This window comes from Macaca mulatta, chromosome 1, assembly GCF_049350105.2.
Source record: "Macaca mulatta isolate MMU2019108-1 chromosome 1, T2T-MMU8v2.0, whole genome shotgun sequence".
Taxonomy (NCBI): Eukaryota; Metazoa; Chordata; class Mammalia; order Primates; family Cercopithecidae; genus Macaca; species Macaca mulatta.
The window spans coordinates 229,173,037-229,294,932 of record NC_133406.1 but is presented as its reverse complement, the minus strand read 5'-3'; the positions used below and the strand labels follow the sequence as shown (position 1 = coordinate 229,294,932).

The 121,896-nt window shown below is 51.9% G+C and overlaps 1 protein-coding gene and 1 long non-coding RNA gene across 5 annotated transcripts; one reads left to right on the top strand and one right to left on the bottom strand.

Annotated features, from left to right (window-relative positions):
- Positions 1-2,613: 2,613 nt before the first annotated feature.
- Positions 2,614-44,616, bottom strand: LOC114674134 (uncharacterized). 3 transcript variants are annotated; one of them, XR_013407939.1, is made up of 8 exons: positions 19,772-19,938; positions 16,816-17,176; positions 14,958-15,147; positions 10,626-10,753; positions 9,127-9,251; positions 6,028-6,258; positions 3,738-3,959; positions 2,614-3,565 (listed from the first exon to the last, which is right to left on the bottom strand). It is a non-coding gene; the product is annotated as an uncharacterized LOC114674134 (long non-coding RNA). The 3 variants fall into 3 exon arrangements; XR_003725128.2 differs by lacking the exons at positions 9,127-9,251; positions 16,816-17,176; positions 19,772-19,938 and adding an exon at positions 44,314-44,616; XR_013407935.1 differs by lacking the exons at positions 2,614-3,565; positions 3,738-3,959; positions 6,028-6,258; ... (1 more) ...; positions 16,816-17,176; positions 19,772-19,938 and adding an exon at positions 11,253-11,484 and having other exon boundaries at positions 8,493-9,251.
- DISP3 (dispatched RND transporter family member 3) lies at positions 40,495-96,817 on the top strand. 2 transcript variants are annotated; one of them, XM_015111426.3, is made up of 21 exons: positions 40,495-40,714; positions 60,787-61,882; positions 62,453-62,672; positions 74,111-74,247; positions 75,008-75,142; positions 75,963-76,123; positions 77,432-77,571; positions 79,292-79,440; positions 79,636-79,797; positions 80,614-80,775; positions 83,640-83,753; positions 84,713-84,849; positions 86,181-86,365; positions 89,197-89,327; positions 89,406-89,578; positions 90,520-90,646; positions 91,186-91,331; positions 93,489-93,648; positions 94,123-94,236; positions 94,652-94,818; positions 95,560-96,817. In XM_015111426.3, the coding sequence occupies exons 2-21, from the start codon at positions 60,790-60,792 to the stop codon at positions 95,920-95,922; spliced, it is 4,176 nt and encodes a 1,391-aa protein (XP_014966912.3). In that variant the 5' UTR covers positions 40,495-40,714; positions 60,787-60,789; the 3' UTR covers positions 95,923-96,817. The 2 variants fall into 2 exon arrangements, with proteins under 2 accessions (XP_014966912.3, XP_014966986.3); XM_015111500.3 differs by having other exon boundaries at positions 40,495-41,141.
- Positions 96,818-121,896: the final 25,079 nt, after the last annotated feature.

Sequence of the window (121,896 nt, the reverse complement as noted above, 5' to 3'; positions counted from 1 at the left end):
GCCCCGTTGCCCTGGGCCAGGCTGTGGGCTCATCTCCAGCAGGGTCACATGGGGCCAGTGAAGGAGTGATCACTTTCTGTGGGAGCTTGTAGGCCACACTGGGTTTCTCTGCACACCTGTACACACGCTGGGCTTCCCATTCCCACCTCAACTTCCTGAACTCTTGAAAGATCCAGTTTGAGTTTGGTGGCTGGGTCTGCAGGAACCCTCTAAAGACTGGGATATGTGAGCCCATTTTCTCCTGCCTATCTGGGCTCAGCTGTGTAAGGCTTGGGATGAGGAGAGACCCAGTGCACAGGAGCCACTTTCAGGCCTTCCCCCATTTTTACCCTCCTTAGACCCCACCAATTCATGGTGCTCCCTTGAACTATGTCTTCCACGGGTATGTCCCAGAATTATATCCAATTCCTCTTTCTCTCCTGCCTGTTGCAGAATGTGTACAGATGTGATACCATAATGTCAACTAACTTTATAACCAGAAGCAAATCTCATGCAAATCTAACCCTAACAACCCTAACCCTAGGCCTAACAACCATAACCCGAACAACCCTAATCCTAACCATAACAACCCTAACCCGAACAACCCTAATCCTAACCCTAACAATCCTAACCCTAACAACCCTAACCCTAACCCTAACAATCCTAACCCTAACAACCCTAACCCTAACCCTAACAATCCTAACCCTAACAACCCTAACCCTAAGCCTAACACCCCAAACCCTAACAACCCTAACCCTAACAACCCTAAACCTAATCCTAACAACCCTAACACTAACAACTCTAACACTAACAACCTTAACCCTAACCCCCCTAACCCTAACAACCCTAACCCGAACAACCCTAATCCTAACCCTAACAACCCTAACCCGAACAACCCTAATCCTAACCCTAACAACCCTAACCCTAACAACCCTAATCCTAACCCTAACAACCCTAACCCGAACAACCCTAACCCTAACCCTAACAATCCTAACCCTAACAACCCTAACCCTAACAACCCTAACCCTAACAACCCTGACCCTAAGACTAACACCCCAAACCCTAACAACCCTAAACCTAATCCTAACAACCCTAACACTAACAACTCTAACACTAACAACCTTAACCCTAACCCCCCTAACCCTAACAACCCTAACCCGAACAACCCTAATCCTAACCCTAACAACCCTAACCCTAAGTTTAGGGTTACCAGGGGCAGACCACCTGGGGTATACCTCGCCATGGATGGGGAAAAAACAGGGGCCTCAACCCTGGGGTTGGGACCCACTGAATCAGTTGGGGGAACTCCATGGTCCCACCCAATGGACTCCTCAGTCAGTACATTCCCTCTACCCACTGGCCTGGTCATCTCACCGAGCAGAAAAGCCAGTGGGTGGCCCTGCCATACCCCAAACCTTGGAAGATATTCATGAGAATCTTAGAAAAGGTAATAAGAGGAACCAGTATCCACTGGGGACTTAGCACATGTAGTTGCTATGCAAAGGAGGTGAGAGTCATTAGCTCACTTAGTCCGCTCCCAACCCTGGGAGGCAGGTGCCACTTGGTAGCTGAGTGAACTCAGGCAGGTTGAGACTTCGTAACTGCTTAGCCACTCAGGATAAGGAGGCAAGCCTGGGTTGGCATCCACATCTGTGTGACGCCATGCAGGGCTGCTAACAGGGATTGCTTCATCAGACCTGACAGGGCAGCTTCATACCAACACCAGCCACACAGGGTGGGATGCAAGCTTGTCATTCTGGGTAGCATCAGGCTGGGTAAGGGCACAGTTCCGGGATCAGGCAGATTGGGTTCAGATCCTGGGCCTGACGCCTAACAACAGCCGTGTGGCCCTGTGCAAGTTACTAAACCGCTTTCTGCCTCAGTTTCCTCCACTGTCAAAGATACTGCCAGGGTTCACCGCCTAAGGTTACTGTGAAGATTCCTTTATTCAGGCAATACGTATTCAGCAAGTGCCCAATATGTTCTAGAAGGATCCCTGCCTTGGCCTGGTGGTGGGAGGTGGACAACTTGCACATTAAGTAAGTTGATGATGAGATGGGTTAAAAGGGAGAACGGAAGAGGGCAGAACTAGGATTCCAAACGCTGGAGGCAGGGCAGGGTCGTGTGTGTGTGTGTGTGTGTGTGTGCGCGTGTGCCTGCCCTGTTCACTGGGGATGGAGCAGCCATGTCCCAGAATCAAAGCAGGCAGGTGGATTAGGTCAGGCCACAGGGAGAAGGAGAGAGCCAGCTCAGTGGGTCAAGGAGACATCTGTAGAAAGAGTGGCCCAGCCAGAGGGAACAGCCAGTGCAAAGCCTGAAGGAGCACGCCCCGGGTGTTTGAGGTCAGCGTGGCTGGAGCAGAGAGTGTGAGAGCATACCAGGAAATAAGCAAACCAGGGAACCTCAGGAGTCTTCGTAAGGACCTTGGCTTTACTCTGGGTGGAAATGAGGCGACGAGCCAGCCTAGGTGAAGTGCTGTGTGCAGTGCCTGGCACAGGGAGGGCCGGTAAATAGTAGTTATTCTTTGTTAATCCTTTTCAGTAATTCTGTTTTGTGTAAAGGGATCGGGTGGGATGCCAGTGCAGCCCTGCAGAGAAGTTCCCCTCTTGCTCCTGGAAGCAAATCGACCAATTAGAGGCTTGTCCCATTGTGTGGGAGTTTATTTTCCTGTTCTTGGAATATGTCTGGCTTCCCACTGGCAACAAGTGGATTTAATAAAGTGAGGGCTCTCCGCACTGGGCAGGAGAGGCAGGTGAGCAAGGAGGAGGGAAGGGGGAAGGACAGGAGAAGAAGAAGGGAGGAGAGGAGAAAGAGGGAAGAAAGAGGCAGAGGAAGAGAAAGAGGAAGAGAGGAGACAGGAGGAGGGGGAAGGAGGAAGATGAGGGAGGAGGAGAGGGAAGGAGGAGTAGGGAAGGGAAAAGGAGAAGGGTCATAGCAGAGCTGGGATGTCATGCAGCCCCCTCAGCTTGGGGATCCCCACGTGGCTCCCTCCCTGTGGGGCTCTGCATGAGTTTCAAAGAGGTGGTTATTTTGGGTGGCAGCGTGATTGGGAGCTTGGAAGGCAGGAAATTGAGTGGTGATTAAGGTTGTAATAAGTTGACAACATCAAATATCATTACTCTTAGAACATGCAAATGATCACGTCTTTACCCGGGATTTGCCATGCAAATACCAATTAGCTGGGAACGTATTTGCCTTGATATGGGGAGGCTGGTTCTCCTTCCAATGCCCCCCTACTGTCCCCACAAGAGGGTAAACAAACAGGAGGGGCATCATGGCAGCATGTAGGAAGGGGGCCGCAGTGAATGTCACCAGCAGAGGAGAATGAAGAGCCAGGGGCCCCAGCTAGCCAGGGTCGGGTGACTACTGGCCTTGTGGAAGGCTGCCAGAAACCCCGGCCTAGAAGTCCCCTGTCCCAGGCTCTGCCTTCCACGCTGGACTCTGGGTCTGATAGGAGCCCCTGGAGCTTCTTGTCTCTGTCCCAGGCCATGTCCCTGCTGTGTGCCAACTTGTGTGGCTTTTGTAGCCGAGCTCACTTTCTGCAGCTTGGAGGCGTGTAGCTGATGATGCTCCATGGAGGAGGAATCTGGAATGAGACACGTGGCAGTTCTGAGGCCATGGCCCAAGGGTCCCCACACTACTGTGTCTTGGGGACCCTCTGAAGGGTCCTGGGCAAATGGCAGGGAGGCCGTGGACAGGAGCCCCGACGTTTCCTTCTCCTGGCCAGAGATTTGCCATTACTCCTGCTCCCCACATACCTGGCACAAAGAAGCACCATTGCCCATACTGTGATGGATGTGGCGTGCTGCCTGCCCTCAGGAGCTTCCAGTCTCATTTGTTAAGCAGAAGTAACAGTGGCTGGACACAGCAGATGATAGGTGCGAGCTGAGTGGTACCAACAGGAATGGCCTAGGCTGTTGCAGGACTGAACTTGCTTTTTGCACTGGTTGCATAATGTGGTACAAGAGTTTGGCTGAGACCTGAGAGGGGAGTGAGAAAAAGGGAGAAGTGGAGGGAGGGAACTCTCAGTGGGAAGAATGGCAAAGGCAAGATTTGGAGGTTAGGAAATTTGTGCCGTGCTCTAGGGCCACTGAGTCCCACATCCATTCATCCTGTCCAACCACCCAACTATCCAGCCCTAATTTACCCAAACCAACACACCAACCACTTTACCCAGCCACCTTCCCACATACCATCCAACCCACCCATCCAAGCCACCAGCCTAACCCAACCCCACATCTATCATCAACCCACCAGCTCACCTCACCAGCATGAGCCAGCTCTTCCACCCACCACCCATCCCACCAGCCCCGGGGAAGAGCTTGAACTCCAGGGTGGATGATTGGGGTTCAATTCTTGACTCTGTCACTTTCTGCTGTGGAGTCTTGGGCAACTTTCTTAACGTTTCTGTGTCTCAGAGTTGTTGTATTTGAAATGAGGGTGATGATCATATGTGTTATTGTAAGGAGCTGATGGCATCTTGGGCCAATGCACAGCATCCCAGGCACGGCATCTGGGAGCTAGTGAGTACTCACTCTACAGTCGCACTTGCTGTGTAGCTTGATGTGATTTATTTCAAAGCCAGTGGGGCCCATTAGGAAGGGGAGAACTGGGGCTGAAGCTGAGCTGGAGAAAGTTAAGCCATAGAGAACTTTAAAAAAGGTTAAGCAGAAGGATCAGATCCCTGGGCTGGGGGCCCACCAGGCCATTTGTCTGGGCCCAAATCTGGTAGGGGGGAGATGGATACCTGGAGGCTCTTCCATCATCCCCCCACTCCAGGCGGACCTCCTTGGGAAGCTGGGGACCCGGAGTTTGTCAGCCAGGAACTCGTTCTCATATCTAAACCTCTCCGTGTGTCTAAACATTTTGCTGATGGGCCCAGCCCCAGCCAGCCAGCCTGGGCAGGGCAGCGGGGAGCAGGCCCGCTCATCTGTAGATCTTTCGTCCCTCTCCAAGACCCCAGCTGGCCCAACCCTCTTCCACCCTGTATCCCACCAGCCTCCTGCAGACGGAAAGGAAGGTTTCCTGCAGCCCATATCCAGCCAGAAACCTCCAGTGGCTCCCATCTAGCTGCCTCAAGAAATGCTTTTGATCATCTAAATCCAGGTTGTATTAATTCACCAAATCCCTTAAATTCCCCGAGATTTTCTCTGATGTCTAAAGGAGGTCCCTTCCCCGGCTCCTCGGAGTCTTCCTCTGAGGCTTCCCAGCAGCCTCCTGGTTCTGCGGCCACTCAGGCCGAGGAAGGTGGGTGACTGGAGAGAAGCTTCCCTGGGGCAGGAACCAAGCAGCCGTGGCTGCCCGGTTTGGGGGTCGCAGTGCTCACCCCACAGCTCCTGGGCGGGTGGGGGCTGACCCTGTGGGTTATTAGCCCTGGACTGCCTGGCTGGCAGAGCTATTACAAGGCACAGTGCAATTTCATGCCCTGTTTCCTCCTTCCTTGGTCTGCAGTTTCTGCTCTATTTGTCCAAAATGAACAGAGATGAAGTGGAATGAATTACGGTCTCTCCTTCTCCTCTCTCTGCTGTCTTCCTTCCCTTCCTCTCTCTGCCTCCTCGGTTCTCCCAGCCAGCCCCTCGGCTCCCCCTCCATCTCCTCTGCTCAATCTTCTTTTCCTCATGCTCCCTCCCTCTTGCCTCAGTTAAAATCCGTGACTCTGCCCAGCACTTGTTTCCCACTCACTCAGGGAACCAGTCAGCGAACATTCACTGAGCCACACATCAGGGGCTTCCTGGGCCCACATCAGGCCATGACGGTGCCGATGTCTCTAGGAGCCCCCACATGCCCCACTGACTCCCCTGGAAGAGGGGTGACACTCTCTCTAGCTCTGAGTGCCACACCCTATGTCAGCTCTGATAGTCATGGCTGGACAGCTGGCCCTAGGGTACCTATGCCAGGGTCACTGCCAGCCAAAGCCTGGCCTCCAGTGCTAATCCCCAGTCAGGGGCTAGCTCTGACCCCCAACCACAGCCTCTCAAGCCCTTGGAGTAGATTCATCCGGGGCTTTGGCCGAGCCCAGCCCGCCCTCTCTGCGAACTGTGCCGTTACCTGACTGCTAAGTCCCTCAGGAGAGTGTGCTTTGCCCGGCCTCAGAGGTGAGCCAGACCAGAAGTGTATGCACCAGTCCAGGCAGGCCCCACGGCCTCCTTACAGAGGTGGGCAGTCACGCCCCAGGAGGTTCCGCTCCATCTCTGAAGGGCAGACAGTTGAACTGGGGTGCGGTGCAAAGCTGAGGCTTCAGTAGCTGCATCTGACGCTCAGCTTGGGACAAAGTGCAGGCTAGTGGGTGGAGAGAAGGCACAAAACTAAGTGGGCAAGGGGTTAGAGGAGAGGGATGCTCTGTGAGCTGAGGGGCAGGAGAGCATGAGAAAGAGAGGGAGGGAGACAGAGCGTCAGAGAGACAGAGACAGTCAGAGACAGAGAGACAGAGAGACAGAGAGAGAGACAGAGACAGAGAGACAGAGAGTCAGAGAGACAGAGAGACAGAGAGTCGGAGACAGTCAGAGATAGACAGAGTCAGAGACAGAGAGACAGAGTCAGAGAGAGACAGAGAGACAGAGAGTCAAAGACAGAGAGACAGAGTCAGACAGAGTCAGACAGAGACAGAGAGACAGAGACAGAGAGTCAGAGAGACAGAGAGTCAGAGAGACAGAGTCAGAGACAGAGACAGACAGAGAGTCGGAGAGACAGAGACAGAGAGGCAGAAACAGAGAGACAGAGAGTCAGAGACAGAGACAGAGAGAGACATAGAGACTGACAGAAGGAGCATGAGGGCCCAGTGACGGGGACTGGGAGAGACAGGCTGACAACACAGAGAGATTCACATAAGAGGCAGAACTACAGAACTGGGGGTAGGAGGTTGGGGGGTTCATCTTACTGTTCTGCCATTCAGCCCCCACCCCCTACCTCCACTCCTGCCCTTGGTCCCATGAGGCACCTTTAAAACTGTCTAATAAATTCCCCTTTTGCACAGGTGGGCACAGGTGTGTTTCTGTCTCTGGCAACCACAGGTATCTTGCTGTGAACCTGATTCCTTTGAGCCTGTATGGGGCACGCAGCACAGCCCCTGCTCCTGGGACCCCTCCTGTCCTCTTGTCCCAAGCTCCTCTCTCCACCACCTCTCACACTCCCTCTGTCACCCCCGCCCCAGTTCAGCCTCTCCTCCCCTACCCCGGCATTTCTTGGGTTCACACGACGCCTTTATTCTTCTGACTTGAGCTCGGCAGATCCTGTCCGGCATGTGCTGAGGACCTGCACCGTGCCGAATGCTGGGCCTGGGGCTTAATCCATTCCTTCCAGCACCTCCGTGATGCTGGCACCATTTCTGTCACTTACAGATTAGGAAATCAGGCTCAGAAAGGTTAATTTGCCTCAGGTCATACAGCTGGCAAAAGGAGAAGCAGGGATTTGCTTCCTGTTCTCACGCTAACTCCAGAGCTCTTCTCTGCTGCACTCAAACCCCTTCCATAGATGGTACATTGTGTTGGACGCCCCCCAGAGCCCCTTTCTTAGGAGAGTGTTGGGTGACCCTCCATCTGAGTGGCCTCAGCCCTGAGTGAAATGGTCAAGCAGATGCATTTGTCCAGATGAGCAGTTTAGGCGGCCACGGGACCTTTCCAGGGTCACCCAACAGCTGCCCCTATCCAAGGGCCATGGCTCTCACTTCATGGAGGTAGGAAGGCTTTGGAATGATGGCGGTGGTGGTGGCAAGTTAGGGGCAGAATAACCCTTGAAAATGCCCAGCAAGACTCAAGACTCCTCACCCCACCCCTATCTCCAGGTGGCCTCTGGTGGCGAGGCTCCATTTCTGGAGCCTTTTTGGTGTTGGCCAAGATCCATGCCAAGGAGGTTAGTAATGGGCAGGACAGGGGAATGTAGGTGTCACTCCTTCCCCAGGCACACCCCTCCTCCTAGATCAAGAGCTAGTGTTCTTCTGGGGCTCCTGGGTCCTAGTTCTTAGCTCTGCAGTTCCAACCTTCTTTATTTCTAATCTTTCCAAATTCCGAACCAGGAGCTGCACCCTCCACTGCCTTTGGGGCCCAGACAGCTGCCGCAAATGGGCAAAGTGGGCTGGGTTGGTACAATAGGGAGTGGTGAGGACTGTGGTAAGCTGGAGGTGGATGCCTGTCTCTAGGGGATAGCCGTCACTCAGCCCAGCCCACTGATACCCTGTGGGATTGTGGCCAGGCATGGCCACAGGTCCCTGTTGTTCAACAGAAATTATAAGTCTAGGTTTATTATACACATTTATTTTTTTGTTGTTTTTTAAATGTGTTGCAGGCCAACTTTTTTTTTTTGGTGAAGTTTTGCTCTTGTCGCCCAGGCTGGAGTGCAGTGGTGTGATCTTGGCTCACTGCAACCTCTGCCTCCCAGGTTCAAGCGATTCTCCTGCCTCAGCTTCCTGAATAGCTGGGATTACAGGTGCCCACCACCACATCTGGCTAATTTTTGTATTTTTAGTAGAGATGGGGTTTCACCATGTTGGCCAGGCTGGTCTCGAACTCCTGGCCTCAAGTGATCCGCCCACCTCAGCCTCTCAAAGTGCTGGAATTACAGACATGAGCCACTACGCCCAGTCAGGCCAACATTTTAAAACAGGTATGTGGGCCAGATTGGGTCCACAGGCTGCCTATTTGTAATCATTGTTCTAAATGCCCCGAGTTCTAAGTGCTCTGGAACTCTCCGCAATGCTAAACTTTCCCCGCTGTGCATCACCATCGAGGATGGATGGATCCCATTTGCGGGGCTGAAACTGTTTCCAAACCACTGCCTTCGACAGAAGGGGTAGTAATTACACTCTGACATTAATATTTAAACCACAAACAGGGTTAGCGTGCTAATACTGTCCCCAAAGGCTTCGGACTCGGTTAGCTTTTATCCTTGTGAGACCTAATTATTGTCAGCAATGAATCCTGTAAGACTGCAGGATTAGGGCCAGGGGAGGAGAAGGTAGACAGATCCCTGGGGCCAGAGGCATATGGGGCCTCGACACAGGGTGGCCTGAGGGCTGGGGTCCACGCCCCCTGGTCACGTGGGCCATCTGAGAGGCCAGTGAGACAGCCAATGGTTTGTTGTGCCTCCCAACCTTCCCCAGAATTAGGGATTTTGCTCCTAAGACATGCCCCATGAGGACTGGGGCATCCATGCCTCATTGGTGGGAAGTTCACAACAGTCTCTGGTCTGTGATTCTTTGACCCAGCCTCACGAGAGATCTTCCCAATTCAGGAGAGATCTCAAGAGGGAAATTGGCATTCTGTGCTTCTGTGCTTGTCCTGGAAAAGAAAAAGGGGTCATGTCGGGGTTGTGGGGTGGAGCAAAAAGGGCTGGCGTGTGGTGTGCAGAGGAGACTCAAGCGGGCTTCTCAGAGACAAGTTCCAGAAGCTTCCCCAGCTTCTGCTGGATTGGTGGATTACGTTGGACTGACAAGGCTTCTGCCTGTGATTGTGGCCAGCCCCACAGCGGATGCTCACAGCTGTGTGGCTGTGATAAGCAAGGAGACCCACGAGAAACCATCCAGAAACTTCCATCCCCATCTGCAATTGGATTTGGCCTTGAGGAAGTGGTCTGGGTGGGGAGGAAGGAAAAACTAAATAACCCTAGAAGCAGAATTCAGATTTCTGGTTTTCACTCCCTTGTAGAAAAGGGACTGAGAGCTGAGGTTTAGAGCCAGGGAGGCCTGGGTTGGAATCCCAGCTCTGCCCTTTGTCACCCGTTGGCCTTGGCGAGTCAGTCTTGCCAGACTCCATTTCTTCCTCTGTAAAAGGGGATCATTTGGGGGTGCAGGTTTTGAGGGAGGGTGAAGTGAGAACATGTAAATATAGAGTCTGGCACACTGTGAGAGCTCGGCAGGTGGTGGCTGTTTATTTTATTGCCAGTTGGCTCTCTGAGGGGCCCACAGTCTGCCGAGGACACCTGCCTGGGAGCAGAGCAGGTGGACGGGGCCCGTCCCCATCGCAGCACAAAGCCCTATCGGCCACCCTGTCCCAGGTTCACCCCACAATGTCCTGACCATCTCCCCAGGACTCTCCCTCCCTAGGCCTTACTTCCAGACCGGCAATGCCCCCAGCTCCCGCCTTGCCATGGAGAACAGCAGCCTGTGAATTTTCTCAGTTTACCTCAGGGAAAGAAAGGCCCAAGATAAATACCCTTGGACAAATCCGCTAGAGGAATGAATGAGGCCATAACTCAGCCAGGGTCTCTGTGGCAGACCGAGGAACCCTGGGCTGCAGGCCTGCAGTGTTGGTGTGGGTGGGGAGCAGAGAAACCGGAGGGCTAACTGGCGAGGGACCTGAGCCTCTTCCCAGCCTGGTCTTCTAGCTTGGGGACGAAGGTCAGGGGGCTTCCAGGGATCCATGTCACCGAGGACAGCAGATGCGGTGTCACCGGCTTGCTCCCCTCAAACCCAACGAGAAGCTGGGGGAAGCGGAACCTGGCTCAGCTCCTTAGCCCCTCTGCCCTCTCCCTAAAGCTGTTTCCTGCCCCCAAAGCACCATGGGGGAGGTGTGCGCCTGGAGCAACCTCATTGGAGGGTGATTTGAGGTACCTCTCAGGACTAAAAAGGTGAACACTCCCTTTGATCCAGCACGTCCACTCCAAGAAGCCTGCCCTGCAGAGATACTCACCCATGCGCACAGAGAGCCACGTACCTGAGCGCAGCAGCTCTCACAAGAGCAGACACGATGCTCGTGGACGGGGACTGTCACACCGCGGGGAAATGAGGTGGAAGGAGTGAGGCGGCCCCACCTGTGCCGGGGGAAGGAATCGTCCCGGTCTTCTGCAACAGGAAAGAGACAAGGGAGACTGAAGGACACACATGGACCTGGGCAGAGAGGAAACAGAATTGCAGAGGGGCAGATACTGTCTGATTCCACTCTCGTGAGGTCCCTAGAGGAGTCAAGTTCACAGAGACAGACAGAGACAGTGGGTGCCAGGGGCTGGGGGAAGGAATGGAGAGTTAATGTTCAATGGGAAGAGGGTTTCAGTTTGGAAAGATGAGAAAGTTCTGGCGGTGGATGACAGCAAAAGTTGCCCAATGGTGTGAATGTTCTCAATGCCACTGAACTGTATGCTTAAAAATGGTTAAAGCATTTTTAATTTTATGTTACGTCTAATTTACCACAGTTAAACGAAGAAGGGAGACAAGGGCAGGTCTGCGGGAAGATCACTTATCAATTCTCTTTTACACTGCTTGAGTTTTAAAAAAATCATATACATCTATTACAAAGGACACAGTTACATCACGGAGACCCCTCGTCTGCCCCCACACACCTCACCCAGGTTTGGGGTACTGGAAGATGCGGACAGGTCAGTGTTCCAGGGATGGGTTTGGCATGGGACTGCTGTTTCCGGGCCTCGAGACATTTGCAGTGTGAGTTGAGGGAGATCTGGGGTGTCTCCGGTCTTCTCTGGGTTTCAGTCAATGTCCCATCCATGCAGAGAAGAGGCTGTATCCAGCTTCTTCTGGATCCTGGCCTCACTGGCCTCCGGCTTTCAGACCTCAGTTAGGGGCCTCCACGGCACAGCTGAGCAGGCCAAGTAGCTAAGGATGGCAGCTTGGCTGGGCACAGTACCCTCAGCAGGGCTTGGTGAACTGCCCCTGCATTTCAGGTGGGCAGTAGCCCTCGGGCAGCTGCTTTAATGAGGAGCGGGGACAGCCAGAGCCATCTGGTGCAGCCTCTGCCAGTGCCTGCTCCCGGCAAGCTGGCCGCTCCCGCCCTCTGAGTGCGCCCCAGCTCCTGCCACCCTCACCTGTCCCCATCCCCTACAGCAGAGGCTGTGCCGGAAGTGAGTCTCGCTGCTTTCCAAAGTGGCAACTTTCATCGTTAGCCTCGTGGGGGCTCCTCAGGGCTGGTCAAGGCTGTTACCAGCATATGTGGCGCCTTTGAGCGAAGTAGGAGCAGGTGAATTCCATGGACCTGGTGCTGCGGCAGGACAAGCTTCCTCCATTGCATAGATGGGGTGACTGGAGCCCCGGGAGTGAAGCCATTTGTCCTACGTGGCCCAGCTCTGGAGCAATGATGAGCAGAGACTGAGCTCTGCACCCTCCCAGCCAGGACAAGCCTCTGCTGGACCGTGACTGAGTGGGTAGACCAAAGAGGCTAGGGGACCAGGGCTGAACCATGGCACTGTCCCAGGAGAGTCAGAGAGCCTGGGCTGGGGCTGGGGAAGCAGGAAGGTGGTGTAGGGGAGGAAAGATCTAAAAGGTGGCTGGGCGTGGTGGCTCACGCCTGTAATCCCAGTAATTTGGGAGGCTGAGGTGGGCGGATCACCTGAGGTCAGGAGTTCAAGATCAGCCTGGCCAACATGGTGAAACCCCATCTCTACTAAAAATACAAAAATTAGCCAGATGTGGTGGTGGGTGCCTGTAATCCCAGCTACTCGGGAGGCTGAGGCAGGAGGATCGCTTGAATCTGGGAGATGGAGGTTGCAGTGAGCTGAGATCAAGCCACACACTCCAGTCTGGACAAAAGAGCAAGACTGCATCTCAAAAAAATAAAATAAATAAAAATAAAACAATAAAATAAAAGACTCATCACCAGGTGAGAGAAGAAGGCCGGGAATTGTAGGTGCCGTGAGACGGGCCCCCCGAGGTGATGGGGAGTCAGCTCTGGAGCCAGGTGGGCCTGGGTGCAAATCCCCAGCTCTGCCTCACAGGGAGGCTCCTCTCTGAGCCTCAGTTTCCTTCTCTGCAAACTGGCAGCAAAGTCATACCTATCATTTCAGTGGTGTGAGAATGAAAGAACATGATTGTCCAAAACACCTGGCACTGTGCCTGTTCGCCCTTTGGCCTGTGCGTGCTTGGGGATGGGAGCTGTTATTATTACTGCTGTTGTTAACCTTGACAATGGGTGTTTCCATCTGAGCACCTGGAAGACTGTTTTTTGGAGGTGCATTTGGAGAAAAAGGAAGCACAAAAGCGAAGAGCTGGCTGTACTGGGGCTGGGGCTGGGCAAGGGTAAATGTACAGCAGAAGCAGACTGGGAGGAGGATGATGAATTTGGCTCTGGACTCAAGAGCAGGAGCTGAAAAATGGGACACAGGAACACCACCCTCCTGGAGTGCCCACTGTTGGTCTTCCCAGCTGCCCACCTCCCCCAATCCTGCCATTACCTTGCCCTGATTTGCTTCCTTCCTTCCTGGGACTCATCCATTCCTAGGGTACCTGCTTAGCATTCCCTGGGAAGAGTTTAAATTGGAGCAAGAATTAATTGCAAGGGAGAAATGCTGCCCCATGGGCTGCAGGGAGGAGCTGGCTTTGGGACAAGCTGACGGCTGAGCGTGGACACTGTGCTTGAGATTCACCAAGCACCCAGCTCCTCTCACCTCCACGTGTTCCAACTCAATTGCAACACAGAGAAAATCAAAGCCTAGAAAGACAGGGGGCCCGGCTCAAGGGGAATGAAGAACCATGGCCGGCCCAAGCCCCATGAGCAAAGCAAGTGCATCATGGGCTGATGGAGGAGAAGAGAGCCCTATCCAGGTGGCTCAAACCATGAGTTCTGAGCACCTCTTGTCATTTCTCTGCAGCGATGAGATTTTCAGTGATCGGGACATGTGTTTTGGGTGCTGCTGACCAAATTCTCATGAAAAAGGGAAGGGTTACAAGGTGAACTCCACTAACGTCTCAGACTCTGTGTTGAATGAACTCATGAATTAAACTGAATCCCAGAAAATAGTTGAGGGTTCGGGTGCATTGCCAGCAAATCTGAGCATAGCTGATGTTTGCCGAGTGCTTGCTGCATGCCTGGCCCCTGCGGGACTTGATGCAGAGGAATTATCCTCCCCGAACATGCGGGCATCACAGGCACAGGCGAGCAATGGGCAGGCCTGAGTTCCAGTCTCCACTCTGTCACCTGTAGCAAGGCCCAGGACAGGTCATTCTGCATGGAGTTGGTGGCCTCATCATCACTACCCTCATTTCCAGACAGGGAAACTGAAGCTCTGAGAAGCTGATGGCTTGTACAAAGGGCAACATCAGTGGGAAAGCTGGGACTTGAACCCCAGTTGATCTGACTCCAGAGGCTGAAGGCAGCTGGTGATGTCTTTGGCAGAACGCAAAGAGTGAGGTGGTCGCTGAGCCAGAGCCAAATTCATCACTGTATTTCCAACCTGCCCCTGCCCCACCGTCACCTCTGCCCCGGCCCAGCCCCCAGCCAGCCTCTGTGCTTCCCCTAATGTGGAACAAGCTTTGATCTGGGAGACAGCCAGTCACCCCAGGCTCCAGTTCAGGCTGCAACCGTGACATTGTGCAAGCTGCTCCCCTTTTATGGCCTCAGTCTTCTCATCTGGGAAGTGAGGATCTGCCCTCTACTCAACTGGGATGATAACAGCGAGCACTAGGGAAGGAAAATGACTGAAAGACACCGCCAGCCACTGTCAATGGCTGAGAGACTCCAAGCCAAGGCTGTGGGTGGTGGAAGGGGATAGGGCCCCACGGACATTCCTCTGCCTTAAAAGTAGCTCTCAGCTCTGCACACAAGGAGGGGAGCTGGGACGAAGACCGTGCCTGGAGGACCAATCATTTCAGCTAAGCCTTAGGATGCATTCTGCTGTCATTTTTAACACCTGAGTTACTCCAGATTCTACAGGCTCAGGAGCCTGCCTTCCATGAACCAGTCATGGGAGAAATTGGAATAGGAGCAGGCTGGGGAGGTCAACGCAGGCCCACTTGGTGTGCCAGGGGAGGGGCTCAGCGGACCTAAAGAGAGGAATATGGGGCTCAGCTCCCGTTCGGCCTCAAATTCCACTGGGCAAGTCCTTTCCCCTCTCTGCTGTCCTGAGTCTCTGCCGAGGGCTCTCTCTGTCTGCTCTGTCCAGCCTGGGCACATAACCTGACCGAGCCTGCGTACAGCAGGCTCCAGCTGCGTAGCTCACAGTTGCAACCCCTATACCTGGCACTCCGTAAAGTCCCACGCTTTCTTTGCCTTTTGTCTTCCCCTTCTCCTCCCCACTTCCCCGTCCCATCACGCGCTTCCCACCTGTCCCAGGGCTCATCTGCACCCTCGTGTGGTCCCAGCAGAGAAGACGAGGCACCGAGCTTCTCAGGACTCCGTCCTCGGTAGGCTGAGCCGTGCAGCCGGATGGTGACAGCGGGAGGACCAGACGACCTTACCCAGAGCCTCGCAGGCTGCAGAGCTTTAATTTATTTAATCAATTCTGGTCCCCGGGCTGGGGAAGGAAAACGGCAGGATATTAAATCTGTCGCTCTCGCCAATCTGTCATAGGGCTGTCAGTGCACATTGATTCTCCTCCTCCCGCCTTTATTAACTATCTCCTCTGGGGGCTGCCGGCTCTGTCAGTCCCAGCCTGGACCCTGCCCTCAAGCAGGGAGCAGATTGCAGGTGGAAAGAAGAGGAGGGGAGTTGGGGGGGGCATGAATCCCTTTTGAGAGACAATTATAAGAAGAAAATGTTTAGAGTTGGGAGGCAGGGACCCTGAAAAGCATTTGTAATCCAAACTCTTTAGTTTCCAGATGGGGAAACTGAGTCCAGAGAGCAGAGGGGATGCCTCAGTAGCACAGCCTGTTGGGGACGAGGTTGAAACTAGACTCCAAGATTCCTGATGCCCAGGCCAGAGTTATTTTTATCCATGTAATCAACGTGTTTTCCTTGAGTGACTATTCAGAGGCGATAGTAGTGATCGTCCATCTCTTACCATTGCTCTAACAGTGACCACAGGCTTAGTGTTTTAAAACAACACACATTTATTACCCTACAGTTCTGGGGGTGAGAAGTATGAAATGGGTGTCACTCCAACTGAAGTCAAGGTGTGAGCAGGGCCGTGTTCCTTCCTGCAGGCTCCAGGGGACAACTGATCTCTGTGCCTTTCCCAGTCTCTAGAGGCTGCCACATTCTTCGGCCATAGTCCCCTTCCACGTTCAAAGCCAGCAACAACAGTCGAGTTGCTCACACCACATCATTCTGACACAGACTCTCCTGCCTCCCTCTTCCACTTACATTCCCCTTGTGATGACACTAGGCCACCCAGATAGTCTCTCCATCTCATCTCAAGGTCAGTGGATCAGCAACCTTCATTCCATCCGCAACCTGGATCCCCCTTCCCACACAAGGTGCCATATTCACAGGTTCTGGAGATTCGAGCATGGACATGTTTGGGGGGCCGTTATTCTGCTGGCCCCGGGCGCATTCCCGTGGATCATGCGTGGGGAGCAGGCATCTCACTTCCCACTCACAACAACTCAAGGAAGTCAGTACTAGCTTACCCCATTATATAGAGGGGGAAACTGAGGCCCAGGGAGGTCCAGGCTTGCTGAAGCCAGTGGTGGAGCTTGGATTCAGACTCAGGCCCAGTTGAGCTCAGAGGCCAAGCTCCTCTGCTCTGCTAAACCGGGTGGTGGTGGGTCGGGGGTGTCCCGATGTGAAGCCGTCGGGGAGGGGCAGCCCGAATCACCTGCTGTGGATCCCGGTAAGAGGGATGACAGCTTGCAAGAGGTCTGTTCCGTGCCTCACCCCAAGGAGCAAGGTGAAGGAGCCATGCTTTTATAAAGGGGGGAATTTGGACAGCCCCCACATGTGGGTAGGTACTATCTGCTCTAAATAATTGTGCACCCCACCCCGCCTCCCTATCCCCAGCCCATTCTCCCTCATACGATTTATTTGCTCATAAAATTGAAGGCCTTCTTTTCTGGCACTATTTTCTGTTCTGCTTAGACAAATATTTAGCAGCCAGGCCTGACCTTAATTTCCTTAAATATCAGGTGCCCTGGAAGCTGAAGAGCCTGCTGAGTGGGTGAGGACACGGTGCACCTGGGTGCGGCGGGCGGCTGGGACACTGTTACCCTTCCCTTGGTGAGGCCCACCTCTCCCCAGGACCTACCAGGTAGCCCCGCAAACTGTCAGGTCTCCCCTCTGCTGAGGTTGTAACAAGAGGTAGGGTGCAGATGGCAGGGTTCCAGTGACTCAGTGCCCAACGGAGCTGCATGTTGGCCGGGGCCTCTCTGCTGGGGGTGATGGGCAGAGCAGTGATGGAGCCTCCCTCTGTCTCCCAGGTTCCCTCCCTTGTAGGGTGTGGACTGGGCTGTACGTGGAGGGAAGGCAGAGGCAGGAGTGGCGCGGGTGTGGGCCATGTGGGGGCTGCCGGGGCTGCTGACTCTGTCATTGGCTCCGTCTCCCACGCGGTCATTCGTGAACTCGTTTCATTCGTTGCTTCATTGAGAAACGTTCAGTCTCGTGCTAGCCTAGGGATCAGAAATAAAGTCCACAGATGCCTTGCAGGAGCTGTGTCCTGGAGATTGGCCAGCGAGAGGAGGGGCATAGAGTCTTGGGCGAAGGCTGGGGTAGAGGGATAGGGATCGAGACTGTCCTCATAAAAGAGGGTGACCAAGATGAGTTTTGGAGCATGAGTGAAACAGGCTCCCTGCAAACGACCGGTTATCTGGAGGAAGCAGGACAGGTGATCCTAGGGGTGCTGCTGGGAAAAGGAATGGTTGGTGTCTTCAGGAGGCAGGGACCCTTGGGTTCTATTCTCAGATCCTGCCTCTGAAGTCAGCTCCAAAGTTCTTGTCTCTCCTATCTGTCCCCTGCCCGAGCCTGTCCCTGCCTTTTGTCCTCCCTGTTTGTGTAAGTGGGACCACTGCCATTTTCCCAGCCACTCAAGTGGAAACCACCATCTTTTCAGACTAACACCAGCTACTGCACTCGAGGCTTTAAGAATATAACCTCATCTCATTTGCACCGCAGCCTAGGAAGTAGGCACGTGAGTTATGTCCATTTTATGGCAACGGAGGTCTAGAGACATCATCGCTCCTCCAGGGTCACCCAGCCAGCATGTTGTAAAGCTGAGAGTTTGCAAAGAAGAAGGAACAGGGAGAAGATATTCCTGGCAGGGCACAGCCTGTGCGAAGGCCCAGAGGAGAGGGAGAGCGTGGCACAGGTGGGTGGTGGGTACAGCTGGGGGTGCCAGGGAGAGTCGGGGGAGAGGCGTGGTTGTGATTGGATCTCAAGAGTTTTAGAAGTGTTGACATTTCCTGGGTGTTAGTTTCCAAACCACCTTCACATCTGTCATCTTATATGATCCTGTTCAGTTGCTGTTGCAGTAAGCAACTCAGAGAGGTGAAGTGGTGCTCGGGGATGCACAGCTAGGAAGTGGCAGAGCTGGGCCCCAGCCCTGCTATCATGTCCCCAGCGCCTTTGGGGGACGGCCAAGACCACCAGGGCACTCTCTGGGGAATGGAGTTGGACCAGGACCCCTTTGATGGGGGAAGGATGGCAGAAGTGGGAGTGGGGGCCAGGGCTCCTGTCTCGTTTTGCCCCAAGATGCAGGGTCTGGAGCTGCCACACTCAGCCCTCAACACTGTGACCTTGGGCTTGTCCTCCCGTCCTCTGGGCCTGTCTCCCTGTCTGTAAAATGACAATTTCCTACTCACATTCCAAATCTCTTCCAGCAGCATCTCCTCCAGGAAGCCCCCCTAGCCTCTGCCTCTGCATCGCCTCCTCCAGGACGCCACCCTGGCCTCTCCAACCGCATCGCATGCCTTTACTAAATGCTCTTAGTGCTCCGGACTTCCGTACCCTGTATCCCTCACATCACAGCGTGACTCTGTGTAATATCTTCCTAGGTCTGGATCTCGATCCACATTTTAGCTACTTGTCTCTGAGCCTCAATTTTCTCATCAATTCAATGGGGAAGTAACAGTGCCTACCTCATATTTCTGTTGTGACGATCCAATCAGAGAGCTCATGAATAGCTCCTGGCAAAGTGCTGGGCGTCAAATAAGCCATCAGTAAATGTTAATAGTTTCTTGTGAGTTGAATTGTGTCCCTCAAAAAGATACGCTGCTGTCCTAACTTCCCAGTACCTGAGAATGTGACCTTACTTAGAAACAGGGTCTTTGGGCCAGGCTCGGTGGCTCACCCCTGTAATTCCAGCACTTTTGGGAGGCTGAAGCGGATGGATCACTTAAGATCAGGGTTCAAGACCAGCCTGGCCAACATGGTGAAACCCTGTCTCTACTAAAATCACAAAAATTAGCCGGGTGTGGTGGTGCATGGCTGTAATCCCAGCTACTACTTGGGAGGCTGAGGCAGGAGAACCACTTGAACCTGGGAGGCAGAGATCGCGATGAGCTGAGATCGCACTGAGCTGAGATCGCGCCACTGCACTCCAGTCTGGGCAATAGAGTGAGACTGTCTCAAAAAAAAAAAAAAAAGGGGGTCTTTGCAGATGTGATCAAGTTAAGATGAGTAAGATGAGGTCATACTGCATTAGGGTGAGGACGAATCCAATGACTGTTGTCTTCATACGAGAGAAATTTGGACACAGACGCAGACAGACAGAGAACAACATGTGATGAATCGTCAGAGATTGGAGCGACGCATCTACAAGCCGGGAACCCGATGATTACCACCACCAGAAGCTGGGGAGACTCCTGGGATGGAATTTCCCTCAGGGCCTCCAGAAGGAGGCAACCCTGCCCGCACCTTGACTTTGGACTTGTAGCTTACAGAACAGTAATAGAATAAATTTCTGTTGTCTTCAGCCACACTGTTTGTGTTAACTTGTTCCAGCAGCCCTGAGAAATGAACACACTGTTATTTCAATGCAGCAAAGCGAGTGCGGTTGTGGGTACACAGTGGTGCTCAATAAGCTCCACTCCCTCACTGCTGACCCTCTGCCTTCACTATCCTCCACCTCCGCCAAACCCACTCCCCTCCCCACTGGCTTCTCAGGCCAGGTCGGTCTGGGCTGGGGGGCACCTGCTGGGCCAGGCAGCCGGAGCAGTTCCCGTCCCCTGGCCAAGGCCCGCAGCACCTCATTACCAGGCGAAATGTACCTCGATTTCACCCATGACTGGCACTGAAAAGCGGCCCTGGCTGGTGTCATGGATGGGCCAGAAGCTGCTCCCGGCGCCTCCTGCCCCCTCCTGGGCCTGGCAAATCTCTGAAGCACCCAGAAGCTGGCACGCAGCACGTTCCACAGCTGAGCCGCGCAGATAAACCTCAGCAGGCGCCGGGCTGCTCGGTCCTGGAGCAAACATTAGGAAATTAATAGGCCTTTCCGTGGGCAGCGCCTGGCCGGGCCCCCACTTCCCCCTCACTCCCGCCTGCCCCCCTCCCCCAGTCCCGGGCTTTGTTTCCTTCTTCCCTTTGTTTCCTGTTTGTGATAAACATGATTCATGCCAGTCCAGCCGGGCCCTGTCACCAGCTCAAGGCCAGCCGTATTTCTCAGCAATGAGCCCCGAGCTGGCTGAGCCCCGATTCAGGCCATGGACACAAGGGTGAGGAAGGGGCACTGTGGGCAGAGACAGGGTTGATGTGGGGGCACCAGCAGGGAGCAGGGTGCCAGGTCTCTGTGAAGTGCTGCTGAGCACTGAGGGGAGCTCAGAGAAGCCACCGTGGCCAGACCCTCCCTACCTGGGCATAGCTGGGCCCACCCTTCCTACGTGGACATAACTTCCTGAGGCTGCTGTAACAAAGTGTCACACACCGGGCGGCTTGAAGATATGTATTCTCTTGCAGTTCCGGAAGCCGAAAGTCCAGCTCAAGGTGTCTGCAGGGCCATTCTGTCTCTGAAGGCCCAAGGGAAAGCGCCCTCTGGCCTGTTCCAGCTCCTGGAGGTGGCGGCCGCCCTTGGCGTTCCATGCCTGCATGGCTCTGGCCTCGGCCTCTGTCTTCACACAGCCTTCTCCTCCCTGCGTCCCTCCCTTTCTTATAAGGACACCAGTCATATTAGGTTGAGGGTCACCCTACTCCAATACGACCTAATCTTAACCACTGACATCTGCAACAATCCCATTTCCAAATAAAGGTCACATTCACTGGTACTGGGGGTCAGGAGTTCAATACATTTGTTTTTGGGGACAGAATGCAATGCATCCCAGCTGCTGAGGCTCCTGGTGGCATCTCTCATCACTGCCTGTCACACCTTGGCCATCCAGCCATCCTGGCCACCTGCAGCTTCCCAGGTGTGCCTGGCTCTTCCTTGTCTCTGGGCCTCCATCTGTGCTGTCATCCTCCCTGGATGCCTGACCCTACCATTGTCCAGTTGGTGCATGAGCCCTCATCTATCAAGATTAAGCTTTGCTGGCCAGGCGCAGTGGCTCACGCCTGAACTCCCAGCACTTTGTGAGGCCGAGGGAGTGGATCACCTGAAGTCAGGAGTTAGAGACCAGCCTGGCCAACATGGCGAAACCCTATCTCTACTAAAAATACAAAAATTAGCCAGGCTCTGTGGCAGGTGCCGGTAATCCCAGGTACTCAGGTGGCTGAGGCATGAGAATTGCTGGAACCCGGGAGTGGGAAGTTGCAGTGAGCCGAGATCACGCCCCTGCACTCCAGCCTGGGCAACAGAGCGAGACTCTATCTCAAAAAAAAAAAAAAAAAAAGATTAAGCTTTGCCATCACTCTCCTGGGAGCCTTCACTGACCCCTGGCCTCTAGGCCCTTAAATGCCCTGTGCTCACCTGCACTGCAGCTCACAGCCTCACCAGGGTCTTTACCCATTTACCATGCTTCCCCAGGCCCTGAGCACACGAGCTCCAGGCAGGCAGAGTCCATGGCTCACCTCTGCCTCCCCAGCATGGAATGCACACAGGTGCCCAGTAAATGAATTCTTGAATGAAGAATAATTGAGCACTTCCTGTGTCCCCATGCCAGCCACTGTTCTAAACCCTTTACATGCCTTAACTCATTTAATCCCAATGTTAACCCTGCCAAGTGGGCGCCATTGTTAATCCATTTTACAGATGAACAAACCAAGCTCAGACTGGTTAAGCAACTTGTCCACGGTCTAGTGATTGATAAACTGTAGAGGCTGTGATTTGAATCTGGCAGCATGAAGGATTCCTCAAAGGGCCATGCACTGAGGGGCAGAGAGAGCTTCCCTAGCACCTGGGATCTCATGCTCCAGGGCCCAAAGGGAGGCTCAGAGCGTTGGTGCTGTGGGAAGCCAGGGTCTAGAGATGTGGCCCTGGACTGAGGAGATGGCGTGGTCTTGCATGTCACCATGCTGGGCCCCTTCATCTTATTCCTGAGACTGTAACCTCCCCGGGGGCAGGGGAGGACCATGATTCCCCCTACATCCATCTCCCCACCCAGTTCTGGCAGAGCCCTGCCCATAGTAGGCAGAACCTGGCATCTCCGGGTAGGAATCCTAACCCTGGTTCTGCTGCCAGCTCTGTGATGTAGGAGTCACTTCTCTCTGGACCTCTGGGTTCTTCTCTGTCACTGTAGAGCAGCCATCAGTGGGGCTCAAGCGGAGGCAGCCTAAAAATGCTCTAACTCAGCATGGGAAGGAGGAAAGCTCGGCTTTGGGGTTGGACCAACTGGTCTTTCAGTTCCAGTGCTGTGTGACCTCAGCCCAGTTACTTGAACTCTCTGGGCACTCTTTTTCTCATGTATAAGATGGGGCAGACAATGAAGGATACTGTGCCAGACAAATGGAGAGCAAGTCCAAAAAGCCAGCAGGCAGTCTCTAGTGGCCACGATTCCTCCCAGCCTCTTCCTCCCATGGTGCACAATACTGTCCTCCATGGGATGATGGGCACAGTGCTCCTCATTTCCTTTGCATTTAACTCATTTACTTAAATTTTAACTTTTTTTTAAAAGAAATGAAGGAAAACACAGTTAAACAGCCATTTAGAATCATGACTCCATAATCCAGGAATTCTCTTTCCGATGCAATCTGTTCAGCAATTATTTTGTGAGAGGGAGGGAGGGCGCCACGCTAAGTGTGGTGTGCAGACTCCCCCGGGAGGGTGAAAATCCAGCTCCTCCAGATTGCTCCTCTCCCCAGAAATGTCAGCGTGTGTCCCAGTTTGGAAATATAACGTATTGAGTTTTGCTGCACTGCAGGGGAGGGGCTCCCGCCCGCCAAGTCAGCGGCTAGTGGGGATGGGGTGAGGGCAGCCACTTTAGGAAGAAGGCTTTGTTTTCCTGCTGTTAAAATAGCTCGTTGTCTTCTGGGGCCAGCCATGCTCCAGGGCCTGGAATCGGGTGATGTCATTCACCTAGTGGCCTTGGGAAGAGCTGGGCTTAGGGTCAAGCTCTAGCTTTGTCACCTGCTGGCTACATGGCTTCAGGAAAGTCCCTTAGCCTCCCAGGACCTCAGTTTCCTCAGTTGTAAAATGGGTAACAGTCGTACCTACCCAGGAGCTTGGTGGTACAGACTGAGAGATAATGCATGGCGGTACTGTATGCCTTTTCTGGCCATCGGAAGGGCTGGACAGAGGGAAGTCCTGGTTGTCAACAATCCCAGGCAGAGGAGAGGAGGGCTGCCTTGAAACTGCTGAGCAAAAGCAGAGAAAAGAACCAAAGTGCAGAAAGGCTTCCATGGGAGATGGCCTTTGAGCTGGGCCTTGGTTGAGGAGGAGCTAGATTCCTGTAGAGGAGGGAGACAAAGGCATGGAAGCCCATTTTCTAAGCTCCCGGGAAGGACTGTTATAAGGTTTCTCCCACAGGACTTTGTATACAACAGGCGTTCAATCCATGCTCTCCTCTCTCAGGGTCAGGTGCTTTGTGGATATGCAATGTACTCAGCCCCACAGGACTCAGCACACAGTAGGTGCTCAAGTGGAGAAATGGATTCTCCTCTCAGGGCCCAGTGCCAGGGGTGAGAAATACACATCCCTTCCCCAAACGGGGCTCAGCACATAGTAGTACATGCTCACGTGGAGAAAGTGGATTCTCCTCTCTCAGGGCCAGTGCAGGGGGTAGGTGATACACACCCTCCTCGCAGGGCTCAGCACACAGTAGGTGCTCTATGCACTTCCTTTCCCTCTAGGATTGGCACACCATTGGTGCTGAATGCACGTTCCCCTCTTGCAGGGCTCGATACGTAGTTATGTTCAATACGTACCAGCATCTTTTCCCTGCTCATTCCCCCCTGAGAGCAGAGACTGCGTCTTTCTTGGATGCCCCCCTGCACTGCACTTGTGGCCGAACGCACAGCACGTGCACAGTTAATATAGACTGAATGGACCCTCCTCCTTCCCAGCTGGGATGAGCACAGCGAATGAAGACCGTGCAAGCACACAGAGAAAGGACAGCTGCTCCACATCCGTGAACTGGACCTGATGTGTGAACACAGTCACAGTCCTGGCGCCCCTTCCCCAGCCCTCTGGGATCAATACTCTTTGTTTTTTGTTTTTTGTTTTGTTTTGGGTCAGAGTCTCACTCTGTCCAACCGAGGATGGAGTGCAATGGTGTGATCTCTGCTCACTGCAACCTCCACCTCCTGGGTTCAAGCGATTCTCCTGCCTCAGCCTCCCGAGTAGCTGGGATTACAGGCGCCCAGCACCACGCCCAGCTAATTTTTGTATTTTTAGTAGAGACAGGGTTTTGCCATGTTGGTCAGGCTGGTCTTGAACTCCTGATCTCAGGTGATCCACCTGCCTTGGCCTCCCGAAGTGCTGGGATTACAGGCGTGATGGGGTCAGTACTCTGACTTCAGTCACTGCCTAGCTAACCTGCTTGTGGGCTCCTCGCTGGTGACCGCAGGTATGCAGCCACCACCTGCCTCTCTCTTCCTCCCCGCCACTTTCCTGGGAAGCAGCCAGGCCAGACAGGCTGTGCAGGGCACCCTGGCAGCTCCCAGGCTCCACGTTTCTCAGTCTGTGCCAGGACCAGGGCTGGACTCCGTGTGATGGAGGATTGGCAAGTGGGAAGTCAGCCAACACGCCTTTCAAATGAAGAATAGGAGGCACTGTGCCCATGAGGACACCTCGCGCCCTCCCCTCCACTAGGAGTCTGGGTGCTTCATCCAATCTCATTTGTCTTGAGCACTATCTCTGCCACACTCAGAGCTCGGTGCTAGGGACCCTGATGGTCCCCGATCTCCAGGAGCCACAGTCCCCTGGGGGAAGTGGATTACAACAGAGATGTCACAATGCATGTAGGAAGTTCTCCTGTCTCCAAGGAAGCTCTGATGTCCCTGCCTGGAGTCATCAGGGGGAGCTTCATGGAGAAGGTGACATTTGAGTTGGGCCTTGGTGGCTGCTGAAGATTACTCTAGAGGAGGAGGTGAAGAAGAGGACATCAAGTAGTGAGAAAGTATACCGAGAAAGGCTCTTGTGTCAATCCAGGGAGCAGTGGGAAGCGGTGCTGTGATGGATTAGCCATGTCTGCGATGGGAGCACCCTGAGAGGGAGGCACCCCTGATCTGGTTGCCCATGTCCCCCTCATTTTACACATGGAGAAAGCCCAGAGAGGGCGAATCATTTGTCCAATGACACACAGAGCGAGGGAGAGAAACTAGATCTGCCTTCCCAACCCAGGGCTCTTTCCATGATACCAGAGGTTCTCAAACCTGAGCGTGCATCAGAATCACCTGCAGGGCCTGTTAAAACACAGACACGGGGTCCCATGTCTGATTCAGAGGTGCTGTTTCAGAAACCTGCATTTCTTTCTTTTGTGTTTTTCTTTTGACATAGGGTCTTGCTCTGTCACCCAGTCTAGAGTGCAGTGGCACAAACACAGCTTACTTCAGCCTCAACCTCCTGGGCTCAAGTGATTTTCCCGCCTCAGCCTCCCAAGTAGCTGGGAACACAGGTGCATGTCACCACAGCCAGCTTTTTTTTTTTTTTTTTTTGTATGGACGGTGGTTTTGCCATGTTGCTGGTCTCAAACTCTTGGCTTCAAGTGATCCTTCCACTTCAGTCTCCCAAAGTGTTGGGATTACAGGTGTGAGCCACATGCCTAGCCTAGAAGTCTGCATGTCTAATAAGTTCCCAAGTGATGCTATTGCTGATGGTCTGGGGACCTCACTTTGAGAACTGCTGCTGTACATTAACCTGCTGGGAGTAGAGGGTCTCAATTTTCTTTTCTGAAAAATGGGGATAACCATTTACCCTCCTGAGCTCCTAGGGGTGTATAAGGGCTTAATAGGCAAAGTTTGGGAATATACTCTGTGAAGCTAAAGCAGTGGTCCTCACCTTGGCTCACACCTGCTTGACTTTAAAGTCCTGATGCCCAGTGGTAGCTCAGACCAACTAAACCAGAATCTCTGGGGGTATATCTAGGCATCAATGCTTTCTACACTGCCCAGGGTGATTCTAACATGCAGCCCAGCTTGAGAAACAGTGGAGGGTCATGATAAAAATGCAGATTCAGCCGGGCACAGTGGCTCACGCCTGTAATCCCAGAACTTTGGGAGGCCGAGGGGGGTGGATCACCTGAAGTCAGAAGTTCGAGACCAGCCTGACCAACATGGAAAAACCCTGTCTCTACTAAAAATACAAAAATTAGCTGGGTGTGGTGGCGCATACCTGTAATCCCAGCTACTCCGGAGGCTGAAGCAGGGAGAATCACTTGAACCCGGAAGGTAGAGGTGGTGAGCTGAGATTTCGCCATTGCACTCCAGTCTGGGCAATAAGAGCAAAACTCTGTCTCAAATAATAATAATAATGATAATAATAATAATAAAAGAAAAGAAAAGAAAAGAAAAAAATGCAGATTCACATTCAGCAGGTCTGGGAGGGACCCTGGAACCTGCATTTTTGACAAATGTCTATGGGCCAATGCTGCTGGTCCATGGACCATGCTTTGAGAAGCAAGGTCCCAGAGGAGAGAAAGAAGCTTCTGGTATCATTATTGGTACTTGGCACTTTTTGAGATTTTTTTTAAAGAATTGGGGTCTTGCTACTTTGCCCAGGTTGGACTTGAACTCCTGGGCTCAAGCAGTTCTCCCATCTCCAAATAGCTGAGATTACAGGCAATTCCCCTACTGCCCTGCCCCATGCCCAGCTCAGGATGCTTCAATTAGGCATTAAGTGTTCATTCTCATATTGCAAACCCTCCTTCCTGTTCCCAGTGTTCCCAGCATGCTACGCTGACTGCAGTATTCCCACCCTTTCTCAGCCCTGACTGGGGGACCTGGGGACCACTCTGAAGCTCACTGTACAAGCACAGCCCCTGCAGGCCCCAAGTTGCTTGTCAGACAGGAGCCAAGCACACCCTCCGCCACTGCTCATTTCCCTCATCTCCATTCTGGTCTTTAGCAAATAGCGTCAGATATGATAGATTTTTTGTTTGCAAACCCAGCCTCGAGGCCGGAAATTGATGTCTCCCTTTCTCCTGATGCGTCCTTTGCATCACACTGTCCTTTTGCCCATGATTCCTCGTCAGTGCTCCCCCCCAAGGTATTTCAGTCAATTCATGCATTCATTGAGCACCTACTATGTGCAAGGGGGATGACAGTGTGCTCTGTGACTGTGAGCAAGTCTGTTACTCACCCCAACTGAGCAGCATGTGGGTCGGGACCTTATTTAATCACCTTGGTGTCCCCAGAGCCTAATACAGTGGCTGGAAAGTTAGTGAGTGCTCAACAATATTTGCTAAATAAATGTTGTTGAAGGAAGTCTTGAGCTCAAAGAGATTTGGTTTCTTTGCTTGTAGAATAGGGAGTAGAGCAAAGGCCTATTTCATGCATGTAGTGAGGCATACCATTATTGGACAGGGCTCCAAGTTACGCAAGTAGCAAGTCATTGAAGAAAGTGAAATTAGAACCCACGTCTATTATACTCAGGAACCTCCATTCAGTGCAAAAGGGTCCTTTGCTTTTTGAGGCAGAGTGGCTAGGTCAGCAGTCCTGCCGGGTCCAGGAGCTGAAACCAAGTAGGAAGCTCTGTGGGCTGGTTGGAAACAGAGCCAGTGGCAGCCCCAGCCCTGGCAGAGGAAAGTGGTCCAGGAGCCAGGTCAGTCATTGGTACCTTCGAAGATTGTCTGTGCAGGTGGAAAAACCAGAGCAAGGTAGGAGCCTTCATTCTCTTTCCTAGAATATCTGCTTAGAAAAGTCAGCCAGCAGGAGCCGGCGATGATGCCAAGCTGGAGGTTGGCTTGCTGGGACGAGTGCTTGACTCAGAGGAGTCTGGTCTGAGGCAGCCTTCCCTGCTGGCCAAATGCAACCCTGAAGAGCGGTGTCCTCACTGCCCACTTCTCTCTCAGAGCTGCCCTTGTGCTTCCCAGTCCCCTGCTTGCAACAGTCTCTCCTACCAACATTGGCTGGTGTCCCAGGCCAGCTCAGACCCCATCTCCTCCTTGGATGAGAGGGTGGCATCTAGGAACACAACCATGAAGGGCTGCAAGTGGGTGCCATGGCCCAGACAAGAAGCTGGGATTACGAATCTCATTGTATCTGGCTCATCTAGGCTGATCTGCAGTCAAGGGCCAGGCCCTGCTGGACTTCCCGGTCCAGGACAAATGTGCCAGCACTAGTGGGGGTACATAAAGGCATGTGGTGCTTCCTTGTCTCCACACTCATAGCTTTAGGCCCCTCCACTTGTTCCCTGAGTCAGGCTTAATCTCTAAGAAATTCCAACTCTGAGAGTCAACCACATTTATGATTCTAAGTATCCTTGGCTCTAGGAATCTAAAATTTTGTTATTAAAGGATTCTAAGTTTAGTTGCAAGTAACAGAAAATATGTTCTGCCTGGTCTCAGAGTCACAGAAAAGTCCAAAAGTAGAACTAGGACTTCAGGCATAGCTTGATCCAGGAGTTCAAGTCATGCCTCTTGTCCTTCAGTTCATGGTTACTTTATTATTGGCATTGACGTTGTGGCATGATGGCTGCTGGTAACACAAAGCCTATATCCTCTCAGGTTCAAGTCCTACAGGAAAAATAGTCTCTTCCCCAGCAATTTCACAAAAAGTTCACAACTGAATTCTCATTGGCCTGGATTTGCCATGAGTCTATCCCTGAACCAATCACTGTGGTCATGGGGATGATGGGATATTCTGATTGGCTTAGGCCTGTGTCATGTGTGCATGCACCCCACCCAAATCACATGGCCTGAAGCAGAAGGGTAGTTCTTTGGAAACTGAGGGGCTGCTATTAGAAGAAAGGTGAACAGATGCAGGAAGGCAAACATAAAAAGTGCATCCTGAGATTCTGAGGCTATAGAGAGCAGTGATCCTATGAGAACTTGACTCAAAGCTCTAAGGGATTCCTAAAGTTAATCTCTCAGATTTGGGACAATAGACAGCGTTAGAAGCTGGGGATGAAGGGAGATCTCCTTCACTCTCTGCCCTTCCAGAATTAAACAGATCATGTGCCCTTCATTCTTCCTTTACACCCAACTCTTGGAGCCTGAGTGTCCTCTTTACCTTCCTTCTCTGTTGTCATCTTGCAGTCAACATGGCTAAGTTTCAGATGGGGATGGTGGGGAGTGAGCCACAGTCTCTGCAAGTAGTGGCTGCAGGGAAGGGAACTGGGAGGCTTTGTCTAGTGGCTTTGGGGGACAGCCAGCTATCAATCTGAATCTGTAATAAAGAAAGCGGAGGCGAAAATGCAGCATAGAAGAGTGAATTATTGGACTCAATTCTTCACTCTCCTGGAGTAGTATTTCACATTCACATCCTTGCCAAGGCCACCCAGTAAGCTGAGTCTACTTCCTCACCACTTGACTCTGGGCTTGGTCAGGTGTCTTGCTTTGGCCAATGAGATGGTAGCAGGTATAATGAGGGAAGAACCTTGAGATGTGTTGGGTGGTTCTGCTTGCCCTCTCCTTCTCCTGCTGTAGCTAGAAAAGGAACTTGACCAGAGTAGCCTTGGCCCCTAATATGACAAGTGGAGCAGACTTGAGCTACCTACAGCCTGAAGCAGAGCTCCCTGCCAGCTTCTAGACCTGTGAGCAAAGTATTGGTGTTATTGTTAAACGCTGCTGAGATTCAGAAGCACAGCCTGTTGTGGCAATAGCTGATGAGGAGGATTAGAGGTTCTGGTAAGGATCAGCCCAGCCCTGAAACTGGGACTTTGGGAGCCCTGCAGGATTAGGAGTTGGGAGCCTAGGTTCAGCCGTCCCCCATGAAGCACCATACGATCATGAGAGAGTCGTTCCTGTCCCATCTCTAAAATGAGAAGAATATGGTCTGACTCCAGCTTCGGACCTATGAGCCAGGTCCTGGAGTACACGGTCCCGGCTCTGCTGCTTATGATCTATCTCCCCAGTACCCCAGCCCTGGCCTGGGAAGTGGCCCCCCTAGAGAGTTATCATGCACCCTCACGCTTAGACAACAGACTCTATATAGAAAACACGTCAGCCTGTGATAAACGCAGAAATAGATGTGTGAAATTGTTCCAGGAGCAAAGAGGAGAGAGGGTTGAAGGCTCTCTGGGGAAAAGAGTGGGGTAGGGCTGGGGGTGGCTTCCCCATGGAAGGGATGTGCTGGGCCCTAAGGATGAGTAATATTCCCACCGGGAGGGAAGAAGGGAAGGAGCACTCCAGGTACAGGGTGTGGTGTGGGGAAGGGCTGAGAGGCAGGAAGGAGCCAGCATGTTTGAGCAACGATCAAGCCAGGCGGGTCGGGGCTGCTGGGGGTGTGGACAGGGACTGCCAATTAATGGGGTCAGAGAGATGTCACTGAGGAGGAGCAGACCTTGAGTGCCATGTTCAATGTCAGGGCTGTGTCCCTCAGGCAGTGGGGTGGGGGACATGCAGTGCTTGGAGCAACAGACCCTCCTCAAGTGACCAGCAGGAGTGGCTGGGGTGTCTTAGGTGTCCTATGAGCCAGGCCCAGTGGGGAGCAAGACTTGGAATTGGAGTTTCTACAGGCACCTATGCCATGGGAACCCTGCAGAGTGAGCAAGTTTCAAGGGTAGGAGGCCCTAAGGCACTCAGCTGGAGTTAAGGAGGAGTGTGTTTTAGAAATAAACAATTCAGTGGGAAAGGGCAAGCTTCCAGCTGAGACAGGTGCGAGAGAAAATATGAGAGTGGGAAGAGGAGCTCACCTGGGCTGTGGCATTGGAGGAGACTGGCTGAGCCATAGGTGGGCCCCAGGAACCTTAGAGACATGAGGCTGCAGCGGGAAACCCTTAGGCCTGGGAACCAGTACAGACCCCAGTTCAAAGGGCTTTGCCATTTACTAGCTGTGTGACCTTGGACTCATGACTTAACCTCACTTTCCAAGATTATTGTGGAGACAAAACAATAATATGGCTGGGCCAGGCACGGTAGCTCACACCTGTAATCCCAGCACTTTGGGAGGCCAAGGCAGTTGGATCACTTGAGGTCAGGAGTTCGAGACCAGCCTGGCCAACATGGTGAAACCCCATCTCTACTGAAATTACAAAAATTAGCCGGGTGTGGTGGTGGGTGCCTGTAATACCAGCTACTTGGGAGGCTGAGGCAGGAGAATTGCTTGAACCCAGGAGATGGAGTTTGCAGTAAGCCCAGATTGCACCATTGCACTCCAGCCTCGGTGACAGAGTAAGACTCTGTCTCAAAATAATATTAATAATAATAATAATGACAACAACAACAACAACACAGCTGGGGCCAGGTGTGGTGGCTCATACCTGTAATCCCAGTGTTTTGGAAAGCTGAGGTGGGAGGATTACTTGAGCCTAGGAATTTGAGATTGCAGTGGGCTATGATGGCACCACTGTACTCCAGCCTGGACCAAACAGTAAGACTCTGTCTCTAAAAATATAATAATGATAACGGCTGACATTCACTGAACACTTCTTATGTCTGGGCATCGATCTCACAACTTTCCAGGCACCCCCTAACTTCTTAGCACAGCATCAAGAGGTAGGCAGTTTTATTAGTCCCTTCTACAATGAGGAAATTGATGCACAGAAAGGTTAGGTGACTTTCCCAAAGTCACACAGCTAGTAAGCGGCAGAGCTGGGATTTGAACCCAGATCATCTGGTTTCCAGGGTTTGTGCTCTCAACCTACATGCTCTATATATGATATAAGCAATTTGCACATCACACAAAGGGCACATAGAAAAATGTTGGCTATTACCTTGTTATCTAAATCCTGCCAACAGAGCAAACAACTCTTAGGAAATCCGTCCTCACGGGCCTCCACGGGCTGGAGGGAATGTGTTTTTCCAAGTTATTTAGATCCACAATGAGATGGAGCACGGCAATGACATTACCTGGGGACAGCTCTGTGCTGGTCATACTATACACACAGACTTATTCGATCCTCACAACTGCTCTTCGAGGCAGGTGTTGTCTCCATTTTACAGGTGAGAAAACTGAGACTCAGAGAGTTGAGGCGACTTGGCCAACATCACCCAGCCAGTAAGTGACGCAGCTACGAATAGACTGAAGTGTGTCTGACTGCGAACTCCATATTCTGAGCCACCTGCTCTACATGCCCCTTTGATTGGACTAAAAATGATGACAACCACCACATCCTTGGGGACAGGGGAAGTCCTCTGCACTCAGGTCCCACATGTGATGGTCTGGTTCCACTTTCCTGAGTCAGTGGAATGATGACCATCAGCTGACCCCTGGCTGTGCGTACACGCATTGGGAAGTGGAGGTTGAGAAGGAACAGAGGATGAAACAGACTAGGGGTGGGAATGAAATCAGCTTAGAGTTTTACATAAAAATCAGAAGAAAAAAAAATCTGCCAAACAACACATCCAAGATCAAAAGAGAATGGATGGCACCATCTCTGGTCTTTTTGCCCCATGTGTGATGAAGTGCTACTGTCCCCCAAAGAGCAAAGGAACAGGAGAGTGTGGGATTGAAGTCAGCTGGGCCATACAAACCCTGACCTCTCTGACCTATATTTTCCTCGTCTGTAAAAGACAGATGATTATTCTCCAAGGGTTGTTGTGAAGATTAAAGAAGATGGTACGGGCCTTGTCAACAGTAAGTATTCAGTAAACGTTTACTGTCATCATTATCAAAGCAAGGAATGATTGTAAAGGAAGGAAGGCAGGGAGTTTGGGAGTGTGGGATACAGACAGGAAAGAAGACAAGGAGAAGGAAGAGGAGAAGGGGTGGAGGAGGAGGAAAAAGAGGTGGAGAAGGAGGAGTAGAAGAGGAGGACTTGCTGCCAGCCCAGCTCCCCAAGCACAGCCAGCTGTGCTGTCCTGGCCTGGGCTTCTCCCCGTGTGGCCATTGAGGCCACTCATGCATTCCTTCTGCATCCTGCTGCCAGATGTGGCCCTAGATGCCAGCAAGAACAGCTGTCCTTTGTCGTGCCCAGCTGCAAAATGAGAATGCAGGGATATTGGGAAAGGCACAGAGGCTTGCAGGGGTGGCGAAAAGGACAGTACTGTCAGGAGGAAACCATATCACCATGCTCACCCGCCCCAGGCCTCAGTCTCCCCATTTGTGAAATGATAGGCTGGGCGATGACTTGGCATTTGTGCCAGGTGATGCCAATCCCATGGTGTGTTTGCAGCTAGTGGCCCTGGCCCCTGCATCTTGTCCTGGAAGTATAGGCATGATTCAGCCATCCTGGGTCCTGGGAACTACCCTGCCAGTTTGCAGGATGGCATGACTCCTCTGGTTTCTGGAGAAGGATCTCACCAAACGAAGCCATTCTCAAATTGGAATGTGAGCTCTGCCTTAGAAAGTTTCCCTTGGTAGATTGGGGCTCAGAGAGAGGCTGTGACTTCCCTAAGGATGAACACGGAGATGAGTTTAGTTGTGATTAGACTTAGGGTGAGACCTCAGTGCCACAGTAGGGAGCGCTGAGAGTGGGCACCCAACAGGGACTTAGTTCCATGGAGAGCGGTAGAGTAGAGCAGATAAACAGTATCTACCACATCAGCAATGCTGGATTCAAATCCTCTCCATTACTGTGACCCTTACCATGTCTTTCAACCTCTCTGACCCTCAGTTTTTCCATCTGTAAAATGGGAAGAATAATGTCATATAGAACTTGGGCTGTAGTCAAACTGCCTGGGTGGGTTTGACTGGGTTGCTACCTGCTGTAGCAACCTACTACTCTCTCTACCTCAATCTCCTCATCTGGAAATGAGGATGATAAGAGGACTTGCTTCATGGGGGAGTTGTGAGTTGAATGAGATAATGCATACATAGGATCTGGCAATCAAGAAATGGCAGCCATTAATGATTGTTGTTGCTGATGTTGTTAGTAGCATCCCTTGCTGCATAAAAAAGTATTTTAACTGCCAGGACATTGATGATCAGCCTACCAGCCCTACATGTCAGTTCAGGGGTCCTGGCACTGAACATGCTCTGTCCTGGCCACACTGAAAGTGCCGAAAGAGGAGCTGGCACTTGGGCAACCCACAAGAGCTGTACATATTCTTGACTGGGAAGATGCCAGAAAAACTCTTTCTTGCTGTCACTGCTGAGGCCCAGATGGGATTTGGTGGCCAAGGTTAAAGCTGACCTGGCTCCTGGCGCCAGTGGGCCAGCCAGGCTGACTGGGGTGGTCAACGGCACTGGTCAACTTGTGCCAGGAAACCGAAGCCAGAGAGAGACAGAGGAGCAGGGCAGAGTGGGGAGGTGGGGCTGGGATTCTGTGCTGAGTCACAAAGAGCCCGTACACAAGCAGGTGCACAAGGAACCTTAGATATTCCTGGGAGGGGGCACAGAGGAAGACCCCCTACCTTCTAAACATTTAACCTGTCCCACTGGGCACTCAAAAGTCAGGTGTGGTCTGGTGTGGTGGCTTATACCTGTACTCCTAGCACTTTGGGAGGCCGAGGTCTCTAAGACTCTGTCTCTAAAAATATAATAATAATAATGGGAATGGCTGACATTCACTGAGCACTTCTTACGTCTGGGCATCAATCTTTGGGAGGCCGAGGTGGAACACTGCTTGAGCCCAGGAGTTTAAGACCAACCTGGGCAACGTGGCAAAATCCCATCTCTACGGAAAAAAAAAAAATTAGTTGGGCGTGGTGGCACATTCCTGTAGCCCTAGCTACTCAGGAGGCTAAGAAAATTACCTGAGCCCAGGGAGATCGAGGCTGCTGTGAGTCATGATCACACCACTGCACCCCAGCCTCGGTGACAGAGAGAGACCCTGTATCAAAAAAAAAAAAAAAAAAAAAAGCCAGGCCGGGTGCTGTGGCTCAAGCTGTAATCCCAGCACTTTGGGAGGCCGAGACGGGCAGATCACGAGGTCAGGAGATCGAGACCATCCTGGCTAACACGGTAAAACCCCGTCTCTACTAAAAAATACAAAAAAAAAAAAAAAAAAAAAAAAAACTAGCTGGGCGAGGTGGTGGGCGCCTGTAGTCCCAGTTACTCGGGAGGCTGAGGCAGGAGAATGGCATGAACCCGGGAGGTGGAGCTTGCAGTGAGCTGAGATCAGGTCACTGCACTCCAGCCCAGGCGACAGAGTGAGACTCTGTCTCCAAAAAAAAAAAAAGCCAGTTGTAACTGCTATTCTTGAACCTGGACGTGCTCAACATCACTCACCCTGAACATCATACTACCTCCAAGTACTCAACTCAGTGGCTGAGTTCATGCCCCTCACCCCTTCGCCCACATCGCCAACACAGCTGGCAGCAGCCACTGTCCATGGTTCTGAAACACCCCAGGGACAAGGCCTGTGCTGGGACTTCTACTCAGCCTTTCCCAGGAGTTCTGAACAACATGAAGATTTTTATTTTCTGTCCTGATAAAAGATATGTGGTTTCTTTTACTACCACAGAACCAACAAATGTGTGACTGTGGCTTAACTATTTCTGGGCCTACCTTCACATTCTTTTGGCGGTTCCATCACATTGACCACTGCTGCCATTTACCTCCTTGGAAAATCGGGGATTGCATATTCCCTGTGGCCTCCTACCCAGTCTGATCTCATTCTCTTTTCCCATATTCTCCTGGAAGATCACAGTCAGAGGGGCCCTGGAGCACATCTAGCTCATGTACTTATCTGTCAAATAGAAACAAGAGGCCGAAGATGGAAGGGCACCAAGGCCACAGAGCATGTTAGAGCAAATCTAGGGTCAGCATTCTGGTCTCCTAACTGCCCATCTGCCTTGTTCCCCATCACCCTACACTTCTCTAGGGGTCATAAGATCTCCTTCTGGAGCTTTTTCTGGATAGAACACAAGCACAGCCATTTATTTCCAGCCCACTCTGTACCATTCACTGTACTGCTGTGTGCTTCTGCAGAGCACGTCCCTTAATCCTCCTGCCTGGGAAGGGGTGGCCACTGCCCCCAGTTTACAGGTCAGGACATGAGCTCAGAGATGCAAAGGGCTTCTCCAGAAACCACAAAGCTAGTATGTGGCTGAGCTGGGATTAAAATTATAACTTTTGGGGTATTTATGACCTCCTCCTTTCAAGCCAGTTCCATCAGTAAGAGCCCTCAGGGAATCTATGTAAAACCATCAACATGGAGGTTATAATCTCTCCCCCAACAATGGGACTGTCTTTGGCTAAGGCCACACTGTCCAGATCTTTGGCAGGATCCTGCTCTTCCCTGCCAATGCCTTGGCTCTGCTATGCAAATAGCCCCTCAGGTCTAACCCCTCCAGTGACTTTTCCTCTTGAAGAACTCAGCAATATTTAGTCTTCCCCAGATGTTGGGGTCAGAGCAAAGACCCTTAGAAATGTGGATGGGGGACGGGGGGCCGTCTTGTTGGAAGAGGATTATGCGACAGCGTGAATATTGATGAAGCTGTAATTGGCTCCCTCTCTCAGAGCCTGGGTGTCTGCAGGCCCAGGCGCTGGGGCTAATTGTTGCAGGCAATTAATAACTTGGATTGTACTCACTCTGGCACAGGATGCCTGCTCCCTTGGAGGAGGCAGGAAAGGCTGAGAAAGGAGTGCTAGGTCTGGCTGCTTGCAGAATTCTGGGGGAGGCAGGAGGAGAGAGCTGCCATCTGTCCAGCCTCCCCCAGGCCCTATCTGCAGTACCCCTGCCCTAAGCCTAGCCCTGTCAGCCTTCCTCATGCCCTTCTTCAGAGCTCTCTTTCTCTCTTCTCTTTAATTATGAGACCCTCTAATGTTTCCCTCATCCATAAGCTCACACTCACCTCCTGAACAGAGCTTCAGGGAGGAAGGGGCTGGGGAGAGGAAGGATGGTGTTTCTGGAAGCTGGGAGAACTGGAGTCCAACCCAAGCTCTTCCACTAAGTTTCTATGTGACTTGGAGTCAGAAATTCATTCACCAGGAACTTGGGCAAGCTCCTTGAGCTCTTTTATGTCTATTATGTCACATGAAGTGCAATCAACCCTGAAAATCATGGAAACAGGGATTGATCATCCTATTATCTCTTCCTATATGTAGCTATAACTATATCTAGAACTAATTATCAAATGGCTACCTATAAATATGTGTTCTACTTTAGCTGAAGAGACTATTAAACAGGAATATTATTGGCAGTGGTCATTATGACTTCCACTTTGCAGATGAGGAAACTAAGTCCCAGAGAAATGCAGTGACTTGCCCAAGGTCATACTAATAAAAGACACACATAAAAATCAAACCCAGTTTTCTAAATCTAGAGCTCTTTCCAGTGTACCCCAGCCTACCTGACTCTGCCCAATGGCTTCCTGGAGAAAGTGAGATTGGGGCTGGGGGCCAAGAGCACCAAAAATGTCTTAGCAGATTGAAGAGGGGATTACTTATAAATCCATTTATTCTATTCCCTGGTGCTGGGACAGTGTCTTAATGCCATATTTTAAAAGATAAACACTCCCAACCCTCCCCATATGCTAACCCTCAGCTGTTAACCCATCTGGTGGGAGGACTTGATTTGCATACAACCCCCCTTCACGGGGCGGGGTGGAGGGGTGTCACAAAAAGTGAGATGTATTATGGTCAGCACTTGCCAAGTAAGCGTTAACAACATGATGAAGGAACTGCTAATGTGTATTTAGTGCTTAATGTGTGCCACAAACTGTGCTAAATGCAATTTTTGCACAGAGATGATCTCATTTATAACTATAACCGCTGCAATGAGACAGATACTCTTACCATCCCCACTTTATAGATGAGACAACTGAGGCTCAACAAAGTGAAGTGACTTTCCCAAGGTCACGCAACACATAAGGGGCAGAACAGAAATATGGCTTTACTGGGAGGGGTAGAATCAGAAGTTCAGCTCAGAGGCTCTGCTTCAGACCTAGTCGGAGAGAAAATAGAAGTATTTTATAGATAGGAAGAGAGGACAAAGCAGCCCTTTATAGCTCATATCCCTTGCAAAGAAGGCTTTTCAATTAGTCGTGAAGACAGAGTATAAGAGAGGCAACTTATTGGCACCACGAGGCATTTAAATCAGACCCAGGAAGAACTTCCACCAGACAGCACTGGAACAAGGAGTCAGAGGGGACACAGAATCTTATTCTCTGCAGCCTTTCAGCTGGGTGGATCATTTATCCACCAGAGTCATCTTTGTTACTCACCTGGAGGTACCGGAGGCTTCAGGGAAGTACCCTGTGACTGGGCAGGGGGGATATCTGAGGCCAGCATCCCCAGGCTCCTGTAGTAAACAGGCTTCCTGCAAGCGGGAGTGGGCAGGAGAAGGGGAGGGAGCCTGGGGATGAACCCCGGGAGGAGGATTCTCATGACTTTACACACCCGCACCAGCTCCGCTGCCACCACCGGTTCCCCTTTATGGCAGGCATATTTCAAAGGCCTGGTTCCATTTGCATTTTTAAAACCTCGCTGATGGCCTGGGAAAATTGCATTCTTCCAGTGTTCCTGGATACCACACTCTGCACCTCCTCTCCCCCTCCACGGGCCTCTGCCTCTGCACCCTACCTTCACAGAAAATCCCCCACCAAGGGCAGAGCAAGCCCAGCCCCACTGGAGATCCTCTGGAGGTCTCAAGAGGCCAGGGAGGGTTGTGAGGAGGCTGTGGCCAGCTAGGCAGCATGAAGCAAAACCCCTTTGAAGGTGGTGAGAATTTCATCAAGAACCTATATCAAACCCACTAAATCTATTTCCCAGGGGAGTGGGAGCTGTATTCCCAGGCATGGGCTGAGGGCGACACAGCACCATAGGGCACACCAATGGGATGGCCTATGGATTTGTCAAACTGAGAGGAACAGGTCTGGAGCCTTGGAGAACTTTGAGGAGGCTCCTAGAAGCAGCCTTAAAGCAAACTGAAAAGAATCAAGCCATTCACCCAGCCAAGAAAACCCTTTGCTCTCAGCTGGGCTTGGGAACACACTTTATGTCTCTCTATTGCTCCCTTAAAAACAAATCTTTTCCTTGTTCTCCTTCCTCCCACCCTCTCCCATGGCTCCTCATTCTCTGCCCTCCCTCTAGGATATGGCAAATGGGACTAGAAGTTTGCAGGGCGGTGCCAAGTATGGTCCTCTGTACTCATGTCAGATTTGGCCTCTGGTCCTGGGACAGCAATTTGCATACCCTCTACTTCTTGGGAGAGATCTCCTGTCTCTTTCTCCCCTCACAGCTCAGAGTGGCACCTTTCACCCCAGGAACTGCCCCCAACCCTAATGTCTTTAAGGCCAGATGGAGCCATTGGGAGTCTTCTGACAGACTTGCCCAGCCTGGCAATGGCTCTCTTGAGACCTTGAGCACACGGGGAGTGAGTGCCGGGGCAGAGACACCACTGGCTCGGGCCATTTGCTTCTGCATAGATGAGCTCTCGGGGTACCCAGGGTCATAAATACCAATGTGTCCAGTTGACAGCCAGTCAGTGGGTACTGCTTCCAGGGACCGTACAGCGGACAGACAGAGCAAGAGCAGCAGGTGAGCAGCACAGGAGCTCCATTCAGCACCCTGATTTTTAGAGGTGCGTCCCACTCAGTTTTCCTCTTTTAAAAATAAGGGCTGGGGGGCGGAGAGGGGCTGCCGTGAGTTCAGCATCAGTGTGTTGGCTGGTGGGGCTTGTCATGTTTCATTCATAACTCTCCCATATTCTTCTCTCTCCCATAAGCTGGAAATCTCCTGAAGGCAAGGATTGTGTCTCACCATCGCCCTATCTTTCCAGGTCCTTGGTCAGCACACACCCAGGACAAATGACAAGCTCATGGCTCACCCTCACACAGCATGGCAATGGCCTCCCTCCTTTTTGGTTTCCATCACTGACATCCCTCCACCCTGCAGCTGGAGGCTAGCAGCTGTCCCCCTTTTGAGGGCTCCCCCATCGTTCTCCCTGGGCAACACCAATGCCAATGCTTTCTGAGCCCTGATGAAGAGAAATGGGCCAAGGCACTGGCTTGCCCCCCCACCCCACCCCAAGCTCTTTCTCCTTGTGGCCCTTTGGCTAGGGGTGTCAGGCAGGCCATGTGCTAGAGCTGGAGGGATGCCCAGTCCCAGGGGCTGGCAAGGCTCCGGGTTCTGGTGCCAGAGGGGTAACTGAAGAACAAACGAGGAAGGGACAGCGCCAGGAGCCTGGGCTTGGCAGCTCCCTCCGGAGGGCGCCCGGGGATGCCCGCGAGTGTCCAGGAGGCTGGTGACCTGCCAAGGCTGGGCGGGCTGGCTGGAGAGGAGCGGGAGCGCAGGCCCGGGAGAGACTTGGGAATCAGGAAACCCGGGGGCGGGGCTGGAGGGGGCCTGGCCCGGGCAGTCTGCAGGGGCTGGGACTGACCCCCAGGGGTCGCTGCGCCGCGTTCGTTCCCCCGTCCGCGGGCGCCAGGGCCGGACTGAACCACCGCGCGGATCGGCAGGGGGAGCGGCGGCGAAGACAGGGCCAGACAGCTGGCCCCAGAGACCGCAGCTCGCGGCGTGGCGCAGGTTCTCGCCGACCACGGACGCAAGGCGCGACAGCGCGGAGTCCGAGGAGGCGCCAGGGGCTGGGCGGCGGCGCGGCTCCGGAGCCTGACTCGGACACCCCTGCGACCTATGGTAGGAGCCCGGACCCAAACAAAGGCGGGCGGCGAATAAAAGGCGACGGCGGCGCGGAGTGCTCGGGTTGCGAGCTGGTGACTGGGATTCGCGCGCCGCTTCCCGCGGTCTGCTTGCCCTGGAGCAGAGCGTGGAACCCCGGCTTCTTGCGGCTCCGAGGAGCTTCCCCTTGCGACTCCCGCGAGGAGACGAGTCTGCGCAGCGGGGTGGCCGCCGCCTCCCGACCCTCCGCGCACTGCCCCCCGGCGCCGGCGGCTCAGCCCAGCCCCATTCGGCCGGCCGAGGTGAGTGCACGGCCGCGGGGCGCCATCCGGACTCGGTCTCGGATGCATTGCTAGGAGGAGGGGGGAAGTCCTCCTCGCCGTCCGCATCCGGACCTGCGTGGCGCCGCGCGCGAAGTTCTCCCGCTCTCCAGCCAGCCCGGGATGCGGGCCTCGGAGCCCCCTGGGAAAGCCAGTCAGGGGTGGACAGAACCCAAGCTTGCCCTCCGCGACCCGGCCCCAGCTCCGCACCATCTGCCCGCGGGACTGCAGCAGTCTCGGTCGGCCAAGGCGAGTTGGATGTTGGATGTCCAGGAACGGCAAGCCTTCCGACCTGTGGCCCCTGCTCGTCCCCGCTGGGGGATATCTGGGTCCATAAAAGTTGAGCGTCAGTCTGAAGCCGCCCCTGGATCGGGCTCTCGGCCGTGCTAGAGCGGAAGGAGGGGGCAGAGTAAGGCTAATGACCCCCTCCACTCACCCCCTACCTAGCGTACTCGTGCTCTCGGAGGGACATTTTCCCGGTTAAGCTGGCTGCAGGTGCGGCCGGGGAGGGCGCGTGGGGGCTTGGGGCGGGCGGGGCCGGCGATGGAATTAGCACGCGTGAGGGTCCCCGGGCTCTGCCGAGAACGCGAACGAGGGTGGAGGTGGAGTGGGCAGCCGGGCAGTGGCGGCGCTGAGGGTCAGGGAAGAGTCCCAGCGAAAGGGGCGCCGCGTCCCGGGAGCCAACCCCACCGCCAGAAGAACTTTTCCCAACTCCCTGGGGAGGCCGGCAGCTGGGCTGGGAAGGCGCCTCCTTGGGGGCTTCCTCTTCTCGGCCCCTCTCTGCTCCACGGCCGGCGCCAGCTTCCCGCTGTCCCCCACCCACTGCGAGACTGGGCGCCGGTCTCTGTCGGCCCACGCCCCGGGTCAGCACCGCGGACAGCGCCTCGCGGCCGCCCTGAAAACTCAGAAGCCCGCCCACACCCACAGTCCACACGCACACTCACACCCATCCACGCGCACACACATATCTACAGACCACTGGAAAACAGTCCACACACATATTCGTAGTCCACTTGCGCAAGTACACACCCACCCACAATCTTCAGGCGCACACAATCCACACAGACCCACGGTTCACACGCACGTGGGCAGACAGATCTCACAAGCACACACGTTCGTGGACCTGGGCAGCATCTTCGCCCCCGCTCTGCACTCGAGGCTGCTGTCTCTGGACTCACTGACTAAGCCCCAGATTCCAGAGCCCACCACCTGGTGTTCCCACCGATGCCCAGTGACTCACAAAGCCGCTCAGGCTCCCAAGCACAGACACGCTCCCACCCCCAGCGCGTGCGCGCATGCACACACACACACACACACACGCACTGTCCTGCTCCTAGGGGCGAAGCATGGTGATTTAGAGCAAACACCGGCTCCCCACCTGTTACTACACCTCCCAAGGAACCAGGGGATCTTCTGGAGGGAGGGAGGAGGCTGTGGCTCTGTGGAAGCTCCGGGCAGAAGCCCAGCCCGGACAGGTGCCTTACAGAATCTCCATTTTCAGCCCACGGTCCATTTTGCTTGGCTTTTCTACCCCAATACTCACTCCTCTTCCTCTAACCTTAGTCCAGACACACAGATGTACAATCAGGGTCTGCATTCTTTGTTTGTACCCTCTGTTTCCCTGCTCTGTTCCCTCCCTCAGGTTTATCTCTCTCTCTCTCTCTTTCTCTCACGCACACACAAACTCACCCTCTTTTTCTGGTCTTTCCAGTCATCCTTCCCCACTGCCTTCGCTTCTCTCCCCAACTTTCCTTAGGCTGGGCCGGACCCAGTCTTTGCTGGGATGTGGGCCCAGCTGACCCTTAGGGGGAGCTGACTCCATTCTCTCAGACTTGCCTTCTTCACTGCAGGTTCCATGTCCCTGTTTCTCTCTCTTTGGAAATCTGATGGCCCTCCACCGTGGCCTCAGCAGCTTCTGTTCCCCTCCCCAGGAAGTTTTCCAGGGCCAGATGCCACAGAGCCCCAGTGATCTCTCCAAGGGGCTAAGAACTTTGGGTGAAGCATTCTGGAACCCCCCTGGAGATTTGGCTAGCCATGAGATCTGGTAGCCGTGACCTGGCTTGCCCTTTGACACCTCTCTTGTTGTTGTCCTTCAACTCCAGAAACTGGGTTGAAAGAAGAACAGTCCCAGTATGGTGTGGTGGAAGGAGCACTGGACTGGAAGTGAGGGACCTGGATCCTAGTCCAAGCTTAACCACAGACTCCCAGTTTGCCCTTGGGCAAACTACTTCCCGTCTCTGAGCTTCAGGCTTCCCGTCTGTTAAAGGACTGGCTGAGGTGACCTGTAGGGTCACTTTTTGGCCCTAATAATCTGGAACATTGATTCTCTAGTGAGTCTCTTGAGTGTGGGTGGGATTGAAAATTGTGATTCTAACCCCAAAGATTATCCTACCTTTCCCCTTCCTTAGAGCACCCACCACTAGTGAAGTCATCCTGTTCCCTGAGTGAGGGAAGTTTAGATGATTTCCTTAATAGGACCACAGATGTCAAGTAATTCTCCTGAGGTCATACTGCTGAAATGCAATCTTCATTGGGACAGGCATTACTTCTACTGTCTATATATCCTCTGCATAAGCCACCGGTTCTGCTGGTAATGTATGGTGAATGAATGAGTGGATGAACAAATGAATGAATAGAAGATTTAAACCTGGATCTCCTGATCCCCAGGTCCTTGGATGATTTAAGCCCCTTTCGCTGCTAGTATAGACCTACTTCCCTCGTCTCCCCATCCTCCCCACCCCCTATTCCCCTAGTCATCAAAGGCGGATGGAATTGTCTGAGTTAAGGTCCTTCCTCCCAAGTGGCAGACACTGGGCTGGTTGTAAATGGCCACGGAGAAGGGAACAGCTGAGAGCAGCTTTAGAGGTCCTGACCAGTGAGTAGGGGCTTTGCAATCAGCCTCATGTCCTTGGACCCAATCAAGTAGACTGCCCATGGGCAGTTGGTTGCTGGCCAGGCTCTGATGCCAAGAGGAAAGACAGCTATGACCACCATGTGGCCGAGCAGCCTCTTTTCATAGCCCCATGAGCTGGGGATGGCAAAAATAGCCTTCACAGATGAGCCAAGTGAGATGGTGAGCAAGGAGGTGGTGTCCCTAAGGGCCATCAGTCAGCCCACTGCCAGCAATAAAAGTAGGCATCCCAAAATGGTGGGGGTGGTAGTAGTGATGGTTGACAATAACAATACTATAGGTGTTGATAATGACGTTAGCATTGTTCAAATCGGGAGCTCAGTGATTAGCCTTTTTGGTTCCCTTCCCCCTCTTTGAAATTGTTTCGCCACCTGAACCCCTCTTATACTCCTCCCCACACCCAAATATGGAGAAACAGAGGGCTGGGACAGTGAGGCAGGGATGTGGGATTGTCCATCAGTCCTAGCCAAGGAAGAAGGCTTGTCGTTTGAAATCCTCTTCTTCTCTGCCTGCCCTCCCCTACCCAAGCATGGTGTCTTGCCAAAGGAGCTGGGAGAGGTGTCAAAGTCTGTCAAAACACCCTTCCAAGCTAATTCCAAAGCATCGAAGCCCGGGGAAAATAAATAAAGAGAGCAGTGTCAGCCCAAAATAGAAACATGCACCAACTCACAAATATGCATGTTTTCCAAAAGTCGCATTTCACGGGCAGACAGTGCGGCTCACGCTGCAGCTGCCCAACAAACGCTGGAGGCATGGATGCTGCGGGACCAGTCCAGGGATGGCGGCAGAGCCTCCCCCAGTGAGCTCACTCTCTGCCTGGCCACGGGGAGACCAGACAGCCGCTGTCCACTCTGCACCAGCTGGAAGGTACACAGGCGGGAGGATTGCGAGGAATATGTGTCTCTGTGTTGTCAAAGCTCTTTGGAAACAGGCACCAGACATGGCTGATGGCCTCAGGTCCTCCGCCTTACAATGGGAGGCTGGTGATAAAAATACCAACCAATCATAGCTGCCATGTGTTGAATACCTACTATGTGCCAGGTGCTAAGCATTTACGTGGACTGTCTCACTTAAGCCTTGCCACCATTTCATGGCACATGAATTGTCATCCTCATTTAATGTATGGGAAAAGCAAAGTTCAGAGAAGTGAAGAGATTTGCCCAAGGTCACACAGTGAGAAGAGGCCAAGCTGGGATCAGATTTTGATCTGAATGAAGCAAAAACCCCCATTTTGCCCAGTACCCTGAATTGTTTTGGTTACTGTCATTCAATAAATGTTTTCTTATCAAGAAACCTGTTTATGTGATGGGTTTCAAAAGAATGTAAATTCCTTTGCCAGACAGGCCAGAGGTGAAGGGCAGTACCCTCACCTGCGTTTATCAGTCAGTGGCCTGGTCTGGGTACCCAAGGCTTCTGAGCCATGGCTGGGCTGGAGCTGAGTCCCGGTGAGAGTCTGGAATGGGACTCAAGCTGTGAAGCTTGGTGTGTGAAAGACAACTCTGTAAGAGGTCAAGGATATGAGAAGCCTCTGCAGATGGGGAAGTTACTTCAGAGAGGGCAAGTGAGTTGCCCAGCATCACACAGCATGTTGGTAGCAGAGCCTGAGTCTCAGAATCCCCAGGCCAGGTATCTTCCCAGGCAACTGGGCTGGCTTCCTTGGGTGCGTGGGAAGCATCCAAACCACACCAGGGAAGGGGACCGAACTGATGCAGCCAGTAAACCTAACAACTCCCCAGTACAGAGGTGAAATGCGGCTCGCTGTCATCTCTCCAGTCCTCTCCCCTGCACCCCCTCTGACATCAGCCACATGCCAGGCTGTGTGCTAAATGCTTCGTGGACCTTAACCGATGTGATCCCCATAACCACTCAGGAGGGAGGTGCTCTGACTCCATTTCACAATAGAATGACCTGAGGCTAGAGAGGTCAAGTCACCCGCTCAAGGTCACACTGCTGGTGAGGAGGCAGGTGGAGCCCAGCAGAGCCTCTGCTGGCTGGTTCGCTCTGGGGGTGAGGAAGGCGAAGGTTTGGAACTAATGCCAAGGGGGTGGAGGAGCTGATGGGCAGCGGCAGGCTATTTATATTATACCTCCAGGCTGGTCACGCTTGCTGGCATGTGTACCAGCAGAGACTGTGTCTCTGCCAAAACCTGGAAGGAAGAACCCGGTGCAGCGTCCTGGGGCCACCCCCTGAGGGCATTAGTGAAGTGTAAGGTCTGGGTCTATTTCTCCCTGAACTCAGGGGAGAGATGCTGGAGAGGATCTCGTTGCCTGCAGAACTCCCGGCATGCTCTTGATCCTGGCAATTTCCTTCCTTCCATCCGTTCCTCCCTCTGAGGGAACCAGATGGGGAATCTGCCAGTTTGGAAAAGGCTGTCGGGTGGCAGGTTATGGTGTTTGTGTATACAGTGAGCTTGACCTGGGAACAAGGGGGTGGTAAGGACAATGGGAAGGATTGGCTTGGATTTAGATTCTCACAGGTACCATTTACAGGGTCTCTTCTTGGAACCACAGAGTGACGTCCTGGGAGATAGTGTCCAGGGACTTAAACCTCCTCTGCCAGGAAAGGCCTTCTCCATTATCTCCCATCTCCCAAGCATCTACCTGAGTAGTCCTACTGTGTGCCAGGTGTGGGCTTGTAGAAGTGTTAGGTTGGTGCAAAAGTAATTGTCATTTTTGCCACTAAAAGTAATGGCAAAACCCCTAATTCCTTTTGCACCAACCTAATGGAAAGGTCTCGATCTCTCTCCCTGTCTCTGTCACTGTGGAGCTCATCAGAGTCCCCATTCCCACCCCCCCAGGACCTCTGGTCGAAGGAGCAGAGGTGATAGATGATTAATGCTGTCTCAGTCAGGGCCCCCCACCACAGTAGAAGAGGGACCCACGTGTCCCTTGGGGCTGAGATGGCATGATCCAGTCAAGTGGTCACTCCAGTGTCAGGAGGAAAGTTTCCTGTAGGTGTTACCCCCAGTACAACTAGACACTCCATGAACTTGATGTCTTGGTAGGAGGAGGGTGCCGTGGAGAAGGCTCACTCTGCCCAGCCATCTGCTCGGGGTGTCCAACACATACACTGGCACCTGGATGATGCATCCCTTGCCAAACCTTGTTAATAGAGGAGACATGAGTGCTAGCTGGAAGCCACTCCTGTTGTGAAGGATGATGTGGTGATATTCTTGTCTCTGGGGAAGGCAGCTTCACCAGGGGTCAGGGTGGGGAAGGTTGTGGCAAATTGGTGTTCCTGGGAGGTTTGGGAAAAGTGTGTGTCCCCCACACCCTGCAACTGCGTTGACCTTTGCACTGTCCTGGGAGATCTCTCTGTTCTTCACTGGGGAGCTCTGCAGGGTAATCACCCCGATGATAATGATCATGATAATAACAGTCAACATATTTTGGATGTTTACTACCTGCCAGGCTCTGGGCTTAGAACTTTACAGATATGATCTCATTTCATCCTCATACCTGCTCAGCAAGGGGGATAGCACTGTTATCTCCATGTTAAGGATGAAAAATGTGAAGTGCAGAGAGACTAAGCAGCTTACTAATAAGCAGTGGAGATGGGACCCAGCTGCCATGTGCACAAGGACTGAGCCCCACACTCTGGCCTTCACCTTCTCTTGATTTGGGCCCTTGAGGATGAGTATGATTGAAGCCAAAGTACCTTGCGAGTCCTTCAGTAATCTCGGGAATTGTACATAGGGACTCGGGCTGTGTTCTGATGGATAGGGTGATGTGGGCTGACCATTTGCTTCTTGACTGCCAAGCCACCGAACAGATCACTTTTTGAATGTCCAGATGTGGGCAGCATCTGACAGAGAGGCAGGACATTGCTGGCTTTCATCCAGATGTTTCCCCTTTTCCTTCCATGTAGACGTAGCTGAGACTTGCACCCCTCTGGATGTGATCATGTGTGGGGACTCCCAGGTTGAAAAGTATTTGTTGGTTTTAAGGTGTCATCTTGTGACTTCACAGGGGCAGGATGTCGGTGTTTGTTCCTCCCTGCACTCCAGGCCTGGGAGACATTAGAGAGGAATCGGCTTTGGAAGAGTGTCAGCAGCTGGAAGAGAAAACCCCTCCTTCCCTTCTTTAGCCAGGGAAGCTGGGAAGAGGCTGGCTGAGAGTGTGCATTACAGGCTAGTAGCTGCTGTGGGTTCCCTCCAAGGGTTTCTGACTTTCCGACCTGGTGCTCCAGAGACTCCCAGCAGATGATCCCAGAGTAACAGAGCCAGGAATCTGCAATGAACAGGGATATGTCAGCCAACTGGCATTCTTGGGCATTAATGAACATGAGAATAGATCTGGGGTGAAAAGGTTCATGGAGCCTTCAGGAGGAAAGGAGTTGAAGACATCACTAAGTTAAGATTATGGTGATGATTATTTTTTAAGATAGGCTCTCTGTTATCCAGGCTGGAGTGCAGTGCTACAGTCACAGCTCACTGCAGCCTCAAATGCCTGGGCTCAACAATCCTCCCCCGTCAGCCTCCTGAGTAATTGGGACTACAGGTGCGCATGACCATGCCCCGGATATGTTTTTTACTTTTAGTAGAGGCAAGGTCTCCCTGTGTTGCCCAGGCTGGTCTTGAACTCCTGGACTCACGCCATCTGCCTGCCTTGGCCTCCCAAAATGCTAGGATCGCAGGTGTGAGCCACCACACCTGGCCAGATTATGATGATTTAACAGAAAGTCCTTATTTTATATAGCAAGCACCAACAAGTGAATGAAGTTAGAGCGAATGAGTGAATGAATTGGTAAATGTATGAATTGGGGAATGGGGCTGAGGGACTTTGACAGTCAGTGCTTTGATTTGGCAGGGCCCGACCCCAAGTATGGACAAAGGGAAAGGTCCTTCTCTTGTCCTCATCCCCCCAATCTTGAAAGAATGTCCCCTACCCCAGGAAAAGCCGAGGAGCTGCCCTACTCGGCAGCAGAGTGCCCTGGGTCCAAGGAGCCTGGGGAGGGGCAGGGGGAGTGTTGGCTCTGGATTGGAGAGGGTCCTGGATGTCCTCCCTTCCTGAGGGGACATGGAGAACGGGCAGCTGAGCCCAGGTCTGGGGGAATGGGGCGGCTGCCACTGCTACCCCTGCTCAGAAGTTACTCTGGTGCTCAGCAAGTGCACTTGGAGGTGATTGTTTATGGAAAAGGAGGCTTCTGCCTTCCCTGCCACCACCTTGCCTGGGACAGCACTTGAATAGGAATCAATTTGCATCATTCCTGCTGTCACCAACCTAAAAGACTAAGTAGCTTATTTCTCCCTCTGCAGACCTACTCTCAAAGCATTCCCAGGCTTCACCTCCTCCAGCTGCTTCTCCCGTCCTGGAGTAGTGAGGGGCCCAGAACACCCTTGGCTCAGGTTGGGTAGAGAGACTGACTCCCTGAGCTTTGCCCTCTCACTGCCTGCCCCACCCTCATCCCATTCTGCAGGACCCTCTGGTCATGGGGTGCCTCTGGCTTCTGGCTGTGGCATGGACTGGAACCCAGGAGGCTGAAAGCGGATGGAAGCTGCTGCTTTAGGACCCCAGGGAACCTACAATGCTTTTAACCTTCTCAACTGGTTACCCAGCCCTAAATTTCCCCATCTTCTGTCCTGTGTCATACTCCTGTGTCCTGGCCCTCTAGGGACTCCAAATGGTAGAACTGGGAGGTACCTGAAAGCTCAAGTCCAGCCCTCCCATTTGACAGAAGGGCAAACTGAGGCCCAGGAGAAGGAAAGGCTTGCCCAAGTTCAAATAGGAGACAGGGCCCCGTTATCATGGAAGAACTGGTGCATGGGTAGGGGCGTTCCCATTAGACTTTGGATAACACTCCACCATTGAGCAGGGTGGGGGCGTGAGGGAAACAGTCTGGGATTTTTTAGCCCAGGTAGCTTTGCTGGGTCTCTCCTGGCCTTTGGGGCTGGGAGCAGCAGTTCTTAGTTCCTGGGGCCCTGAGCCTCCCAAGCATTTTATGAGAAAGGCAGCAGAGTTGGAGGGGGGCAGTGCTTGAGGAGCCACTCTCCATCCCCAGCCCTCTGCCTCGGCAGCTGAGCACCAACCCCCGACTCCTGTCTCTGTAGGCAGCTGCATCATTGTGGAAGGGGTGCTGAGGCTGAGGCCAGTGTCAGACTCCCTCCACCCCAGAGCAAGGGCCTCTGTGCTGGCCCCAGGGGCTGAGGGGTACTGAGCCCATCTCCTGGATGGACACCTGCTCCCCACTATCCATGCCTGAGCTATCACTCAGGAAGGGAGCCAGGAAGCCTTCCCTGGAGCCACTGACCTGTGTGGGCACCGAAGGTGAGATTCCACCTGGGCACCCGTGATGGGGAACTTGAAGGTCAGTCCCTCATGTCTCCACCCTCCTCCCTTCCCTGGGAACCCACAGTCCAGCCAGCGCTGTACCTAACCTGTGAGCAGAACGGCTGAGGGCAGATGCTGTGTGTGTGTGTGTGTGTGTGTGTGTGTGTGTGTGTGTGTGTGTGTGTGTGTGTATGCACACACACCCAAGTGGGAGTTGGGAGGACTGATTCTAGGACCCTGAGATTTTCAAACATGTAAGATTCAAATAAAATCTACGACAGTGAGAAGGGTACTGAGCTCATCAGAAATCAGGTTCAAATAAGTCCCTTCACTTCCTTAGCCTCCGTTTTCTTGTCTGCAAATTGGAAATAATTCCTAGGAGGAGAAAACCCATGCAAAATTGATCTGCAAACTGGAAGTTGCTGCATGGATGCAGCACGATTCAGTCCCATCACCACCCCTGCAATGAGAGGATTGAGGATGGGCAGAGAAAGGGCTCTGGCTCAGGAACACAAGGACAGTCTCCGCCAACTCCTCGCTGTGCCCCTTTCATCTGCTGCTGGTCTCCTCAGCCCTTCACAGGCCCAGGAAGCAGGGGATGGGGGAGCCCCAAGTTCTCAGAGGGAAAGATATGTGCTCGAAGGTTCTCTCTTCCTTCCCAGGCAGTGAGGCTGTGGGTACAGCCCTCTCCCAGAGCTCCATCCCGAGCGCCTTATGGCGGCCCCTCAGCAGGTTTGAGCACATTTAGCTTCTGATGTATCCTCCAGCTTCGCTTTGGGTGCTATGGGGCAAAGAAGAGTTTTGCAACATCTCGGGACCCACAAATTGTGGTCTGGGTGTGCTGGGGCTGCGGGAGGGATTGCAGTCTCCCAAGCCTTCCCCAGAGCTCGGAACAGGCAGGTGACCACCTTGCTGTGTCCCAGCAAAGCTGATGGCACCCAGTACATGGCTATTGGCTATTCAGCTCTTCTTGCCACTTGGCCAGGCTCCTGTGCCTGCTCCCCTCCAAAGACAGCAGGACCCCTGCATGCTGCCCCCTCCAGTTATTCTGCAGAGAGGTGAAGGGAATCCTCTCCCAGCATCCAGCTCCCCTTGCTCTGCCTCCCACAACTGGGTGGTGACTGAGAATCAGAGGCAGAGGATTTAGAGAACGTCTCCTCCCGCTCTCTAAACGACCTATCCAGAGATGTTAAGTGGTTTGTTCTAGGTCACACCGCAGGCCAGTGGCCAGGCAGGTTCCAACCCCAAGTCCTTGGGGCCACTTTTGCTGCTCCAGGCACAGATCCCCTGCTTCCTCCACCTCCCTTGCCTCCAAGCTTGAACTTGCAGCAAGATCCCAAGACGAGATGCTGGGGGAATTGTTTTACATATTTGTTAATCACGTCTCAGAATGAAAAGGGCCCTGAGCTCATCAGCCAGGAAGAAATCCAATTTGGCTTTTATGGCCATAGTTATTGCTCATATATCGTTGGGATCTTTTTCTTTTTTATTAACCCAGCAGTTTAGGGGCTGGGGTGCTGGACTGGCTGCTGGGCCCAGAGGTTCCTCTGTACTTGGCAACTGTGGTCTCCAGCCTCACACACCCAGGACTGGGGACTGAGGGTGGGAGAGATGTGGGGGGCGGGGGCGGTCTGGACAGGTTGGCCAAGGCCTGCAGTGAGAGTTTCCAAGAACCTGCTGACCCGTCAGGCCAGGGGCATCTGGGAACCTGGTCATATTTCACAGGTTCTGTAAGTGTTGCTGGGGTTTTTGTTTGTTTGTTTTTTTTTTCTTTTTTTGAGACAGAGTCCCACTCTGTTGCCCGGGCTGGAGTGCAGTGGCGCGATCTTGGCTTACTGCAAGCTCCACCTCCTGGGTTCACGCCATTCTCCTGCCTCAGCCTCCTGAGTAGTTGGGACTACAGGCCCCCGCCACCATGCCCGGCTATTTTTTCTTTCCTTCTTCTTCTTTTTTTTTTTTTTTTGTATTTTTAGTAGACAGGGTTTCACCGTGTTAGCCAGGATGGTCTCGATCTCCTGACCTCGTGATCCGCCCGCCTCGGTCTCCCAAAATGCTGGGATTACAGACGTGAGCCACCGCGCCCGGCCTGTTTTCGATTCTTTTTTGAGACAGAGTTTCGCTCTTGTTGCCCAAGCTGGAGTGCAATGGCGCAATCTTGGCTCACTACAACCTCTACCTCCCAGGTTCAAGCAATTCTCCTGCCTCAGCCTTCCAAGTAGCTGGGATTACAGGCGCCTGCCACCACGCCTGGCTAATTTTTTTGTATTTTTAGTAGACATGGGGTTTCACCATGTTGGCCAGGCTGATCTCGAACTCCTGACCTCAGGTGATCTGCCCGCCTTGGCCCCCCAAAGTGCTGGGATTACAGGCGTGAGCCACCGTGCCTGGCTGTATTGCTGGTTTTGTTAAGCTTTCATTGTCTTTTCCTCAGTGATGCCAAGGCTGCTTTGTGGGCTCCAGGATCCAGCGCTGATGGGTCTTGGAGGTGAGGCCTGAGTTGTGCAGGCAGGAGCAGGAGGTGGCCTGAGAGGGTTAGTTGGTGGAATTCCTTTTGGTATCAGGGCACGGTGGCTAAAAGGATGGGCTCTGACATTGCCTCCAGAGGCTCCAATCCAGCCCAGCTCTACAAGCAGACTTGTAGGGCAGGGGTTGGATCAGACGTGATATAAATAAATAAAACAGCTCCCATGTGCCAGACACACAGTAGTGCTCAGTGGATGGTAAACTCCCCAACCAGTCCGCTTGTAAGGGGCCTGGCAGACAGTAAGCCCTTGGACTTCTATTTCCTTTTACTGTCTGGCCCTACCAAGAAGAGCCGTTTGGCAGATCTGGGTGTGCTGTTTGTATCCCCCTGTGTGGTCGGCCCAAATGCCATCGTTTCTTCCCTCCCCATGGCTAGAGGAAAAGATCCCTGAAGAGTGAGTCTTGGCTAGAGACACAACAGCCTGAGTCTATTCCCTGAACTTCCAGAGACACATGTGAGTCACAGTGGAGGGGTGCAGGGAGGCCAAAGGCTGGATCAGTTGCTGGAGGGAGCTACTGGGAACAGGGGAGGATGACCAGGGTAGCAAGGGTTTTCCAAGAATGCTTCTGGACCACCTGTATCAGAATCACCTGGGGAGGTGGTTTAAATACAGACTCCAGGTTGGGCACGGTGACTGATACTTACTGTAATTCCAACACTTTGGGAGAGTGGGACAGAAAGATCGCTTGAGTTTGAGATCAGTCTGGGCAACCTAGCAAAACCCCATCTTTACAAAAAATTTAAAACAAAAAACAAAAACAGCCAGGTGTGGTGGCACGCACCTGTAGTCTCAGCTACGTGGGAGGCTGAGGTGGGAGGACCACTTGGGTCTGGGAGGTCGAGGCTGCAGTGAACCGTGATAGTGTCACTGCACTCCAGCCTGGGCGACAGAGTGAGACCCCATCTCAAAACAAACAAAACAAAACCCAGATTCCTGGGCCCCACCTCCTCAGAATCTGACCTGCTGTCACCCTAGAATTTGCACTTTAACAAGTATGCCTAGTGACTCTCACATTAAAGTCCAAGGATCTTTGAGGCAGAGAATAAAAGAGTCCGTTCCAGTTGACTTGTGGACCTGCCTACAGCAGGGGCCAGACCTGGGCTCTGGCTGGCTAAGAAGTTAATCATCATACTAGCTGCTCTGGTTCAGCAGGGGAGCAGTATCGCCACCCCCATTTTACAGATTTCCCTCTTGGTGTTAGGGGGTCCAGTTCTGTCCCACTGAGCTCACTAGAGAGGGGACACAGAACAGGGAAAGTAATAGTGGCTGTTGTGCCCATGAACGTTAGATCCCTCTGGTGTTGGCTGGGATGTTTCCTCAGGTAATATATTGACCCAGGCAAAGCTTGTTTGCCTGATAAATACTGAGCCGTTGGGTTTACGTATCAGCGCCCACAGTTTCCTCACCAGCTGTCAGCCCCGGGAGGCCAGTCATCCTTCATCCACTCCATCTGTGCAGCTGGACCTTCTCTGAGAAATGGGGGGCTTGGACAGGCTCGCCACAGAGCCCCCACCCGACACAATCTCTCCCTCTCTCTCTCTCTCTCTCTCTCTCTCTCACACACACACACACACACACACACACACACACACACACACACAGAATCATGTTTGGCCAAATATCTGGGTACCCCATAGCCCAGTCAAGTTGATACATAGAATTAACCATCACACCCATGACCCATTGAAGGGAAGGCCAAGCTTCTGAGGTTGGTGGGAGACTTCCTTTACATCATGCCCTGAGTTGCTGCCTACTGAAAGCAGAATTACTAGACCCCAAGTGATTTCCAGTCTTATGGGGATGGTGCAAGCTTGCTAACGCTAAAAGGCAATGGGTTTCTTCCACGAGTACTGACATCTCAGCTTTCAAACAGCTAATAGGCTACCTGGTATGGCCCAAAGAGCCTGGGCTTTAGGATCAAAGACCTGAGGTTCAAACTCCAGTTCTGCCCCGTAGTAGCTGTGTGACCACCAGGGAGTCACTTAACCTCTCTGATTCTGATTTTGCTTCTGTAAAAAGTGGATGCTTATAATGCCTTCCCTAGCGTCTTGCAGGGCTGATGTGAGGATGACAGAGGATGGATAAGGAGTACTGGGCACATGGTAGATGCAGAGTTAATTATGATGATGGTCTTAATGGGTGTCAGAGTTTCTTCATTGAACTAGCTGGACTTTTGACTTCACTCCATGTGTGTGATTTTGCCCCAGTTTCACCACCACATCTCCAGTGCCTCTGCAGCCTCCTGGCCTAGGTGGAGTATCCAGGTCTCGGGGGAAGGTTTGGGATTCTGATGACTGGCACATAGCCGGGGCATCCAGAGAGCGAGGGATTCTCAGAAGATGGAGTATCAGGACTTAGGACAGTGATGCCTGGGAGGCACCAAGGCCTCCTCTTTTCTTTCCTCCCTTCTCTGGAGCTGTTCAACTCAAAATAACTCATTTTGAGACTCTGCCCAAATCTCTCAACCCAAGGGTAAGAGAATCAAAGACCTCAAGATGTTCAAGGACCAGAGCTAAACCGGGGAAGGCAAAACACCCTGAGCCAGGAAAAAGCTGATTAGCTCCTAATTGCCGTTAAATTGTATATACATATACGTATTTTAAGTCAAATCTGCATGTCTAATATGATTTTTTGATTACATTTTAATAGTCTGGCTGGGATGGGGGAATGGAGAAGGAAGGGTTCTGTCAACCTTTGCCAGAGCAGGGAAGTTATAAACAGGAACACAGGGAGATTCTGGCATGGGTTCACATCCGTGGGAACTCCACTTGCTCTGGAGAAGAGTGAGGCCTGGCAGGGGGCTGGGAGTGTTTTTGAGGCAACACCACCTCCCACAAAAGCCCCATTCTGTCCAAATGGGGAAGTCCATCTGGCCTGTGACTTGAAGATTGGCTTTTCTCTTCAACTTCAAAAATTGCTCTGCCAGCTGGGCATGGTGGTTCACGCCTGTAATCTCAACACTTTGGGAGGCCGAGGCGGGCAGATCGCTTGAGATCAGGAGTTTGAGACCAGCCTGGCCAACATGGTGAAACCCCATCTCTACTAAAAAATACAAAAATTAGCCAGGCGTGGTGGCATATGCCTGTAGTCCCAGCTACTCGAGAGCCTGAAACAGGAGAATCGCTTGAACCTGGGAGGCGGAGGCTGCAGTGAGCCAAGATCGCACCACTGCACTCCAGCCTGGGCGACAGAGCAAGACTCTGTCTCAAAAAACAAAACAAAACAAAAACAAAAATAGCTCTCCTATTTTGGCACTTTGAGCCCACAAGCCATCTCCACCCAGGTCTGGTTGTTCCCTGGGGCTGCCAAAAACTGCCCCCAGAATCTGGGGATGGAGTAGAATGAAAACTTCATCCAGGAGTCCTGGTCCTGCCACTGATAAGATGACCTTCTCCTTGACTTGACCTTGGGTAAGTCTCAGTTTCCCCATATGTAAAATGAAGGCGTTAGACAAGGTATACTCTGAGGTCTCTTCTGGGTCCAGTGGGCCATTATCTACTTCCTGCACATTGAACGATCCCTCCACACTCACTCACCCGTAGGGCATTTGCCAACTCCCCCTGTCCAAGGTCCTTCTGCTTTCTCACTGGGCTGTCTCCTGCTACAACCTACGCCAACTCTCCTTGGTTTCTCTCCTCGGAGGACAAAGCCCTCCTCCCCTGCCTATTATAGTAATTCCTCAAAGAGTTGAAGGCTGTTAGCAAAATCCCTTCCCCACACATACACACATATTCTATTTTTAAATAACATTTATTTCTGATTCTAAAGCTAAGGACGTACCTGATCATTGCAGAAAAATTAGAAAGAGACAAGTACAAAGGAGAAAATAAAAATCACCCATAACCCTCCCTAACAGGTTACTGCTATTAATGGGTTTTTAAATGCATATATATGTGGGTTTTTTTTTTTTTTTTTTTTTTTTTTCCTGTTAAAAACCTGGGATTTGACTGCAGATATGGCTTTGGATTTCCACAAGCCTGGGCTTGAAAGTGGGTGAGTTCTTCCCTTTCGAGGCTCCCTAGGGCCTGTTGTTCTCTTTTAAGCAGCTGCCCCAGTTGCCTTTCCCAAGAGGAGGACGATCGGTTTCGTGGATGTGTGTCCACCTTGATTCATGGGCCCCAGCGAGGCCCAGAGTTTAAATTTTGACTACCTCTGAGTGTGCCTGTATGTGAGTGACAGAGACAGAGACAGAGGCAGAGAGAAAGGGCATTGGTCACTGAGAAGGAGAACATTCCCAGGGCCCAGAAAGGCCTGATCACAGCCCCCAGTCTACCCCACCGCACTCCACCCCCACGGCCACAGTCCTCCTAGTCCTACTCCGGGCTTTGTCTGAATCAGTGACAGCTACCGCAGGAATCACCTTAGTTCCTTTCCATGGAGCAGCTGGAGCTCCTTGCTAAGCTAATCAATTCCCATCATTTGAGAAAGGAAAACAAATTTACAATTTGCTGCCCATCCTACCGGCTGTGGAGGGGCCTGCGGAGGGAGGTGCTGGCTGAGGCATTGGTGTTCCACCCCTACCAGCCCGGCCTCAGTTTGGTGCGAGGGACTCTCAGATGGCTTCTGCCCTACTTGGGCTGCAAACTGCGAAGTGGGATGGCGTAGCTGTCTGGGGTTTCTTGGAGACCCCAGGGGTGGCACAGCTGGAAGGACCTGGGCTTTTACCATCCCGCTTTGAGATCGGGGAGACAGGGCCCCAAGAGGGGTGGGACATACCCAGGGCCACCCAGAAAGCCGGTGGCTGGGCCAGGCCTGGTGACACATGAGTTGACCACCAGTCTTGTGTGATTCCCTTGTGGCACTTTTCATTTTGGGGAGGACTAAGAAGGCAGGTACAGGGTGGGGAGGGTGCGTGGTAGACCAAGAATTCATCAAATCCACTTCCGGCCTTGTCCATTTCACACTCTTCCAGATCCTTCCCAAACCGGAGGAAGCTATATCCCCTGCCTATGCTTATGTGGCTTGGGGTCTGACTGCCCTTTCTGTCCAGGGGAAAGTTCTTTTTTTAAAAAAAAATTTCCATAGGTTATTAGGGTACAGGTGGTACTTGGTTACGTAAGTTCTTTAGTGGTGATTTGTGAGATTTTGGTGCACCCATCACCGGAGCAGTATACACTGTACCCTATTTATAGTCTTTTATCCCTTGCCCCCCCAACCCTTCCCAAGTCCCCAAAATCCATTGTATCATTCTTATGCATTTGCTTCCTCATAGCTTAGCTCACACGTATCATTGAGAACATACGATGCTTGGTTTTCTATTTCTGAGTTATTTCACTTAGAATAATAGTCTCCAATCTCATCCAGGTTGCTATGAATGCTGTTAATTCATTTGTCCAGGGGAAAGTTCTATTGAATACCTAACCCAAGTTCATCAGACACTCCTTTTCCTTCTTTCTCTCCACATCTGACTGCCCCCCTCCCCAAGGGTGTTTTAGGCCACGAGAAGCCAGCAGGGAATACGACAGCCAAGTAAGTCCCTGTTCCCTTAAAGCTCACATCTACCCACCTGTGGGGCTCTCACTGGGAGGTGGAGTGGCTGGGCCCAATTTTCTGGTCACTTAAATCCAGCAAATGCTGTCTGTAGGGCATGGAGCCACACATACAGAACAAGGCTTCACTGCAATCGTTCCAGTTGCTATTGCTATGTAACAAAACATCCCAGAGTGCAGAGATGTATAACAACTATCGTGCATTCTGCAGGTCAGGACAGGAGAGAATGGCTGAGCTCTACTCTGTGGTATCTGGGCCTCGGCTGGAAAGACTTGAAGGTTAGAGGTTACTCAATGACCGGGGGCTGGAATTGTCTGCAGCATCGTCGCTCACATGCTCACATCACATGGTGGTTGACACTGGCTGTCAACTTGGTTGTCAGCAGGAAGTCCTACGAGTGATCTCTCTGCAGGGGCTCGTTTGGACGTTCTGTTAGCACCGTGGCTGATCCCAAGGATGAGTGTCTGAAGAGAGCTAGGAGGAAGCTGCATCTTCCTTTATTTCCTAATGCCTGCGTTCCTTCCCCTTGAATCTGGGTGGGTTGGTGACTTTAGCAGCCTTGCCTGCTTGATGGGTGGAGTGTCAAAGTCACATCATGAGATAAGCATGTGAGATGGCAGATATTGTTGCAGCCGTCTTTGGAAAACACAGCCCGCTACATGTATCTGTTAGGGGTTCCAGCCTTTGGAGGGAAGTAGCGTATGAAAGAATGGTAGCTGTCATTTCCCAAGCACTTATACCTACCAGGCACCGTATTCAGTCTGTTGTGTATGCCATCTTTCTGACAATTTCTGTGGTGAGTACTGTTATACCCGTTCTGCAGATGGGGAGACTGAAGCTCAGCAAGGTTACACTGCCTGCCCTAAATCTTACAATTGGGATTTGCACCCAAGTCTGTCTGCCTCCAAAGCTGTAGCTCTTAACATGCTGCTACACTGCCTCTCCCTCCCTTCCCCGCAGTAATTTTTACCAGGCAAAATCTAGTAAGGATGGCGAGAAGCTTCGACAGGAAGCTGGGGGAGGTTCAGATCTGGGAAGGCTTCTTGGAAGAGGTAACTCTTGAGCAAGGCCTTGCATGATGAATTCAATGTGGACCCCTAGGGGAAGGGGGTGGCATTCCTGGTGGAATAGCAATGGGATCAAGGGGCCTTCAGATCACCCAGGGAGTGTTGCTGTGACCCAGAACCCTGGCCTTTGACCCCCTGCAACACCAACACACGTACTGTAGTCCCCACAAGGCAGGCTGAGGCACGGGCAGGATGGATGGATTTAGTTCCCAGAAAACTGCAAACACGGCCCCTCCCCTCTCCACCTTATTCCCATCAGCTTTCTTCTTCTGAAGCTAAGAATCAGGCAGAGGCTCCCACACTCCTCACCTCCACATGCAGACTTGGTTTTTCCCTTTGGAGATGGGGTGAGTCTGAGCTGCCTCCAGTGCGAATACAAATTGGGTCTCAGAGCAGTTACCATCCCCTTGGCAAGCTGGCAGGCTCGTGTTAGGGCGTTGCAAATGGAAAGTTTAATTATCTCATTGATAGGAATCTTGCATATTGCAGGAGTAATTCCCGCCCCTTCCAGGCCTCTGTCTTGCGAGTCTTCTGCTGCCTGTCCCTCACATCCTCAGTCACTCTTCCTGTTTCTTCTTTTGTTTCCCTATTTGCATCTCAGTCTCTCCCCCATCTCTGACCATTCCACTCTCCCCTCTGTCTCTCTCCTCTTTTCCTCTGTCTCTGTCTCTGTTACCCTCCTTCTGTCACCTCCTCTTGCTTACTTTCTCTGGACTGACGGCAGCCTCTCTTCCTGGACAGATCATCTAATTGAAATGGAGCACTCCAGAGAATGTTAATAGGAAAGGCAGCATTAATTAGCTAGCGCTAGCATAATTAGCTTCCTCCTCTCACTGCCTAGCATCTAACTGGATAATGAGTCTCTCTCTGTCCAGAGGGCAGGCAGGACAAGGGGGACAGGCCATGTCGGGGATGCCGGAAAGCCTCCTCTCTTTGGGCCACCCCGCTGGAGTCCTCGGGTTGCCCAGCCCTGCCCTCTTCTGCCAGGCCCTCCTGCTGCTGCACTCAAGTCTCTGGGAGGCAGATGCCCGGCCCCTGCCCATGCCCAAAGGTTTGATGTTGCTGGAGTTGCATATTAAGTGGCCTGAGCCTGACAAACAGTGGCTGCAGCTGCAGCACCCCAGCGGGGAGCAAGGAAATCTGCTATGTGACAGATAACTAACGTACTACACAGACTGCAGAGTACTTCCACCTTTGACTCCACAGTCGTAGGAGGCAGCAATGGGCCACTTCTATTTTATAGATGAGGACTCAAGTTCAGGGAGGCTCCCTGCCTTGGATACTCAGACTGCCAGGACCCAAATCAGGGTCTGCCTCATTCCAAAGATCATGCTCTTTCCCTTGCACCCTAATACCTCCTAGAGGTACTTTACAGCTGCTCATTAAATAAGAGTGGTTGCAGTGGAGTCACATCTTACATTGGGCCTGAGTTCTAAAGTCAAAGGATGCAGCAAACATTAGAAAATTGTGTGGTCAATTTTTTTTTCTTTAATCCCTCCTCCCAGGAGAAACATCTTTTCTGTTTGCAGTTGTTCTGCGATTTTCCTTTTTTCTGTGGCCTTGAAAGCCAAGACCCAAAAGGGAGAGGTGACGGGCAAATAGGAATTTGCTTTGTGTTTTTCACAGGTGGTTAAATTCAGTTGTGTTGATGCATGCTTGATGCCATTCCATTGCAGTATTAGTATTTGGTTATGAGTGGACGGGGTTGGTACCTAGGGCTGGGCGAACTGCACCACAGGGCACCTTCCCCTCCCTGTCTCTCTAGCCTACTGACCCTCTCCCTCTCCTGCAGGCTATGGACATGGAGGATGACCCCTTGCTGCAGGATGTGTGGCTAGAGGGGCAGGAGGAAGAAGAAGCAACGGGTGAAGCCTTTCCAGGGGCCCAGAAGCCAGGGCCCCAACTTGGGGCAGGAGGGCAGTGTTGCTGGCGACACTGGCCCCTGCCTTCCCGGCCCCCAGCCTCAGGCTTCTGGAGTACCCTGGGCTGGGCCTTCACCAATCCCTGCTGTGCTGGGCTGGTGCTCTTCCTGGGCTGCAGCATTCCCATGGCCCTGTCAGCCTTCATGTTCCTTTACTACCCACCGCTGGACATTGACATCTCCTACAACGCCTTTGAAATCCGCAACCATGAGGCCTCGCAGCGTTTTGATGCCCTCACCCTGGCGCTCAAGTCCCAGTTTGGATCCTGGGGGCGGAACCGGCGTGACTTAGCCGACTTCACCTCCGAGACGCTTCAGCGCCTTATCTCAGAGCAGCTGCAGCAGCTGCATCTCGGCAACCGCTCGCGGCAAGCCTCCCGAGCCCCGCGTGTCATCTCTGCGGCCTCACTCCGCGGCCCAGGCCTGTCCCGGGACACTTCAGCGGCCCAAAAGCCCACAGCCAATGGGAGCGGGCGACTTCGGCGTGAGATTCCGCCCCTGGAGGATCTGGCAGCCAACCAGAGTGAAGACCCGCGAAACCAGCGGCTGAGCAAGAATGGGTGGCACCCGCCCAGCATCCCGCCCCCCGCAGCAGCTGCGGCCAATCAGAGCCGTGCCCGCCGAGGCGCCTCCCGCTGGGACTACTCGCATGCTTATGTGAGTGCTAACACCCAGACGCACGCACACTGGCGCATCGAGCTCATCTTCCTGGCACGCGGCGACGCGGAGCGCAACATTTTCACCAGTGAGCGGCTGGTCACGATCCATGAGATCGAGCGCAAGATCATGGACCACCCAGGCTTCCGGGAGTTCTGCTGGAAGCCCCACGAGGTGCTCAAGGACCTGCCGCTGGGTTCCTACTCCTACTGCTCGCCTCCCAGCTCGCTCATGACCTACTTTTTTCCCACCGAGAGGGGTGGCAAGATCTACTACGACGGCATGGGCCAGGACCTGGCGGACATCCGGGGTGAGCCGCCAGGATGCTGGGGTGGGGCGTAGGTCCTGGTTTTATACAGCTCTTTATGGAGATTTGGCCCAGGCCCAGGCCCAGTCAGTCTGGAGCTGAGTCCTGGGCATAGCTGGAGGGCAAGGTGAAAAGGACTGGGCTGAGGTGTGAGGTGAGCGTGAGAGGGAACCGAAGAGGGAAGCTTGGATGCAGACCCAGGTGAAGGATGGTGGGGGTTCTGTTGTGGTCAGAGGTAGAGAAAGCGTAGAGTGGGGCTCGGGTGTGAGGCTGGTTAGAGAAAGGCCAGGATGTGGCTATAGAGAACCAGGAATCTGGCCAGAGGAAGACAGGAGAAAGATTGGGGTTCAAGAAGACTGAGGTAGGGTTCGTTTTAGGTAAATTAGGAATGGGGCTTGAGGAAGGGTGGGGCAGGTTCAGAGAGAGGTTGTGGGACCTGGGGTGGAGTTTTGGTGGATGTGGACAGAGGGGAATCCTGGGAGGCAGGGCTGCAATGAGACTGGATGACCTTGAGGGAGGGTTGGTGGGAGTTGACCGGCTGAACTCTTGAGGCCCCCACCGCTGTCCTCGCAGGCTCCCTGGAGCTGGCCATGACTCACCCTGAGTTCTACTGGTATGTGGATGAGGGCCTCTCTGCAGACAATCTGAAGAGCTCTCTCCTGCGCAGTGAGATCCTGTTTGGAGCACCCCTGCCCAACTACTACTCAGTGGATGACCGCTGGGAGGAACAACGGGCTAAGTTTCAGAGCTTCGTGGTCACCTACGTGGCCATGCTGGCCAAGCAGTCTACCAGGTAGGAAGTCCAGCTGCTGCATCCTGTGTGTGCATACCCATGTGTGTCCCAGGAAAGGCATGCATTAGGACAGGACATTGATTTCCAATTGCCTCTTAATCAACACCATACCTCTTTCCCTATTATCTTTTCCTTTGGACGTCTTTCTTTCCAAATCAAGGCAGAACCAAGTACATCCTTGCAGTCACTCTGACAAATAGAAGTCCCCTTTGCTTGATCAGTGCTATGGTTAGTGAACATGACAGCTTTGGGCCAGGTAGGAAATCTCAGACTCTGCCCTGGAGGTTTTGGGTATTGATTTTCTCCTGAGATGGTACTCGAGGTATTTCTGGAAAGAGTATTGGCCAGGGAATAAGGAGTTCCTCACTGTATTAGTCAGGGTTCTCAAGAGGGCTGGAACCAGTAGGATAGATAGACAGAGGGATATGTGAGAGGGGATTTATTAGGGGAATTGCCTCATGCAATTATGGAGGCTAAGTCCCATGACACACCATCTGCAAGCTGGAGACCTTTGGATGCTGGTACTCTGGCTCAGTCCAAATTTGAAGGCCTCAGAACTAGGGAAACTAATGGTGTAATTCTTGGTTCAAGACCAAAGGCCTGAGGACCCCAGGGACTGTTGGCGTAAGTCCTGGAGCCCGAAGGCCAGAGAGCCCGGAGTTTTGATGTCCAGGGGCAGGAGAAGAGTGTCCCAGCTCCAGTGGGGAAAGAGAGAGAGATAGGAAATCACCTTTCTGCCCTTTTTGTTCTGTCCTGGGCCCCAGCCAATTGGACGGTGCCCACCCTGGCCACTGACACACATGCCAGTCTCCAGTGTGTGGGAAAACCCACACAGACACACCCAGAGGCAATGCTTTATGAGTTCTCTCCATATTCCTTAATCCAATCACAATGACACCTAAAATTAACCACACTTCCTGCCTCTAATACCCAGGGAGGTAATGGACAAGTCACTTCACTTCTCTGGGTGTCAGTGTTCCTATCGTTAAAATGGATAACATGATTCTGGCTGCCCTCTGGAGTCACTAAGAAGAGATGAGCTAACAGGTGTGACAGTGCTTTGGGGTGGAAGGTGCTTTGGAATGGTGTGCCCCAGAGTACACCAGAACAGAGCAGCAGTCCTTCTGGGCAATAACTGCAGTGCTTTCCCAGTCCCCACCCTGATAAACCAGTCCCAGGCACAGGAGGAATCCTTCTGCCCAAAATACCCTCATTCCTTCCACTGTTCATCCTTTATATTGAGCAACTGCTGGAATAATCAGAGCTAATGTTTATTGAGCACTTACTCTGTGCCACACACTGTTCAAAACCCTTTATACATACCAGCTCATTTAATTCTCACACCAACCCAATGAGGTGGGTGCTGTTATGATGATCTCCATTTTATAGTTAAGGAAACTGAGACATAGCAATTAGGTAAGTCATCCACAATTTTAAAGCTCATCAGTAGTGGAATGAGATTCAAATCCCGACCTCACCCTTTGTGTTTTTGTGCCAGTTACTACACTGGGAGCCTTCTCCCTGACTTACTTCTTTGTCAGGCAAGCTCCTATTAAGATCTATTAAGATCCAACTTGGACAACATTGGCCAAAGGCTGGACTAAATGCTGATTACCTGCTATGGTTTAGATATGCTTTGTCCCCCCTAAAACTCAGTGCAGCTGTGTTGAGAGGTGGGGCCTAGTAGAAGATGTTTGGGTCATGGGGGTGGATCCCTCATAAATAGATGAATGCCATCTTGTGGGAGTGAGCTAGTTCTCACTCAAGGGAATGGATTAGTTCCCAAGAGAGCGGATTGTTATAAAGTGAGGTTCCTCCTCTTGTTTGGTCCCTTTTGCCTGTTCTCCCTTTGACCTTCCTCCGTGTTACGATGCAGCACAAAAGCCTTCACCAGAAGCCAATGCCATGCCATTGAACTTCCCAGCCTGCAGAACAATGAACTAAATAAACCTCTTTTCTTTGTAAATTACCCAGTCTCAGGTATTCTCTTATAGCAACATAAATCAGACTGAGACGCTACCTGTTTCCATAGTCCCCTTTCTTCTCCCTAAGGGAGGCAGGAAAGAGCATACACAAACTTTGGAGTCAGATAATATCTTGGGTCCTGTCCCAGTTATTCAAATTATTGTGAGTTCTAGCAAGCTATTTCACCCCTCTGAGCTACAATTTTATCACAGTGTTTCTCACTCTGTCTTTCAATTGTAACTCACAGTGCATTCCTCCAATCAACAACATCAGCATCACCTGGGGCTTGTTAGAAATGCAGAATCTCAAGTTCTCTCCCAGGCCTGCAGTATTTTCAGGTGATTTGTTTGCATATTTAAGTTTGAGAGAGGTCTGGTTTAATTATCTGTCTCAATAGAACGTGAGTTTATTGAAGACTGGGATTGTTTCTGGTTCAGTTTCTATGGGCCGAGCTCCAGCACAAGGCCAGGTACCCCTTAGTAAGGATTTGTTAGGGGAGTGAATGAATAAATGAATGGAGATGCCTCAAGGAAAGGTACTTGGCTGTGTTGGAAAACTGAGAGGTGCTGACTATAGAAGGACTTCATGGTTTTAGATACCAGTATTAACTCTGCCCAGATGTTTAGCTGCTGAGGCGAATCCCTTGCCCTTAGGGAAGAAGCCACTCTTTTCTGTTTTCTCCCATTAGAGCATCACAGCAGTGGTGACAATCCTGTAGACTTGACTTTAGTGCTTTTGGGTGAACAAAATTCTTAAAATTACTCTATTATTGGTTACCCAAGAGATGGTAACATGTACCTTGACTTATAACAGAATAATATAAATGATCACTTTTATTGCTTTTAATACTAGAATCTTAGAATGAGTTCACTGCATTTATTGAGCTTCAATTTTTTGCATTTATGTTGCATGCATTTTAATTCTTAATACTTAAGCCTCATAAGACTGTTCTTTTATATTTATTCACATATTTACCTCTTCTGTTGGTGTTCATTACTTTGTATAATTTCATGTTTCCCTCTGGGATCATTTTCCTTGTGTCTAAAGAACTCTAGCATTTCTTTCAGTACAGGTTTGCTGGTGATAGATTCTCTGTTTTGTTTGCCTAGTAGACATCCTTATTTTACTTTCATTTTTGAAGCATATTTTTGCTGGTATAGAATTACAAATTGGCAGTTATTTTCTTTTAATACTTTACCTGAAGATGTCACTCCATTGTCTTCTGACTTCCATCATTTCTGTAGAAAAGTAGGCTGTAAATCTTTTTTGTTGCTCCATTAAAAATTCTCTTTTTTCTGCTTTTGAGATTTCTTTGTCTTTGTTTTCACCAGTCTTACTGTGACGTATCTTGGTGTGTTTTCTTTGTGTTTGTTCTGTTTGGGAGCACAGAGCTTCGTGAAGCTGTAGGTTGATGACCATAATCAGTTTTAAGAATGTTCTAGCTATTATCTCTTCAGATTTGCTTCTATCTTGTTCTCTGTTTCCTCTTTTTTGCACTCTGATTACACAAATGTTAGATCTTTTCACTGAGCCCCATATGTTTTCAATGCTTTTTTTCTGGGTTTTTTTTTTTTTTTTTTCTTTCTATGCTTTGGTTTAGATATTCTAGTTCACTGATCCTGCTTTCTATTTGTTGTCTGTAGTCTGCCATTTAATGTCTATTGAGTTTTTAATGTTATTGTTCTGTTTTTCCTTTTTGGGAATTTCCATTTGAATCTGTTATAGATCTAAATCACTGGTGCAATTATTTTATTCATCATTTAGTTTATTTTGTCCACATTTTCCTCTCTGTTCTTAAACATATTAATTATAGTGTTTTAAAGTTCTTACCAACTTTTAATATACGGTTAACCTGCAGATTTGTTTCTGTAGTCTGTTCTTTCACTTGGTTTAGGATCATGTGTTCCTGCCTGTGGGTATACCTGGTGATTTTTATTTTTTTATTTTTATCTTTTTGAGACAAGGTGTCACTCTGTCATTAAGTCTGAAGTGGCATGATCATAGCTCACTGCAGCCTGAAACTCCTGGGCTCAGGTAATCCTCCCATCAGCCTCCTGAGTAACTAGGTCTACAGGCATGTGCCACCATGCCCAGCTAGTTTTTTGTTTTTGTTTTTGTTTTGAGACAGCATTTGACTATGTTGCCCAGACTGGTCTCAAACTCCTGGCCTCAAGTGGTCCTCCCACCTTGGCCTCTCAAAGTGTAACTTTGATTAAGTGATGAACATTATGTGAAAAACACACACACACAGAGGTCCATATGATGTTATTTCCCCCAGAGAGAATTTTTCCTTCACTGCAGAAGTCACATAGAGTCGTGGCTGATCACCTTAAGCAGGCAGTGACCACACTGAGAGTTGAGGATGGTTCGCAATCCTGGAAAGTCTCGGTCTACCTCTAGTTTGCCCTAGATTCTCTAGGATTTTCAACTGAGAGCTTGGTGTATTCTGCAGAGTCCTTTGCCTGGATAGGTTCCAAACTCTAATCTTTTATCTCTCAAAGCTGCTAAAAAAATTAGAACAAAGACAAAAATTCCACTCTGCTTTTTCCGAGGCTTTCTGCTTAGGTTTTTTGGCTTCAGGCCCCACACAGCCCCAGTCTCCTGCAGAAGTGCTGAGGGAAAACCTGGCCATGTGTTCTGCTGATCTGCAAGTGTCTGCCCAAAGCTCTGCTAGCTTATCTGACTCCCAGCCAAGTTTTTCAGCCTTCTGCCCATGTTTAGAATCAGCAAATGCCTCCAGGGTAAAAATGGCTGTAGAAGGGCAGCTTACCTTTCCTAGGTTCTTTCCTTTCTGGAATCTTAGCCCTTTAGTTCTGATTACTTCAGCAACTCTCTACTGTCATCACAGATAGTTTCTGAATTTTAGTGGACATTTTAGTAGTTTTAGGTGAGGATACTGGTCTTCCATGAGCTATTTCTTTCAACTTGAGAGTAAAAGTATGGGCCTATGTCTTTTTGTAATCAGCATCTAGCACAGGACCAAGAATCTAGAAGATACTCTATAAATGCTTTTCAAATTAATGTGTGAATGAATAAATGATTGATTTTCTACTCTAATGAAAGGATAGTTAACCTATTTAATTCAACAAAGTAGATAATCCAGAGATCCTTTCAACTTGGCTTTTAAAAGTCCTGTTTACATTTTTAACAGCTTTATTGAGGCATAATTGACATACAACCAACTGCACATACTTTACAATTTGATTAGTTTTGACATGTGTGTATACACTGGGAACCCCGCACCACCATCAAGACAGTGAATGCTAGCAGGGTACCATAGTTCATGCCTATATTCCCAGCTACTTGGAAGGCTGAGGCAGGAGGATCCTTGAGGCCAGGAGTTTAAGACCAGCCGGGGAAACAGCAAGACCCTGTCTCAAAAAACACACAAAAATTAGCCTGTAGTCCTCGCTACTTTGGAGGCTGAGGTGGGAGGATCCCTTGAGCCGAGGAGTTCGAGGCTGCAGTGGGCTATGATTGTGCTACTGCACTGTAGCCTGGGTGGCAGAGCGAGACCCTGTCTCTTAAAAAAAAAAGAATTGTCAAATTCATTGGTATAAAATGATTTATAATATTTCCCTATTATCTTTTTAATGGTTGTAGAAATTGTAGCGATGTCACCTTCTGTGTGTCTTCTTTTTTTTTTTTTTTTCATCATCAGTCTGGCTAGAAGCTTATCAATTTTATTGATCTCAAAGAACTAGCTTTTGGTTTCGTTGATTTTCTTTTCTAAGAATTAGACTTATTTATTTTTATTTTTGATTTTCGTGAGCACATAGTAGGTGTATATATTTATGGGGTGCATGAGATGTTTTGAAAGAGGCATGCAATGTAAGGTAAGCACATCAGTGGAGAATGGGCTCTCCATCCCCTCAAGCATTTATCCTTCAAGTTACAAACTCTTAAGTTATTTTAAAATATACAATTAACTTATTATTGACTGTAGTTACCCTATTGTGCTACCCATTTCATTGATTTTCTCCATTGCTTTTCTGTTTTCTAGTTCCTTGATTTCTGCTCTGATCTTTATGATTTTTTTCTTTGGATTATGTTACATTTCATTTTCTCTTGTACTACTTTCTTAAAGTAGAAGCTAAAGCCATTGATTTGAAACTTCTTTCCTAATAGAGGTGTTTAATGCTATAAAATTCCCCTTAAGTATGACTATTTTAGCACATTTCAAAATTTGGATATGTTATTTTCATTTCATTCAGTTCAAAATACTTTCTATTTTTCCTTTTGATCTCTTCTTTGACCCATGTATAACTTAAAAGTGTCTTATTTAGTTTTCAAATATTTGGGAATTTTTCAGGCTTTTTGTTGCTGATTTTTAGTTTAATTTCATGATGGTTAGAGAACATACTTTGTGTGATGTAAGTTCTTTTAAATTTATTGAGTCTTGTTTTATGGTCCAGTACATGGTCTTCCTTGCTGCATGTTCCCTGTATACTTGAAAAAAAAAGTTCTGTTTTTGCGTGAGATGTTCTATAAGTCTTAATTAAATCAAGTTCATTGATTGTGTTGTTCATGGTCTTCTATATCCTTACTGATTTTCTGTCTAATTTTTCTGGCAATATTGAGAGAGAGATTGAAACATCTATTTACAATCGGGGAGTTGTCTATTTCTTTTTTCAGTTCTGTTAGTTTTTACTTCATGTATTTTAAAGCTCTGTTATTAGCTATAAAAACATTTACGATTGTAGTTTTGATGATCATTTTGAAATTATCTTCTTTGCCCCTAGTTATATTCTTTCCTCTGAAATTTACTTTATTTTTTATTAATATAACAAATCCAGCTTATTTTTTGATTCATGTTAGCATGGTATATCATTTTCTATCCCTTTGCTTTTATCCTATTTGTGTCTTTATATTTAAAGTGGGTTTCTTGTAGTCAGCTAGGTCTTGACTTTTTTAAAGGTCTCTGGGTGGCTCATGCCTGTAATCCCAGCACTTTGGGAGGCCGAGGCAGGTGGATCACGAGGTCAGAAGATCAAGACCAACCTGGCTAACGGTGAAACCCCGTCTCTACTAAAAAATACGAATAATTAGCCCGGCGTAGTGGCAGGCGCCTGTAGTCCCAGCTACTCGGCAGCTGAGGCAGGAGAATGGCTTGAACCCGGGAGGCGGAGCTTGCAGTGAGCTGAGATCTCGCCACTGCACGCCAGCCTGGGCGACAGAGCGAGACTACGTCTCAATAAATAAATAAACAAATAAATAAATAAATAAATAAATATCTCTGATACTTTCTCCCTTTTACTTGGGGTGTTTAAGCCATTTACAGTTAATGCAATTATTAATATGGTTAGACTTAAGTATATTTTGTTCTATTTGTCCCATATGCTCTTTGTTTCCCTTTTCCTGTATTTTGCCTCTTTTGAAGTAATTGAATGTTTTTTATGATTCTATTTTATCTCCTTTGTTGGCTTTTATGCTGTAACTCTTTTAGTAGTTGCTTTAGCGTTTATAGTATACATCTTTAAATTATCACAGTGTATCTTCAAATGATATATCATTTCATATGTAGTATAAGAGCATTTATAACAATATACTACTATTTCTTCCCTCCTAGCCTTTATGTTATTGTGGTTATGCATTTTATTTTAATGTATATTATAAACCCCACACTATATTATTTTTGTCTAAACTGTCAATTATCTTTTAAAGAGATTTAAATAAATAATAAGAAAATTTTATGTATTTATTTATGTCATTACCATTTTCATTGCTTTTTGTTTCTTTGTGTAGATCCATATTTCCATATTTCCATCTGTTACCATTTTCCTTCTTCCTAAGGACTTCCTTTAACATCTCTCTTAGGCTTAGCAGAGTGGCTAACACCTGTAATCCCACTTTGGGAGGCCAAAGTGGGAAGATTGCTTGAGGCCAGGGGTTCAAGACCAGCCTGGGCAACATAATGAGACCCGATCTGTATTAGTTCCTTTCCACACTGCTGTTAAAGACATACCTGAAACTGGGAGGAAAAAAAAGAGATTTAACTGGACTTACAGTTCCACATGGCTGGGGAGGACTCAGAATTATGGCAGGAGGCAAACGGCACTTCTTAGATGGTGACAGTAAGAGAAAATGAGGAAAAAGCAAGAGCAGAAACACCTGATAAACCCATCAGATCTCGTGAGACTTATTCACTACCATGAGAATAGCACAGTAAAGACCAGTCCCCATGATTCAATTACCTCCTCTTGGGTCCCCCCAACAACACATGGGAATTCTGAGAGATGCAATTCAAGTTGAGATTTAGGTGGGGACACAGACATATCATTCCACCCTGGCCCCTCCAAATCTCATGTCCTCACATTTTAAAATCAATCGTGCCTTCCCAACATTCTCCAAAGTCTTAACTCATTTCAGCATTAACCCAAAAGTCCACAGTCCAAAGTCTCATCTGAGACAAGGCAAGTCCCTTCTGCCTATAAGCCTGTAAAATCAAAAGCAAGCTAGTTACTTCCTAGATACAATGGGAGTACAGGTAGTGGGTAAATACAACCATTCCAAATGGGAGAAATTGGCCAAAACAAAGGGGTTACAGGGTCCATGCAAGTCTGAAATCCAGCGGGGCAGTCAAATTTTAAAGCTCCAAAATGATCTCCATTGACTCCAGGTCTCACATCCTCACATCCAGGTCACGCTGATGCAATAGGTGGGTTTCCATGGTCTTGGGCAGCTCTGCCTCTGTGACTGTGCAGGGTACAGCCTCCCTCCTGGGTGCTTTCATGGGCTGGCATTGAGTGTCTGTGGCTCTTCCAGACACACAGTGTAAGCTGTCAGTGGATCTACAATCTGGGGTCTGGAGGACAGTGGCCCTCTTCTCACAGCTCCACTAGGCAGTGGCCCAGTAGGGACTCGTTGTGAGGGCTCCGACCCCACATTTCCTTTCCATACTCCCCTAGCAGAGGTTCTCCATCAGGGCTCCACCCCTGCAGCAAACTTTTATCTGGGCATCCAGGCGTTTCCATATATCTTCTGAAATGTAGATGGAAGTTCCCAAATCTCAATTCTTGACTTCTTTGCACCCACAGGCTCAACACCATGTGGAAGCTGCCAAAGATTGGGGCTTCCACTCTCTGAAGCCACAGCCTGAGCTGTACATTGGTCCCTTTCAGCCACAGCTGGAGTGGCTGGGACACAGGTCACCAAGTCCCTAGGCTGCACACAGCATGGGGACCCTGCGCCTGGCCCAGGAAGCCACTTCTTCCTCCTGGGCCTCCAGGCCTGTGATGGGAGGGGCTGCCATGAAATTCTCCATGTCAGAGAATGTTAATCCCCGTGGTCTTGGGGATTAACATTAGGCTCCTTGCTACTTATGCAAATTTCTGCAGCTGGCTTGAATTTCTACCCAGAAAATGGGTTTTTCTTTTCTATTGCATAGTCAGGCTGCACATTTTCCAAACTTTTATGCTCTGCTTCCCTTATAAAACTGAATGCCTTTAACAACACCCACGCCACATCTCGAATGCTTTGCTGCTTAGAAATTTCTTCTGCCAGATACCCTAAATCATCTCTCTCAAGTTCAAAGTTCCACAGATCTCTAGGGCAGGGGTAAAATGCCACCAGTCACTTTGCTAAAACATAACAAGAGTCACCTTTGCTCCAGTTCCCAACAAGTTCCTCCTCTCCATCTGTGACCACCTCAGCCTGAATTTTATTGTCCATATCGCTATCAGCATTTTGCACAAAGCCATTCAACAAGTCTCCAGGAAGTTCCAAACTTTCCTACGTTTTCCTGTCTTCTTCAGAGCCCTTCAAACTGTTCCAACCTCTGCCTGTTGCCCAGTTCCAAAGTTGCTTCCACATTTTCAAGTGTCTTTTCAGCAGAGCCCCACTCTGCTGGTACCAATTTACTGTATTAGTCTGTTTTCACGCTGCTGATAAAGACATAACTGAAACTGAGAACAAAAAGAGGTTTAATTGGACTTACGGTTCCACGTGGCTGGGGAGGACTCAGAATCATGGCAGGAGGCAAAAGGCACTTCTTACATGGGGACAGCAAGAGAAAATGAGGAAAAAGCAAAAGCAGAAACCCCTGATAAACCCATCAGATCTCGTGAGACTTATTCACTATCATGAGAATAGCATGGGAAAAACCAGCCCCCATGATTCAATTACCTCTCCCTGGGTCCCTCCCACGACACTTGGGAATTCTGGGAGATACAATTCAAGTTGAGATTTGGGTGGGGACACAGCTAAACCCTATCACCATCTCTACTAAAAAATAAAAAATTGGCCAGGCATGGTGGCATGCATCTGTAGTCTAGCTACTCAGGAGGCTGAGGTGGAAGGATTGTTTGAGAACAGGAGTTAGAGGCTATAGTGAGCTATGATCTTGCCATTGCACTCCAGCCTGGGTGACAAAGTGAGACCCTGACTCAAAAAAAATTTAAAAATCTCTTTTAGTGCAGGTATACTGGAGATGAATTATTTCAGTTTTTGTCTATCTAAAAAAAGTGTTCTATTTTGCCCTTGTTTTTGAAATGTATTTTTGCTGGGTATAGAATCCTGGGCTGACTTTCTTCCCACTATCTGCAAAGGATGTTGCTCCCCTGCCTTCTCACGTGCCCTGTTTTTAATGGGAAGTCTGCTGTCAGCCTTGTCTTTGTTCCTCTGTGTCTTTTTCTCAGGCTGCTTTTTAAGATTTTATTTTGGTCACTATTTTTGAGCAGTTTGGTTATGATGTGCATGGTAGGTTTTTTTGTGCTTGGGGTTCATTGCTGAAGCTTCTTGTGTCAGTGGGTTTATAGTTTTCATCAAGTTTGGAAAATTTTCAGCCTCCTTTGGGGAGTCCAATAACCCATGGCTGCACTGAGGACTGGAAACTCTCAAAGCACTAAGCCAGGGTAAGCATAGGACTCATTGTGTTTCTCGTCTCTCAGAGATCATCCTTGGTTGCCTTGTTTCATGCATTTTCTCACATTTTTGTTCCAGTGAGAAGATAAATATGGACTCCATCTTGTTACTCCATCTTGGCCAGAAGCAGATGTCACTTATGTTTGTATTTTAAGACACAGTTTGACCAGCCTGGTTATGTTATTTTTTTTTAATTAAAAATAACTTGTGTTAAGCACACATTGAATAGCAGTGTAAAACTGAATATCTAGCAGCCAGTTTGAATTTAGAACTTGACCATAGATGTGGAGAATTGGAAGATGACATAGAGCTGATTATAATTGATCATGATCTGCGTAGAGCAGTGGTTCTTAACCTTGACCCTACATTTGAATCACCTGAGACAGTTAAAGAGTACTGATGATTCAGACCCACCCCAGCAGTTCTGGTCTAGTTTGTCTGAAGCCTGGCCTGGACATCAGGATAATTGGAAGCCCCCAGGTGATTTTGATGTCCAGCAGAGGTACAGAGTCACAGGTGAAGTGGACAGCTCCTGATCCTCCTCCACGTGTTCACAGCCATCTCTAATCCTCTTCCTGTTGTTCTTCTCTCCACGTCCTCCTTTCCCCCAGCAAAGTCCAGGTTCTCTATGGGGGGACAGACCTGTTTGACTATGAAGTGCGCAGGACGTTCAACAATGACATGCTCCTGGCCTTCATCAGCAGCAGCTGCATCGCTGCCCTGGTCTACGTCCTCACCTCCTGCTCAGGTAGGGCTTCTCTCAAGCCAGCCCCCTTCTCCCCTCCCAGGGTGCTCATGTCTACCCAGGGCCCGCCTTCTCAAGAATGCCACAGTACTCTTGAACCGAGCATGTCAGAGCCCCTGCGCAGTTGGACCTTTTGCCTGTTGACCATCTGTCTCCTGTTGATAGCCTTGTGTTGGGGAGCCTGGGGTATTGTATTCCTTTGTGGATTACTTTGTAGCCTATTTTGGGTCCCAAGTCAACGGCCCTCTGTCCCCGATCACTTTTTCACCTCCGCGTGCTGCTAGTTGCTAGCGTGGACACTAGCTGCTGCTTACTCCTGTCTGTATACAGTAAGCACATTCTACTGCCCAAGCAAACAATGGTAATACTTTCCAAAAATGGGAAAGACATTAATTCATCCATGCAACAGATATTTACTGGGCACCAAACTGTATGCCAGATGCTGTAAGGTGCCAGGGATCCAGACACAGTTCCTAGCCCCAGGTCATACGTGATGTTCATAAGGCTCTTGAGGTAAAGTCTGCAAAGAGGAGGACAGCCTGACCTACTCAGGGATGGCTCCATCTGCCACTTGGGCCTCCTGTCCGGTGCCCTCTTTGGGCGTGGAAAACTGAGAATTAGCCCTGTGCTGGGAACAGAGTCATGAATGGTGCCCAGGGTTGAGGGGAAGAGACAGGACCCAGCTGAGGTCAGGGACTCTAATGGGGCTTGTGTCCCATGAGGGTCCCCCCACCTTCTCCCTCGTGCCTCTTACCCTGCCCAGTGTTCCTGTCCTTCTTCGGGATTGCCAGCATTGGTCTCAGCTGCCTGGTGGCCCTCTTCCTGTACCACGTGGTCTTTGGTATCCAGTACTTGGGCATCCTGAATGGGGTGGCCGCCTTCGTGATCGTGGGCATTGGTGAGTCGTCTCTGTTGCCATGGCAGTGCACCTCCCACATGGGAAGTCTGCCGCATCCCCTTTCTCCCTGGATACAAAGCCTGGCTTTCCTGGGGGCTCTACACAGCTCCTGCTGAGGCCTAGAGCCTTGGAGTGTGGGCTTAGAATGTGGGTGGTGGGCCAGGCGCGGTGGCTCACACCTGTAATCCCAGCACTTTGGGAGGCCAAGGTGGGTGGATCACGAGTTCAGGAGATCGAGACCATCCTGGCTAACATGGTGAAATCCCGTCTCTACTCAAAATACAAAAAAAAAAATTAGCCGGGTATGGTGGCAGGCGCCTGTAGTTCCAGCTGCTTGGGAGGCTGAGGCAGGAGAATGGTGTGAACCTGGGAGGCGGAGCTTGCAATGAGCTGAGATGGCGCCACTGCACTCCAGCCTGGGCGACTGAGCAAGACTCCAGCTCAAAAACAAACAAACAAACAAAAAGAATGTGGGTGGTGGGCAGATCCTTGGCATAGGGTGAGTGGAGAGAGCAGGAAGGTTTGCTGGATGGAAGTGAGGATGGTGGGAAAGGCCCAGGAAGTATGGGAAGGAGGCCAGGATGTGGGAGAAGGTACCTAGCTCTGGGTGAGGTTGGGGCCAAGGAGTGTGGTGGGTGGAGCTTGAACTCTTGGTGGGAGGAGCTAGTCAGAGGGGTCTTTCCACACTCTAAGCTGAGAAGCAGGACTCCTGCAGTCTGACCTCCCAGGAGGCGACTCAGACTTGGTCTAGGGCCAGGTTGGGCCTGATCCTGGAGATAGCAGAATGATGCTGAGCCTGGCCCGGGACTCCCTCCCACAGGTGTGGACGACGTCTTTGTGTTCATCAACACCTACCGCCAGGCCACCCACCTGGAAGACCCACAGCTGCGCATGATCCACACCGTCCAAACTGCAGGCAAGGCCACCTTCTTCACCTCCCTGACCACGGCAGCCGCCTACGCAGCTAACGTCTTCTCCCAGGTGCGGACCTGCCCTCCATTCCTGTCCTGGCCTCCCACCCGCCCGTGTATACCTAGGCCCTGATCTCTGTTCTTCCCACCACCGCTTGAGTGGCCATATAGCCTTCACCTCAAGGTACTTGCCTCATCTCTAGAGTTCATTTTTGTCACGAATCACCCATTACCCAAACTTAACAAGTGTGAATGTTATAATAATCCAGACGGCATTTATTAGGGATCCTCAGTAGTAGTAATCCAACCTCTACCCTGGAGAACATTTGGCAGTTTCCAAAGCTCTTTCTCATTTATCTTCATTACCATGGTAATTGACAAAGGTACCATTACCATCCTATTTTCCAAAAAAATCTTGACCCTTGAGAGGTAAAGTGGCTTCCTCAGGATCACACAGCAGATAAGTGAGAAGCCTGACCAAGTCCACGGCCATTCCTGCTCTGCCTGCTTCTGGCTGCGTTTTCCTCCCTCGCGCTGACTTCCTCTTGCTGCCTCTGAGTGGGGCTTAGGAGAAGGCATTGAGCCCAGGCTGGGTTCTTGGTGTGGGAAGACAGTGAATTGGCCCAAGTCTTTGAGAGACTTTATGACCTGGGCTGAGTAGTCCCTCTGGAAACCAGTAGATGCTTTAGGATTATCCAGGTCCTTCTAGAGAAATCACTTCTGGAAGGTAGGCAGAACTGGGTTCAGCTTCTGCTGTGTGACCTTGGGCAGGCTGTGTGACCTCTCTGAGCCTTGCTTTCCTCATGTGTGGATTATCCAGGGACTGAGATGCGAGGATGATGGTGAAAGTGTTTCACAGAGTGCAGGCTGCTCTGTTGGTGGTTACAGCTTCCTTCCAACTAGCACCTCCCTGTGTGGTCCCTGTCGTACTTCTGGAACATACCCATTGCTCCTAGTCCCCAGGGTCCCTGCCTCCTTCATGTGGCAGAATTCTCTCCCTCCCTCTCCCCACTAGCACATGGCTTGGTCCAACGGGATGTGTCTTCCTCTGTCCCCCATTCATTCATGTAATGACAGCTACTGACCACTGCCTCTGTGCCAGGCTCTGTTCCGGGCAGTGGGCTGCAGATAGACAAGAGCCTCCACTCGAGGTGTGAATCCTTCCTGTGCTGCTGTGTCCCCTGTCCCCTGATACCAGCCCTTGGTGTCACCACCAGTGAGGCTGGTGGTTGGCATTCTGGCAGCCTGGGCCACCTCCTACTGCCTCAGTCTGGGCCGGATCTGGGATCCTGAGTGTCTCTGGCTGCAGGGGGGCACCCAGGCCCACTGACTCCAGGTCCAGCCAGCCCCACATCCCTCTCTTCCTTTCCATCACCAGATCCCAGCCGTCCACGACTTTGGCCTGTTCATGTCTCTCATCGTGTCCTGCTGCTGGCTGGCCGTGCTTGTCACCATGCCTGCAGCCCTGGGCCTCTGGAGCCTCTACCTGGCACCGCTGGAGAGCTCCTGCCAGACCAGGTAAGTCAGGCGGGGCCTCTTCCCAAGCAAGATATCCACAACAGGCCTCTGTGAGCCACTCAGCGTACCACCCTCTCTTCCAAAAGCCTTCTGTATGCCCAGTCGTGTGCTAGGCAGGGAACAGGGAAGGAGAAGATACTTCCATCCAATAATTGCAATTTGGAGTCACCAGTGTCATCAGGAAGTGAGCAAAGCACTTTGGTCCAAGATCTGATGACATCACCATTCACTTCCCAAAGAACCCTGGGAGCAGGGTTCTCTTGCTGTGCCCATTCTGCAGATGAGAAAACAATGGCTCAGGGAGGTTCGGTAGCTTTTTCAAGATCACCCATTTAGTAGGCAGTAGAACCTGGATTTAAACCCAAGAACTCTGCCTCCAGAGCCCATGCTCTCAGCCACCATGTTGAGTGTCCTCAGGTTCTCGTCTGTAGATGTAGTGAGCCGTGTGCAGAGTTGAACGGGTCAGTTCAGAGTTGCTGCTGGAGGTTTAGGGGGAAAGGTCTTGTGGGCCTGGTGGTTGGGAAGATGGAGGGGGATGGTGGTGGAGTTGAATCAAGCCTGGGTGGCTGCCTGGGGCTGGGAGGATGGAGGGGCTCTGGGCTCGGAACAGCGCTCACTCATTGTGATAAAGGCCTTGGCCAGTGGTGGTCAGCAATGTCCACTTGCCCATGGTGAGCCCCGGAGGGGCTGGAGGGAGAGGAGGGCCCAGCGAGGAGCTTAGACTTGGGCCTGAGGCAGGACTCCTCAGCTCTCCCCACTCACATCCTCTCCCTTCAGGACTCTGCTGTGGTGGTGCGGGTTGGCACTGCACACGGGTATCCTGGCAGAGACACTGTTCTCTGTACCATGGGCGCTCAGATTTGACTGTTTTCCATGACAGTTTCATGTCATAGAAGCAGCGTTGTGGGGAAAAGGCACCTTTTTCTGATCTCTACAGAGATACCAAATAAGCCCCCGCTCTGCCGCCGCCCCGCCTGGAGCTGTCTCCCCAGTGGTCCTATTGGGCGCGGTCATGTTCCCTGTCAATCAGACGTGGGCTCCAAGCCTCACCTCCTCCCTCGGCAGCCGTGGAACCCTGGGCAGGTGACTTCACCTCTGCATCTCAGTTTCCTTTTCTATGAAACAGCTATGATCCCTGTGTGTGAGTCTCATGAGGATTAAGTGAGATAATCCACGCAGGGCTCCCAGCTCACTGCTGGCACGTGGCAGTGCTATTAGCCACACACACAGCGCTCATATCAGCCATGAGGATTATTCTGGTGCCCAGTCCCTAGGGTGAGCCATGTGTCTCATGTGTTCACTCCGGCTGAGACCTCGGCCATGCAGCTACACCCTCAGCCCTGCCCTGCTCCCTCCTCCTGGCTCCCCTGCGTATTAAGTTGGTGGCAGAGCCCCTGGGCCACACAGCAGCAAAGGAATGAGTCCCCTGATTTGATCACCTTAGTGCCTGGGCCACTGTGTGTTGTCATCCCCTCTTGCTGGGTAATGTCTGCTGTCCCCATTTGTCTCTCTGGAGGAAGACTGGCACCTGAGGGCCCTGGGGTAGACGATACTAGAAAGAAACCAGGTGACCAGCTCCCAGAAGTCTGGGGTGCTCATCCTGTGTGTGACGTCAGCAGCACTGTGATACCTGGGTTCATCTGATCCTCAGGGCCCTGCCCCCCTCTCCCTGGGTACCCAGGACCCTCTGGCTCACCGCTGTCCCCTACTCTCTCCACAGCTGCCACCAGAATTGCGGCCGCAAGAGCTCCCTGCACTTCCCTGGAGACGTGTTTGCCGCTCCCGAGCAGGTTGGAGGCAGCCCCGCCCAGGGTCCCATACCCTACCTGGACGATGACATCCCCTTGCTGGAGGTCGAGGAAGAGCCAGGTGAGAGCTGGCACAGGCCTGCCCTGCTGACCCCAGCGAGACCCAGCGCTGCCTCTGCCCGGGGAGTAACGCTTGATAAGTTGGTCCTGAGGCCTGCGGGCTTCCTCACCAGGCATCTGGGCTTCCCTGGAAACGAGCATGGACCACAGTGGGCTTTGACTCAGGCTTTGACGGGCCACTGCTCTGCCCTGGCAGTGTCACTGGAGCTGGGAGACGTGTCCCTGGTGTCTGTGTCCCCCGAAGGTCTGCAGCCAGCCTCCAACACGGGCAGCCGCGGCCAGCTCATTGTGCAGCTGCAGGAGCTGCTGCACCACTGGGTCCTGTGGTCAGCCGTCAAGAGCCGCTGGGTGATTGTGGGTAAGTGGGCCCTCTGCCCCTCCCCCTGTCTCGCAGCTCCACCCCCAAAACACACAGGAACTGGGAGCCCACCCCCTCTCGCAGATGCCCCAGGGCAGAGGCTTGGGCTGGGGTCTCTCCCTCTCCAACCCGCCCCGCTCCTTCCTGTGCAGAATGAAGCTGGTCACGGGCGGCTGTTGCTCATCGGCCCCTGCTGTGTGCCAGCCACTCACACTGGGCAGTAGCACAGAGCATGCCACGCATGGGCCCTGGAGTTAGACCCACTTGAGTCTGAGTCCCAGTTTGGCCGCGTCCTAGCTGTGTGAATTTGGCTATTCCAGTCTGTTTAACGCTCAGTTCCTATTCTGTAATTGAGGATGAGAACGGTGGCTAGGAAGGCAGCTGTAGTTGGAGAGTATGTATAAAGACCTCAGCCCAGCACGTGGCATGTAGTAAGTGCTCTGTGAATGTTAAGTGCTATTATTATTGTCATCTTCAACAGGATTTCAGGGTTGTGTGAGATCAAGTAGTGCACCAGCTCTTCATAAACTATGAGGTACTCTTAGGTGGCGGCCGCTTCTTGTCCAGCAGTGTTAGATTATAGCTTATAGTCAAACCCCACGGGACACCACAAAGCAACTGATCCCTGGCCCTGGAGGACCATCCCCAGTAAGCTGTGCCCACGGGCTGGCATGCAGGGCCTTCCCCCACGCCCTTAGGACACCCCCCCCCCACCTCCACCACAACCAGAGCAGCTGTCTCCTGGCACTTGGGAGCCCCACTGGGAAAGGACCAGCTGGGCCCAGCCCCGCCTGGTGTAGCGCCATCTCCTCACAGGGCTGTTCGTCTCCATCCTCATCCTGTCCCTGGTGTTCGCCAGCCGGCTCCGCCCCGCCAGTCGGGCCCCGCTCCTTTTCCGGCCTGATACCAACATCCAGGTGCTGCTGGACCTCAAGTATAACCTGAGCGCCGAGGGCATCTCCTGCATCACCTGTTCAGGTGAGGCTTCCAGCCAGGCCGTCCCCGGCCCGCTCAGGTGTCTGGGTCCCAAAGGCTGTTGGTCTGACAGATACAGGATCCAGGCTCCCCATCAATGCCTGACCTCAGGCAAATCCCACTCACCGATGAGCCCCCGTGTTCCCACAATTCATTCAACAGATGCTTGCTGGGTGCCTGCTGGATGCTGGCTCTGGGGAGGTACAGTGGGCAGGCGGCACAGGCTTCCCAAGCTCAGGGAGCTCACATTCCAGCTCTAGAGACTAGTCACTGTAATAGTAGATCTGGGCTTTGGTGGAGGAAGACTAGGGTGTCTTAGAGGCCCATATCATGGAAGGCTTCCTGGAGGAAGTAACGTCTAGGCCAAAACTCACAAGAATGGGAAGGAGTTAGCCAGGCTGGGAGGGGAGAGGAGAGAAGAAGAGGAGTTAACCAGGTAGGGAGGGGAGAAGAGGGAAGGGGTGGGGTTAGCCAGGCTGGGAGGGGAGAGGAGGGAAGAGGAGGGGTTAGCCAGGTGAGGAGGGGAGAGGAGAGAAGGGGTTAGCCAGGCTGGGAGGGGAGAGGAGGGAAGAGGAGAAGTTAGCCAGGTGAGGAGGGGAGAGGAGGGAAGGGGTGGGGTGGGGTTAGCCAGGCTGGGAGGGGAGAGGAGGGAAGAAGAGGAGTTAGCCAGGTGAGGAGGGGAGAGGAGGGAAGGGGTGGGGTTAGCCAGGCTGGGAGGGGAGGGGGGGAAGGGGTTAGCCAGGCTGGGAGGGGAGAAGAGGGAAGAAGAGGAGTTAGCCAGGTGAGGAGGGGAGAGGAGGGAAGGGGTGGGGTTAGCCAGGCAGGGAGGGGAGAGGAGGGAGGAGTCTAGGCAGAGGAGAGCACCAGAGGTGGGAAAGACCAAGGCCACATTTGAGAGAGGCAGTTGCAGGAGCTAGGCTGGCCCAGTGGACTGGGATAGGGCGGGTGGGCTGAAGTGAGGGGTCTGGATTTTATTCTAATTGTCACTGGAAACTAGTCACGAGGTTTAAGTGGAGAAGCGGGGTGATGGAGTCTCCCAGGTGCTGTGTGGAGGTGATTGGGGCACTGGGGTGGAAGCTGGCTGGGAGGCTGGGTAGGAGGCTGGTGGGGTATTCTAGAGGAGAGTTGGTGGCGCTGGGACCAGCATGCTGACGGCAGCGGTGGTGGAGTCAAGAGGTTTTTAGGAGGCGGTTTCCTTAGGACTTGGTGACGGAGTGAGAGTTGGGAATGAGCCAGGAGGGAAGATAGAGATGGCTCCTTGATTTTGAGGTAGCTGGCCCAGGCCGCGTTTTACAGAGGGGGAGCAGGGTGGGGGCAGGCAAAGTCAACCCAAGGTCATCTCACTTTGCCAGGGCAGTTAGAAACCAAATGAGAAGATGCCTGGGTGAGAGCTTCCAGCTCACAGGAGCGGATCTGCTGGCTGCTGTAATTGCCTTTATTTAATTAGGGCAGTGCTGAGATTAACCTAGCCTTCCCCTTGGCAATGGCAGCCAAATGTGTGATAATCCACTGCAGCTCTGAGAGGCACCGGAAGAGCCCCTCGCACCTCGGAGCCAGCCCCGGCCACGTCCCCAGCTCCTCTCCCCAACTGCCAGGACGTGGCATTGCTCCTGATCATCACCGCCACCACAGGCCTCCGGCCTGCCCAAAGGGCCTGCTCCCCTTCCACAGATGGACAAACCCCAAAGCTCCCTGACAACATCTGGGGCCAAGACCAGGCCAGAGCCCAGCCAGGACCCCAGCCACAGTCCAGCCAGGACACCAGCCAGCACCCCAGCCACAGCCCAGCCAGGACCCCAGCCACAGCCCAGCCAGCACCCCAACCACAGCCCAGCCTGAGCCCAGCCAGGACCTCAGCCAGGACCCCAGCCAGACCCCAGCCAGGACCCCAGCCAGAGCCCAGCCCCTGCTCCCTGTACCTCTTCCTCTGAGAACTGCCTTTTAGAGGGACCCCTTCAGAGTGCAGCAGAGTGCTTCGGCTTTACAAGGGGCAGGCAAGGCCAGACCCCAATGGGGAGGCAAGTCCCTCTCTGGGCAGGTCCCTTCACCTCTGCTTTCCACTCCATCAAGTGGGGTCCATGGGAACAGCCTCAGGATGGCTGTGAGGATTAAAACTTTGAAGGTGCAGTTCTCTCATTTCTAATTTTAAAAACCCAAAGGGCTAACACACAATGCTTGAAGCAAAACGGGCATATATGTCTCCCAACATGTTTGCCAGCTGATGACCTTGGGTCACCCTAACAGTCACTCCTGTTAATTGGATGCAGAGGATGTGATGTCCCACCACCAAGGGAAGTGTGGTATCATCCCTATCCAACAGAGGAGGCAGAGTGGCACAGAGAGGGCGAGCAGGGGCAGAGTGGCACAGAGGGGGCGAGCAGGGGCAGAGTGGCACAGAGAGGGCGAGCAGGGGCAGAGTGGCACAGAGAGGGCGAGCAGGGGGCAGAGTGGCACAGAGAGGGCGAGCAGGGGGCAGAGTGGCACAGAGAGGGCGAGCAGGGGGCAGAGTGGCACAGAGAGGGCGAGCAGGGGGCAGAGTGGCACAGAGAGGGCGAGCAGGGGGCAGAGTGGCACAGAGAGGGTGAGCAGGGGGCAGAGTGGCACAGAGAGGGTGAGCAGGGAGCATTTCAGTGTTTTTCTCTGGGCAGGCTGATGGTGCCTTTCTCTGGGCCTAAAATTCCTAAAAGTTTGGTATTTGATTTTTTAAAAGTTCTTCCTAGTTTCTGACCCCCACACACCCACCCCCTCCAGTCCCTGGGCCCCAGTTCCTGAGACTGTGTCAGATCCCAGCCTCTTGCCTCTGCCCATCGGGCCCAGCCCGGGATGCCCTGCTGTCCTGCTGTCCTTGACGTGGCGTTGCGGGGCAGGTCTGTTCCAGGAGAAGCCCCACAGCCTGCAGAACAACATCCGGACGTCCCTGGAGAAGAAGAGGCGAGGCTCGGGGGTTCCCTGGGCCAGCCAGCCTGAGGCCACCCTGCAGGGTGAGCACGGGGGGTGGAGGGTGGGGAAATCCTCCCTGGTGCTAGGGTTGGGGATCCTGTAAGGGGAGCAGATAAAATTCCTTCTGGATTCTACTTCAAGATGGACACTCTGTGTTCCTGGTCACTGCAGAGGAGCTGGGGATGGGGGGTGAATTTGGGGCCCTCACCTGCCATCCTGCCAGGACAGTAGGCTCCCACGACACCCTGGTCTGTGGTGCCCCCTAAGCCCTACCTGTGCACCAAAGCCATCCTGAGTGTCCAGGGGCAGAGGCAGGCGTCCCGGGCCCCGAACACTGGCTTATCCCTGCTGGAGTTTCCCTCAGAGGTGGGTGCTGGGACAAGTGTACTGGGGGAATGAATCCCCCATCAGGCAGCTCTGTCTGTCCCTGTCACCCTATGGCACTGTCACCACCTCTGTCCTACCACTGTCACTCCCAGCACCAGCCCTGAACCATCACTGGCACACCTTCACCAGGATGCCCTTCATCACTGTCACCTCCGCTATCTGGGCCACCCCATCCCTGTGCCCACCACCTCCCCCACCATCCCTCCCACCCCATCCCAGTGCCCACCACCTCTCCCACCATCCCTCCCACCCCATCCTGTGCCCAACACCTCCCCCACCATCCCTCCCATCCCATCCAGTGCCCACCACCTCCCCCACCATCCCTCCCACCCCATCCCTGTGCCCAACACCTCCCCCACCATCCCTGCCACCCCATCCCTGTGCCCACCACCTCCCCCACCACCCCTGCCACCCCATCCTGTGCCCACCACCTCCCCCACTATTATTGCCATGGGCCTGGTCCAGTAGAGAGGGGCACAGCCAGCATTTTGAGATGAGCCCAAGGCCAGGACTGAGCTCATTAGTCGACAGAGCTGAGGGTGGGCTGCTCCAGGGTCAGGAGAAGCCAGTCAAGGTCAAGTTCACCTCTCTTTCATCCTTTATTTGTCCATAGATTTCCTGGGCACCGTGTACATCTCTAAAGTGAAGAGTCAAGGCCACCCCGCTGTCTACAGGCTCTCCCTCAATGCCAGTCTGCCTGCTCCTTGGCAGGCTGTGTCGCCTGGGGATGGAGAGGTGCCCTCCTTCCAGGTGAGCCTGGGCTATCGTGAAGCGAGCCACCACCACTGGGGGCGGGGGGCCCTCAGGGCCACACTGGTGGGCACTGGCCACATAGGGAGAAGCAGCTTTGAGGATGAAGAACCCCCCGCCCCAAACCAGCCTTGTCTGTGACAGGAACCTGCCAAGTGGTGGCAGCATGGGCTTCGGAGTCAGCCAGGCCTGGATTCAAATCGTGGCTCTGCCATTTATTAACTGTGTGTCTTTGGGCAGATTGCTTACTCTCTGAGCCTCAGTTTCTTCATCCGTGACATGGGGATGTGACAAGCACCAGCCAGCATTGTTGGAGGTGTGTGAGGTGAGGCCTGTGCAGTGCAGAACGCCTGGGTACAGTCCCTCCTCGGGCAGTGGCGGCCAGGAATCTTGCTGTCCTTGGTAGCTGCTCCAGCACCGCAGAAAGGAGTCCCCAGGCCCACACTTGAGTTTTCCCCTTCGTGGGGGTCATTTGTTTCTTTTCTTTTTCTTTTTTTGGGAGGGTTGGGGGGAGGACAGGGGCTTGCACCGTCACCCAGGCTGGAGCGCAGTAGCATGATCATAGCTCACTGCAGCCTCGACCTCCTGGACTCAAGCGAGCCTCTCTCGTCAGCCTCCTGAGTAGCTGTGACCACGGGCACACACCACCACACGAGCTAGTTTTGTCTTTTATTTTTTGTAGGTACGGGGTCTCTCTGTGTTGCCCAGGCTCATTCGTGTTTCTTTAACATGGTACGCCCTCCATGGTGACAGGGACACGTGCCAATTTGTTTGTTCAGGATTTATATTTCCATTTGGAAGATGAGGTCTCTGAGGCTTTTCCTGCCTCTAAGCCTCTGCGTGTGCCGTTCCCACTGCCTGAAAAGCTTTTCCTTCGGCTTCGTGTGTGGCTGACTCCTTGGTGCTCGTTCAGGTCTCGGCACCCCTGTGGGGCCCCACAGAGCCCTGCCCCGGCGCCTTTCTCGCCTTGTCCTCCTCTCCCTGCCATTTATCCTGTCTTATCTTCCTTATTCTTGGAAGCCATCATCATTGCCAGCTCCACAAGGGTAGGGACCGTGCCCCTCAGAGCCTGACACAGTGCCTGGTATGGCACAGACACTCAGTGAACGATCGTTGAGGGAAGAAACGAGGCTCAGAGGAGGAAAGGATTTGCCGAAGCACTGAACTCAAACCCAGGCCTCCCAAGCCTGTGCCCAGGGCTCTGTCCCCGACTCCGAGGACTGGGATGGGGTGAACTATGCCGAGGAGGGAGGGGACGGAGCCTGAGGCTGGCCCAGGCTGAGGCAGCCCCCCCGAGTCACATGTCTTGTCTCTGTCAACCCACTGCTTAGGTGTATAGAGCGCCTTTTGGTAACTTCACCAAGAAGCTGACCGCTTGTATGTCTACAGTAGGGCTGCTCCAGGCGGCGAGCCCCTCCCGCAAGTGGATGCTGACGACCTTGGCCTGTGATGCCAAGCGGGGCTGGAAGTTTGACTTCAGCTTCTACGTGGCCACCAAGGAGCAGCAGCACACCCGGTAACAAAGCCTGGCAGACAAGCCGGTGCCCATCAGCCCGGCTGCTTCTTTTCTCTCTTTTCTCTCTCTTTTCACATAGGGGATGCCAGCAGGCCCTCTTTTTTTTTTTTTTTTTTTTTTTGAGACAGAGTCTTACTCTGTTGCCCAGGCTGGAGTGCAGTAACACAGTCTTGGCTCACTGTAACCTCTGCCTCCCAGGTTCAAGTGATTCTGCTGCCTCAACCTCCCGAGTAGCTGGGACTACAGGCGTGCACCACCACACCTGCTTAATTTTTGTATTTTTAGTAAAGACGGGGTTTTGCCATGTTGGCCAGGCTGGTCTCAAACTCCTGAGCTCAGGTGATTCACATGCCTTGGCCTCCCAAAGTGCTGGGATTACAGGCATGAGCCACCGCACCTGGCCCTGAGGGATGCCAGCAGACCCCTTTAAGAAACCTCTGGCCAGGTGCGGTGGCTCATACCTGTAATCCCAGCACTTTGGGAGGCCGAGATGGGCAGATCACAAGGTCAGCAGATCAAGACCATCCTGGCTAACACGGTGAAACCCCATCTCTACTAAAAGTACAAAAAATTAGCTGGGTATGGTGGCGGGCGCCTGTAGTCCCAGCTACTCAGGAGGCTGAGGCAGGAGAATCGCTTGAACCCAGAGGCAGAGGTTGCAGTGAGTCAAGATCGTGCCTCTGCACTCCAGCCTGGGCAACAGAGCGAGACTCTGTCTCAAAAAAAGGAAAAAAAAAGAAAAAAAACTGCTGTCTATTTTCACCCACCTGCTCAGATGGGTCTCTGCCCAGGGCTGGGGAGTGCAGAACATTGGCAAAATGACGGGCGCAGGAGCTGCTCCCTGCCTTGATAGCTCCTCAGGGGTTGCAGTGGTCACCTGGCTGTCCCTGTAGCATACCAGGCCCCTTTCCATCCCAGGCCCTTTGCATTTGCTGTTCCCTCTGCCTAGAATGCTTTCCCCAGCTCCTCACGTGCGAGACAACGTCTCAAGATTCAAGTCCCTGTCCAAAAGTCACCTCTCGGGAGAGGCTGTCCCTCCCCTAGTACCACATCCAGCCTCTCTCCATACATCACCCACTGCTCTCCTGGCCCCACTGCCACCTGCCACTATGCTGACCTGCAGTGTCACCTGTCCTCCCATGGGAGCACACAGGCATCCTGTGGTAGGACCTTGGCCATCTCTTTTGGTGCCGCCTCCCCAGCACCTGTCACGGTGTCTGGCATAGTAGGTGCAAATAACTGCTTGCTGAATGAATGAATGAGTACATGCCGCACTTCCTTGACAAGGCACTCACCCACACTCTAAATACATCATTAATTCAGAAAATGTTTAGTTAATGCCCCTGCCCCTTCCACTGGAAGGAGAGTGAGGGGAGGGCCTCTGTTGTATTCACTTGCCACAGGCCCAGTCCCTGCTAGCGCCCGGTGTGAAGTCGGGCCCCCACTACATGCCGAGTCAGAAGCCGCATTCTGTGCTCTCGGGGTCTCCATGCCATTCAGGGGCACCTTTTCTGGGGTTTCCTTCCCCGTGTTGTAAACACAGCCCCATATCCATTTATCTGTGGAGGCCATATTAGCTGAAGGTCTCCTCCCTCCGCCGTTCACTGATTTAACAAACTGTGGACTCCAACTGTGCTGGCACTGTGCTAGGGATATAGTAGTGACAAAGACAGATGTGACTCCTGCCCTCGGGCCATCTAGCAGGAGACAGGCAGCTAACAAGTAAACAGCAATGTCATTACAAACCATGATACGTGCTCTGAAAGAAATAGTCCCACTGTCATTGTGGTGGAGAACAGTGGTGCAAGGCCATGCTCGGTGACACACAGGGACTGTGGTCTCTGACAGGGCTCGGTGACACACAGGGACTGTGGTCTCTGACGGGGCTTGGTGACACACAGGGACTGTGGTCTCTGACAGAACTCAGTGACACACGGGGACTGTGGTCTCTGACGGGGCTCGGTGACACAGGGACTGTGGTCTCTGATGGGGCTCGGTGACACACAGGGACTGTGGTCTCTGATGGAACTCAGTGACACGGGGACTGTGGTCTCTGACAGAACTCAGTGACACACGGGGACTGGTCTCTGATGGGGCTAGCTTTGGAGTGTCAAACACCCAGAGGAGTCTGAACTCTGCATGGGGCTGAGGGGTGCAGCTTGGAGGCCGGGGAATGGCAGGACAGCACTGGCTGGGTCCTTTCCAGCCTGGGATCCTGACTTGGGCGGGGGGGGCCCTCTGCCTGTCCTCCCCTGAGCCCCATGCTGACCTGCAGTGTTACCTGCACAGACACATCAGTGACCAGGGGTTGGGTAGCCTGCCTGGATGAGCTGGAAACATTCTGGAAAGAACTTTGAGCTGCACTGAGTCTAGTGGTTAGCCAGCTGTTGACCCTAGAGCGCTTCCTTCCTATAGAATGTAGAGACTCCCTAACTGTTGGGGTTGAGGCAAGGCTGGGGACCCCTGAGCGGGGACCGCTAGGGTTGTCCCTGGGGCCCCTCCTGAACCTTTGTACCCAATGGGGGACAGTTTGAAAGCTGCTGGTTTTCTCCACCCTTCATGACTCCTATGGGGAGACTGAGGGGCAGAGGGGAAGGGCCTTGACTAGATTCCCATAGTCAGCCTTGGCAGGGGCGGGGCTAGAACAGCCTCCAGACCTCCAGCCTAGGGCAATTCCCTCAGCCCTCAACCTGAGAACAAATCCCCATGCGGGAGCAGAGCCCAAGTCCAGACCCCACGACACCCCACCCCCAGCCCCGGCCCACTGGCTTCACCTCCCCTGACTCCTCCTGGCCTTTCTGGCCTCAGCCCGGCCTCCGTTGCCTCCACAGGAAGCTGTACTTCGCTCAGTCCCACAAGCCCCCCTTCCACGGGCGCGTGTGCATGGCACCCCCTGGCTGCCTGCTCAGCTCCAGCCCTGATGGGCCTACCAAAGGCTTCTTCTTCGTGCCTAGTGAGAAAGGTACAGCAGGGGCACACAGGTGGGGACCTCAGGAGCTGGGCCCCGCCTTCCCTTACAGCTCTGACTCCCTGTTCGCAGTGCCCAAGGCCCGTCTCTCGGCCACCTTCGGCTTCAACCCCTGCGTGAACACAGGCTGCGGGAAGCCAGCGGTGCGGCCACTGGTGGATACTGGGGCCATGGTCTTCGTGGTCTTTGGCATTATTGGCGTCAACCGCACTCGGCAGGTGGACAACCACGTCATTGGAGACCCGGTACGGGGCATGCGTTGGGCAGATGCCGAGGGCCCCAGCTGCAACAGTCTTGCAAATAAGCACCTGTCCAGGGAACCACGTCCAGCTCCTCACACCCCCTCTTGGCTCCTCGATGGCTCCTCTAGCCCAGACAGATCCCCCATGGGCTCCTGGGGGTCCTGTTTTTCTTGAGGACTCAGCGGCATTGACCTCTTAGACTCACCCAGGAATCTGGGTTTAGGGTCCAAGCTGGGTGCCTGTGAGGGACTCGAATGGAGAGAGGGCAGTCCAGGTGGGCACCTCCTTGCCCTCCCCCTCACTCTGAGCTGGGCTGTGGCTTTCTCCTCTCTGAGGCTTCCCTCCCTCACATGCACTCCTGTCCAGTGTGGGGCTCTTCAGTGTTTGAAGGCACTGGTTGAGCTGGGACTGTTCGGCACATAGTGGGTGCTAAGAATTCCTGGGAGGAAGGACGGGCAGGTGTCCCTTGCCTTTAATAAATTAGTCACAGCCCGGCGGGGTACACGGGAATGGCAGCCGTGGAGTAAGTCGGGAGCAAGGTGGAGTCGGAGGAGATCTGTGTGTTCAGTCCACACTGGGCATCTGCAGGCGCTGGGAGCAGGGTCTGGGGGACCAGGCAGGTCCTGCAGGACAGTGAGGATATGGCTGGCTGGGAGGGTGGGGAGAAAAGCAAGAAGTTCAGGTGAGAAGGTGGTGGGGGAAGGGGAGGAGGTGAGGCGGAGGGGCCTGTGTGGGGTGTGCAGTGATGGAAGCAGAAGATGCTGGCGGGGGCAGGACAGAGGGTTAGGGTGGGGCAGTGAGTGAGCAGTTGGAGGCTGACAACGTGAGGGTGACGGGTAGCAGGGAGCTGCTGGAAGTTCTTCCCTGGGGTTGGGGGTGAGCATGCAGGACTGAGTCCCTGTCTCACTGAGCGGCCTGGGCCGGCTTATGTCTCCTTGGGAAAGGGCAGCGTTGTCTACGACAGCAGCTTTGACCTCTTCAAGGAAATTGGACACCTGTGTCGCCTCTGCAAGGCCATTGCAGCCAACTCCGAGCTGGTGAAGCCAGGCGGGGCCCAGTGCCTGCCTTCAGGTGCGTGGGGTGTGGGGAGCTGTTCCTCCAAGGGAGAATGGACTGACTGGGGAGGCACAGAGGCTGGTCCAAGGTAGACAGCTGAAGGACACAGTGTCTGGCATGTGGGGGTGTTTTGCTGAGTGTCTGTGCTGTGTGTCTGTGCTGAGTGTGTCCACACCAGGGTGGGGTATGTGTCGGCAGTCGAGGGTTTTTGGATGTGAGCAGGCTTGTGTGTGAACAGGACTGGTGCAGAGGTGTGCGTGTGTGGGATGTGGGGCACATCTGCAGGAGTAGCCTTTCCAAAACTGGGGGGTAGGGCCAGGGACTGGCCCACAGCCAATGTGGATGAGGTCACCACAGGGGCGTCCCTGGGAGGGGCCCACACGTCATGTTCTACCCCGATGGCAAATGCATGTTGTAGGTTTCCCAATGCCGTTGCCAATGGTTACAAACACTCTAAGCCTCAGAGGTAGGTGAGCGCGTGGGCACAGGTGTGATGCAGGGGGACAGGCTCTTCCAGGGCCACCACCCACTCCCTTTCTTGCCTCTCCCCACAGGCTACAGCATCTCCTCCTTCCTGCAGATGTTGCACCCTGAGTGCAAGGAGCTGCCGGAGCCCAACCTGCTCCCGGGGCAGCTGTCCCACGGGGCCGTGGGCGTCAGGGAGGGCCGCGTGCAGTGGATCTCCATGGCTTTCGAGTCGGTGAGCCCAGGCAGCCTCGCTGGGTGCCGTGCTGCATACTTGCCCTGAGTGTGCCACCTCTGATCTCAGCCCTCTTCCCAGATCGGGGGGGATGCTGAGGCCCAGAGAGGTGGAGTGACTTGCCTGAGGTCACACAGTTAGTGGGTGTCAGTGTCAAGTGCTAAACCAGGCCCCCTGACTGCAGAGCGCTGCCCTTTCTTCCCATGGGTGGCCTGCCAGTTCCCTTCCACCTACCCTTTCCCTTCCCTCCTTCTCCACCAGCCGGGGATCCACGGTATTTTTTAGTCTCTGGTCTGTAGGGGCCGGTGGAAGTCCAGAATGCCCCCCTCTGCCACTGTGGGAGGCCAGGTTGGGGCCCCAGACCCTGGCAGCCTCCCTCAGGGTGGCCAGGGGACTGGCCATCCCCCATACCTCCCTGCTGCCTCTGTCACCCCTGGACGCTCGCTGAGCTCTGCCCAAGGAGGCATAGGCACACGCGTGCACATACACACACATGCACACACTCCTGACCTGAGCCCTGTGGGGACTCTCGGCCCTGGCACGTGGCTTTCCCCAGCTTGGCAAGCCGGTCCCTGCTGCCTCCGTGCAGAGACCTGGGCTCAGTCCTTGCTGGGATCCTGGTGTGCTCTGTGTCCCTGAGCAAGTTACTCGTCCCCTCTGGCCTTATCTGTAGAAGAGGGTTCAAGATCCCTGTGCCCCTCTGGCAGGTGTGGAGGTAAGAACACATGGGAAAGTCTGGGGACTAAGAATCAATGTGACAGCTTAAGCGAGGAGGTGACTCTCCTCTGGCCCCCGCCCTGACTTCCTTCCCACTATTTATTTGTGTTACTCATTGCACAAGCAACAAAACCAGCCACCAGCCAAGGGGGCCTCAGAGCCCTCAACAGGCCCCCAATCAAATGCAGACACCAGTTCAAAGACCCAGATGGGTCTTTTTTAGGTTGCATTTTTTTTACAGTGGTGAAATATACATAAGGTAAAATTAACCATCTTAACAGGTTTTTTTTGTTTGTTTGTTTGTTTTGAGTCAGGGTCTCACTCTATCACCCAGGCTGGAGGGCAATGGCACGGTCTTGGCTCACTGCAACCTCCGCCTCCCAGGTTCAAGCAATTCTCCCACCTCAGCCTACAGGTGGGTGCCTGTAGTACCTGGGACTACAGGCACCCACCATCATGCCTAGCTAAATTTTTGTTTTTGTTTTTGTTTTTTGTTTTTTTGGTAGAGAGGGGGTTTCACCGTATTGGCCAGGCGGGTCTCGAACTCCTGACCTCAGGTGATCTGCCCACCTCGGCCTCCCAAAGTGTGGGGATTATAGGCGTGAGCCACCGCGCCCAGCCAGTGACTGGTTCATTTTACTCAGTGCGAGGTTCACCATGTTGCAGCATGTGTCCGAACTCACCTCCCTCTGCAGGCTGAAGCCCCAGGCAGTTCTAGGCAGGAGAGAAGTCCCCACTCAGGCTCACCACGCAGCAGGGCGCCCACTTCCAAGCTGACCCCACCAGCACTCAGACATGCGTGCACCTGCGCACGCACATGCAGGAACTGGCTTGTACTTGGCAGGAGCAGAATTGATGAGCAGATACCTTAAGAACCTTTTAGAGCAGGGCGAGTGCCTGTTTCTCTCATTCATCATCCATGAGCACCCCTCGGGGCTGGGCACTGTGGGCCAGCCAGGCTGCTCCTGACCTTGCAATTCACAGTCCCACCTGCCAGGGCCAGGCAGGTTGCCAGGCAGTGACAAGAGTAGGGGAAGCACTGAGGGTTTGGAGACCCCAACGGAGGCCCACCTTGGGGCATCAAGGAAGGCTTCCTGGAGGAGACGGAACCCCAGAAAGTCCTGAAGGATGAGCAGGAACTGGCTGAGCAGGCAGAGGGAATAGCACGCGCTCTGCATGGACACAAGAGTGTGGGGGACCCTGGGAGCTGAAGGGGGTTCTGGTGGGCAGGGACTGTGGTTGCATGTGGACCAGTGCTGCTGTCACAATCACATAATACCTCCAGAAGCTGGTGGGGACTCATTTTGGATTGAATCGTTCATACCCTCCCCGACAGACGCAACACTCCATTGGTGGCCACAGAACAGACCAGCCATGCGTGGGAAGGGCGGGTGGGCCACAGCCCCTGCCTGTCTCACTGGCTCACGTCTCTCCCCACAGACCACGTACAAGGGCAAATCCTCCTTCCAGACCTACTCAGACTACCTGCGCTGGGAGAGCTTCCTCCAGCAGCAGCTGCAGGCCTTCCCCGAGGGCTCAGCCCTGCGCCGGGGCTTCCAGACCTGCGAGCACTGGAAGCAGATCTTCATGGAAATCGTAGGCAAGCAGCAGCCTCGTCCCCTCCACCCTGGGTGGGCAGGAGGCAGAGGGACCTGGGAGGGGAGGGCACAGAGCGGCCAGTCTGAGCCATACTCTCTGTCCTGGCCAAGAGCCCTGGGGAAACCGGGTGCCTCAGTGGCCAGGACACTGATCAGAGGCTGGAGTTTGGGTCCTCTCCTTCGGGGGCATCTGGCTACATTCTCTAATCTGGACTTTGGCCACCTAAAAAGTAACAGTCATGACCATGATGGCAGCTGCCAGTTACCAGCCTCTCCTGGGTGCCTGGGCTCTGGGCTGAGGGCCTGACCTGTGTTCTCTTCAACTCCAAACAAGGCAGGTGGGGTAAGGTCCTGTTATGACCGCATTTTACAGACAGGGAATTGGAGTCTCAGAAAGGTCAAGGGCTCACCCCAGCAGCACAGCTTGCTGTGAGTGCCCACAGAGCAGCGCACTGAGGCCCTGTCCTCCCTTGCAGGGGTGCAGAGCGCCCTGTGCGGCCTGGTGCTATCCCTGCTCATCTGCGTGGCTGCGGTGGCCGTGTTCACCACCCACATCCTGCTCCTGCTGCCCGTGCTCCTCAGCATCTTGGGTACGTGGGCGAGGGGCTGACAGGCATCCGGCCGGTAGGGATGGGAGCAGGCAGAGTCTCCCTCGTTGGCCTCCAGGTAGCAAGTGTCTCTGAAGCTTTCACTGTCACATCTCGGTGGAGGCTTCCCCCACCCCCACCCCAGGTCACAAGACCTTCTGCCAGGTGCCATCTGGGACAGTGGCTCATAGGACTGTCTCTCCCGCATGTCTGTGCTCCTGAGCAGAGCCAGGGTACCCAGGTAGTAGCCCTCAGCTCAGTGATGTGTTGCTGCACCTGTCCCCTCCCTCGGGGGTCCCCTCAGTGTGCCTTGTCTCTCCTGTCACCTGAGGGTGGGGGCTAGACTCCAGACCTCCCTGTTCCCCTAAGGCCTCCAGGGTGGGAGGTCTGAGCTGCCTCCCCTGCTGTCCCCTTGCAGGCATCGTATGCCTGGTGGTGACCATCATGTACTGGAGTGGCTGGGAGATGGGCGCCGTGGAAGCCATCTCCCTGTCCATCCTCGTTGGCTCCTCCGTGGACTACTGCGTCCACCTGGTGGAGGGCTACCTGCTGGCTGGAGAGAACCTGCCCCCGCACCAGGCCGAGGTGAGCACCCTGCCCACCTTACCCACCTCCCACCACATCAGGTCTTCTCCCACCTGGGTGCAGCTGAGGGACCCTCAAGGGCAGCTGGACATCCCAGCACCAGGCCCCCCCATGCAGGCTATGTTCTAGAAACTAAGGTTTCCCAAAGCTGATCCCCAAGCCCCAGGGACTCTAGTTCTAAGGTCCACACCCCCCAGCCTCAGTCTCCCCAAGTGAGCAATGAGAGGCTTGGGCCAGATGCAGGATCCCAAGGGGGCCCTCCTGCTTCATGTTGCCCCAAGCTATGGCTCATTCTCCTTCCAGCCATGACTCAGAGACCACAAGTCTGCTCCAGCCCCCGGTGACTTGGTGAGGACATGCTCACATACTCAGTGCCAAAACCAGCTCTGGGCCTAGTAAAGGTTTTTTCTTTAGTTTGGAATTGGCGTTGGTGTGAAAACATTCACAAATATGTAAAAATCAAATCAGTTACACATTCAACTGCCTGTGGTCAGAGGAACAAAATGAGTTCCAAGCAGGGCTCCCATTTATGAGGACCCACTGTGCAGACCCTCGCATCCTATTGACATAGCAGCACCCACCGGTGCGTACCCTCCCAACCCTGTGAGGCCGCTTGCAGCTCTCATCCCAGTGACAGAGCAGGAACCTGGCCTGGGGCGGGGGTGCGCGATTCCCCAGGTGCTGGCCAGAGGGGTCCCGCGGGCGGGCGGGCTGGGCTCCCAGCTCTCCTCTCGCCCCCAGGACGCCCGAACGCAGCGCCAGTGGCGTACGCTGGAGGCTGTGCGGCACGTGGGCGTGGCCATCGTCTCCAGTGCCCTCACCACGGTCATCGCCACAGTGCCCCTCTTCTTCTGCATCATCGCTCCGTTTGCCAAGTTCGGCAAGATCGTGGCACTCAACACGGGCGTGTCCATCCTCTACACACTGACCGTCAGCACCGCCCTGCTGGGCATCATGGCGCCCGGCTCCTTCACCCGGACCCGGACTTCCTTCCTCAAGGCCCTGGGTGCCGTGCTGCTGGCGGGGGCCCTGGGGCTGGGTGCCTGCCTCGTGCTCCTGCGGAGCGGCTATAAGATTCCTCTGCCTGCAGGGGCCTCCCTATAGCCCAGGCCGGGCTCTGGACACTTGCACCTTTGGTCCCGTGGGTGGGGGACAGGAACTGCTTCCCAGCTCGGCTCCAGCTAGCTGTGTCCCCAGGCCTGGGCCCAGGGCGCCCTGTGGGCCAGCGTGGAGGCTGACACCCACACAAATGGTGTGGACCGCACTGCCTTTGCGGAGCTGGGAGTTGGAGACGGCCGCCACCCCATAGGCCGTCTGCTGGCAGCCACACTCGGCTTTTTGCCCAGTGGCAGAAGAGACCTGCCCTCCTCCCATGCCCGGTCACCATGGGGGTCAGGTTATTTTTGTAGGGAGTCTCCCGCTCACACTGCCTCAGTGCTCACCACCTTCCAGTGTGGATGTTACAGGGTGACCCCCATTCTACCGATGTGAGAACTGAGGCGCCAGGACACAGTGGCTGCCCTGCCGCTGGATCAGTAGCAGAACCAGAGCTGCCTCCGAGCTCCATGCTGCCCTGGGGGATCACGCAGGAAGAGCACAGTGGATCCAGGGTGGGGGCCTCACACCCCCTACCCCCCTCTCCCCCGCAACCCTCCCAGCTTTACAGCAGCCAGTGCTGAATGGCCCTGTGGCCCTCCCTGGGCCTTTTGATCCTGGCCAGAGAAGACAGAGGGACCCGGCTTGGGCTTCTGCATGTTCTACCCCTGACCCCAGCCTCAAGGGGCCCCTCGAAGGCCCTCTCTGGTTTCTGTGGGGCTCCGCACAGCTTTCCTCATGGATCTAAGCCCCCATGTTTCCCATCTGACTCTGAGTGGATGTTTTGGGGGGTCGCCCCTGTGGGGAGGAGCTGCCATGCCTGCCGCCTTGCTCATGGCAGAGGGTTCCTATTAAAGTGACATAGGATTGCAGACCACCGCTGTTAACACGAGCATTTTAAGCACTGCTGTCTCCACCACATTTCTAAAGAAGCGACCTTGCACACTGCCTAGCCTGAACCTGGCACAAAGGCTGGGGCTGGCGCCAGAGGGAGAGGTGGGTGGGCTGAGGGTGCCTGACCATCCTGGAACAGGTCACAGGGCGCTCTGGGGGAGGTGAGGTTCAAGAGATGCTTCTTTCTTTAAGGGATCCAACTGGCTCCGCAGAGCAGGCATCTTGAGGATGCCTTTGGTGTGCCGAGTATTGTGCTGGTCACTGAGCTCTTTCCCTGGAGACTGACATTGCCACTGGGCTTTATGAGTGTGGACTCAGACTGAGCTGGAATGAATCCCTGAGGGTGGGAAAGACATCAAAGGGGGTTTCCAGGCCAGCCCTCCTGGCCTTCTGTAAATATTAACTGGGGGCCTGGGGATGCAAGATAGATGTACACCATTGTGTACTCCACTTAGCAAGTGTTTGTTGAGGGACTGTCAGACCTTGGCCCACAATGCATAGTGAAGAAAGACATCAGACAAGCAATGAGTGAGCCTAGCGGGCGGCACTGACTGCCAGAGGCTCTCCTCAGGGTTTGTGTCTGTGTCCGGGGCTGCCATGAAAAAGCTCCACGCACTGTGTGACTTCCACAACAGAAGTTGATTCTCACAGTTCTGGAGGCTGGATGTCCAAAAGCAAAGTATTGGCAGCGTCAGTTCCTCCTGCAGGCTTTCAGGGAGAGTCTGTCTCCTGCTCTCCTAGAAGGCTTCTGCTGGTTGGTAGCAAACTAGCCTTCCTGTTCCTTGTCTCCAAGAGGTGTCACTCCAGCCTCTGCCTCTGCCCTCACGTGACTTTCTTAGTCTGTTTCTCTGTTTACGTCACCTTCTTTCTAAGAGAAGCACCAAGCATACTGGATTAGCCCTCCCCCCCCTTAATGACTTCATCTTAACTTGATCATCTGCAAAGAGCCTATTTCCAAATCTCGCATTCACAGGTACCGGGAGTTAGGACTTCAACATCTTTCCAGGGACACAGCAGGGTTCCCATGTGTGAGCTCACTTGTTAACCATAAGGAGTAGGTGCTGTCGCACCCATTTTGCACACGGGGCAGCCAAGGATCTGAGATTGACTTGCCTGGATCACACAGCTACTGAATGGTGGAGCCAGGCGCCGAGCCCCACCCGTCTGTCCCCAGGGTGTTTCTTCAACCAGAAGAACCAACCCTTCAACCAGATTCACAGCCTCTCAATACAGTTGACAAAGGCTGATGGTGGTTACAGGGTTGTCTGAGGTTGGTGGTCAGATCAAGAGGCCTGTGCTTAGAAAATCCGGAATGAGAACCCTTGTGTTTGTACAATGCTTCATACCTGAGCATCTTCCCATCCAACATCTGGAAAACCCGGACCCTTGGAGGCCTAGCCAAGAGCGCAGTGGCTGAGGGGAAGGACCATGGCCTGAAGCACGCAGCCCTGAAGGGCCTGGTCAGGGCACAGGCCGGGCTCTGACCTGGGACCCACTTGCGGCAGTTCCCAGGTGTGCAGGAGGCCACATCTGCAGGGTCAGTCCTTGTCCAAATGACCACCCATGTGGGGGAAATGAGGCAGGGTGGTGGGAGGAGGCCCAGGAGTGGAGGGGAGGGGAGGGGGCTGGCAAATTGACAGGATGCCCCAGAAGGTGCTTAGAAAAAGGATCTACATCTCCAAGTACTTGTCCCGAGACCTTCCCAAAAGCTTAGTTTTAATATGAAGATAGAATCATTTGCATATCATTTGCATGCAGTTCAAATAATGTCCATTTGGCCAGGTGCAGTGGTTGAGCCTATAATCCCAGCACTCTGGGAGGCCGAGGCGGGGAGATCACATGAGGCCAAGAGTCCAAAACCAACCTGGCCAACGTGGTAAATCCCCGTCTCTACTAAAAATACAAAAATTAGCCGGGCATGGTGGTGCACATCTGTCATCCCAGCTACTTGGGAGGCTGAGGCACAAGAATCACTTGAACCTGGGAGGTGGAGATTGCCGTGAGCCAAAATTGGGCCTGGGAGACAGAACGAGACTGTGGCAATAAATAAATAAATAATAATGCCCATTTGTAAAGAAACCCTCCCCCACCACCGTCTCCTTTTGTGGTACAGCTCCTCTTCCTTCCCCTGGCCTCTGTCTTTTCAGGGTGTTGTGGGGGTTTTGGGCAGGCAGGTCCAGGGTGGAGAAGTCTGGCCCTGTGTCACTGTCATCTCCCCCAGGGTGGCGAGGGCTCCGTGGCACACATACACCTCTGATGTAACCCTCATGCTCCTGCGAGTGGAGTTCCCATTTCACAGATGAGTACTCAGAGGCCCAGAGAGGGGAAAGAGCGCACACCCACCATGCTGCCAGGCAGCTTCCCTCCCCACCGGCCTCTGGCCAGGGTCACCCCTGGGGATGGCATTCTCAACTTCAGGTCTGCGTCTCCTCATCAAAGCTGACGTGTCTGGCCCTTGTCTGGCCCTGTGCAGTGCCTGATCTGTCCAGCTCTCGGCAGGTGGTAGTTCTTCCTCCAGGAGCGGGACCATGGCCAGGCTGGGGGAAGGCTCTGAGTGTTTGGGAGTTTCCGGGAACTCTGGGCACACAACCGGTTGCTTGCTTACCTCCAAATAAATCCCCCTTCATCTTATTTGTGAATACTGGCGCCACAGGGTCTCAGAGGCACTAACTCCCACGAAAAGAACCTTGACCTTCCTTTGCCACTGATGCACAACTCACGGTCTTAATGAGCTTTGCTGAGCGTTAATGAGATGCTCTTTGTTAGCTCAGGCACAGCAGGTAGCCTGAGGTCTGTGAGGATGTGCAGACATTTAGCGTGCCAAGGTGGCAGTGCATGACACAGATGAGGGGCTGAAGGCATGAGGAGAGCGAGGGGAGAGGGACCCCCACTCCCTGCCAAGGTTCTCTGAGCCCTCGCTTCTCTCTCCTTCCCTTTGGAGACCAGGAGGTATCAACGTGTGTTCGTGTGTATGGAGCGCCTGCCTTGCCTGGGCGAGAATCTGTGTGTTCTCGGGAATCTTTCGAGCACCGGTCAGAGAGAATGTTTTTGCCCCATTTCACTGCTAAGCGACTGAAGTCCAGAAATATGAGCTGTGCCCAGGTCCACACCCCACCAGCTGACAAGGGTCCTTGAGGAAGGGCAAGGCTGTGCCCACTCCCATGTCCACCCAAGGAAGCCGAACTTTATCCTGGAGGGAATGGGAATTACAATGAAAGGTTTTTAATAACAGAAGACCATTTTATATTTATCCACTTGGTAAAGATCTACAAGGTTGATAGCACACTGCTAGCCAGGCTAAGGGGACACGGGCTGCCACGCACTGCTGATGGGCATTTAACAGATTCCACTGTATAATTTGGCAGTCACTATCAAAATTACAATCTCACAGTTCTTTTGATTGAGCAATCCTGCTTTTGAGAATCTATCCTGCAGCTAAACCTCCTGTGCTGGCCAAGTATAGAAGTTATTCACTAGAGGCTTATCCGGTGCAGCAAAGGGCTGTGAGCCCCACATATCCATCGGCACAGGGACAGTGGAACATTCTGTAGCCGTATTAAGAATGAGGAAGCATTCTGTGTAACGACATAAAAAAAAATGCCAAGATATATTAAATGGCGGGGGGAGCTTGCAGAACAGTGTGTGAAATATGCTAGTGTGTGTATAAAAAATATGTGTTAAAAAAATGGCTGGGTGAGAGAACATGTACTCATTTTTTGCTTGCATATGCATAAAGAAATTCTGAAGAAAACAAGAAAAACAGAAACAGTGCTTACCTGTGTGTGTGGAGAGAGTGGCGTTAGGCAGATGGCAGAAAGCGACAGGAGGAAGGTTTTATAAATCTTTTCACACTCTTGGATTTTTTTTTACTACGGAAATGTATTATCTAGATGATATTTTGTAAGCAGGGGAGAGACGTGGCTGTCATTTGCTCCTTAGAAAGCTCTCGCTGGCTGCAGGGCTGAGGGTGGAGGGGAGGCAGAGAGAGCAGGGAGGAAGGAGATAAGGAGCTCACCCCTGCTCAGAAGGCATCAGCAAATGTCAACTGACTTGCTCTGCCCTGGAGGCATCGCCAGGAGATGATGGCACCAGCGCCAGTCACCCTCCCTGCCTTCCCTGAGTAAGGATGCGACAGGACTCCTCTGGCCTGCTCCAGAGCTAGAGTCCCAGTCAGAGGCTTTGGAGCACTGAGCAGCATGACATTGCCTGATGCTGCTCCCTTGCCCACCCTTGTAGTAGAGCAGAGGGGGTGCTTGGGAGGGGGCCGCACAGGGTAACAGAAAGAAGCCGGAGTTCAGATGCAGCCATCTTGCGGTGCGGTCACGGAACGCTTCCTCACCCTGCCTCCGTGAACTATGTGGATGTGGGCAAGTCACATTCCCCATGTTAACCTGTCTGCCCATCCATTCAATAGAATAATACCCATCGTGCATGATCGTGTTTTAATAAGATGATGTTTGCCAAGGGCTTGGCCACAGCAGTACCTCTAAAACCATCATCCCGACGTCATCGTTGTTACGAAACAGATTTCTCCCAACTCAGGACAGCATTTATGCACTTGGAATTGCAAAGCCCTGCGATAAATAGGAACTATTCTGTCCCCGGCTGGTCCCTCTCCAACTGCTGGTGGTGTATGTTTTCTTGTCCTATTGGCCCAGCCACGTGACTTTTGTTGTCCCTGGGGATGTTGTCAAGAGCGAGGCCAGTGCAGGCTTGTAGTTCCTGTCCGAGGGGACCTCCCTGTGCTTCTCTGCCTCCCTGGGAAGAGCAAGCCCCAGCGAGCCCACTGGTTCCAGCAGGTTGAGAGACACGTGGAACTGACTTGAGCCCACGTGTGGCCTGGAGCCAGGTTGTGCTGGCCCTGGTACAGGTCAACTGACTCCCAGCTGACACCAAGTAACTGTCATGCAAAGCCATGGAGTGCGAGAGGTTTGTTTCACAGCTTTACCGCAGCAATAGTTGCCTGAAGCATTGCTTGTTGCCTCCAGAATGAAGTTGAAGTTACTTCACCCAGCCTTCCAAGTCCTTTAGGGTCTCAATGACTTCTGCGTTTTTATCTCATGCCACTGCCTCCACACTGCACCTCAGGTCTCAGCGGAACCAACTTTTCAGTTCCTTAGGTGTGTCGAGCTGTGGCTCCCTCGCTGCCTAAACACTCCTCCTGCACCTGCTACACCTTCATAGCCTCCCCTTCTCCTTCAGGACGCAGCTTCCTCCAGGAAGCCTTCATTGGTGCCCAAGTCTGGGTTCGTCATTCTGGTATATGAACACACAGCGCTGTACTTCCTCTGCCCTGTGTTGTTAATGACCTGGTACTTGGCTCTGTCCCCACACTCCAGGGAGAAGGCATGAAGGCTCCGTGAAGACAAAGACTGGGTATCCCCAGTTCCTGGCATATAGTCTATTCATAAATATCTCTTGACTGGATACATTTTCTATCCCTTCAAGCCTCAATCTGCCTTTCTGTAAAATGGGAACAATCTCATCAGAACTGGCGCAGAGCAGTGTCCTGGCCTGTCCTGGCTGCAGTGGGAGGAGCCAGCCCCGCACCTTTCACTCTCCAGCCGCCTCTGCCTGCCCGTCCCTGCTTCCCATCATCGTCCTGCCTCTTCTCCAAGGAACTCCAGGTGAAGATGCGGATTGTCCAGAAGATGAATGCCCAGGTCTACGTGATGGGATGCTGCTTGTACTTACCTGGTTTGCATGGGGAGAAGAGAAGAGCTTCCTACGGGGCTGTCCCCAGTCACTCCACTCTGCCTGCCAGAGCGCCTTCGGGGCTGATCTGCCTTGCCTTGTTGGTGAGGACAGGCAGAAGCCAGGGCACCAGGAAGGGAGGAAAGCTGAGCCGTAACCGAGTCCCTTCCACAGGCTCCCCTCCACCTAAGCTCACTTCCTCCCCACCACCCACTCCGTGAAGAAGGTGCACCCCCATGTCTCAGAGAGGAAAGTGACTCACCCACCTTCACCGGGCGGTGGGATTGGAACCCAGGCCAGGTGACTCCAAGGACAGTTTGTACTATGTATGAATGCCTCACAGGGAGCAATGGCTCAAAGGGCCTCAGTGAAAGACAGGGGATTTGTGACACTACTACAATAAGAAGAGAGACTATGCACCTCACAAGAGGCTGTCTTGTTCAGAACCTCAGCAGCTCCTCATGACTTTGCGAGGCAGGCATGTTACCACCCCATTCTACAGATGAGAAAGCCGAGGCTTAGCAAGGTGGAGTGACTTCTCCCAGGGGCTCACAGCAAATGACGAAGCTGAGGCAAGGCTCTTCCCATCTTGTCCCCTGGATCACTGAATTCCAGAGGTCCCACCCAGGGCAGCCCTTGTCTCAGGGACATTTTGGCAGAACCTGATATCTTGGGACATATCCTGTCCCTTTGGTGTGGCGATGAGACCATCAGGCTCCCTAGGTTCCACCCATAGTTGTGTGACCTGTACAAGACTCCTAATCTCTCTGAGCCTCCGGGTATCAATTATCTCTTGTTGCCTAACAAACCACTTCGACATCAAGTGGCTTAAGACAACCATGTATTTAGCTCATGATTCTGTCACAAAAGTAGCTGGGCTCATCTGGGAGGTTCTGGCCCTGGCAGGGCTCCCTGGTGTGTCCACAGTCAGCTGTAGGTTCACTGGGTGGTTCTGCTTTGGGGGCTTAGCTGACTGTCAGGCAGGAAGCAGGGGTCACAGGGTCATATGCCACTCACCACCCAGCAAATTAGCTTGGGCTTGTTCACAGGGCAACGCCAGGGTTCCTGGAGAGTGAGTGGAAAGGCCCATGACCTTCTGTTATGGGCTGAATTTTATTTCCCCAAAAAAGCATGTTGGGCTGGTCATGATGGCTCATACCTGTAATCCCAGCAGTTTGGGAGACCGAGGCGGGTGGATTGCTTGAGGTCAGGAGTTCAAGACCAGTCTGACCAACATGGTGAAACCCCATCTCTACTAAAAATACAAAAAAAAAAAAAAATTAGCCAGGCATGGTGGCAGGCACCTGTAACCCCAGCTACTCGGGAGGCTGAGGCAGGAGAATCGCTTGAACCCAGGAGGCAGAGGTTGCAGTGAGCCAAGATCACGTCATTGCACTCCAGCCTGGGTGACAGAGATAGACTACATCTAAAAAACAAACAAACAAACAAAAAAAACAAAAAACAGCATGTCAAAGTTCTAACCCCCAGTATCTCAGGATGTGACCTTATTTGGAAACAGGGTCTTTACTGATTGAACCAATTTAAGATGAGCTCATTAGGGTGGGCCTTCATCCCAGCATGACTGCGATTATCCACTGAATTGTGTCACTCCACTGCAAAATTCATATCTTGATGCCCTAATCCCCAGAACATCAGAATAGGACTGTATTTAGAATAAGGTCCTTAAAGAGGTGACGAAGTTAAAACGAGGTCATTCAGTTGGGCCGCAATCCAATCTAACTGCTGTCCTTTTAAGAAGAGAAGATTAGGACACCCAGAGAGACACTAGTGGCCTGTAAGCACGGACTGACAGCAACGTGCGGAGGTGGCAAGAGGGCGGCTGTGTGCAAGCTCAGGAGGGAGGCCCAGGAGAACCCAACGCTGCCCACACCTTGATCTCGGACTTCAGCCTCCAGAACTGTGGGAGAAAACCTTTCTGGGTTAGGCCCCCAGTCTGTGGCACGTGTTATGCCAGCCCCAGCAAACTAACACAGCTGGTATCCTGATAAAAAGAGGAAATTTGGGCACAGACACTGCTGAGGGAAGACGAGGTGAAGACACTGGGACAAAATGCCATGTGAGGATGGAGAATAGGTCGGTGCACCCACAAGCCAGGGACGGCCAGCAGAGCATCAGAGGCTACAGAGAAGCAAGGAGGGAATCCCGCCACGCCAGGTTTCAGAGGGACATGGAACCTATCTACACCTTGAATTCAGAGTCTAGCATCCGGGACTGTGAGACGAAATGTTTCTGTTGGTTATGCTACATAGTTACAGCAGCCTTTGGGAACTAGCACCCTCCCCAGGCCTGGAGTCAGAGCTGGCACAACATCATTTCTGCCACCTTTGGCTGTCAAGGTGAGTCCCAGGTCAGCCCAGGTTCAAATGGTGGAGGAATAGGCTCTACCTCTTAATGGGAGGAAATTTGAAATGATGTTGCAAAGGCATGGGGACACAGGGAGGGGAATCTGTGCAAACAACCACTCACCGTTACTTCATCCATCAGAAGGGACCAAAGATGAGCCTAACTCAGTGTTCCAGTGAGGACTCAATACGGCAAGGTTGGGAAGCACTTGGCACAGAGCAAAGGCTCCATAAAAGTAAATGATGATTTGGCAACATAGCTATTTTTGAGGGCAAGGTCCTTGCTCATGTTTGACCTCCAGTTTTATCACAATGCCTGGCATGGAACAGAAGCTCAGGAAGAGTCTTACAAATTCCAGCCAGTTTGGTATCGAGAGTCCCTGCCCGCCACAAGGGCCCACCCAGTGCCACCTCGTATCTGAAGGTGCCCAGTCCACCACATAAAAGCTGCAGCTGAAGTCAACAACCTTGTTCCCACGGCAGTGGTTGCAAAGAACATACAGGCCTGTTAGCCACTCCCAGCTCACTCACCCCGGGAAGCTGCCTCTGGAGCACATGTTCCTGTCTCCTGGTCCAGACAGAGGAAGTGACCCACACAGAAGACAGCACAGCCACCTCCCACTCTGCGCCAAGCAGAGCCAGCTCGGAGACAGGTCGTCTCCTCCAGGCTTCCTCCTCTGCTCCACCCGCCTCCCTGAGCTGTCACTGATGTATGGGTGGGTCACAGGTGTGCAAGCTCTTTGCAGCATCCTTCCTGCCCTAATTGCTTCAAACACCAAAGATTTTTGAGTAGCTAAAGATCGCAAGCTCAGACCACAAGACAGGTGACCAAACCTTTTTTTACAAAAAGGGAGATGGCAGGTGTTGAGGGGAGATGAAGGACACACACGCCCACACTTGCCAACCCCAAAACGCAATTTGTAAAATGAAAATCTAGTGTCACGTTCAACTAAATTAACAATTTGTAGATAATTCACAATGCTCATACCATTAAGCAAATGCACTTTAAATTGATTTCAAATTAGCGGGCTAATGATTCCCCCCAGGTCCAGTCTCTGCCAGCCCCCAGTGCAGCGTTTTTAATAAGAGGTGGGTGTGCAGTAGCAGCCTGTTTATTCTGTAATTGAAGCCATAATTGAACCTGAGGTCACAGCCAAGGGCCCTATTGATCTGCATAGAGAGGGAAAGTGCTGACAGTGACCATCAGCAGGCCAGAGGGGCCGGTGGGCCAGGGGAGGCTCCTGCAGTTGTGTTGCATTTTGAGCTCGTTTCCTGTATGACCTGCAGGTAGCTGTCATGCCTAACAGGAGAACTAAATAACCTTGAAACAGGCAGAATTCTGACTCCCGGTCCTGCAGATTGTACTCAGAACTGCCCTAAAAGCACATCAAAGATCTATGTGAACCTCTAATATTCCTAGGGCCCCAGAATGAACTCTCTGTACCTTCTCTTTGCTCACCATGCCTGCCTGGCCTCTACGTCTCCAGGATAAGGAAATCCAAGCCAAAGTACATCACAAATATTTACTCTCCCTCCTCATCCTAAGTTCAGAGTCCTTTAACCCTCAGCCCAGCCAAAAGCTCTCTTGACCCCAACTCAGAAAGGCAGGGTGAAAGATCTATGTTCCTGTTGGCATAGCCCTGATTGCTCCCATCTCTCAAAGCATAAAACATTACTCATCTTTACTGCTGCCTCTACAAGGGCTCCGAGAACCTTTGGCTCCATCTGAGGAGGACACAGGAGGCTCATTTTATTCTGCACCAGCTACTTTGGTTGTTCTGAATTGCGAGCTCTTTTCTCCAAAGAGTAGAGCAGAAAAGAGGAAGTGGGAGGAGAAGAAGACAGGGATGAAGAGAGGTCCAGAGATAAGAAGCAAGGAGGATGACAGAGACCTAGTGTTCAAAAGGACAGAGAGTGGCTGGGCAGGGTGGCTCATACCTGTAATCCAAGCACTTTGGGAGGCTGAAGCAGAAGGATCATTTGAGCCCAGGAATTCAAGGCTACAGTGAGCTATGACTGCATCACTGCACTCCAGCCTGGGTGACAGAGCGAGATCCCATCTAAAAAAAAAGGACAGTGAGAGACAGAGACAAAGAGACAGAGACATGCAGAGAGAGAGAGACAGAGAAATAGAGACAGAAATAAAGACAGAGGTAGAGAGAGAGAGAGACAGACAGACAGAGAGACAGAAAGGCAGAAACAGACAGGCAGAGATACAGTCAGAGAGAGGCAGAGACACACACAGATTGATTTTACAGAGGAGTCAGTGTGTGATTAGAAATCTTGTGACCCCAGCATCAGAGAGGACAGCAGCAGGATGAGGCAAACTCAGCACTGGGTGCTGTAATGAACGGATTAATGTCTAGGACAGTCAATAAAGTCCTCCATGCGTGCCCCTGAGGTTGTTGAGCTGTCTATAAAACAGTCCCAGTTTGACAGTTTGAGCCTAAAGTTATCTAAACACTATGCATACACTGGGAGTAGATATGTTGCCCCAAATCTCATAGAATCTAAGGAAAAGGTGAGGAGGGAGAACACAGGAGGAGCTTGCTCTTTTCCCTGCTAATTGCCCACCCCTCTTCTTGGAGCAAAGAGCTCCTTGCAGATTGATTTTTTTTTTTTTTTGAGACAGGGTCTCACTCTGTTGCCTAGGCTGGAGTGCAGTGGCATGATCTTGGCTCACTGCAGTCTTGACCTCCTCAGCTCAAGTGATCCTCCCACCTCAGCTTCCTGAGTAGCTGGGACCACAGGCATGTGCCACCATATCCAACTAATTTTTACAATTTATTGTAGAGATGGGGTCTCCCTATGTTGCCCGGGCTGGTCTTGAACTCCTGGGCTCAAGCAATCCTCCAGCCTCCCAAAGTGCTGGGATTATAGGTATGAGTCATTGCACTCAGCCTCCTTGCAGACTTTTAATTGGCCTTTGTCTATCTGTAGCTCTAGGACTCATCTAGGGAACTGGGGATGAAGACCACACTCCTGGCTCTCCTTGGCTGGAGTCTTCTGTCAGGCACGTTCTAGCCTGAGGTGTGGAAGAAGAAAAGCAGGTGATTTATTCTAAATTCTGCACCACCTCATTCAGATTCCATTACAGGAGTCAGTCATGGTGACAGCGAAAGAGAAGAAAGATGTGAGAGGAGAATAGTTTCCAGGCAGGGATTAGTAGGGAATAGTCATCTAATCAATACTGATCAATGGAGTGCCCTGGAAAACTCTAAAGCCACAACTATTTAAGTAGAGCCTGCCCCTAGAACATCTCCGTTGATCAAAATAAGACAGAAGAGTTAAAATCAGAGAGGAGAAATGTTTTTTTCAAGCAATGGCTGTAAATTGATACAACTACTTTGAAAACACAGGTATGTGCCACGACCCAGCAATTTCACTCCTGGGTATATATTTAACAAAAACAAGTGCTTCATTCATCAAAAGACATGCACAAGAGTGCTCAAAGCTTCACTCATAATAGACTCAAACTGGGAACAACCCAAATATTCATCAATAGTAGAATGGATAGGTAAAATGTGATTTATTCACACAAAAGAATATTAAACAGCAGAGAAAAAGAATGAACTGCTGATACACAACAACATGGATGAACCTGAAGACATAATGTTGAATAAAAGGAGTCAAACTTAGAAGAGTGCATCTGGAATAATCCCATTTACATGAAGCTTGATAACAGGGAAAAACTAATCTATGGTGACGGATATAAGAAAAGTAGTTACCTTTGGTGGAAAATGCTTCATTAGGTGGCATAAGGCAGGACGCATGCTGGAAATGTTATGTGTTTTTATCTGGATAGTGGTTACACGCACACATGCATACACACAAAAATTCTTTAAGCTGTGCACTTAAGATTTGTGTACTTTATATGTTATATCTCAAAATTTTTAACAAAATTCTTTATGAGAGGAAGTCTCACTCTGTCACCCAGGCTGGAGTGCAGTGGCACGATCTCGGTTCACTGCAACCTCCACCTCCTGGGTTCAAGGGATTCTTCTGCCTCAGCCTTCCGAATAGCTGGGGCTACAGTTGCGCACCACAAGGCCCGGTTACTTTTGTACTTTTACTAGAGACAGGGTTTCACCATGTTGGCCAGGCTGGTCTTGAACTCCTGGCTGCAGGTGATCCACTCACCTCAGCCTCCCAAAGTGCTGGGATTACAGGCGTGAGCCACAGTGCCCAGCCAACAAATATGTTTAAATGGTCACTCTGTCATTCCAAAATCTAAGTTATTATCTGTCACTTACTTCTTGTGAGCCACATGATTTACAGAGCTTATTCCTTATTTTCCATCTTGAGGGAAATGGAAACATATCTGCCCCATTGGACACGTGGACTCCTGCAGAGGTACCACTGCAGACTAGGCAATGTAAGGCTGGACTGGCAGGTGTCATACTAAGTGGAAATGGTGAACTGAGATCTGTGGTCCACCTGCCCTTTCTCATGGCATTACTGATGGGTTCCAACACCTGAGATCAGACACACCCCATGGAGCTGCCAAAAGGGCTTAGAATCCCATAGCCCCTCTCCCTAGAGCAGAACAGGATGGCTGTAGCAGCAGCACCTGGATGAGTTTCAAGACATTCCAAATAAGGATGGAATTATAGTCCAGCCTTGTAATTTCCAGCAGCTATCATTGCAGCGTGACCCAGCAATGGCAGGGCGCAGTGACCACGCACTCCTGGCCAGCTCCATGAGAGCGAGGAGAGGGTGAAGGGGAGGGAGTTCCAGCACCTCGGACAGAGGTGTCCCCCTCCGGAAGCCCAGGCGCTCGGCTGATGCAATTGTTTCAGCACCAGGGACAGAGACTCACACATTAAATGGATATGAAAACAGACTGGGTTGGCCAAAAAAAAAAAAAAAAAAAAAAAAAAAAAACCTTTTTGAGAAGAGCAGTCTTCCCACGATTTGCTATTTACACACAACGCTACTGCTTCCAGCTTTGTATAACCAATTTTGACAGCATTAAAAATGTATGTGTGATGAGACGATTGGTTTGGAAAACACCCAACTTTTACCTTCCTTCTATTGCCACCTCCTTCTTCCAATACAGGTGCTTCCCAAGGGACCCACACTTCAGGGAATGCCCAGGCAAATGGGGTTTCTCATAGTTAGAGTTGTCAGTCCAGCACGTGGGTAAAAGAACAGAACTCCTGGGACCCACCTCATTTTCTGAAACATAGACACAAAAAGTCTTTCCTCTATAAGAGGGTGCAGAGAAGCTATTTTTAAATCTCTCCTTTAAAATCTGTGCCACCATCAATTAATTAATTCATTCAACTACTATTTGCTTAAAATCTACTGTGCAGTAGGAGCTGGAATTATAAGAATGAGCCAAATAAATCCTCTGCTCTCATGGAGTTTACATTCTAGTGGGAGGGGAAGACCATGAACAATAAACATATCTATAACTAGGATAATTTCAGTTTGTTCTAGGTGCTATGAAGAAAATAAGTAGAGTGATGGGCTCTATGGTGATGGAGTGAGAATCACTTTAGCTAGGATGATAAGGGAAGGCCTCTCTGAGGAGGCAATGTTTGAGTTGACTTGAACAATGAGAAGGAGCCAGATTTGTGAAGATCTAGTAGGAATGCATTCTGCAAAAGGTGCAGCAAATGCAGTGGTGCTGAGATGGAAAGAAATGTGGCATCAGAAGATGGGAAGGGCCAGGCATGGTGGCTCAAACCTGTAATCCCAGCACTTTGGGAGGCCAAGGTGGGAGAACTGTTTGAGCCCAGGAGATTGAGATCACCCTGGGCAATATAGGGAGACTCCATATCCACAAAAATAAATAAATAAAATTAGCTGGGTGTGGTGGTGCACACCTGCAGTGCCAGCCACTCAGAAGGCTAAGGTGGGAGGGTTGCTTGAGCCTGGGAAGTTGTGGCTGCAGTGAACTGTGATTGTTCCACTGTACTCCAGATTGGGCAACAGAGCAAGACCCCATCTCAAGAAAAAAAGATGGGAAGGAGGCCAATATGGATGGAATGTAGTGAATGAAGGGAAGATGGAAGGGAAATAAAGTTGGAGAAGTGGGAGGGGACCTTGTAGGTCATATAATGTGTTTGGATCTTAAGCATGGGAGTGATATGATCTGATTTATGTTTAAAACGAAAATAACCATCACAGCAGTTTAAAAGGCTTTGACTGAGCCATGGGGTGCCTAGGCATTTGGTCAAACATTAGTCTGGATGTTTCTGAATGAGATTAACATTTGAATCAGTAGACTGGGTACAGCAGATAGCCCTCCTTAATGTGGATGGATCCCATCCAACCGAAGTTCTGAATAGAACAAAAAGGCTGCCCTCCCTACAAATAGGAGGAAGTTCCTCCTGCCTGATTGCCTTTCAGCTGGAACATAAGTTCTTTCTTGCCTTTGGACTTGAACTGAAATGGCTCCTCCTAGGTGTCGAGTCTACCAGCCCTCAGGTTGGAACTATACCATTGGCTTTCCTGGTTCTCAGGTCTTTGGACTTGAACTAGATCTCCAGCATCAGCTCTCCTGGATCTCCAGCTTGCTAACTGTTAATCTTGGGACCAGTCAGCCTCCATAATCACATGGATAAATTCCTTATAATAAACTTTGATATATATATTTATATATATTATATATTTATATTATATATTTATATATTATATATTATATATTTTTTATATATTATATATAATATATATTATATATTTTATATATTATATATATTTTTATATATTTTTATAATATATATATCTCTCTCTCCATAAATCAAAGATATGTGTATATATCTCCTATTAGTTCCGCTTCTCTGGAGAACCCTGACTAATACAACTGCTCTGTGGAGAAGAGACTAGGGAGGCAGGAGGGGATGCTGGGAGACCAGTTTAGGCTATTGCAATGCTCCACTGAGATTATGGTGATGATAACCTCTCCTTGTCTCCCATCAGGAGCAATTTTGTCTCCAAAATTAAGGATGCACTTTCCCAAGTCAACCACGCTCCTTTCCTCTGGTTCTCTCATGACTCCAGATGTAATGAGATGTGAGATGTGGTGAGAGAAGGTGAGTAGGGTCATATATGATGATTTATTGTTGAAGGAATGAATGAATGATAGCTTTGGAACCACCTGGCTCATCTAGAAATAGAATCTGTTGCCGCTTCTATGCTGGTTCTTCTCAAACCCTTTTAATTCATGGGCTACCAGTTGGGGAGGGAGGGCTGGCAGAGTGCTTAATCCACTCTTATCATCTAAGAAACAAACCTCACCACAGCCAGGAAAGTCTGGGCTCACGCTGATGGGAGGTCAACAGGGAGACCATACACGATCAGTTATGCAGTGAACAAAAGCATCAACATACATGACAATTAAAGTATTAATAAAACAAGGGTATCAATTCCCAGACCACCCAGAGGACCGAAAAAGACCATCAGTGCATGGTGGGCAAGCCCATGAGACTCAATGATGGAGGGTGGGTGAGCCCCCAAACTGGGGCTTAGCCCAGGAGGGTTCTTGGCTTTGCCCAGGAAAGAATTAAAGGTCAGGATGGTGGTGTTGGACAGCAACTTCTATTGAAGCGGCAGTGCCCAGCAGCAGCAGAGGCACTGCTCCTTGCAGAGCATGGATACGCCAGAGGCAGTGTGCCCACAGTAGCAGCTCAGAGGCACTTCTGCCGTCATATTTACACAACGTTTTATTATATTCAAATTAAGGGGCAGATTGCACAGACATTTCTAGAAAAGGTGTGGTAACTTCCGGGTCATCAACTCATTGCCATGGAAACGGGTGGTAACTTCTGGGCATCACCATGGCAACAGCACACTGACATGGCACACTGGTAAGTGTGTCTTATGGGGAGGTGCTCACTTCCTGTCCTTGTTTTAGCTAGTCCTCAATCCAAGCCCTGCCTCTGGAGTTGAGTCCTGCCTACTGAGTCAAGTCCTGCCTCCTACTTCATCACCAGTCACAGGCGCCTTGGGGATCTGCACCAGATATGACTGCCATGAAGGAAGCAAACTGAACAATGAATGGAAAACAAGGATCACACGACTTAGCGTCAGGGCTCCTTCTCCCTAATTCATTTGAGGATACCAGGCAACTGCCTTCCTGTCCCTGGGCCTTATTCTTCTCAATTGTAAAACCAGGGGGTTGGTTTGAATTCCATGATCCTTCAGCTCCAACAGTCTGGAAGTCTGTCGGTGGCCCTAGGACCTGCATTTTCCACATTGCTTTTGCTTCCACACCTGAGTATCCCCACTGGTGCTCCTAAAACTGCCCGTAAGTATGGAAAGCCTGTATTGTCGTGCCCATTTTTCAGGATGAGACCTCAAGATCACATGGGACTCTTCACAAATTTACAAACTGCCTGAGCTAGCGAGAATAAAGATACCATTACAACTCAACCAGGTAAACCCTTCCTTTCCCAGAAGGGACTACCAACAGCTCATTCTGCAGGGCCTCCTCATTTCACTCCCCAGATATTCCCTTCCCTTCCTCCCAGCCCCCTCCTGTTCCTCTCCTGTTAACTCTGACCATTGTCAAGAGGTGTGTGGGGCTATGAAGATGCCTGTGCACCATGCATACTCTCTGTATGTATTGCTATTTTGGTTTTAAGACCACTGTCAAACTTCACCATTCAGGTCCTTCCACTGGACTTATAATTGGAATCTGTCAGCTCATTAACATGAGGAAGGTGGGGAGGACACTCTGGGCTTTATCCACCAGTCCTGATTTAGTAGGTGCTGCCTTTGCAGCTCCTGGACCTTGGAGGAATCTGTGTCCTGCTGTGTGTGCCTGTTTGTTAAGGAAATTACCATTTGCCCATACACATAAATCTATAAGACAGCCTCTTATCATTTCCAATTGTTCCACCGGCAACACTGATAGAAGCCTGGGCAGAGTTGAGGCTATTTTGGAGATGCTGACACCTCTCTTTGTGCTAACATCAAAGGAGTCTTAACCACCCAAAGAGCTCGTGGAACAGTTTCCAGTCCTCACGAGTTCACTGTGTCCCCGGCACTGCTGTCAGGGATTCACATCCATCACCTCATTCAATCCTCAGATAACACCAACCTCTGTATTTTATATGACAACACTGAAGTGACTTGCTCAGTATCACAGGAATGGGAAGCAGACACCCTTAATCGCCCAACTTCTACATCACCTCCATGATTCTTGGATTTTTTGGTGAATAAGATCATCATGGGGTGAGAGGAAGAGATGGGGGTCACATACTTCATGGGGTTGGGGACTCCCCAAAGCATCTCCCACTATTTCTTCCCTGAAGATATGCTGTCTTCCCTCTGGAGGACATTTTTCCTCCATAGAATGAATCTTGGGGCTCCAAGTCGTGGTTCTTTCACTACCTTTGTGGTCTAATTGGTCTAATCGTCCCCCTGTCCCCCGGTCTGTTGGTAAGAATTCTCTCAGTTATGCCAGAAACATAAAAACCCTGGGCAGGACTGAGTTAGGGACATGATGCCACCCAGAGGCTCAAGCTATGTGGTCAACCCCTGCCTGTCTCTCTCTAACTCCCAGCTCTGCATGTGTCTGCTTGGAATCATTCTATAGGCGGGCTTACCCTAGCTGGCAGCTGAGATGGTCCCCAGCAGGCCCAGACATGTATCCTCCCAGAAAAGTCCTCCCCTAAATCCATAGACCAACACCAGGAAAAATTCAAATGGCTCTGCTTGGGTCACATATCTAACCCCGAACATTTCATTGTGACAGAGGGATGGGGTAACCTGATGAACCGGTGTAGACCAGGTGACCATTCCTGGAGGGGGACAGGGAACACTATAATTGGCAACCATGCCAAGACCACCAAAGGTATAAGTATTTTTCAAAGATGGACCCCGCAATATTTCCCATCCCACATGCTTTTCTTCCCTGTTTCATTGGCATTGCAGAACAGTTTTCTGGATGGCTGTGGACTGACTCAGTCCTCCTTCCTTGTAGAATCACTATAGAATCCATTGGGAATGCAATATCCTGAGATAAGGCTATTCTATAGAACTGCCTGAAACAGCCTGGGTCTTGTTCCAGTCCTTCCTAGGAAATGTAACATCTTGAGTTAGGGAGGAAGGTGCCTGGGACAGCCCATGCTTGGTTCTTCTCTCCCCAGGAAGCAAGATGCCCTTCCAAGCTTTAGCCCAGTGAGTCTCATTGTCCTGACGTATATAATAACCTGGGGTGAGCTGCCCTTTGGAGTCACTCAGCTGTGGTGTAGGCAGCGCACGTGTAGTTGAGGCCCATCTGCCTCGGGCAGCTTTCTTGAGCCTTGGGGGACCAGCTCACAATGGATCCCAGTCTTCTGTCTGTAAGTAATAAATCTGCTTCATATACCTTGTGGTGTGTGTGGGTGTTCTGTTTCTCCAGACTCTGACAAGTTGGTAACCAGTGCAAAAGGAACCTGCTTTACATGCTCCTACCATCTCATCGTTAAGTTTATGCCTTTTTCTCTTGAAACTGACTGGATCTTTGTGTCTTCCTCAACCAATAGAATATGGTAAAAGCAACATTCTCCTCACTTCTGGGCCCAGCCTCAGAAACTTGCAGCTTTCACTTTTTACCTTTTGAGACACTCACCTCTGGAGATATGTGCTCCCATTTAAAAGGATCAAGGCCGCCATGTTGTGAGGAAGCCCAGGCCACACAGAGAGGCTGAGTGCAGATATCCTGACTGACAGCCCCAGTAGAGATCTGAGCTGACAACCAACATTAACCACCTGGCATGTGAATGAAGTTGTTTCAGGAAGATTCTTGCCCCAAGACTGAGACCTCCTGAATGAGGACTCAGTCATCATGTAAGCAGAGACAAGCTGTCCCTGCTGTGCCCTTTCCCAGTTTCTGAGCCACAAAAATTGTGAGCATAACAGAGTGGTTGTTTTAAGCCACTCAGTTTTGGTTAACGTGTTATGTAGCAGAAGATAACTGGAAGAGAGAGAGAGTGTGTGTGTGTGTGTGTGTGTGTGTGTGAAGAATAGTTTCCAAAGAATCAGAAGGAGGATGGGGAAGCACACTAGGCAAACAGGCACTGGGTCTTATGCCTGAAGAACCTTTGGTCACCGCTATTTTGAAATGTACCAACTTTCATTATTAGGAGGAGTGATTGTGCCATCCAGGCAATGTAGAAATAGGTATGTTCCAGGTACAGAGCCTCACTTGCCCAGTTGGCTTGCCAGAGCATTAAAGCATTTATCAGGTTCTTCTGCATATACCCTCTTCTTCTTTTATCCAGTGAGTTGGCTGCTCCTCCAAGTTAGGTCTCCATTCTACCCAAGTTCAGGGGCCACTGGTCACCTAGGCTTCCTGGTAAGTGGTGCCCCTTGAGCTGAGCTGTGCCATGTCCATGGCATTGGCCTAAGTTCCCCATGCCTTTCACCTGCCAGACCCACCCCAGCCATTCTGGCAGCCCTTCCATGGGCTCTTCTCCACTCCCTGCTCCCCCAGCAACTTCTGGACCCTGACCCAGGAATACTCTCAACTCTGCTCCTCTTTTCTAGGCTGTTCCTTCCTTCCAGGCTCTCCAGAGCTGCCCTTCCTCTGCAGTCTTTCTCTCCTCCTTTCTGAATGCTTAGATTCTCAAGAAGGGTCCAGTTTCTCCATCCTCCTTTTCCCAGATCATCAACCCACAGGAAGAAATGAAGATCCCCCTAGGCAGGTGGCACAGCACTGCGGGTAAGACAGTCCGTGTCAGACCGCCTGGCTCAAACTCCCGGCTTCGCCACCTGCCAGCTGCGTGTCCTTCAGCACTTTTGCCGATCTCCTATCGTCTCATTGTCCTGTCTGTAAAAGAGAGATAACCATAGAGCCTGCCTTGTGAGGTTGTTAGGATTAAACGAGATAACCCAGGTAAAGAACTCAGCACTTTGCTCATGTTAATTCAAATGAGACAAAGGTTCTCAAACTCCTTGTTTAAATAAGAATTCTAACAGAGACCTGGGTATTTTTTTTTCACCTCATTCCTGCCGAGAGAAGGCAGTGCCCACCCCCTCTGGTTTTACAAAGACTACTCACAAGTATGTATACCTTTCAGAAAACAGGAATGTCCGTTTAAATACTATTACCAGAGTAATCAATTATTAGGACAATCAAACAGAATTATGGAGTTTTTTATTTATTTATTTATTTTTTTGAGACGGAGTCTGGCTCTGTCGCCCAGGCTGGAGTGCAGTGGCCGGATCTCAGCTCACTGCAAGCTCCGCCTCCCAGGTTTACGCCATTCTCCTGCCTCAGCCTCCCAGGTAGTTGGGACTACAGGCGCCCGCCACCTCGCCCGGCTAGTTTTTTTTTTTTGTATTTTTTAGTAGAGACGGGGTTTCACCGTGTTAGCCAGGATGGTCTCGATCTCCTGACCTCGGGATCCGCCCGTCTCGGCCTCCTAAAGTGCTGGGATTACAGGCTTGAGCCACCGCGCCCGGCCAAATTATGGAGTTTTTTAAGGAGTAAAAGGTATTTACCATTGATCATTGCAACTATTCTGAAGTCTCGGATTTATAAGGATGGATTTTTTGATGCAGACCAGAAAGCGTTTTCCTGTAGCTGCAGGGAGAGTGGAGATGTTTTCTAACATCTTATCTTGCTGAGATTTCTTTCTCCAGCAGTTATTAAGGATCCGTGGTTTTAAGACCAAATATTGAAATTCTATTAGTGAGCACTGAGGGGGGAAAAAGCAGCCTGAGGAGGTCAAAACTCAGCATGTAAAGGAGAAAAAGGCAGAAGAGTGTTGCTGAGTGAAACGTGCGGTGTTTCATCACTTCTCTTTCTACGGAGTGAATAACAACATTCAGTACCTGTCAGGTATTGTTTTGGTCTTTGTTCTTATGACACGTAACTTGACTAAAACCCGGGTCCACACGGTCAGTGTCACACGAAGACACATGGTCCAACCACCAAAAAGTTAATGAAAATTATTTCAAAGTCTTCCACTGCATCTCTCAACCCTCTGGAGGCGGCGCATAGTCAGAGAAACTTCCCCACTGCCTCGTCCTCTCCCACCCACTTTCCTCTCACTTTGCAGAGTCCTCTAGTACCTCCTTCCTCCAAAACCCCCCTAGCCCTGGCTTCATCTCAGCCCTAGATTTTCCTGTTACTCCCCCTATTCTACATCCCAGAGAGCCAAAGAGCCAGTTTCATCTTAACAGCAGGGCCCTCCCTGGAGGTGGAAGGGGGACTGGGGAGTCTGGAAGAACTGAATGGGCCATGCCAGAGCCCTCTTTAGCAAGCAGGGGAAGGGACAGGCTGGGGACACTCCCAGATGAGTCCTTTCTGTCCTGTCACTCATCAGTGTGACAAGGACACTCAGTGGCCTCCATCCCCTTTCTACCTGGCAGCATCAGCATCTCTACTTTAACATTTGCATCACCCAACCCCAGCCCACCCACGGCTGCAGCCAGTCACAGAGTTGGGGGAGTGGGTGCAGGAGAAAGAAGCTTTTTGCTCCTCCCAGCCTGGGCTGTCCACAGCACCAGGAAAACAACCCAAAGATGCTTCCCCTCTCAATCCACAGTCTTGCTGCCAGCCCTACTACCAACTCCCAGGGCAAACTGCAATGAGTCCTTGCAGCCTCCACTTTCTCACCGGCCTGCACTGTCTGGCTCAGATCCATGGGAGGCTCCAACAAGGTAGTAACTCGGAAGTCTCTCTTCTCCTTTCCCGAACCAGAGATCTCCTCCCCTGCTACCTACATGCTCCCAACATGCCCACCATTCAGCTTTCTCCTTTGGTTTAAGAAATTGCCTCTGAAATGTTCCCTGAGAGCAGCAAGCCTCCAGCACTGACTGTGAGCTTCTTGACCACAGGGACTTTGTCTAGCACACAGTAGGTGCTCAATAAATATTAGTCAATGAATAGATTAGTGCTCATGATGCAAGCACGTAGATTAGTTCAGACCATGTTACTAGCTGACACCTGGCAGAGAGTCAGCTTTTGAAGGAACAGGATGCAGAGATTACTCATTCATCCAGTTAGTAATACTAATTAAAACTTCATGTTAGGACTTGTGCTGGGCACTGGGGTGCAGGAGAAAAGGGCAGGAACCATCCCTGCCCCTGTAGGGATGAAAGAAGCTGCCCCAGTTTGACAATCAGGACATCCCTTGCCCCCCACTCCCCAGAACAGAACTCATCCGGCCCCCTGGGCTTCTTCCCTAGAGAAACAGCTCTCTCCAGGCCCCCTGCTGTACCCCACCCCATCCTATCTCTTCACTCATCCCCCAAGCCCCACCCCAGAGGTGCAGCGATAAGCTCACACAAGAAGGGAAGACCAGAGGTGAGGAGGCAGGAGTCACTGAGAATGGCCATTATCAGTTTAGACAAGCACCAGGGCCTCCAGCCCCAGCTGGAGCACCGCCCACAGCCCCAGCTACCAATTTACCAGGATGCTAAAGCCTCATCCATATTTCATTTCAGACACTGAGCTTCCTCAGCTGCCGTCGCTCCCTTCTGTGGACCCATTTGACGCCTCTCTGCCTCAGAGAAGACCCCAAACCAGCGGGGACATGCAGGCTCTGAGCTGCCAGTCCCTTCACCCAAAAGTGTTCATGCATGCACACGTGCACGCACGCACACATCCCGCATTCTATGATGAGTTCAGGCCCCTCTCTGAGCCCAGACCCCACCCTCCCTTCCCTCTGTGGCACCAGAAGAGCTACTCAACCCCCTCACCAGGGCAGGGACCCCGCTCTTTCATGCCTGTCGCTTGGATGTCCTCACCTCCCCCAGCGACCTGGTCCTTGTGCCTGACACAAACCTGAGGATGTCAGCAAATCTGCACGGGGTAGGGGAGGCCATCTTGAATCCCTGCAGGCAGATCTGGGACAAGATCAGGGAATTTCAAGCATGAAAAGGACTTCAGAGATAAAGGAGTTACTATTCATTGTCTCCTTCCAAAGGTGGAGTGATAGGTATTGTCTCCTTCCAAAGGCAGAGTGATAGGCCTTTCCCCCTCCTATCAAAACCAACTGGAAACTAAAGCAGCTGGCGGTGACCCAACAATCTATGGAAACCACAGGATTTTATTAGCTTGACTGTAGATAGGCAGGGGAACCAGGGCAGCGAACTCAACCGTGGGGAGACAGGCAGGGAGGGGTGGGGGGTCACCCTACTTCCATCTGAGCATACAGCCCAAATGAGGCTTCAGCAGCAGGGGGTGGGAGGGAACCATGAAGCTCTCGGACACAGGGACAGGATCTGGGGGAACAGGGGGATCGGGGAGCCATGTTCTATTTCAGATCTACTCTGGGGACTTAGACAAGGCCCTTCTCCCTGGGCTTTCATTCACGCAGCTGTAATATGATGGAATACGATGGAATTGGATTAGATCAGTCAGTTTTCAAACTTCTCATATCATGGGACCCTCTGTGTAAACAGTCTTCGGCGGAAGTTCCATATGTGAAATGGGTCTGGAAGGTGGTGGCTGCGAGGGTCCAAAGTTCTGCCCCTTAGCCCTGCAGAAGCCCCTGAGGAACAGTGTGCAAACCTCTGGCCTCGATGGTTTCAGGGCTCTGCTGTCCCAGGATTTTCCAGGTGAGAGCAGCCAATGTCCCGCTCTAGAGCAAGTAGGGAGAAACGGGGTGGGGTTTTGGGCGGCCCTTGAAGCAAGCAGCAGGCAGCACTGGAGAGACTCAGGAGAGCATCCCAGACTGCAGGAGGTGCAAAGGCCCCAAGGCAGGAACGCAGGAGTCCTAGGAGAAGGCCACGGGAGGGCCCCTGTTGGCACAGCGAAGCCCTCTTGGGGATTGAAGAGTTGCCGTCAGATGGGCATGGGGAGAGCTGAAGGAGGTGGCTTTGGGAGAAACTTGCTGACTCAGACTGTCCTGTTGTCCCCACCCAAACACTTGGCAGAACCCCTCCCCGGTGTTCCTTTGAGAGTCCCCGGACCTGCAAAATTCCCTCTGCAGGCAGAGGTCAGCTCCGGCAGCCCCAGCACCTCTCTAGAAAGTTGTATATGGCCTGGGTCATCTTCCTTGGGGTGCCTGCCCTCCCTCACAGGCTGTGCCCACCTCTGTGTCCCTCTGATTCCCATCTGTCTCCCCATTCCCGGAGAGTCACCCTGGGATGGAAAATCCAGGGCTGGGGGTGGCTGTAGCTGGAAGCTTGTCATGGCCTCTCTGGGACCTCTGAGAGTTGAGTAATGGGACTTGCCAGGGGAGACATGTCGCTAAACCCACCTCCCTCCTGTCCTCAAAAGTGACCCCTAAATGGTGAAAGAAGAGCCTCTTCAAGCAATGGTGCAGGGACAACTGGATATTTGTGAGCAAAAGAAAAGAGTAGAGTCCGGGCATGGTGGCTCATGCCTGTAATCCCAGCACTTGGGGAGGCCGTGATAGGAGGATTGCTTGAGCCCATGAGTTGAAGACCAGCCCAGGAAACATAGCAAGACCCTGTCTCCACAGAGAAAGAGAGGAAGACAGGAAGAAAGAGAGAAAGAGAGAAAGAAAGAAAGGGAAGGAAAGGAAGGAAGGGAGGGAGAAAGAGAAAGAGAGAGAAAGAGAAAGAAAGGGAAGGAGGGAGGGAAGAAAGAGAGAGGGGGGAGAGATAGACAGAGAGAGAGAGAGAGAGAGAGAGAGACAGAGAGAGACAGAGAGAGAGAGAAAGAGAAGAAAAGAAAGCCAGCATGATGGTGTGCACCTGCAGTCCCCGCTGAGGCAGGAGGATCATTTGAGCCCAGGAGTTAGAGTTTGCAACAATCTATGCTCACACCACACTGTACCCCAGTCTAGGCGACGGAGTGAGACTCTGTCTCTAAAAAAAATTAAAAAATAAAGGAATGGGAATCCTTCCTCACGCTGTACACAAACATTAACTCCAAATAACTCATAGGCCTAAATGTAAGAACTAAAATTACAAAACTGTTAGAAGAAAACATAGCAGTAAATCTTCATGACCTTGGGTTAAGCAAAGCCTTCTCAGCTACAACACCAAAAGCAAAAAGTAACAAAATAAAAAACAGATAAACTGGACTTTACCAAAATTAAAAACTTCTGAACTTCTGGCCGGGGGTGGTGGCTCACGCCTGTAATCCCAGCACGTTGGGTGGTGAGGCAGGTGGATC

Bases quoted from the DNA above. Each gene is read 5' to 3' on its own strand.
- DISP3 (XM_015111426.3), top strand. From the start codon at position 60,790: ATGGACATGGAGGATGACCCCTTGCTGCAGGATGTGTGGCTAGAGGGG. The intron at 83,754-84,712 runs GTGAGCACGGGG...ATTTGTCCATAG, and splicing joins GCCTGAGGCCACCCTGCAGG to ATTTCCTGGGCACCGTGTAC. The intron at 89,328-89,405 runs GTACAGCAGGGG...CCCTGTTCGCAG, and splicing joins CTTCGTGCCTAGTGAGAAAG to TGCCCAAGGCCCGTCTCTCG.